Source organism: Chlorocebus sabaeus, chromosome 4 (genome assembly GCF_047675955.1).
Source record: "Chlorocebus sabaeus isolate Y175 chromosome 4, mChlSab1.0.hap1, whole genome shotgun sequence".
Classification (NCBI taxonomy): domain Eukaryota; kingdom Metazoa; phylum Chordata; class Mammalia; order Primates; family Cercopithecidae; genus Chlorocebus; species Chlorocebus sabaeus.
In genome coordinates this window covers 24,708,767-24,852,945 of record NC_132907.1, presented here as the reverse complement: position 1 = coordinate 24,852,945, position 144,179 = coordinate 24,708,767, and the positions used below count along the sequence as shown (strand labels likewise).

The 144,179-nt window shown below is 41.9% G+C and overlaps 1 protein-coding gene across 2 annotated transcripts; it reads left to right on the top strand.

The window, feature by feature from the left end:
• The first annotated feature begins 43,275 nt into the window (after positions 1 to 43,275).
• Positions 43,276 to 143,585, top strand: MAP1B (microtubule associated protein 1B). Of its 2 annotated transcripts, XM_007974893.3 has the most exons (7): positions 43,276 to 43,759; positions 51,729 to 51,830; positions 120,045 to 120,127; positions 122,904 to 123,044; positions 130,344 to 136,845; positions 140,060 to 140,298; positions 141,608 to 143,585. In XM_007974893.3, exons 1-7 carry the CDS (start codon positions 43,576 to 43,578, stop codon positions 141,761 to 141,763), a joined length of 7,407 nt encoding a protein of 2,468 aa, XP_007973084.3. In that variant the 5' UTR covers positions 43,276 to 43,575; the 3' UTR covers positions 141,764 to 143,585. The 2 variants fall into 2 exon arrangements, with proteins under 2 accessions (XP_007973084.3, XP_007973086.3); XM_007974895.3 differs by lacking the exons at positions 43,276 to 43,759; positions 51,729 to 51,830 and adding an exon at positions 116,081 to 116,201.
• The last annotated feature ends 594 nt before the right edge of the window (positions 143,586 to 144,179 follow it).

Here is a 144,179-nt window from a genome sequence, read left to right as displayed (position 1 = left end):
GAGCACAAGCTCATCGCCAAGGCCAATTTATCCCTAGTCTCATTTTCAAGTTCACAGATAAGCAGAGAAGGGCTGGCTCAGGGTGGGGGTAGAAATGTACAGAAATTTCAAGAAGCATTGTAGTCTGAGACAAGCAACTTTTCCCATCTACTTTTAGGATATTGCTTTTCATAAGGCTTTACCATAAGTTCTGCTTTATCATCTCTGCCTGAGCTTCCAGCTGGACAGACTCCGAAATCTAAAAGCCTGCAACTTCCAAAGGAGGACATTTAGTTGCCCAAGGCTGTACAGCCACACCAGGCTGATTGCTTCTGGGTAATCAAGTGGGAAATTTCATCTGCGTTTAGGGTTTCCTGTGCCATCAGTCTTCTCTAGATGCCTGCAGAGTTGAGATTCACGTACCCACACCAGCAACACTGTCCCTTAAAGGGCTGTAGTGCTTTTTGGGAAGTAGAGTATATTAAAATGATATATTAGTTTTCTTTAACCAGAAGAATCAGTCACTCTGGTTAAGGCAAGGACCATCATGTGGTGATGTGATGTTGAGGTCCAGCTTTTGAACTCTTCAGAGTAAGCCGAGAATGATCTTACATCAAGCACCTCCAGAGAAGCGTGGACCCCTCAAGTCCACTGCGACCTCCAAGCTGAGGCCATGAGACTCCGGAAAACTTCATCTTAGAATATGTCTTCTTTGCATAAAAGGAACAATGAAGCTTGGCTTCCTGACACTGAGGGTGACTAGGCTTTTCCCTAACGACCGGTAGGGCAGCTGGCATTTTCATGCTTTCATACCCAGAAGACTCTAGCCCCAAGGTGTGTGCTCTAGTCTCTCTTTCAGACAAGTCCTTTCAGAATTCTTGACTAAAATATCTCAATAAAGGCTGCTCTTTCGTAAACCTCAACCTCAGAGCTTCCCTGGAGGATGACTCATCTTGAGCAGAGGCAGCACAGCAAACCTGTATGAGCAGGGTGTGGGCTTGGACGACCTTGGGTTTGCAACTGGCATTGCTGCTTGCTGGCTGGGTGGGCCTACACTTCAGTCACCTCACCTCCCTGGGCAAAGGTTTCTTCCTTCAAGAAATGCATAATGACCCTGCCTCCCAGGGTTGGAACAAAAGCTCTTTAAAATAATGCAGCACAGAAAAGAGCTTACAAGGATGTGTGTGTGCAGTAGGTGTGTGTGTGGGGGGGTGGGGGGATGGTGGGGGGAGGGTCAGATGTTGTATTCCAAAGGAATATAGGAAGGGTTTAATAAAAGGTCTTGCTGATTCTGTCCCCTGCCTGCCTCTCTAACTTTCTCGTTCACATCGCCCTTTCTCACTCAGTGTGTTTCTCACTCAGTAAAAACATTCTTCCTACCCATCACTCCACACTTGCCTCACTCCCTTTTCCTCCCTCTTCAGGTTGCTGCCTTCCCTGGTCTTCCACACTGGATACAGGTCCCCAGGCCAAACTTTTTGAAATCAACTTGTACTTTCTCTTCACAGCATTTCCTGCTGTATCTGAGATGATGCCACTATTTGTCTCCCACTATTCTTAGAACTTCCTAAGAGCAGGACTCTACTGTTTTGCCCACAGCTGTAACCCAAATGCCTAACAAGAACCTGCCACATAGTAGGTCCTCAACAAATATTTGTTGAATGAGTAATAAAACTTAGCTTGAACTTTCTTTTGATTATACAATAGTCAACAGATGCATGTTAAGAAATCATTCTTGGCTGGGAGTGGTGGCTCATGCTTGTAATCCCAGCATTTTGGGAGGCCAAGGTGGGCAGGTCACCTGAGGTCAGGAGTTCGAGACCAGCCTAGCCAACATGGAGAAACCCCATCTCTACTAAAAATTAAAATTTGGCCCGGCATGGTGGCAGGCATCTGTAATCCCAGCTACTCGGGAGGCTGAGGCAGGGAAAATTGCTTGAACCAGGGAGGCGGAGGTTGCAGTGAGCTGAGATCATACCATTGCACTCTAGCCTGGGCAACAGAGTGAGACTCTGTCTCAAAAAAAAAAAAAAAATTATTCTTAATCATCTAAAATTTAACTCACAATGGATCAAAGCCTAAATGGAAGAGCTAAAACTATAAAGCTCTTAGGAGAAAACAGAGGGGCAAATCTTGGTGACCTTGGATTTGGGAATGGAGTCTTACAATATGATACCAAAAGCACAAGCAACAAAAGAAAAAAATAGATAAATTGAATATTATTAAAATTAAAAACTTTTGTGTTTCAAAGGACATCAACAAGAAAGTGAAAAGGCAATCCACACAATGGGAGAAGTTTTTCCAAATCACAGATCTGATAAGAAACTTTTACATAGGATGCATTTTAAAAATTCTTACAACTCAATGACAAAAAGACAAATAACCCAATTTAAAAATAGGCAAAAAAAAAAAAATTGAATAGGGATTTTTCCAAAGAAGACATAAAATAGCCATTAAGCATATGAAAAGATGCTCAACATCATGAGATATCAGGGAAATATAAATCAAAACCATAATGAGATACCACTTAACACCTACTATAATGGCTAGAATCAAAAATTCTGATGATAACAAGTATTGGTGAGGATCAGAAATCTCATTCATACACAGCTGGTGGTAGTATAAAATGATGCAGCCATTTTGAAATATAGTCTAGCAGTTCCTCATAAAGTTAAAGACAGAGTTAGCATTTGACCAACAATTTTACTCTAAGATATACCTAAGACATATGAAAAAATGTCCATACAAAAACTTGTTTATGAATGCTCATAGCAGAGTTATTCATAGTAGCCAAAAAAGAGGAAAGAAACCAAATATCCATCACCCGATAAATGGATAAATGAAATGTAGTCTACCCATACAATGGAATATTATTCAACCACAAAAGGAAGAAGTACTGATATCTGCTATGACATGAATGAGCCTTGAAAACATTCACTTAAGTGAAAGAAGCCAGACCCAAAAGGCCACATATTATAAGATTCTATTTATACGAAATGTCCAGAATAGGCAATCCATAGAGACTGAAAGTAGATTAGTGTTTGCCTTGGGTATGGGGGAAGGGATGGGAGGATGAGGAGTAAAAAGCTAAAGGGCACAGTGTTTCTTTGGGGCCATGAGGGGAATGTCATAAAATCAATTGTAATGACAGTTTCACAACTCTGTGAATATACTTAAAAAAATCAAATTCTGTCCTTTAATGGGTGAATCATACGATATATGAATTGCATTTCAAACTGCAAAAAAAAGGGAGAGAGAGATCATTACCTGTCCATGAATTTTTAGGTATTAAGAGAAGCACGTGACTCTCACCTGCAACGAGTTAACAAGCCAGTTGGGAAGACAAACATATATGAAATAATAAGCAACACTAAATCAGTTATAACCAAACACTACACCAGGAAGCAAAAGCTGTGGCCCTAAGAAGGCACACAACCTATGGAGATGGGGCATCCTGCATAGGGGATATTTTAAATTCTGAATACAGAAACTACATCCTGTGACACTTGATGTTGACGCTAGTTATTTTCTAGCACTGTTGTCTGCTTTTTCATATGTTTTAGTCAGGCCTCCCCAGCTAGATCGACTGTTTCATCATTGTTTTCCCCTAGCTGCAAGCACAGGGCCTGGCACTCACTTAGGGTGATGGGTTCTATGACTGGAGGTGGAGCCAGTGTCGGGATGTAAAGCTTCCTGTCTGAGCTGACCTGTCTCTTTTCATCATGCCTATGTCAACAAGGGATTCCTTTTTGCAAACATCTTTCCCATGTTTCATTTGTTAGCCTATCCCGCAGGCCAGGAGGGTAGAATAGCATGCTAATGTGACTGTCTGGGGAAGTAACTGGAGAATAGGAAGGAGCAGGGAGACTGGTCTTAATTCAAGGTTACCCAGGGGGCAAGCACCTGGCTGATCAGGGATTAGCATAGATGTTACCGTCCTGCTAAACCCAGAAAGCCAGGTCGTTTATCTATTTGGGAGGTAGATTTGTAGTCATGTAAGGGAGAAAAAATTGGTCTAAAGCAACCTTTTTTTTAGGACGAAAATAAGGGTGTGTATGTGCAGTAATGTAAAGGGGGCAGATCATGTCTCCAAGGGAATAAAAACCCAAGCAAATGATAAAGTTACAAAAAAAGTGTTTGTGATCCCCAGTATCCCTGAGACCCTCTAAGATCTACAGTTCTGAGATGGGGAAGATTACCTTAAGGCAGCCTCAATGTTCCTTTGGAGATCCTGTTCCATTTCATATATCATTTAGTGTATTTGTTCATTTAAGCCATGACTCACTGCTTCTCTGAATTCTATTTTTACTTGTTGTTTCTCAGTTGGATTTTTTTCCCACATATAAGATGTTCAACTATTTGTCTAATGGGACAACGTCACTTTGGGGCTGGTAAACTGACCACATAGTTTTATTATTTGTAAATTGTAAAAGGTTGTAGTAAAAATGTCTTCCCCTAAATTTGCTAAGATTGAGAAATCACCCTAAAGTCAGCATGTGATAAAATGCAAATTGTGTTATGTATTTTCTCAGGTATAATTCTGAGACACTCAGAGGAAGATGGTGGCTATCTACCTCTATGTTATTGTCTAATATTTGAACATATTCCCATCAGGCTGGGGAAAGCAGGCAAGGAACGTGAACCAAGAGAGCAGGAATTTCAGGATGGGCAGAGCAAAATGGAGACTAACCAAGATGGCGGATCACATGGCTGCCTAGAAATAATCATTTGTTAACCTTTATGTGTGTCTGAGTTTATAGTTGATGTATGCATACATACAAATGATGTATTCATAGGTAAATGCATAGAAAAGTTCTAGAGTGATACACATCAAGCTGATAAATTCTGGAAAGAATACATTAAATTGGGGCCAAGGGAAGTGAAATGATTGGCTTTTACTCTAAATACCTTAATATCATTATTTTAAATAACAAAAAATGAAATATATCTTAAAATATATTCATAGAATCCTGCAAAATAAAAAAACATAAATAAGAGACTAAGGGGAGAGGGTATAAGACTACATACTGATTACTAAAAAACAAATTAGAATACTGTAATTAGGAGAGAATAAAAACTATCTGTAATCCTGTGCTCAGAGATAATTGCACTAGGAGAGCATTCCTCACCCAAATCCAGAACAATGGGTTATAGTCCAGGCAGAAGAAGTCTCTACTAGTAGAGAACTGGTACCATACCAATAGGACTGGGGGCAAGAGGCCAGAACTGGGCTTATCATCCTAAGATCTGACCAGATGGAGCCACTGGCTAAGTAAGGAAGAAGCAAGCAGCTGGTCAGGCAGTGGGGTTGGGGCCAAAAGTCAGAGAGCAGAGCTTAGAGGGAACAGCACCAGCAAGGTAGAGGGGGGTAGGATTGGGGACTCAGATACTGGAGTGAGATGTTTGCCCTCACTACTGTTTTCATTCTGTGCCCATAAATGATAAAAGTCATCTGCAGGAGGTCAGAAGTTACAATAGGATCTTGACCAAATAAGATGCCAGGATTACACACAGAGTTAACACTACCACACAGAGACCTCACCCTAGGTCTGTGGTGGAAATGGGACTGGGAGGAAGCTCCTAAAATGAGGAGTTAGTGGCCTTAGAGGTCAGTCTTAGATAAGGGAAGGGAAGACTGTGACAGAAAGAGTGACATGGAAAGAGTCTGGAAGAGTCTAGAGGCAATGGGGATGCTAGTGATATTGGAACAGTCCTTCATTGTGTGGACTGTTCGTGTATTGCAGGAGGCTGGGCACCCTGGCCTTCATTCACTGAAGAAATAGGGCCATCCCCACCCCTGCCCTAGTCAGAAAGTGACCCAACCCAACAGCACACATCCAATCATCCCTATGGATGGAAAGCATCCTTGTTTGGAAAGCACCACATCCAATGCCTAACTAACAGACGGTGGGGGGCTATAACCCCCCAGTTCTCTCCTGCTGCAGGAAAGTAGAACTGTGGCTTCCACCTGACTTTATGTGCCTGGACCACAGAGAATGGGCTAAGTTGGAAAGGCTCTGAGGGACAAGAAAAAGAGGGGAAAGGCATAGAACCAAGAGGCACAGTTGGTGCAAGAGGGCCATCCCGCTTTACCCTCCGAGGGAGAGAATGGAAAGTCTGCGCCACCCTGAACAGCAGCAGGAAGCACTCAGGGAACCCCTGAGAAGGGCCCTGCTTCATACCACTGGTTATGAAATGAGGCATCTATGTCAGTCCTTCAGCCTCCAGGGCTCTGAGTTTTGGATTTTATATATTTTTAAGGAGGTTGAAGAAAGGCAGTTGTGAGATCTGCTGTGACTATTTAAAGAAATGTGCTCTTAACCTATCGCAGCATTAAACTTGAGATAGGGTCTATGATATCAGTAAGATGTGAACTCCTCTATCTCAGGATCTCGCTATATTTAACCACTTAGATGGAAAGACAATTTTCACATTTACATAGGATATAGATAGTAATCATCCAATAAGCCTTGGTTCTAATTTTAAGTGCACGTCTCTAGGCGTCTCAATAACTGGACAACATTGCAGTGCTTGCAATCTTAAATTAAGAGCTCAGTCTCTCATTCTATGTGGGAAAATGCATTGCATTTCTGGGTTTGCTCATTTCATTCGCACAAGCAAGTTAATTGCTTGAGTGTATGTGTAGATACATTTTTCACCTAATGGCCTACACAAAACTGCTCCAGGAGCAGCTGGAAACATTTTTCTTTTTTAATTTGTGAGACAAAAAACAACAAGAGTTTAACATGGTAGATTACAAATGTAGGGCCTTGAAAGAAACAATAAGTACGCCAGCCCTCAGATAGTTCTAATCTGATTGGAAGGGGGTCCCCACACTTTCCCACCCATTTGTAGAGAAACGGAGGCAAAATCAGCTGATTGCCTCAGTTTCTCCACAAAGAAGTGGGAAACGTGCTGATTTGCCTCAATTCCTCTATAAAGCGGTGGGAAAGCTCTGCTTTTCTCCATTCTTTGGGGTCCACGTTGGCTCTGGGTGTAGCCCTGTATTATCAGCTCAGAGAACTATGGGCAGTAGCAATAGCCATGAACCCTTTTTCCAGCGGTAAACCCGTGTGGGGCACTGCACTAAACATTTCACAGGCATTATCTCATTTAATCATCACGGCATCTCAGTGAGGTGGATGCTATTCATTTTACAGATGGTGAAACTGAGACACCACTCAGGAAACATTAAAACAATAATACAGTTGAGGTCTCTAGAACACCCACTTTCCATTCTCTGAAGCATTCCCTGTTTCTGGCCATGAAAGAATAACCCCACACCTCTTGGTGTGGGATCCCAGGACACATAGGAATAACCAGAGACAAATGCAGGGCCTGGGTCAGGTTCTGATACTGTGGGTCCCTTGAGTGGCCCCCCAAAGGCAGGATCAAATATTCATTTAGCCAATACTATTAGGGTCAGGCTTGCAGTGCAATTTTTCGTTGCTGATGTTGTTGAGGGTCATGTAGGCCTTCCTGAGTGAGAGGAAAGAATTAGTCCTGTTGGCCTGTCCCTTCCTTCCCTTGCTTATTCAGCACCTTCTTCCTGATAGCAGGGAGCAGCTGGAGTTGGTGAACTGGAACCCAAGCAGATCAATACCGTGTGCACAAGAGGACGTCATTAGCAGAGCACTAATGCTCATCATGGATACATCCAGGGTGTCAATCATCGTGTAGAGGTTAAATAGACTCTGTCTAATGTCAGGAGATTCATCTTACTGGAACATGGGACATTTTTCTGCCTCACTCACTCAATACAAATTTAGAGAAGGTAAACTACATGTTATTTTTAAATATTTGGAATAAAGCTTTGTAGGTAGTGTTTGCATAAAGAATAAAAACATCATCTATCTATCTATATAGAATACATATAACTTATATATTTAAAACTGTAGACAAATGTGTTCCAATCACATTGTGTGCAAAGCCTTTTAAAAACTTGAATACAGTTTCACTGTGCAAGGGACACATCCTGTAAGGTACCCAAGTGCCAAATTCTTTTGCAAAATGACACCTATGCCAGTAGTTTTCACTTAAATATTTTGCAAAATTAGTGTTGGTGTTTTTGTTTTTATTTTTTGGTCTTCTTTTTTTAAATGAAGGCACAAGACTATTGCAATTAATAATGACTAACAACCTAAGTAAATGTGAATTCCCTACCTGATGCTGCCGTCACCTGCCCATGCAGGAGCGCCCTTCTGTGGTGGTGAGCAGAGGCGGAGGTCTGTGCCACGTATGCCATCTTCCCTCCACATGGTGCCTCCCTTCTTTACATTGTGTTGGGAGGCCTGGTTCTTTGCTCAAGTTTAAAATTATCTGTGGCCCTTTAAGGGATGTGGAAACAAACACAAGAAGACATGAAGTAACTGATACTTTTTTTAAACTGATAGAAAATTTCTAAGAATACGTCTTCTCAAAATTAGAATATTTCACCAAATTTGGTTAACCGAAGCCAATTCATGCAAAAATAATAGCTATATTATAGGCCATGGATTTTGTTTGTCTTAAAGGATATTACTTTCTCATAAAAACTCCTACACAAACGCATATGCAGAGACAGACATTTTGTCAGATGTCTAGCCACACAGATAAAATTGCTTCGCTTGTCATTTTGTGCACATACGATCCTAACAGGAAAAGAGAAATTGTGAGCTCCTGGTGTCAAAGGCATCCCTAGACCCTAGGACACACTTACACAAAGAAAGGACAATCCTTTCAAAGTCAGCAAATAATGATTGATCCCCAACTATTTGGAGAGATGGAACTATCTAGCTACCCCAGGACTCAACACCTTTCACTCAAAGCCCCTAGTAAGCTAGAAGGCTAGGGTCAGAGGGTTTGTGCAAGACACTGGTCCTTAAAAAGAGCCCACAGATCTCAACTCCTTGCTGAGCTATTCAGCACAAAGTGCTGCGTAAAGCTGGAATGCTGAAGTATCCCTATGTGATGCTGGCGTAAGTGGGCAGCACTAATGCTGTGTGAGCTATTTAATTATGCCACTACTATCTTCCTGGGGCACGCTGGACCAGAGGTGGACTAGGATCTGTTTATCTTGTTATATTGGTCTTCTGCTGGATTAACTTAAAACTGCTTTTAAAATAAACTACAAGGCCCTTTAGACACCTTTAAACCATGGCTGCATATATAAATATTTAGGAGAAGCAACAACAGAAACTATAATATGCTTCTAAAGTCTTTCACAAATACATGTGAAAGTGCTTGATACACATTGACAAGCTTGTTCAAATAAGATATTCTCTATATCACTGCTATTATAAACAAAAAAGATATAATTGATATCACTGAGATTTACAAACAAACAGATATCATTCTCTAGATCACTACTATTTATTGTTTTAAAAAAGGACTTTAGCGGGGCGCGGTGGCTCACGCCTGTAATCCCAGCACTTTGGGAGGCCGAGGCGGGTGGATCACCTGAGGTCGGGAGTTCGAGACCAGCCTGACCAACATGGAGAAATTCTATCTCCTTGGCACCCTGCAAAAAAAAAAAAAAAAAAAAAAAAAAAAGCAAACTTAGCCGGGCATGGTGGCACATGCCTGTAATCCCAGCTACTCAGGAGTCTGAGGCAGGAGAATCGTTTGAACCTGGAGGCGGAGGTTGTGCTCAGCCAAGATCGCACTATTACACTCCAGCCTGGGCAACAAGAGTGAAACTTAGTCTCAAAACAAACAAACAAACAAACAAAAAAGAGCTGTTGCATAGAAGTAATGATTAGGCTTAACTGTGTTAGAGAGCTTGGGTTTGGAAGGAATTCTGGAACACATAGACTAGTTCTATCCAACAGAAAAGCAAAGAAAGACCTCCATTTGTATGGTTCTGACCTCATCCGAATTGTTCTGGGTAAATCAGACAATCTAGGTAACAAACATCACCAGCACATTAACCCTGTTTGAGCTGGTTTGCCTGTCTTTGTAGTCCAGGCAGAGCATCATCCTCTGATATTTACCCCAACACTGTTTCTCTGTGTTCTGTGGGTCTGGGCTTGGTGTTCTCTGCAGGACATCAATCACATCAGCAATAAGAGAGGTGTTGTGCCCAAAACACAAAGGAGTTGTGGAAGGGCTCGTGATCTAAAAATTAATGCTACTGCATTGTTTACAGGGCCTTTAAAAAATCCAACAGAACCTTCTCCCCTTCTGGCCCAGGGCTTTGTTTGCACACAGACAAGGACAAGAAACCCATTCTCTGCCAGGTCATTGCATTCAGACTTTCATCTTTCAGGGGATGCTAGAAACTCTTATCAGGGGAATAATCTCGTAGCCCATAAAACTGACAGCAGCAGTCTTTTGCCTTGAAGTGCCTTTTAAGAAATTCTTTGACTGAAATCCACCTATATTCTCATTACGAATATTATATAGTTCCCTAAATATTTTTCTAGGAACAGCTCTCCCCATTAGTGTTATGAAAGACCACAGCAGAGGGTCCCTGCCTCAGACAAGTGAAGTCCAAGGTGCCTAAAGGAAGGAAAGTGAGTCGCAAAGGAAAAGAAGCAAGTCATAAAATCACATAAAAATGTGATGTGTTGTTTCGGTTTATGTGTTTTCCTATAGCTGTGTTTTTTTATTCAGATGATTTATTCATATTATTTTAATTGAACATAACAAATTCTTTAGCCCATCTTCACCTTCCTGTGACCTTGGGTTTTATGGTATGATAACAGTGTCGATTACAGTCACGTTGGATACAAATCAACTCTGGAATAACCTAGTTGGCAGTGTGTGGCAGGGAGCTGTGGATAAACAGGGAAGGCTGTCATTAGATGCAGAGGGGTCGGGGCTCACACGGAAGTTATGGGCTGCATGGTGGGGACACCATGAACCCCAAGAACTAGTGAAAAGGGATGTGAGCAGCACGGTCATCCTCTTGCTGACTTTTCCATTTGGTTTCCAGGCCTGCACTTGAAAAAAACAAAATGTAATCATGTCTCTGAATATAACTTGGGCTTCTCCCAGCACACGGCTACTGGAAACATTACACTTCGCTTCTTCCCGGACTTCTGCATATTTTTTAATTAAATTTTTTATTTTTATTTTTTAAACATAGATGAGGTCTCACTATATTGCCCAGGCTGATCTCAAACTCCTGGGTTCAAGATATCCTCCTGCCTTGGCCTCCCAAATTGTTGGGATTACAGGCCTGAGCCACTGTGCCCAGCCACTTATGCATATTAATAGCAAAAATAATAGCTCCTAATTTTTGAGCATTTTCTTTGTGCCATGCAATATCTATGTGCTTTATAGACATTGTCTTAGTTAATCCTCCCATCAGCCCTGTGAGGTAGGCTAATATTATCCCTCTTTTACAAATGAGGAACTGAATAGAGAGATTGGAGGGATTGATCTGGTAGGTGGCTGGGATACAAATGGAAGTTTAATGCTTACATTAAGCAGAACATTGGAGCGTTTCTTTCTTCTTCAATCTGTTTTTACCTCCAAGGCCTTGGCCTTGCCTTGGTCTTCAGCTCCCTGAGCTTCACCTTTCTAGCACTGGTTCTTAAATTCTTACTGAAAGAAATGACAAGCCACTGATCTCTGTGAACAGCAGCTTTGCGTCAATGTCTGGGAGTGAGATGTCCTAGTCAGCAGCTGATGCTGGGGTGATGGGAAGAGTGAGCAGAAACTTTTTTTGTGTATTGCCCACCAGTGGCATAGTATTTGAGCTCTTGAACAGTGCTGAGATGCATTGAAATAGGGGACATTTAGAAAAGCTTGGGGCCTTAGGAGGCCTCTTTAAAGAACAACCACCTTGGAGGAGTTTTCAGATATCAGCCAAAGAATCCATTTCCTCCCACAAGCATAGAGCTTTGAGGGCGTATTTTATGCTGTGGCTTCTGAGAGCCTATTTTTATCACTATCCAGTTATTGATGAACTGAAATGTCTTTTATTTTCCATTGACACTGTCATCTTTTGCTATTTATTTTGGGTAAATATAATGTTGTGAGGGCAAAACTTCACCTCTACGTCCACAAAACAGAAGAGGAGCAATTTATGAAGTTATTTGATTCATTCTCAAGGAGATTCTTTCTTAGTTAATAAAGATGATTGCAGTCCTGTTTTGAGTTTCTGGGTGGGATTTTTCTTTTCTTTTTTCTTTTTCTTTTTTTTTTTCTTTTTGAGATGGAATCTTGCTCTGTCATCCAGGCTGGAGTGTAGTGGCTCGATCTCGGCTCACTGCAACCTCTGCCTCCTGGGTTCAAGTGATTCTCCTGCCTCAGCCTCCTGAGCAGCTGGGATTACAGGCACCTGCCACCATCCCAGCTAATTTTTGTATTTTTAAGTAGAGACGGGGTTTCACCATGTTGGTCAGGCTGGTCTCAAACTCCTGACCTCATGATCCGCCCACCTCAGCCCCTCAAAGTGCTGGGATTACAGGCTGGGTGGGACTTTTCAATATGAAAGATGTTACGTTTTTAAAGTTTGTCATTTGCTTCTGCTGCTGTGTGGAGATTTCCATTTTGGAAACATTTTGCTCAGCGTCAGGACTATGTGAGCTGCTGCAGTTATGTGACCTCCTTCCCTGTCCCTTCTAGAGGGCAAGGATTTCTGCTGGGAAGGGCTGAGCAGCCACAGCCACGAACTCTTGCACTGTCATTCCTCAGCCCCTGCAGGAGGATGTCCTACAGCAACTTACAGAGCTGAGCGCTGCTCTGCCCCCTGCAGTCCCCAGGGACATGGGGGTAGGGGGAGCCCAGGGCTGTCTCCAGCAAGCTGCCTATCATTGTGGCGATTCAGAAAGCTGACCTGAGATCCAGTGGGACTTCGTGTGCTGGTACATTCCCAGCAGCTTCCTGAGAAACCCGCAGGCACCATCTTCCCTTCCCCTGGGAAAATTAAAGGAGTGATCCAGAAAGATCAAGACACTATGTCCCCTAATTCCCTCCCTGTTACTTTTCCTGTGAGGGAGAAACTTCTCAAAGACAGAGTTTGCCAAGGAAAATCAAGAGGGAGCCTTGCCCCATGGGCTATTTTTCTAAGGGAAAGCTTAGAGAGCCTGTGAAACCACCTGACTTTTAAGCCTAAAAATCAAATTTGGACTGTAGTATAAGAAATGTAGGATTTCCTTAGGTGAGGAATTATTCTCTTACTTTAAACAAGTTTTCAATAAGTAATGCAGTCATATGGGTCAAAATTTAAACAGGTGGACAATGAAAGGTGTCTCAAGCCTCCCTATGCTGTAGCCACTCAGTTTCAGCCTTCTTGTGTATTCATTCGGAGATCTTTCATGCATTCATAGCACATGTATATCTGCTCGCCACTTTTTCCATGAATGGTAGCACATTATGTTTAGCACCTTGCTTTTTTTCTTTTTTTTTTTTTTGAGACGGAGTCTCACTCTGTCACCCAGGGTGGAGTACAGTAGTGCAATTTTGGCTCACTGCAACCTCCGCCTCCCAGGTTCAAGTGATTCTTATGCCTCAAACTCTTGAGTAGCTGGGATTACAGTATTACAGTATTTTTAGTAGAGACTGGGTGTCACCATGTTGGCCTGGCTGATCTCACACTCCTGACCTCAGGTCCTCCTGCCTCAGCTTCCCAAAGTGCTGGGATTACAGGCGTGAGCCATTGTGCCCGGCTGCACCTTGCTTTTTTTCATTTTACAGTATATTTTACGGGTCTTTTGATATCTGTCCATAAAGAGCTTTCTCTTCTTTATGGCCACGTCGTATTCTGTCATGTGAACGTACTATTAGTTTTCTATACACTCCCCTACGGTTGGGCAATTATTTCCTATGGTTTAACTATTTAAATCTGGACTTGTCGCTGAGAATCAGGAATCCATCTACTTGGAGGTATTTCAAAATGAAAGTTCTCATGTGGATACATAGAAGGGAATAACACATACTGGGGCCTATAAGAGGGTAGAAGGTGGGAGGAGGGAGAAGATCAGGAAAAATAACTAATGAGTGCTAGGCTCAACACCTGCAATAGACTTTTATTAGCAAGTAAAAAGATGGCTACTCTGCATTTGGGTGATGAAGTAATCTGTACAACAAGCCCCTATGACTCACGTTTACCTATATAGCACACTTGCACATGTAACTCTGAACTTAAAATATAAGTTAAAAAAAAAAAAGAAGAAAGTTTAAATCGTATCCATAGGACAGTGTCCCCGACAGTCCCTTTTCAACAGAGATGGTGTCAGCTGAAGATTGCTGAAAACCTGGACCCAGAATCCTCCACAGCAGGCCCTAAGGCATTAGGTGGCTGCTAAGAAGGATTCATTCACTTTTACAGCATTTTAAAAAATGAGTGTGAAAACTTTAACATAGTATTTGATAACAACTTAGAAACATATCCATGTGTGCTTAAATGAGGGTTATCCTAATATTTGCGTTTAAAGCACTATAGTTAACATGTTAAACCCCAGAACACATTTGACATCTGCTCCGTGCTGCCATTGCGCTTAACCTGGGAATGCTCCCTTCACCTTACGGTGTGCATTTCTAATGCAGTAGAGAAGGATCTATTGCCTTCTAACTCAGAGCTTTAAAGAGTTAAACTGAAGCTATAGTGATTAGCCTTCAACAACATTGGAGCTACGTTTAATTATAGTCTTCAAATGAATTTTCCCCATGTTGGAGCTACATTATTTATATCACTGACATAATAACATCTATTTTTGATAGACCTCAGAACCTTGCCCCATCAGCCATATTGTTAGAACAAAAGTTCTTGAAGCATGTGCTGTAGGGGGAAGTGGAGGCAGGTGAAACAGCGTGTCCTCCTGAAATCCAGTTTGGAGAGCTGGACTTAAATGGCTAAAGAAGAACGGCTGGCTCAGGTTCTCAGTCAGATCATAGAGCACAGTGCTTCTTCTGGGGCTCACTCTTAGGAGCCTGTGAAGTAACTGAATTGTGCACAGTCCACTAGGAGATGCCAGCCGAGAGGTCGCTTTGCCTGTATGCTGTGACTTCCTTTATGGATAAGAACTGAGGCTAGGTGCCTCAGCTTCCTCTCATTGATGTCCCAGTGCCAGGCATGTTTTTATAAGACGTGGGTAAAATAAGCAGGAGAGCTTCTTTCCCCCTCATGCCTTGGTTCTGTCTCTAAGGTCCATTAGTCCCACCAGCCACCTCACCCACATGGTTACACTGTCTTTCACCCAAGTGCCTTTGGCCATGCTGGCTCATGGCTCTAACCCTCATCTGGCGAGGAGGATGAACCCCAAATCTCAGGTTCTAAGGAGGGCAGCTGGCCTTCAGGTCTTTGTCCACAAAACCCAGGGCTAGATAAAAAACATGGATAATACCATCAACAGAGGCTGCATGCCCTGAGTTCTAGTCTTCATTAGAGAGTCTTAGAGTTAGAATCTTAGAATTACCTTCACCAACAAGAACTGGAGACAAGTCAGGTCAAGCACTGCCCTTTGTCACTCTCCCACACCTCCACTCTCAGAGCCTGGTCCTCTGAGATGCCTAACTTCCTTTAGAGTATTCCACCTGTCCCATCACACCCTGGGCAATAGAGGGCTAGCAACCAGGCATGATGAGGAGATAGTAACATGAACATTTCCCTGAGTTCATCACTCTTGTTCTACTGTGGTCACTGCGACCCTCGAAGAAGACTACAGGAGAAAAGACTACACGGTGAGTGGGTGGCTACGGTATTGGTGGGTGTGACTATGAGCGGAGAAAAGAGGTAGAGCCAAGGGTTAAGGGGCTGACTTGGGGACTACAACACATCTCTACAGAAATTTCATCAATTTAGTCATTCACTCATTCATTTCACAAATATACATCGTGTCTTTATTATGTGCCAAGAACTGTTGTATATGCTGTGGATATAGTCGGGGATGAACAAAATAGATAATAACATTACATTTAGGTCACAATATGGTGAAATCATTTCCTGGTCATTTTTAGTTGTTTTAATTTTTTTAAAAAATAGGCAGACACAGAAACATACATAACAAAATGCAGAGTAGCCATCTTTTTACTTTCTAATAAAAGTCTATTACAAGAAGGTGTATGCCTCAAAAACATTAGCATGGGCTGAAAACCCCAAGCTTGTAGTTTCAGTTCAGTACCCCATTACAAGAAGACTAGCCTCCCATAGAAGATGAGAAAAGATACAGCACTGCTCCAAAAAAATGGAGGATCTTCTGGAAAATTGTTAATAAGTGCCAATACTTAGAACAGTAACAGACTCATGGCAAGCCCTCTAGATGTGTCAGCTATTGGCATCGTCACTGCCTTCATCATTATATTAGGCAAAAAGAGAAGCATATGCAAAGGTCTGAAGGTGAGAGAGAACATGGCATGTTCAAAGAGCTTAAAGGAACTTGTGATCGGTGCAAAGATGATGAGATACTGATATTGAGATCGGGAGGGGACAGACCATGGGGAATCTTGTAAGCCATGTCAAGGAATTTGGACTTTGGCCCTGGGGAGCTACTGATATGTTCTCACTGTCCTCTCCATACCCCTTAAGTTAGGATCTCATATCCATTCCCCTTGACTTCTCAAATAAAATATTATTTGGCCTCTCTGCTTCTCCTTTTCCTCTTCTTCCATTTCCTGGTTGTAGTTGTCATAGCTTCCGATCATTCCTAAGATAGGGCTCCCACTAGCTCTCTTACTCTAAAACCTTCAGTGGCTACCCATTGTCCACAGAATCCAGCCAGTTGTCTGAATCTGTCATGTAAGCTGTGCTTCACTCTCTCTGGCATGCCCCCTACATCCAGCCACATAAAGCCACTTGTTTCCAAATGTCTCCATGCTTTCAACACCCTCCCTAAATGCCCCATCTCAATCCTGAAATCTGGCTGATCACTGAGCGCAAGGAAATGGTCAGCCAGGATATTATTATAGAATCAAAACAAATCCAGTCATTATAGCAGTAGGTTGGAGATAAAGTGGGTGAAAAGAGGGACTACACGGCAGGAAGCAAATCAAATTATTCTCCTTCACTCCCTTCCTTCCTTCCTCCCTCCCCCCTTCCTTTCCTCCCTGGTTCCCTCCCTCCCTCCCTCCCTCCTTCCTTCCTTCCTCCCTCCCTCCCTCCCTCCCTTCCTCGCTTCCTTCCTTTTTCTTTTCTGACAAACATCTCTGCCGTGTGGTTAAAAATACTTGGCCCAGTGCCTTGCAGCTCACCTAGATGCTCTAGTATTGTCATGTTTCCCTGCTTAATTACTGTTATCAACTTTCTAGATTTTTGTAAACTCAACATAGTGAATAATGAGGTTAATAAAACTGATGAACCCCTTTGCCATGTACACAGACTATTTCTATAAAAATGTCACACATATTATTAGCTTGGATTTAATCTTCTTTTCTTGCATCTTACAAATGTTTCCTAATGAACCTATTGGCTTTCCAATGGGGGCATTATTTACCCAGTGTTAGATTTTTAATTCCTCTGGATTGATTACAGTCTGTGTATTTATCACTTCTAACATTTCTGCCCTGAATAATTTCCCCCAGTGAATATGCATCTGAAATTCAACAAATCAGACAGGCTGAAGCCTGGGGCACAGCATTGACTAGTTCTGGCCAACCCTGGACCTTGGATCAGCTACTTACCCTCTCTAGTCAGTTTTTTTACTTCATCCAAAAAAAGCTTTCCTCCCACTCTTAGTTCACAGGGTTGCCAGAAGACTAAACAATGCAAAATATTCCCGTAAAGGATTTTTTAAAATAAAAGGACCAGTCTTTAAAATTGCACAATTCAACACAATTGTTGCATTGTTATTCAACAATTACTGGGAGCCTTCTATAAACCAACTGGACTTAAGCACCAGGGTGACAAAATGAATCAGCCAGATATTGTTGTTAGACCCCCCTACCCCTCACCCAGCCTTCTGAAGCTTATACCCTAGTGGGACAGACACATTTAAACAACTTTCTATCTTGTTTTCAAGCACATAGAAAAATTGGCAATAGGTGAGTTTATTTTAGACAGAAAAAAAATAGGCTCAATCAGATGACAGTTTTAAAAATAAAGTTCTTTGTAGAATGCAGAAAACCTCTAAAGCAAAAGATACTTTTTGCCTTTCTTTGGAGTGCAAACTGTCCCTGAAAAATAACAAATCCTTTGGATTGAATTCCTGAATTATTGAAAAGCATGCCAAAAAAGTAAAAACAAACACTGAAGGTCAAAAATGGGGATGTAGAAAAATGAAGCATGGCTAAGTCAGGGTTCTTTCAGGAAGAAAATCATTGATGACCATAGGCACTGGGCTTAATGAAAGATCTAAATACAGAAACCATAAGAAATCTAAGATAGCTCAAAATGTATCATATAGGTCAGGCTCTACCAAACTGTGACCAACACAGAAGCCTGGAAATGTGTACTGCAAATGCATACATGGAAAAGAAATTATTCTTTGCTTACTCTTTCTGCAGCTGGCTGGGACAAGCAATCCAGAAATAACTTCCAAGCATGGGCGGGATGACAGGGAAGCTCTAAAGCTACACACACTTTTGTGATGTCCCCATCATCAAGGCGTAATGGAGACTTAGACACATAAGGCACTGGATCCAGTCCAGGAAAGAATGAGGGTAAGGGAAATAAGCCCCAACACCTAAGGCTTGCAGGAAGTGCTGGCTTGTAACAGGAGGGACCCTTTCTGCATCTCCTCTAACAGTAGTTAGCACCTACCGAGCACCTACTATGTGCCTCATACTGTGCTAAGCACTTCAGTTGTTTTTAAATGTCCTCCAATGCTTATTTGAAATTAAGTACTGTTCTCACTGCATTTTAGAGATAAAATTAAGGCACAGAGAGATTAAGCAACTTGCCCATAATCAATTCAGCTATTGAGTCCAAGACCCAGAATGAACCCAGTGCCTCTGTTTGTAATCTCTGAGCTGTAAAGGGTGGTTCCTCCCTTCCAAAGACACGATGTCCAGCCTGAGATGAAAGAGACACTTCTTGTAACATTCCCTGCTGCTCACTCTACCACGGTGAACTTTTCTGTGATTAGGTTGCCAGGGTGTTTGAAAGAGGATATGAAAGAAAATTAATCAATTCTCTCTCCCAAAGAGTTAAAGATGGGTAAGGGTCAGGTCAGGGGAAGTTTTAATAGGAGCCAAATAAAATAAAGATAAAAACATGAGCAGAGGCAGAAGCCCTCAGAAAAGGAACAACCAGGAACCAGCAACGTGGCCCAAATAGCAGCAAGGTCAATCAGCTGGACTCCCGGTGCACTAGGGTGAAAGGGAGATTCAGACAGGAGGATGACATGAACTAGGTTCAGAATCACAAAACTGCAGAGGCATGTTGAGAAAAGGGGTCATTCCAGAAAATGTGCTTAGTGGTGGAGGCTGGGAAGAAAGAGGTAAGCAGAAGGACTTCAGGGACTCCCCCTGGACACAGGAAGCACTAGAAGGAGAAAGAGCCTAGCCTAACCAGTACCTGAGAGAGATGCATCAGCTAGGACTGAGGCAGGCAGCCCAGGCTTCCTGGGGTACTGCCATCTGACAGCCTCCCTATGAGGCTGGGCCCTCTGCAGATTCCACCGCCTGACTCAGGGAGAGTGAGGGCGCTGCAGATCATTCGTGTCACTGGGGGTGGGGGTGGGGGGCAGGGGAGCGCACAGATCGTTTGTGTCACTTTGTCACTAGGCAAAAGGGCAGAATCCGCCATCTTCCATCAAGACTCAGAATTCCTGCAGTCACCAAGTCGCCTCCCAAAGCACATGCTCAGGAGCCACTGAGGGCTTCCCTGTGGTGGAGGAAGGTAAGATGGGGATGAGCAAAAACAGGAAACCTAAACCACAATTTCAAGAAAAGTTGTCCTTTTAAAAAATATACAGTTTACTGGGTGCCAATCTGGAGGTGTTTTCATTGGCAAAGAGACAGGGATGCAAGGGATTCAAAAGGTGGGTCCTCTTGTCCTTAAGCTTTGTCTCCTCTAGCATACATGTTCCCTGAGCAGCCCTGACAGGGGAGGCCAGGTAGGAGGGTGTGGGGGCCTGACCAGTGTCCTGCTTGCACCTGCTGTGAACACCATGTGCCTGAGCTCATTGAACGAAGAGCTGGAGGGCTCCTGGCCTAGGATTAGAGGCAACCAGATTTGCAATGAGCTTTTCTCCTGGTTGGGGTTTTGGGTGCTGGGGAAGACAGATTAACACTGAAGGACTCCAGTGAAGGTGAAGGACTAGCAACCCAGGCTTCCCCTTGGTCGGTCTCCAGTTAAGTCTGCAGGGAAATCACTAACCTAGATGTATTTATGTTCTAGATTCCCCATGGAGCAACTGGACTGGCATGCAATGTTTGTTTACATATCTATTCTATAGTTTATAAACACCTAGGAGCTGTCTGCTGCCAGGATGGGGTGAACCTGTGTGGACAGTGAGTATGTGTTGACATAGCTTAGAAGCATGAGCTCTGGAACCAGTGGAATCCCAATACTGTGTGTTCTTGAGGCCCCTCTCTGACCCTCAGTTTCTTCATTTGGAAGATGGCTAATGAGAGCATGCACCACATGGTTTCATCCTAGTCTACCTCTTCAACTCGATTTCACGTTCCCCTGCTGAGTTCATCCACAAAGGGCTATGCTGCCTTTCGTTCTGTTTCTCACGCACATTGGCCTCAATCTCACCACAGAACTTCACGTGCAAGTCTCTCCTCCAGTTCTCTCCATGACCGACGGGCCAAGTCTCATTCAAACGTCACCTTTCAGTGAGGCCTTCCTTGGGTCAACACTCTCAAGTACCTTCTCCCCCAAATCCAAGTTCCCCTCTCTTATTTGGATCTATTATTTCACAAAACTTTCTACTCTTTGAAATCATCTTGTTTATTTGTTTATGTTTATTTTGCACTGACTTAGTGAGACCTCCCTTACCTCAGCACCTTATCTAGAATGTGTGCCCCATATTTCTCCATTTCCTTCCCTTTTTTAGTTTTCCCCTTAGACCATATTTTATAACATACTCTATAATTTACTGAATTCTTTATTTTTTGTCTGTCTTTTCCCCCACTAAAATGTAGTTCTGTGAAGGCAGATGTTTGTTTGTTTGTTTGTGTCACTGCTGTATCCCCAGTTAGCACAATGCCTGACACATATTAGGTAATCAGTAGCATCTATTGGTTGGAAGAATCCATGAGCTCATTGTCTGCCCCCCTCCACTAAAAGTAAGCACTACTATCAAAGGGACCTTATCAGCCTTGTTCACTGTCACATTCAGCTACAATTACATAATGGTCCCCAAGCAATATTATTCAGTGTATGAGTGGCGTCCACCTCATAAATACATTTGAAGATTAAAATGAGATAATTTTCATAAACTTAGCATAAATGCCATGCAAAATAAGAGTTCAAGAAAAATTAAGGTGTAATTACTATTAAAATTCGAGTTTTGGGCACTGAACCTGTAGAAGCTCTTGCCCTTTCTTGATCTGGGTTTCAGACCATGGGACACCCCAAATTTGTACACCAGGAGGTCTGGCTGAGGCCTCTTCTTATGTCTGCTTCTAGTTCATAGGGGCCCAGGCAGGATGGGACCTTAAAACCTTACCTTGACCTAGGAAAAACTCTATCTCTTTATTACTTTCTTACTATAAATCAAATATTTTTGTTGAGCCAACCTGGAAAACTAAGGCTCAACTAACAACTGCTATGATAAATATGTTAATATTACAGTCAAAATTTGAGCCTTTCAAAGAAACAGCTATTGGTCTTGCACCACTTGGAAACCTGACTGGCTTTCAGTTCAAGATGTATCTAGCAGGAATCCTCCCAGGTTAGATACAACCTGGTTCTTCCCAAGGCATCTGCCATCTATTTCTTTCTTTTTCTTTTCTTTTCTTTTCTTTTTTTTTTTTTTTTTTTGAGATGGAGTTTCGCTCTTGTAGCCCAGGCTGGAGTGAAATGGCGTGATCTCGGCTTACTACAACTTCCGCCTCCTGGGTTCAAGCAATTTGCCTGCCTCAGCCTTCTGAGTAGCTGGAATTACAGGTGCCCACCACCATGCTCAGTTAATTTTTGTATTTTTAATAGAGATGGGATTTCACCATGTAGGTCAGGTTGGTCTCGAACTGCTAACCTTAGGCGATCCACACACCTCGGCCTCCCAAAGTGCTGGGATTACAGGCGTAAGCCACCGTGCCTGGCCTTGCTATCCATTTCTACTCCTGTTTGTTCTCTGGTGAATGACTGTAGTTTCGTATGTACAGGGAACATCACAGAAGCAGAGGACATGACTGGCAGAGAGACCAGCAGTTTTAGAGTAGTGTGTGATTTTTTCAAAGGAGAGAAGTTCAGATCCGGGCTCACTATACCTTGGGTTACTACCGTGAAGACTATTCCTTAGGAATGGGAGGCCACATTAAATTGTATTTAAGAGACTCCTCTGATACAACAGAAACATCCTTCCCCAAAACAGAATTTAACAGTTTGGTGACCCGGCACAACCATTAGCTGTGGCCTGAAAGTAGGCATGAAAACCTGTGAGACCACTTTTCAGCTGATTTTAAATTCCTTGCACAGCCTCCAAAGAGCACCTTTAGCCCTTGGCAAATTCCTTACCCAAAGCTCACTGATTGCCTTTGGATGACGTTATTCTCCCAGGTATAGCCACGCTAGGTGAGGAGAAACTGGATGAATCCCCTGTCAGACTAATTGGCTACACTTGGCTGCCTAAAAATAAGACACGCCATATCTCCAAAGCTTTGGAAATAGGGTGGCAGGCAAGATTTTTATTTTCAAATTCCATGTTCCTGCATTTGCAAATGTCTGGAAAAGAACGGAATTCACCAGTATACCCAATAGGTTTCTGAGTTGGCAGATGCTGCATGTCCCAGTCTACTGAAACCTCGCCCCTCGGTTTGCCCAGGCTCATTACAGACCTCAAGGCAAGGGTCTGGGCTTTCCCAACTAACTCTGCCTCCCAGAGACTTCAAGACTTGAGGAAAATGGGAATCTGTGATGCTTAACCAGCAAGCAGGGAATCCCTCCACTAGAAAATGTCTCAGGTTCCTTTAATGTGAGTGGAAAGGCAAAGGCTAGGCCAGGTGCAGTGGCTCACATCTGTAATCCCAGCACTTCAGGAGGCCAAGGTGGGTGGATCAGCTGAGGTCAGGAGTTCAAGACCGGCCTGACCAATATGGTGAAACCCCGTCTCTACTAAAAATACAAAAATTAGCCAGGCGTGGTGGCATGCGCCTGTAGTCCCCGCTACTCAGGAGGCTGAGACAGGAGAATTGCTTGAATCCTGGTGGCAGAGGTTGCAGTGAGCCGAGGTCGCACCACTGCACTCCACCCTGGGTGATACAAAGAGACTCTGTCTCAAAAAAAAAAAAAAAGAAAAAAGAAAAGTGAAGGCTAGACTCCAGAGCCCTCTCATTCTTTGTTAGACTAATTCCAGCCACAACTCAGATGTTTCATCTTCATTCAAACCTGAAACCTGGATAATTCTCTCTTCTTGCATATTATACTGAGGATCCCCCTGCAAAGAGAGATGTGTGACAGGCAAGTTTCTTTCTGTATTTCTGGACTAAGTCAAGTAGATGTGAGAAGTGATGGAATTGCTAATCATGAAAATGTAAATAACTTTAAACAAAAATGTTTGTTGCTGTTTGCTGTCCATACATTTGGAAGTCACAGTCATTATTCTATAGGCACAATTTTGAGGTCTGACGTATCTGAAATAAGAACAACATTCTCTTTGAAAATATTTTCTTAAACAAAATGTTGATGTTAACTTTTAAAGTGGTATTTTAAAATGAGTTTAAAGCAGCATTAGTCTGCATCCACAGTACAAAATAATATGACTATGTGTAAATTAATGCAGTGTAAGCTGAGTTCACAGGTTTCAGGATTAAATTATTGAAGATGACGCAGTGAACACTGAAATTCTGTTTAAGCGGAATATTCTGACACTCTCGTGGTAGCTCCCCTTTCCCTCTTCCAAAAATTTGAATTTAATTATGACAATTTGAATATTTTTCAAAATAAGGTCTACCTTCATCTCTGTAACAACAGACATATGGCTTCATTTAACTTGAATTACTATGGTTTCATTTAACTTAAATTATTAATTGGTGTATTTGGGGTTTTTTTTTTTTGCAGTCACACACAGAGTAAAACTTCATGTATACAAAAATCAGCTACTCTAAAACTGTAGGGAGACAAGAAATGGCTCAGGACCAGAAACAAAATAAAAAGAGGTCTCTAGTTAACCAAAGAAATCTTTGAAAATTCATGCACTAAAGGCTCATGCATTTTACTCAAGGGGCAACTCAGAATCTGTTTAGAATCTATGTGACTTACCATTCTAAACTTACAGACTGTAAACTACATAAAAAGGAGAAATAATTCAAGGTATTTCTTCAAAGTCATAATGCTAACATTATCAGTAAGTGATGGCTGACAGCCCATCAGCAACAGAAGGAAGCAAACAGAAAAGAAACCAGAAAACAACAACTGAAATCCCCTTTATGAAGTAGAAACAGAACAACTTATTACAGGAGCAGCATCCCAATATTCCATCACTGTATTTCAGCCAGTGTTCACACTGGTGACTCAGAGTGATCAAAGAAAGGTAAGCTGGGTTTAGAACTCTCTCGGCAAGCAAAAAAAAAAAAAAAAAAAAAAAAAGGCTACATATTGGGTACAGTGTACACAGCTTGGGTGACAGGTGCACTACAATCTCAGAATTCACCACCGAACAACTCATCCATGTAATCAAAAACCACCTGTACCCCAAAAATTATTGAAATAAAAAAATAAAGTTTAATAATAGAAAAGTAAAAAAAAAAAAAGAAAGAAAGAACACTCTCTTTAGGGAGAGAAATGTTTAGGATATTTTAGAAATAATACTTTGAAAATACTAAAATTTCAAAATATATAGAAGGACCAGAAACAGGCGCTTGAAAGGGAAAACTGAGTTATTCATTCATTCAGCAACTCTTAGTATTCTTATGTACCAGGTACTGTGCTAGTCAGGTCTTGGGGACATTGAGAGCAGATCCTGCTCTTAAGAAACGTATGTTCTAAGTTAGAGGCTTCAAAGCATGGTCAGAACCCCCTGGTGATTCATGAGACCCTTCTGGGGATCTTGGAGATACACACTATTTTCCTAATAATATTAAGATGGCATTTGTACTCATGGTACAAAAGTAGCAGTGGGTATCCTTAGCCTGAATCAGGCAGGCAATACTAAACATGCTGGCAGCTGTTGTATTGTTCACCCCTCCCACACACACACAAAATGTCCAGAGCAAAGCAGGAAAAATTATTAATTGTATTACATGTCAACCTAATGTATATATTTTTTAAATATTCTGTGTAATAAAATGGGACATGGCTGGGCGCGGTGGCTCACGCCTATAATCCCAGGACTTTGGGAGGCTGAGGCAGGCGGATCACTTGAGGTCAGGAGTTTAAGACCAGCCTGGCCAACATGGTGAAACTCTGTCTCTACTACAAATACAAAAATTAGCTGGGTATGGTGGCAGTCATCTGTAATCCCAGCTACTCGGGAGGCTGAGGCAGGAGAATCACTTGAACCTGGGAGGCAGAGGTTGCAGTGAGCTGAGATCACGCCACTGGACTCCAGTCTAAGCTACAGAAGGAGAATCCATCTCAAAAAAATAAAATAAAATAAAATAAAATAAAGTAAAATAAAATAAAATAAAATAAAATAAAATAAAATAAAATGGGATGTATGTATGAAGCACTTTGCTACACAGTGTAGTACGATGGCTGATTGGAGAAAACACACTTGTGTGACTGAGTTGCAAGCTGAACTAACCACTTTTCTCACAGAACATAATTTTCACTTGAGAGAATGCTGGACAAACTGTGGTTATTCAAACTTGAGTATTTGGCAGATATTTTCTCAAAAATGAACAAAGAGAGCCTGCCACGTTACAGAGAAAACAACTGAGAGTATTTGTTGCCAATAATAAAATGTGATCTTTTAAGTGAAATGTAGAGTTTTTGAAAACTTGAACTTACAGCTCTCCAATAACTAAAGACTTTTCTAATGAGAATAATAGTGATACAAACTGATTGTTTAATATTATATAATAAAAAATTATGAAATTAGAATGATATACATAACTCAGTTGACCCATATTTTTCAAATAACCAAAAAGCATGACATTACGAAATCATGCATAGATAAAAGATTCATTCAATGTGAAAAATAGGATAGATGGACTTTAATGTAACAGAATACAAACAGTTCCCTAATTTTCTTTCAGATTACACGTTGAAACTAAACTTTAAAAATCTACACCTGTCAAGTTTCAGCATAGTATCAAAGAGGAGTATCTACAATTACCTTAAAATATTATTAAAATATCCTTTCCAACTGTGTGTATGTGTATGAATGACTGAATTTTCCTCATATACTTCAACCCAAAACAATTTATTGCAACATATTGAATGTAGAGGCAGATATGGAAGTCTACTGTAAATACATAAAACAATGCCACTTTTCGTTCTGGAATTTTTATTTTTAAAAATTGGTATTTTCCTACAAATATGTTCTTACATGCTAACATGCAATAAATAGGTTTGTTATTTTTAAATGAATTAATAAACAATTTTAAGAATTTCTCAATTTAAATTTCTAGTACAGTAAATATCTACATAAAGAAAAACTCTTCAGGGTTCTCAATAGAATTTTTTTTTTTTTTTTGAGACAAGGTCTCACTCTGTCACCTGGGCTGGAGTGCAATGGCACGATCATGGCTCACTGCAGCCTCAGCTACCCTGGGCTCAAGCAATCCTCCCATCTCAGCCTCCCAAGTAGCTGGGACTACAGGCATAAGCCACCTTGCCTGGCTAATTTGTATTTTCTGTAGAGATAGGGTTTTGCCATGTTGCCCAGGCTGGTCTCAAACTCCTGGGCTCAAGAGATCCACCCACCTTGGCCTTCCAAAATGTTGGGATTACAGGCACCACACCCAGTCCCCAGTAATTTTTAAGAGTTCAAAAGGTCCTGAGACCAAAACATTTGAGAACTATCAGTCTAAGAGGACATAGCTAGACCTATAAATAAGTATACTAATTCTAACCTACTGCAATAAGGGCTGTGATAGGAAAAAGCACAGGATAACATGGGGGGATACCTAGTTCAGTCTTGGAGAGTCAGGGAAGGCTCCCTAGAGGAGGCTATCTTTAAGCTAGAACTTGATAGACGAGAAGTTAGCATGCTAAGAGGGATGGAACATCCAAATCAGAAGGAAGAGCTTCTGCAAAGTCCTGGAGAAAAGAAAGAATATGGCTCATTCATGAAAATAAAAGTTATGTGGTACAGCTAGAAAATAGTTTGTGATAACCTAGGTTGTGCAGATTATATCATTGTTTCAATAAAATAAGCATATATGTATAGTGAAAGGTTAAGAATAGACTCTGGTCTCAAGTATACATAATACAAATAAGAAGAAAAAAAATAAGCTGGACCTGGTCTCTGGTATGTTATATCCATTTATATAAAGTTTAAAAGGGCCACCTTAATAAGTTGACAGAAATATATAATTGGAAGTTGTGATCTATATTCCATGATATCTAAATAGAAGCTAAAATTTAGACTGTCTTTAAAGTTTATATATATATATTTAAAGGAATTCTAATGAGATATTTAAAGTTTGACTTGAATTGGAAACAATACAGGCATACATTTAAAGCCCATATTCTTTATAAATACTTTACTTTCACCCAGATCAGTGGAATTTATCTCATGACTTCGGGTCATGGCCAACAGTGATGTAAAAGCGGCATGGATTGTAAGATGGACTTTGCCACGTCTTGGTGGCCTCTTTGTCATCTTTGGCATATGGCTAGTTTCCTGAGTTTCCATTTTTGTTCTGTTTTAATAGTGTATTTGTCCTTCCAGACTATGAAAAATCTTTCAATCAAATGACCCCAAAACCTCCACCAAGAGTGCTGTGTTGGCAGATTTCAAGGTAGGCGTACCCTCTGCAGATGAGGCCAGGTAACCAGCAATGTTAGGGGCATGTCCACACTCAAAGCCCCTGGCTTATTCTATGGGCGTTCCTGAGCTGGAACATGGCTTCTGAGAGTGATTTTTCTCTTTTGGGTGGGAGTTCAAAAGAAGCAGAAATAGATATTTCTTACTCAGAGGTTAGATCTGGTATTACTGGTATCTTGGAACAGAAAGCCACCTACAATCACATCACTGCAACCTTTGGATGACAGGCTGCTGTTATGTGTTATGAATTAGGACTCACTGTCAGGAAAATGCAGTGGCCAAAGCCACATTGCTACATTTTACAAGCCTTTTCTGAGGGGCTCTATTTGATTTGTACATGTTGTTTGTAAGTAAGGTACTCCAGAAAATATTTTGCCAAGGATTATTTCTGTTAACTTGTTTGGAAGTCTGTATACATGTTGCTTTGCCTGTATATCTTTGCTATTATCTGTTGATTTATTTATCTATATATTTTGTGGCTCCTGAGAACTCTGAAGGGCAAAATTATACAACCATGGGTGGATAATTATGTGACAGGGATTTCTGATGTTGTTCTTTGTTTTGTTTTGTTTTTCTTTGAGACGGAGTCTCTCTTTGTCACCAGGCTGGAATGCAGTGGTGTAATCTCGGCTCACTGCAACTTCCACCTTCCAGGTTCAAGAGATGCTCCTGCCTCAGCCTCCCAAGCTGCTGGGACTACAGTCATGTGCCACCACACCCAGCTACTTTTTGTGTTTCTAGTAGAGACGGGGTTTCACCATGTTAGCCAGGATGGTCTCGATCTCCTGATCTCGTTAGCCACCCCCCTTGGCCTCCCAAAGTGCTGGGATTATAAGCATGAGCCACCGCACCTGGCTGTATGACAGTTTTAACAGTCTATTATATTTTATGTTAAGGCATTAGCAAAAAAAAAAATAGGGCATCAAAAACATGTCAAAGTAAATAAAACTAGTTTGAAAATAAGATCAACTCTGAAACTGTAGACACTGCCCATATCTCCCAAAACATTTTTAAAACAGTAGGCATTTAAATACGCTGTATCTCCCCTGCAACTAGCATTGTGTCTGAAACCCACTGGGTGCACAATAAATGCTGAACGAGTAAATGAATGAGTCACAACTCTATGACATAGGGATGCTAGATATCCACATTTTACAAATGAGAAAATTGAGATACAATGCAGTGAAGTAGCTTGTCCTTGTTCAATAGCTAATAAATGGGACTGGGTTTAAAGTTGGGTAACCTGACTATAAGCTCACTTAACCTCGCATCATACTACACATACTATAACATTATACTAGTGACATTTTTTGGAGATTATTTATATTTAGGTAGTGTGTCATTTTCCCATCAAATACATTGGTTGAATATTTAATAATTGCTTTTTAGTATGGAAAGAAATCAGATACACAAGTATTAGTGTAACTTCCTTGCTGTCAAGAATCACTTACTGGGATAATTTCACAAGTGACAGCGTCAAGCTCTCAGAGGACAGTTTGCACATGTGGAAGACAAGCACAGGAGTCCTCATGTTCCAAGGACCTCAGTAGCCCCTTTTCCACACTCCCACCCTGCGTGCCACTACTTAATGCTGCTGTCATTATAAAAGTAAAATACCTTTCTGGATCAAATCCAAAACTGTCTTTTACAATTACCCTTTGTTTCACTTTGGTTTGCTTTCAGTCATGATGATTAACATATTATAAAGTTTCAAATACTTAAAAGGAAGTAGATTTTTATATTTACCACAGGAGGGCATCTGGTTTAAAAGGTTAAGAAATGACAGTTTTGTCACATTTTCTCCAGGTTGTGATACTCTCTGTGAGTGACAGTCATCATAACCTTCCCGTGCCTGTTTTGTGTTCTGGAGTGCACAAGCACGAGAGCTCAGAGACATGACGTTTCTGAGGCCTACTGCACCCAGGGAAGGCTGAACTAACACTGCGCACATGGGGGCTGTGACAAGTCTGGGTATCATCCCATGCTGTTTCTGTTTGTGCTGTACTGTACCATTTCCACTGTACTGTACTGTTTCCACTGTACTGCCAGTGGAATCTTTTGATGCTATGGCCACTAGAGTGGCCAGATTCTCGCTCCCTGGTGTGGATGAAGAAACCGTGGTTCTGGGGTATTCAAGAAGCCATGTCAGGATGGGCGTGGTGGCTCATGCCTGTAATCCCAGCACCTTGGGAGGCTGAGGCGGGCGGATCACCTGAGGTCAGGAGTTCGAGACCAGCCTCGCCAACGTTGTGAAACCCATCTCTACTAAAAATACAAATATTAGCCGAGTGTGGTGGCGGGTGCCTGTAGTTCCAGCTAGCTAGTCTGGAGACTGAGGCAGGAGAATCGCTTGAACAGGGAGGCAGAGGTTGCAGTGAGCCAAGACTGAGCCATTGCGCTCCAGCCTGGGCAACAGAGCAAGACTCTTGTCTCAAACAAAACAAAAGAAAACAAACAAAAAGATATGCCGTCTGATTCCACATGGAATCTGTGCCACTTCACAATCTTTTGTGCTGCATTTTGGCCAGTGAACTTTCCTTTATTCTCCTCTAAAGAATGTTAAGTTCTCACCATACACACATACAGATGGTAGTTATGTGTGGGGCTGGAGATATTGATTCATTTGATTGTGGTAATCATTTCACATTGTATATGTATATCAAATCATCACATTGTATACCTTGAATATGTAAAGTTTTACTTGTCATTTATACCTCAATAAAGCTGGGGAAAAAGATGTTGAAAATGCTCTTTCTCTGGTTTCCCGTATCTGCACTTCTTCCTCCCTGGAGAGTAAGGCCTATGAGGGGAGGGACCAAATATGTTTTTCTCATCATTGCATCTCCAGTGACTCCAGCAGTAACTGCTATATGGCAGATGCTTGCTAAAGATGTGTTGATTGAATGAATGTCTGAACTACCAAATAAATGGCTATCCCTTTGGGCCCAGATATCACAATATGAAAACTTTGTTTCTCATCTGGTATCCATATATGACTTTATTTTTTAAAAGTTCACACACATGTAGAAAGACTTCACCTCTGCAGTAACTAATCCATAAACAACTATAGAATTCTAAAGAACCAAGCTCCATTCAGAAATGGCAAATTGAAATGCCATCTGAGGGGAAATCAGATACTTGCTGACCATGGGATTTGAGAGAAACTGCCCGCAGTTTCCCAAAGCACAACTTCGATTGTATCACTATTTTAAAACCCAGTGGTTTTCAGATGCTCTTGCCCAGCTCCTACTGATTAGAGGGTGAACGCTGCGTATGCTGACCATGCTGCAAATGAGAAGCACGAAGATGAGAAGTGCCAAGGCAGGGGGCTTCACGGCAGCCCCGATCTTTTGGTCTGTTCCCGCCCAATTCTACCATATTCTAGTTCGTAACATGGAGCAGGACTGGGGCACATCTGTACTAAATGTCAGGCTGGGAGCTTCCCAGAAGGAATTACACAAAGAAATTACATCTCTTGAAGTGTCTAATCCACCTGTGCTCATTTCTCATGACTGTTGTAACAAATTAACATAATCTTAGTGGTTTAAAACAGCATGAATTTATTATTTTATAGTTCTGGAGGTCGGAAGTCCTACAGTCAAAGTGTCAGCAGGGTTTTCTTTCTGCTGGAGTCTTTAGGGGAGGATCCATTTCCTTGCCTTTTCCAGCTTCTAGAGGCCACCCAAATTCCTTGGCCCATGGCTCTTTCCTTCCATCTTCACATCTCTCTCTCACCACTGCTTCCATCATCACATCTCATCTCTGACTCTGACACTCCTGTCTCCCTATTATAAGGACCCTTGTGATTATATTGGGTCCATTCACATAATTCAGAGTCACCTCCCCAGCTCAAAATCCTTAATCACACCTGCAAAGTCTCTTTTGTCAACTAGAGTAACATATTCACATATCCCAGGGATTAGAATGTGAACATTGCAGAGGGTGAGAGCGTCATTCTGTCTACCACCCCACCCGTCTGCTTTCTTCCTATCAGCCTCAAAAAGTGCCCTGCAGATCCTCCACTCTCCAAGGCACCTGGTGACAGAGTACACTCACTGGTTGCTGGAGGTGTCCTCCTTCTAAGCTTTCCTGGTGCTCCCAGCTGGATGCAACTACTTGTTTGTCCATACTCCTTTGTGCAACCTGGATTGTTCAGGGCATCCCTTTCTGCTGTTGGACACTATATTTGTATGTGCATATGTTACTTTCCTGATAAGCTGAGCCAAGAACCAACTTTGTGCCCTCCTAGGGCCTAGAATGATGTGAGGCAGATTGCTGTGCTCCATTATTGCTGTTAGTGCTTAGCAGGACACACAAGACATGTCTCCCTGAGCCTGGTGCCATACAGATGTTCCTCTTAGAGTCCAAAGACAGCACTCCTCACTGCCACCCCAGAGCACTTCTGCTAGTGAGTGACATCATCCATTCCTGTGAGCTGGGACGACTCCACAACTGCTGCCCATTTAGAATACTTCATCCCCAGGGACTGCTGGTACCCTGGGAAAGGAGTCGGCATTTATGTCTGCAGCTTCCCACCTTCTGCAAGCAAGCTTGTTATTGTTTTGCTGTTTGCTGTGGCAGTGGCTGCTGTTCTGCAGTGCCAGCTGAGAAGCTTATCTCCAAGCAGCCTTGGCTATTTCCACTATAATTCTTTTCCCCTCAGGATGCCATCCTCTACATGTGTCGGTATGACTCACTTGGTACTTGTACTTGGTAAAAGCCAGAGTTTAATGAAAAGACACCGGTTAAGAACTTTGCAATCTCATTTGCAGCCACATCCTAGGTAGGACTTGCCTTAACTCAGGTCGAATCTTTCCTCCCCAGCAGTCAAGAAATGCAGAAGTACAACTATCTAACTGCCAAGTACTAGGCAAGACTTGGGGCTGGGGTTGAAGTGCATTAAAGGGCAGGCATGTGAAAGAATAAAAATGAGAAATCAAAGTTTCTGCTCTTACAGATTTCAAAATCATTTGGGAAGAAATATAAGTTACTAAGTAATTGCAAAATTTTGTAAAATCTTCTAGCAGCAAAATGTAGAGCTGGGGAAAAAATGTGGATCCTTATCTTATAGTCTACATCTGGACAAATCCAAAATATTATAAGTAAAGCCTTAAAATTACCAGAAAAAAAACCCTGAGAGAATTTTTCTTATATCATTTCAGAATGGTAAAGGTCTTTCTAAGTATAATACAGGACGCAGAAACCATATGAATGAAAGAATAGGTAAATTTAATGACAAAAAAAGTTCCCATAGCAAAATGTACAATATGAAAAGTCAAAAAACAAATGCCAATCTGAGAAAAATATTTGTAAATCATATTACAGAAAAAAGTTAATTTCCCAAATGTATAAAGAATATGATATGGTTTGGATTTGTGTCCCACCAGCAATCTCATGTCAAATTGTAATCCCCAATGTTGGAGGAGGAGTCTGGCCGGAGGTGACTGAATCATGGGGGCAGATTTCCTCCTTGCTATTCTCGCGATAGTGAGATCTCATGAGCTCTTGTTGCTTAAAAGCATGTAGCACCTCTTCCTTATCTCTCTTCCTCCTGCTCTGCCCATGTGTAGATGTGCCTGCTTCCCCTTCACATTCTTCCATGATTGTAAGTTTCCTGAGGCCTCCCCAGCCATGCTTCCTGTACAGCCTGGAACTGTGAGCCAATAAAACCTCTTTTCTCTATAAATGACACAGTCTCAGGCATTTCTTTGTAGCAGTGTGATAAAGGAGTAATACAGAATACATACAAATCAATAAGAAAAACACTAACCCTCTACTAGAAAAAATGGGCAAAGCATATAAGCTGACAGTGCACAGAAAAGGAAATGCAGATGGCCCTTAAACATACGCCAAGATGTTCAGCCTTACATATAATAAGGGAAATGGAACTAAAACCACACAGAGACATAATTTTTAAATTACGTTAAATGGGTTAAAATTTAAAAGTTTGAAAATACTTACGTTTTGAGGAATCAGCAGCCCAGCCATCTAGTACTGGCAGAAGTACATACTGGTATAACACCTATGGGAGGCAAGCTTTTAAGATCTTCCAAAATTACAAACATGCATATCCTGGACTCAGCAATTTGCTAGAAATTTATCCTATGGATGGTCGCTAACCTGTGGGAAATGACATATACAGAACTCTATTTACTATAGCACTGTTTATATTATCAAAAGACTGGAAGTCATCATTGACGGAGGAGTGATAAAAATAGAAGAGTGATAAATTATGATATTCACACAAAATGGAATTCTATGCATTGCTCAAAAAGCAATAGGGATACTCCTTACAAAGATTATGGAAGTATTTCAAAGATATGCTAAGTGATAAAAGCAAGATGACAGTTTGTTCAGTGTGCTGCCATTAGTATACAAAAGAAAGGGGGAGTAAACTGCTAGCTATTTTCAAGAATAAGCTCAATATATTTCTACCGGTTCTTTTTGCTCATGCTGTTCTCTTCATGTAGATTGTGCTTTCTCCATCTCTGCCTGTTGAAAAATATAGTTCTTCCAGGACAATTTCAAATATTTCTTCCTTTATGAACCTTTATTGATCTCCTGAGTTAAGCACTCTCTCAATTGAACAAATCTAAAATTATTAGGAGAATAGTTTTAAGGTTCGGGATGAGAGATCCTTTCTGAGACAGACAACCCCCATTAACTCATAAAGAAAGAAGCTTGGTCTAACCTTATAAGAAATTTAATCATTTGTATGGTCACAGACATAATAAATAGACATAAATACAAAATCTGACACACTGAGAGGTAATATCTGCAACATATATTGATGACAAAAGCTTATTATCCAGATTATATAAAGAGCTTCTAAAAGCCAGTAAAGATAAAAACAATAGTCCAATAGGAAAAAAGACACATCTTAAAGAGTTAAACCAATAAAGAAAGAAAAGCAGTTTAAAAGGTGCTTAGTTTTAAACAGTAAATATTTATCTCGCTTTGATGAGTAAAAAATAAGAAGGCTTACCTTATGATGTGAGGAAAGAGGCAATGGTGCAGCAGGAGCATAAATTGTTAAATTCTTTTCAGAGGGTAATTTGGCAGGAGTCATCAAATGTTAAAATTAGGTATCACCTTCAACCCATCTGTTTGGCTTCTAGATCTAGGCATCTGTGCTCAGAGAAACATATATGAATATAGAAGCACTTACAAGCATGGTCATTGCACACTATTTATAATAGAAAAAAACCAAACACCTCCTAAAGGACCACCAAGAGGGGAAAGAGTAAATGAACTATGGTAGATTCAGTCTATGAGCTACTGTGTAGCAGTTTTTTAAAATAGATTTTTAAACATTTGAAAAGAGCTCCAAAGGGAAAATGCCATTTGCACAACACAGAATATAAAATATTATTCTGTTTATATGGGGAATATACATGTATACAGTCAGCCCTCCATATCTACCAGTTCTGCATCTGTGGATTCAACAAACCATGGATTGTAATTATTCAGAAAAATATATATAAAAAAAGAATGGTTGAATCTGTTCTGACTATGTGCAGACATTTTTCTTGTCTTTATTTCCTAAACAATACAGTATAACAACTATTTACATAGCATTTATACTGTTTTAGGTATTATAAGTAATCGAGATTATTTAAAGTATATAGGAGGATGTGCATAGGTTATAAGCATCATTTTATATAAGGAACTTAAGTGTCCCTGAATTTTGGTATTCACAGGGGAGTCCTAGAATCGTTCCCCTACATATATGTGTACATTCTACACACACACACACACACACACACACACACGCAAAACAGTTTAGCCTCTAGGAAGGGGAATAGAACTAGGGGTAGCAAAGAAGGAACTTTTATTTTCTGCTTTATACATTGATAGGATGTGTTTTGTTTTTCTTGTTGTTGAAGGATAGTGATGGGAAGGACCCAGTTCACACAGTTAGGAAAAGGGACTTGATCTCAGTCAATTGGCCTTCCAGTGTGATATTTTTTCCCACCGTTCCACCAAAAGAAAATAAGAGGCACTTTCAGAGTCAAGGATGATTGAATAGAAAGAAGTATAAGATATTTTCCTCTGGCTATGAAGCTCACTATGGAATTTTCAGAAACATCCCTCTTCTAACTAACCTAATAGCCACTGTTAATTGTTAGGCCCATTTATTTTATGGGCATAGAGAATGGCTGCAGCCATCAATGATATAGTGTATAGATTATCCTTTTTAAATGTTCTCTAATACTTCATACCTTGTAAGTCTTTTCCCTAATTTTCCTTTTGTTTATTTCCCCAGGCTTTCTGTAATTTTTCTACAGCTAGTTCAACGTTTGGAAAGAAAGGACTGATGAATGCTGAGTAAACAGACTATTTCTTGACCCTTAAATGACATACCGTCTTCAGTTACACTCTAGAGAATCACTTTAACTCTAACAAACAACACAACAACACTGGAGGCTCATTCATTTACTCTGACTCCTTTATTCTTCCCACCAAACAACACTTGGGCTGTGCTTTGTTTCCTTTATTTGCTTTAATTCCTATAGCATCAGGGAAGATATCATATAGGGGAGGTCACAGACTTTGAAATATGACATAGCAGAGTTCTTTTCACAAGTTTTCAACTTATTATCTTTGTGATTTGGAGGAATTGTCTAACTTTTCTCCATGTCAGTTTTTCACCTGTCAAACAGCAATAATAATAACTAATGACAAAAAAGAAATCACAATGACATTAGAAAATATTATGAAATGAATGATAATAAAGATACAACACATCAAAATGTGTACAGGGCAGCTAAAGCAGGAGTTAGAAATATTTAGCCTTAAATGTATTTGTCAGAAAGAAGGAAAACTGACAATCAATTACTTAAGCTTCTCAAGCAGCTAAAATAGGAATTAAGATAAAACCCAAAGAAATTAGGAGTAAAAACAGCATAAAAACAGCTTCAATGAAAACATATATACATGTACATAAAATAGAAAACTATCAATAATGTCAAATGTAGGTTTTTGTAAAGATTAACAAAATTGATAAACCCCTAGCTAGACTGATCAAGAAAAACACAAAGAAAATACAAATTATCGAGATCAGAAACTAGAAAGAGACATCAATACAGACTTCAAGCCATCAAAAATATAAATAATACCGATTTCTTAGAAAGTTTGTGGGAATTCACTGAAGTACTTTAAGCACCTAGCACACAACCATGGCTCATAGAAGCCATTCATTTAGTCATTGAATATGCTTTGACTGAGCATATGCCCTATGCTGAGCCACAGGAATACTAAGGTATGTGGGTGGCTGGGTAGGTGTGAAGAGGGTGTATTGGGGGGTGGGGATAGACATGTTCTTTGCTCCTGTAGAGCATACAGTTCCACGGTGAAGGCTGAGACAAATTTTTTAAATTGCAGCTATAAATGCAAAATTACAACGTTGAAAAATGTCAGTGGGGCATGGAACTAAAAGTGCATTTATAACTTAGTGAGGAAGGTCAGAGTGGGCTTCCCTAAGAAAGTGATAGCTGAGATGTTATCTATGAAATGAGAAGATACTAATGAGGTGAAGTTAACTAGTCAGTGTTTGCTATGGTTTAAATGTGTCCTCCAAGGTTCATGCATTGGAAACTTAATTCCCATTGCCACAGTCCTGGGAGGTGGGGCCTGATAAGAGGTGACTGGGTCATGAGAGATCTGCCTCATGAATGGATTAATGTTGTTATCTCTGGAGTGGGTTAGCTATCCAGAGAGTGGCTTTGTTATAAAAGTGAGTTCAGCCTTCTCTGCTCTCTGCTCTCTCACTCCCGCCCTCTCTTGCCCTTCTGCCTTCTGCCTTCTGCCATGGGAGGTTACAGCAAGAAGTCCCTCACCAGATTCAGTCCCTCCACCTTGGACTTCCCAGCCTCCAAAATAAATGTGTTTTCTTTACAAATTACCCAGTCTGCTGTACTCTGTTACAGCAACAGAAAATGGACAAAAGTAGGGCTCTCGTCAGGGGGAAAAGCAAGGGAAAGGCCGTGTTGGAGGGAAGGATGGTCTGGCACAAAGTCATTGTGGCTGGTGCTGGAAAGTAAGGGCAAGCGGAGGGGCCACATGAAGCTGCTGAGATAAATGGGGACCAGACTTGTAGGTGACACTGAGAAGTTTGGTTTTTATCCTAAAATGAGAAGCCATTTGGGTTTTAAGTAGAGATGGGGCAACATAACCAGATCAGAAAAGATCATTTTCCATATGGTGTGAAGCATGGATTGGGTGAGTCATTGTGGCTATACAGATGCCAGTAAGGTGACTATTGAGGTTGCACAGGGATAAAACAATAGCTAGACCTACTGTTTACAATATAAATTAAACTTGAAATAGCTCAAATGTTCACCAACAATGGACTGGTTGAGTAAATTATACTAAATAAACATAATGGGTTACTATGCAGCTATAAATAAAAATGAGGAATATTAACATATATTATTGTAGAGTTATAGTCAGGAACAGTGTTTGATGAAAAAACGGAAGTGGAGAAAATTGTATGTATATGCTGCTACTTCACTTTTAAAGTGAAAGGCTAAATCAAGGTTACAAAGTGTTACTCACAGGAAGAGACAGGGAGAAAGGTGGAGGGGACAGGGATAGAGGCTAAAGTTCTCCAAATACAAATTGTTTTGTAGATTTCACTTTGGAACCATGTAAATATTTTACATTATTATAAAGCAACGTTAAATTATAAAAATCAATTCATAAAAACTGAAAACAAAATGAAACAAATGAACATAACTATGCATTGAGTTACTAGCATAATCACATATAACAGAATTAATTACACTTTAAAACTGTATACCTTAGGCTGGGCACAGTGGCACACACCTGTAATCCCAGCACTTTGGGAGGCTGAGGCAGGTGGGTCACCTGAGGTCAGGAGTTTGAGACCAGCCTGGTCAACATGGCGAAACCCTGTCTCTACTAAAAGTACAAAAATTAGCCGGGCATGGTGGCGGGTGCCTGTAATCCCAGCTACTGAGGAGGTTGAGGCGGGAGAATCGCTTGAACCCCGGAGGCAGAGGTTGCAGTGAGCCGAGATCGCACCACTGCACTCCAGCCTGGGCGACAAGAGTGAGAATCCGTCTCAAAAAAAAAAAAAAAAAACCAACCAACCAACCAACCAACCAAACATATACCTTAAAATGATTTTGGTAATCACATTGTTGGCAAAAGTGTTGCATTTGTATCTAAAACTACCATGAGGGTAATTTGTATATATTGTGGAACAAGAAAAATGAGAAGCTATCTGCTGTTCTAATTCTGTCGCCCTTGGAGTCTTTGAAAACTGGAATTCTAGGCATAGGACAAATGAAATACAGATGCAAGATAAAACATTAAACAAAATCCCTGTAGTCCTGATACTGAGTTAGAGGTATAAGTATGAATTCATATTTGAAAAACAATTTATTTCATACTTCTGTCCACTGAAAATGTCTAGACACAATGATCAAAATAGTAGTAACACCTGGTATACAGGGGTCTCCAAATACCATTACCTACTTAAGGAACTTGGATTCCATAGAGAAACTGCTAATTCCAGGTTCTGAGGCCAGATATGTGCAAGGTAAGGTGAGGATACCTTACCATACTACTGGCCAAAGATGAAAAAATGAAAGCATCAATATGAATAATGTAAGTTATATTTGTAATGATACAAAAAATTAGTCACCCTTTAGAGAACAATTTGGAATAAATTAATTATTTTGAAAATTAGTAAATAAAGACAAAAAATCATGTGTTTATCCTTCTTTTCCTGTACATACTGTACCTCAGGGTAATCACCTGACAGGATAACACTTCTCCTAACAGAACTCTTCTAGCTGTCAAATAAATAATAACAAAATTAGAATATTATCATTTTTTTCAATCCATAGTGAAATAATGGATCTAGGTAATGATCATTAATAGCTGCTAAAATCACAGAATGAAGGTTAACCAGTCTTTAGCTACCTTCTGATGGAAGACCACAATATTACCTATGAAGTATACTTGAAAAAAATATCAAATCTGCATCTGATAAAGCCTTTAGGTCTATCAGAAAATTCAGAAGATAGAAGAACGTGTTAAATAACACAACAGGGGATGCAATCAGCAAAATTTATGCTTTGTGAAACTCTGCTGAACAATGTTGCCACTATTCAACAGAAAATTACAAGGAAAAAAATGGTAGGATCACATAGATCAAAGGAGTTTAAGACTGATCGATCAGTTGAAATATATAGATATTATTTCAATCTTGATTTAAAGAAGCAGACTATAAAAATCTATGGATTGGGGATAATGTGTATGTGGGTGTTACTTATATTATTCTCTCTAATCTCTCTGTTTGAAATTGTCCATAGTAAAATGTTAAACAATAACACCCAAAAACAACTAACCCCTATTTAGTGCTCATTATATACAAGGCACTGTTTTAAGTAATTTACATATTTAAACTGTCCCCCTGTCCATAAGGTTGGTACTCTATTATACAAATGAGAAAACCAAGGTATAGAGTGGTTAAGCACCTTGCTTAAGGCCACACAGCTAATAAATTATGGTATTAGGAAAACCAGGCAGTCTGACTCTGGAACCCATCTTCTAACTGGTACACTAGTACCTATCACAATGATGCTAGCTTGGACTAGGTTAGTGATAATGGAGAAAAGTGGATGGATTGAAGAGATACTGAAGGTGAAATTGACCAGACTCCATGCTGGATTGCACAGGAAGCTAAGGGTCAGGCGACAGTCCAAAATATTTGTGAGGTTTTGGCTTGCATCATGGGATACATGGTGTTATGGTTCATTGAAATAACAAGAGTGAGAGTGTCCCAGGTTTGGAGGGAAAAGATTATTTGGGTTTGGAGCATGTCAAGATTCACATGCCTTTGGTATATCCAGATGATGTCAGTTGAGCAGCTGGCAATATTGGGGCTCTTATATGTTAGTTTTCCCCCTTTCTCCTCCTTAGAACTGTATACATTTTCTTGGGATGAAGAGGGGAAGGGGCTACTTTTCTAGTATTGAAGTATAATAATGTAATATTCTGTTCTTGTTTCAGAGGTGTTGTAGCAATATCACTTGCACATTTTGTAAGACTGCTTTTACTCCATTGTCTTAGTAACTGGGAGAAAACAGGTCAATTAATCAACCATCCCTTGACTGCTTACTATGCCCAGCCACTGTATTAGGTGCTTACACATTCTATCATTTCCTTCTTTCTTACAGTTACTTAAACAATTATAAAGATGTTATTCTTCTCACTAAATAAGGAGATGGAAGATCAAAAAGAAAGTCACTTGCCAAAGTTACAGAGCTGTAAAGGAGCAGTCTGCATCCTTAGTCTGTGTTCTCCCATTATGCCTCTATTTTTCAAAGTGTGGGTGATGACTTAGGTAGTCATGGTCATGGTGTTTAATTGCACAGACACACACAGTAAGAAAGCGCTGTTATAATTTTCATCCAACCTTCTGTTATAACGTGGAGAACAACTCAGTCAGGTGTTAGTATCTCTTTAACACCTCTCTAACACTTGGCCAATCTGTTTTCAACCAAGAAAGGAGAGCCTTGGACTCAGAGTCTTGAGCAAATCATAACAGTATGTAGCAGGAATCTGATCACATCTTATCTTCATTGTGTATATTTTTAGGGATACTTTCTATTAATAAGTGATATTAGTGTTTCCATTTATACAGCAACATAGAATTGCATTTAAAAATAAATTTAAGTAAAATAAACTGAGTAAAAGAAAACTATTACATACATAAAAGTAACAGTGGTTCAAAGAAAGGAAAAACAAACAAACTAGATGAGGCTGGAATCCAATGGATGACCTTTGGAAAACAGTGCTCTTCACCATATTTCCTGTCCCTCACCCCGATTATGGGCTTTGGTGCCGGCCTTACTTCTCGAACAGCAATTGAGTATCTTAACCAAAATATGATCTGGAAACACTTCTTCTAGTTACTGGTGAATGCAGCTAGTTGGAAACACTTCATCTAGTTACTGGTGAATGCAACTCTCTATAAGCCTGTCACAGACCCCAAATACTGTGGGCCAGACAGTATTTTCATTCTGCATTGATCAGATTGACATGTTGGATGGGACCCCCCAGCCCTTGGTTGCCCAGCATGTTTCCCATGCCAGGGTGTCAGGAAAGATGTGAGAGCAAAGAGTACATAACGAATAAGTCATGGCAGCTAACACCTAAGACACTGGGTTATTTTGGAAATCTTAAGAATATCTAGGTGACTATCTATCTATCTATCTATCTATCTATCTATCTATCTATCTATCTATCTTTCTTTCTTTTAGTAACAGGCATTCTAGTATTAAAGCTATGTTGACTAATTTCCATCTATCCCTCTTACTTAAAGCTCGAATTCCCCAGACTTCTATGATGATACCATGTTTGCACATTTTGCTCTTTCCTCACCGTCCTCCCCTTTTCTGGGACAGAAGCTATATTCAGTATGTTTGTGAGAAATGGTTGTAAATAGGCTGCCTTAAAAAAACAAAACAAAACAAAAAACCCCACATTTTTATAAGTTCTTATAAACATAAACAAAGGCAATAAAAATTCCCAATGCTACATATATTTTAAAAGACATCATTGTCACTTGAGATAATTTTGCTTGTGTGTTCCCCAAGGAACTGAAAAGTACATTATAGTCACGGTAACCCTGCTGAGTAGAGACAGTATCTTTTTATTCTTTGTTATTACTGATACTATCTGTTCAGCATATTAAGGAAAGAAATCGGTATCTAATATAATACATCTACATTTCTCTCATTTCCCATGAGCACCATGAGCCAGTACTTTTTCACCCTTGGCCCTGCTAGAGTAGAATCCAAGGCCTGAATAATAGTAGGCTTAAGTTTTGCATTTTTGATGTATTCTTTAAGTGAAGGTAGTAAATACTGACATTGGTAAATATCAGTAAATTGTCTTCTTAAAGCCACAAGGTCAAAGAAAAGACAGGTTCCACCTTCCTAGGCGGGGTACTCACAGCCCCGCATCTGCCCACTGTGGCTATCCCAGTTCCTGAGAACCTGGCTACATCATAGACGGCACACAAACCAGAGGCCTGACTAGTGCAACTCGGATAACAGAAAGACCCCACTATGAAAATGGAAACTCATTCCAGTCCCATGCACAGACAGGGTGAGGGTGAGGAGTGGGCAGTGGGTGTGTACGTGGTGGGTGGTGTAGGTTGAGAGCGTCTTCCCCCTTCGAGGCTGCAGCAGGAGCTCAGCGGGCTCCCAAGCCCCTTGGCTCACGGCCCTGCCCCGACCATTGTCCGCACACCTCTTCCCTCCAGCTTCCGGGCCGCGGGCGAGATGATTTGCTGCAGATGACATCAGCCTCGGGCCAACGGCTGGAAGAGCGGAGGCAGCCACCGCGTGAGGATGTGCCGGGTGGTCCTTTCCTCCTCCTCTTCCTCCTCCTCCCCGGCTCCCTGCCTAGTCTCCATATAAAAGCAGCGCCGCCTCCCCGCCCTCTCTCACTCCCCGCTCCTCTCCGCCGCGCACTCTCCGCGGCGCTAGGAGAGGGCGGAGGGGGAGGCGGCGCGCGGCGCCAGAGGAGGGGGGACGCAGGGGGCGGAGCAGAGACAGCACCTTCGGAGATAATCCTTTCTCCTGCCGCAGAGGAGAGGAGCGGCCGGAGCGAGACACTTCGCCCAGGCACAGCAGCCGGCAGGATGGCGACCGTGGTGGTGGAAGCCACCGAGCCGGAGCCGTCCGGCAGCATCGCCAACCCGGCGGCATCCACCTCGCCCAGCCTGTCGCACCGCTTCCTTGACAGCAAGTTCTACTTGCTGGTGGTCGTCGGCGAGATCGTGACCGAGGAGCACCTGCGGCGCGCCATCGGCAACATAGAGCTCGGTAAGTGGCCCCGCGCCCCCAGGGACGCGCGCTGGGAGACGCGCAAACACGACCCCACCCAGGGCGCGACGGCCACCGCGCACCTCCCGCGCGCCCCGCACCCATGCCTCTCCCCGCCACCTCTCATACTTGGTCCATACTCTTTTCTGGGCTAATTAAGAATAATCCGAATTATTAGATATGAGACCCAGAGGGAGAGTCTCCAGTAACCTTGAGGGATCTGTCACCACGCTGGGTCCGCAGCCTCTGCTGAGTTGGCCACCGCCTCTCCCGCTAAGTGAAATGCAGGTGTCAGGGGAGCAGAGGCCACAATAAAGCCGCAACCGCAGGAGGCAGAAGGGTGGGGGAGACCTGATGCAACCACTCCTTTCCGTCCCCTTCTGGCCTCAGGAAAAGGCTGGGACCCCCCACTGCAGACCTGGGGCCGAAGCCCCATGTGCCAGGGCCCGCGTGAGATTCAGCCTCAACACAGCTAACTCAGCCCCTGAGAAACGCCTTTTCTGATTTCAAACATCCCGATCCTTTCTTTCCTCAGAATGACTAGGCTAGTCCTAGGGCCACGCCCGCTCCCCCCCGCCCCCCCGCCCAGATGCTGGGATGCAGAACCGCCTGCGCTTCGCCACCAGACAGAGCCCGCCTCGCTACCGCCCCTGGGGCCTTGGCTGCAGCTCTCAGAAAGGACAATGGACCCCAAGTTGTGGGGTGGGGCTGCTGCTTTTAGAAGTCCTAGCCCCGGGAGTGGTAGCTTGAAGGGGGTCGGTGGGGGAGACGTCAGCGGGTAGGGTCAGCTCCTTGCCCGGTGCGCGCACCAGTGGCGCGCTCTGCGGAGGCCGAATAGCGGTACGCCGGATACCCTGGGCGGGGCCGTGAGGGTCCGGCGGGCACAGCCTCGGGCGCAGAGAGAGACCCGCCCCCAGCCCCACCCGAGCTGCCGCAGTGCCCCCGGACCGCCCGCCGCACCCGCCCCCCCACACTGCGGCGCCCCCGTCGGGCACGGCTGACTGGGCGTGCGCTCCGCCCGGGCCTCGGGCTGGCGGGGGCCGCGCGCCCCCACCTCTCAGTTTGCCTGGCTTTGTTGCGCCGGGAGTCCCTGGGTGGGCAGCTCTGGTCTCTGCCTTTCCCTTTATCCCCGGCGTCCCAGCCCTCCCCTCGCCCCTGACAGAGGTCGCCGGGTCTCTCCGCAGCCCCAGCCCGCGCTCTATTCTCCTGGGGTGGTGCTGAAGCGTTTCTCCGGGAGACACCGGTTGGTGGGCGTGGTGCAGTCCGCACTGCGGTCTCTACGGCAGCCCGAGGCGGACAAAGGGCGTTCACAGAGCCCTCGTTCCCCGCTCCCCCTCCCCAATAAAAGACGAAAGGAAAACCTTGTTTTAGATGAAAAAATAAATGCTTGTCATCTGCCTCTGCAGTTGGAAACGGCCACTTGTCCCCAGAACAAAAGGCTGCAGGGTGGGGACTGGAGTTGCGGACCTGGTTCTTTTGTTTAACTTTAAAGCACTTGATTTTTCCCTTTCAGCTTAAAAAAAAAAAAAGAAAGAAAAAAGAAAAAGAAAAAAAATGTGAGCAGAAAGTCATGGTATTTTATTTCAAAAAATTCAAGAACAAGAGATATTTCAATAGTGAAATGTCTTATTTGAGCATCTCAATAACCCTTTATTTTCAGACTGTAGGCCTTTGGTCTAATCTATTCCTAGTTTATTTGCACAATTTTCTCCTTGAAAAATTTTACACTCAACTGATTTTGGGTGTGGCTATTGTGGGAATCAATGACTGGATTTTTTTCTTTAAAAAATTATTTGTAAGTGGCACTTATGGGAAATAGGAATATATTAGGAGGTGCTTTTCTATCTACAAAATCTTCATAACCATTCGATGTGGTGGTGCTAGGAGAAGGATCACGAACCCCGTTTTAGAGCTGGGGGCCCATAGAGGCGAGAAGGGTAAGAGAACCGGCTCAAGGTCACAGCACTCATAAGTGACAGAAGTACCAGTGCTGCAGCGTCACTGTTTTCTGACCCTGTCATGATGTTAGTGCAGGGTGGGCTAACATCCCATGATGGGAGGAAGGTTTCAGCACAACAGTTTTCAGGGCTTGCCTTTGTATGGCCATCCACTTGTGGGCAGCGCCCCATGCTGGGAGACGGTTCCGCAGTCACCTTCGGACTGTAATTATCTTCCTGCTTTGTTACTCAGCTGATCATCCTTTCGGTGCCTACTCCTCAGAGGGTTTATTCAAGCTGCATCTGTTTACGGAGAAAACAGACGCATCCATGTACTGCCATGAAGTAGGACTCCCTGCCTTTATCCGTTTTTACACTACTAGCACTTAGTAACAAAATTCAGATTTGTCTTTTTGACATTAATTTTTTTAAAAATTCGATTGAAGTATTATATAGAGAGGAAAGGGCGCAAATCAGAGATGAGCAGCTCAACGAATTTTCACAAAACGGACACGCCTGGGTTACCCAGATCAAGAAACAGACATTACTGGAACCCCAGAAGCCCCCTTGTGTTCCCTTTGCAATAATCATCATGGCTTCCTGATTTTTAATTCCCTAATTTGGTCAGGCTTTTGCATGGAACTCCGAAATGACTGTATTGATCCCATTAAGAATCAACCAAGTGAGTGAGCAGAGCCATTTCTAGCAGTGTAAAGAGATGGCTCTCCTGCGTCCTGGGGTCTTGGCTGCAGCTCAAGATGCAGGCCCTTGCAGTGCTAAGTGAAAATCCTGCTCCCATAGCTTTTCAGACAGTCTGAGATGACTTAGCAACAGAGCAGGCTGGTCCTGTTTTCCTGTACACGACAAGCTGCTGCTTCAGCCGCCAGGTCTCAGCTGGGCCTCCTCCAGAGGCCACTGCTGTTTTTGCTTGGTGCCTTTGGGCCGCGTTGTGTGAAGCAAGATGGAGCTACTCCAGGGGAGCCAGCTCTGATGATTGTGTGTTGCAGGCTGGGAAAGCAGTTCTTCATCTGTTACTCTTTCTTCCTATTTCCCCTCCTGCCTTAACTGAGAGTCTGGGTTTGGAGACCCTGGTGACTTGGATTCTTGCCATCTGATTACTGAGGGCTCTCTGGGAAGCCTAGAAAATAATCTATAAATCTGTAAAGACATGGTGGTAATGCAGTAAATCAACAGGCCTGGAACGTCCCAGTGTGGATGCTTCGTAAATGCTTCTTGAATCCAGGGAAGAGAGATGGTCCCTCTTGTTTTCTCAACTATATTCGGAAAGCATAATGAAGGCTTTGGACTTGTCTCCTCCAGAGTTTGGAACAATAGTGTTTCCTCCGACTAGGCTAGCTTCATTTATTTAGTTATGCAGGACTTTATTTCAAATCGTTTTCGCTACCACCAACTACTACTCTTTGGCACCTCCTTTTTCTCCTCCCTAATTAGCCCCCCAGCATGGATTTAGCTAGTGGTTCTCATTTTCAGCAAAGTCCTGCTTCTTGGTTTTATTTTAATACATAGAGTACATACATCCATGCCTTGCAAACTGAATTGTAGAACCTTGTGAAAGTTTTCATTGTTTCATTTTATTTTTTAAGAAACTAAAACATATAAGGAATACTACATGTCTGTTTAATGTTTTCAATTACCGTTAGATTGTAACTTTTCCTTTAGTTAACATTGGGAATCAGCAAGATTTGTTCCAAAAAAGATAGATGAATGTAACATCCACTGCTCTGCATTTTTAGATAAAAGTTTAGCTGATTACATTGTAACATTCTGATGTCACTTAGTTGAATGTGTTCAGTCTAAGATGGTAAGAGAATTTAAAACCCAGGAAAGATTTGGGTTTTAGTTTTCCTTTTCTTTTAGCAGGGGAAATAAGAAACCAATACCATATGTGGTGAGAATTAAATGTTAGAGAGTCTTAAATTTACTGTATTTGCCTTTATACTTTTCAAATTCAAAGACAGATGGATTTCTGCTCGTACTGCTTAATTGGTGTTATCTACGACGGGCTCTGTGATCCATGCTGAAAAACAAGCCAGTCCCCAAATTTAAGGTCATTAAATTGTTCACCTTTTCTGAGGGCTTACTTTAAAAAAATGAGTTCTAACTTTTTAGACAAGCAAATAATTATAAGTCACTTCTCATTTGCTTCTATTGTAAGATGTTATCTTGGACCTAAATTATTTATTATCAATGCTTTGAAACTATGAGCTCTGTATGTAAGATATATCTTCATTACATACATATGTTATGAACATCAAGTTGCTGGCTTTAAAAAAAGAAAAAAGAGCAAATTAAAGATGAGTTCAAGGGAAAAAAATAAGAATTTTTTTCCTCTGAGAAAGAAAGCATTCCTAAATGTAGCATTTCCTTTAGTTTATTTATGTGGTTTATGATTTCAATCTGATTTCAGACCACTTTTAGCATAGTTTTGCAAATGTAATCTTATGATTGTAGGTTAATCATTTAGGTACTTGGAAAAAATATCCAAAAGCCTGTTTTTCAGAGGGAGCAACTAAAGCCCATGAAGGAAAATCAACTTGCCAAGGGCCCAAGTAACTGTCAGATAGAACCCACGTGCCATCAACACGCAATACATAGTCATTTCATTTTGCTTTCCTCAATCCACTGTCACCTTTAGAAATATGAATTTTAGCCTTTAAATGGGAAGTGCTTTTTAAAATTGTTGGTTTCATTAAACAATCCCGCAAAATGCTTACATGATTGGTAAACTTAGAGCAATCTAGCCTAGATACACCAAGAGTACCTGACTGTTACTCATTTTTTACCCTGACTTGTTCTGTGATGACCCCTCCCTGCCTCCCTGCCCCATAACCTATTCTTTTCTCCTTTTCTCATCTGTGTATATCATGTGCATGTTAGCCTCCCTTGTGTGCACTGCTACCACCTGGGGTCAGAGAACTGAGAAGGAAAGATCTTTTGTTGCTCCCTGGTCCCAAGGAGCTCACTTTCAGGGCTAGGCAATAGCCACAGAGCAGGCCCAGATTGTTCTCAGAGATGACGGATGCCTTTTGGCTCCAGACATTGAAAGAATGGAGTTCACTGCCTCCACCTGCCTGGAGTTATTCTGTCCCCACCTGGGTAAGCCCAGAAGGGGTACAGTCTTAGAATGCTGGAGAAACAAAGCCTCTGGGAAGAGCTTGACTTGGGGCATATTGGGGTGAAATCAGAAAGAGGGCTTCCCTCCTCTCCAACAGAGGCCAGGATGACCTGCTTCTGAAAGCCTCTTCAGAACCTCTTCACCAACGCCCTAGGATGCCCTCCAGCCAGATTCAGAGAGGGGAGAAAATGGGAAGGGCCAAAGATAATTTTCTGTCCTATGAACTTTAGAGGGCTCGCTGTTGGCTCCTTGTTAGGCACAAAGGGGAGCTACATAAACCTACTAAATGCAATATGAGCCTTCGTTGACAACTACTCTTTGCCTTTACCAATATTATCCAGCAGGAGATACAAAGTAATTACAAATTATTTTATTTCTAAAATTGGTATGGAAAGTGGCCTGATTCCAAAATTTTCCTTTCCAACTAAAGTAGCTGGCAAATCCATCGTAACCTTTATTTTATAAGTGGTAGTAGTGGTTGTGCATTGCTAAGAAACAATTTGGGTGGAAATTGCTCTCTTGAAAAAAGAACCCTACATTTTTAGTTTCATTGGGAGTGTCAAAATGAGAAATATTTTTATCAGCCATTTACTAGTGTAATTTAAAAATTACTAAGTGGATTTATCATTTAGTACTTTTTCTATTGCTAAATTACAAATATATCAAAAATAAAATGTGTATGAAAATATAAAGCAAACATTTAATTGTGTGTGTCATGACAAGTTAACTGAAGCCAAGGGAAGATGGCAAGTAACAATGTAAGAGCAAGTCTGCAGATAACCTTGGATGAAGTCATTCAAATAATGTACCAATTTAGATATTACTTAGAACAAAGACAGAAAAATTGTATGAATTTAATTTAAATGCATATGTCTCATTATTAACTTATTGACCCGGCTTGACAGGGTAGAAGACAAAGTGGAGCTCAGAGCTGGAACACAGAGAATTCAGTCAACAATACCAATTAAGTAGCTCAGACAGGAATTCAATTTTTTTGCACTAGACCAGTATATAGTGTTTATGTTGAAGTAAAATATTCTAATGAATTCAGACCTCTCAACCTGTCAGGCTCTCTGTGAAACAGAAAGAACCCATTTATCATGTCTGCACTAAAAAGATCTGTGAAATCTCAACATGCCTTTCTTGTTAAAATTTAAATACTCCATTAGCCCAAATGCAAACTGAGGCTATTAATGTTTCCAGGGAGAGCCATAAAATTCTCCCTTATAATTTAACCTCTCCTTAAGCATGTTAACTCTTCCACACCTGAATTCTTCCCATTGATCATATGAGAAATTTCTGCCTTTATTTAGTGGACACACATCTATTTGAAAATATTCCTCATGGTTGAAAGGGCCTGTGGTGTGTCATCTAAAAATATTTTAGATGTGCAGTGAACTGAGTTTCCAGAATCTTTTTTTTTTTTTTTTTGTAATATATATGTATAATCCACCTTGATTCTTTACAGGATAGGAAGACTGAATACAACATAACCTAGGGTAAATACAAATATGTCTTAAGGATCCAGTGTGTATTTAAGTAACACACTGCTATTTATTCCCCCAAGTCTATATACATGACTAATGTCCAACAAAAATGATTAAATGACTGGGTGTTAATTTAGAGATAGTTCACCTGCTGTGTTATACCTAGAGGTTCAAGCCCTTACCTTTAGGAGGTAGACAATAAATGTTTGTTGTTCTAGAGATTTGTTCCTGACTATTGAGAATGCTCTATACAAAGGTACAATGATGGATACCACACACTGGCGCCACCATGAGTAATCTGTTAGGAAAAATCTAATATATAATATGTAAACATGTAACACACACACACACATACACACACACACACACACACCCCCAGAGTTCTGGGGTTCCCCAACTTTCCCTGGCTTACTCTCCAGACCTCCCTTCTATGATGCTGTCTGGGTTTCCCTCTGGGCCACCCCTTTGGGATGGCAGGAGAGAGGAGGACAGCGGGAGGATGAAGGAAGAGGCTAGAGAGTAGGGCATGAGCACAGGAAGCTGCCCTCATCCCGCCTCTTGCCCTCCTGTTCCTCTCACCCCAGATATTCCTTTCAGCCTAGGGAAAGGAAGTTTGAACTTTTGTAGGAACAGCTGATTCTTGCCCCCAACTTCATAAATGTTTTATAAAGTATAAAAAGTTGTCATTTTTCTTTGCCTCTGGATAAGAAAATTGAATACAAAGAACAATTGTGAATAAAAGAGCTGCCTGCCAAGCTACTCAGGTAACAGAAAAATGCCTGGAAGGACAGACAGGCCAACTCTCGAAGACTGAGTGGATCCACCCTGTTTATCAAAGATCACACAAATCTTGGATTAATATCCAGGGCTTGATAAACCAAAATCAAAAACGGGATAGGTAAAGGAAAGAAATTATACGTGTATACTACCATCATTTTAGAAACAAAGGCCTGTGCTTGAATGGCAGCCCCCATATATTTTCTTCGCCTTCATTCTACATTTTCTCGCCACCTACAAGTGGAGATAGTCTGTCTACAAGCTAGAGTTAGTCTGTTGGCCTCTTAGCCTCTTAAGAACTAACCTTCTTCCTGCCCTTTCTAGCCCCTCCCTGGAGTACAGCCTGTCATTTTCCTAATAACTGTTTTCTTTGACTCTTCCAGAAGAGGTGTATTTACATTTTATGAGGGGCAGAAGTTCAGTCCACACTGCTAATTATCCCTCCCTTGTGGCCTGGTGGAGAGACCTCCCTGGCCCTCCCATTTTGTGGGCATCCACTGCTAAGCTACCGAGCTCTTCAGAAAAGGAGTTCCCACATCCTCCCTGAAAGCCTGAGAAATGTTACAGTGATGTTGTCCAAACCACTCTGAAATGACTAACTGGAAGTCTCTCAATTCTCTTTCCCTCCCTAGGAATCCGATCATGGGACACAAACCTGATTGAATGCAACTTGGACCAAGAACTCAAACTTTTTGTATCTCGACACTCTGCAAGATTCTCTCCTGAAGTCCCAGGTGAGGCTTCCGCTCAGTGTTGGTCAGCCTAGAATTCCAAAGGACAAGGAGCAAGCTGGAAAGCTTTGTCTGGGGCAGCAAAAAGACTCTCTTATTGCTAAAAGGATACTTTGTATTTGTTATTATCAACTGGGTTACCAGCAGCCACAGTTAAGGAAGTCTCTCTAGGTTATCGCTGTGTGGGTATCTATTGTGTGGATTCTTAAAGAGTTTTTAAGTTCTAGGGTTGTGTGTGTGTGTATGTATATATATAAAATACACATATAAAATATATATACATACACACACATACATAGATATATACACACATACACACACATACAATATATATTTTATATATATTTTCCAATTTTGAATTGATATCCAGGGCTTGAGAAAGAGAGAGAAGAGAGAGTGAGAGATAGTAGAGTGTGTGTGTGTGTGTGTATCTCAACTGTACTCTGAGCTCAAGGGACTACAAACTATTTAATGTTAAATGTTAATCTTACTCAAATGAAATTATGAATACAAATTGAATGCTCCTAGGATCCCAGAACTGTCTTCCTGCAAAAGAAAAAGGAAACGTATACTACATTTCAAAATGAAATATACATCATCATTTCATAATTGCATTATCACCTGCCATTGCATTACCACTTATCTTTCTTAGTGTGGGTAAAAGAATCTCATATTACAAACTGCTGTTAAAATAGCCTTTTTTTCAGAGATGAAAAAGAATACCAAAGAATAATTCAAGGTAAGGATGCAAAAATTTGTCATATGTGAAGATGTTCCCACTAAGCAGCCACCTCCCTGGGGCTCTGCTCTGACCCATGCCTCTGGCGCTGGGGATATATTCATGCTGACCCATCTCGTCATCTTCTTGTGAGCAATAACCTATATTCCTCCCATTTGGTCACATTTGGGAATTATGAGACAGAGTTTCTGGCCCATAAAGACTCCAAACCTGGAATATATTTCTCTAGACCTTTGCCATTGACCCATCAGAAATACTGTATTGCATCTTACTTCTTGACCATCACTTGAATTTTACATAAGAGAAAGCTATTTTCTGTCCATATGCTTTTGTTATGTGACTCCTAATTTTATTGGCATTGATATAGCATCAGGAATGAGGTTCAGCCTATTTTGACTGGTTAGATAATATTCCATTAGTCTTGTATACATTTATATTTGAAACCACTTATATAGAGTATCAGTGCCTTCATGAATCACGTTTGGCCGCAGTAATATGCCCACAGGACTGTCTCGGTTCTTCCTTTTGAGTTTAATATTAGAATAATATCCCATGCATTTCAGTTATTGAAATGCATTGTAGCTTTCAAGTATGGAATTGAGTAAATGTGCTAAGAAAAGCTTAGCAAGAAATGGTTTATTAAAAGTTAAACTTGCTGCAAAGCCACATGAAAAATCCGTTTTTAAGTAACTTTGCTTTGAGAAAAAAGGAGTCCAGAAACTGTCAGACAGCATATGATTTGCTGCAGGAAAGGTACCGTATAAGGTTGTTTCTCTTGTTGTTATTTTATTGTATTTTCATCTTGAAATATCTCCATATCTTTTAAAACCATCTCACAAAAAAATAAGGGAAGTGCTGTTTTCCAACAAGTATGATTATTTCAAAATGTAAAAACTACAAGCTTTTATTTTTTCTCTGTAGGTTGTTCTGGCTTTCTTACAAGGATTGTTTGTAAGACTACTTTTTTTTTTGGTGTACAAGTCATGTGGTTCTCATTGTGTTCATTCATGTTTGGATTGACTTTATAGAGTGACAACTGCATATTGCAAAATGAAAGGCTGCAAGCATTGCTGGAGAATTAACCATTTCTAGACCCGAGACCTAGCATTGCTCTTGTGGAGTAGGAAGATCAAGTTCCCCCAAACTGTTCTCCTCTCCTTTCTCCTGCTATCACCTTCAGTAAGGATTGGCTACCTACCGAGTTTTATAGTGTTATGCTACATGCTGTGTTTGGAGATTGACCTTTGGAAACACAGCATCTTTACCATTCTTGCCAACGCTAGAAAGGACTAATATTATGACTTTCCCTCTCAAGCCTATGAGTACACTGCACAGGCCAAAGCTCCCCTCTGGGAATTAAGCATCTAGAATAGAGCCATTATAGTAATGCTTCTGTGTGGGGAGCATAAAGATTTCCAACCAAGACTGTAAGGTGATAAAAACACATGTCAGATTCAGTTTCAGATAAGTGTGTTTTAAAGAGAAGAGATGTTAGAGGATAAGAAGACGTGGAGATCACAGGATAATCACTGGACTGGGCCCAGCGAAGCCTTTAGCTTTTCCTGAACAAACTGGAAAGGTTTTATGGGAAAATTTGAAGTCTGTTTTTAAGTAAGTCCAAGTCTAGTGGTCTCTTCCTCTCTCACTTGAAATAATGTGAAAGCTAACTCATGTACTTCAGTTCCCCTGAAATGGAATTAGCAGAACCTTTTCCTTTAGAGTTTCAATAATCTTTCACTATGTTGCCCAGGCTGCTCTCACACTCCTGGGCTCAAACGACCCTCCCACCTCAGCCTCCCAAGTAGCTGGGATTATAGGTGCATGCCACCACACCTGCCTAATTTCAAGAATCTTAAATTAACTTAAGGAGCAAGATGAAGGATGGATCCCCTAAAAAAAATAGAGCCAGTTTTCAGCCAGATAAAACATTGTTAAATAGCGCCTATAATATACCAGGCATTATAGGGTGCTTGGTGAGCGAGGACACTGTGAAGAACAAAACAAATAGAGTCATTACCTTTATTACACTTATAGTCTTGTGAGAGGAGAAGGCATTTAACAATCGTATACAGACCAACATAAAATCTAGCCCCCTGCATCAAATACAGGCTTCTAATAGATTTTTGGGGGGTTTGGGTTTAAAGAAACACAGAGACGGGATCTCACTATGTTGCCCAGGCTGGTCTTAAACTCCTCGGCTCTAGCAGTCCACCTGCCTTGGCCTCCCAAAGTGCTAGGATTATAGGCATGAGTCACAATGCCGAGCCACGGTTTTGTTTTGTTTTCAGGCCAGCAGAGTTATAGTTAAATATTTATTGCTTTCTATGACATAAGTAAAGGGCTCAGGTCACCCATATATCTGTCTTACATTCCTGTTGGTTGTGATAGCTTTTGTTGTTTTTTAATAGTTAGAGATCACTTGTAAAGACTGAAGATAGCCTCACATTGCAGCTAACAGATTGTGCAAATGGCACAAGATTGATTCCTTTGTACTAGTTTACCCCTTATACTAGTTTTTAAATATGGTTTTGAGATTTGATTTGACTATTTCTTCAGGATTGTAGGTCTCACTCAAGACCACTCTGAAAGACTTAGTCATCTTGAATAATATCCTTTGAGCAGGAATCTGGAATATGAGTGCTTTCTCTACACAAGGTGGGTGGTGGGTGCCTTAGTTTCCAAGAATGTTAGTCCTGTGATCTTTAAGCCCTGTCCAATCTGGCATACTGTAATTCTTGGAGTGGTCAGTCACTGGGTTCATCTTACTATTACTTTGCCTTACTCTTGCAGCATTGCCTTGCCTAAAGATCACTCAACAAACATTTGCTGCATGCCCAGGGCAGGTCTCTGCTGATTTGCCTTGATGTAAAGCCATTCCTGGCCACATCTAAGCTGGCTCAAGTGAGAACAGTCATCTTGAAAGAAAAGGTTAGGTGTTCTTTTATGAACACTCTCTAATCTTACACTCAAAGGAAAGTTTAGTAGTTGAGTCTTTTCAAAATAGAGCAACAGTCTTTTGTTGTTGTTTTGAAACAGTCTTAGCTATGTCATCGCCCAGGCTGAAGTGCAGTGGTGCAGTCTTAATGCACTGCAACCTCAACCTGCTGTGCTCAAGTGATCCCTCCACCTCAGCCTCCCGAGTAGCTGGGACCATAGGTGTGCACCATCACAGCCAGTTAATTTTTTGTATGTTTTGTAGAGATTGGATTTCCCCATGTTGCCCAGGCTGGTCTGAAACTCCTGAGCTCAAGCGATGTATCTGCCTTGGCCTCCCAAACTGCTGGGATTATAGGTGTGAGCCACTGTGCCAGGCCAGAACAACGGTCTTATATTTCTTTATATTTATGATTTTAAATACTATCATAAAATTTTGATTTACCTATTATATCATATGTTTTTTGTACCCTAATCATATTGGATGAGAATCATCTTGGACCACAGAAGGAAAGCTAGACTTACCATGCTGTACAGGGTTTATTTCATTTTCCATTGCCATTTGCTTCTTTCCCAAATTTGACTTTAGGACTGTCTATGTATAGTAGTAAAGAAGGATATCTCCCAGGGGTTGTAAGAAGTACCCCACAATTACCTGTAGTAGACAGACACCATTTCAAAACAAGCAAACAGATAAACGCTATTCCCAGGACAAGTGACATCAGACTGAAAATCAGTTTCAATTTTTATTTTTTCCCATCATTTTGCCACTTTTATCTACCTATTGAAATAATTAAAACATTTTGATCATCTGACTCCTCACCAGCGGCAGCCTAGCATAATGATGAAGAGTGCAGATTCTGGAGTCAAACTACCTTATTTGATCATAACCCCGTGGTTTATTTGCTGTGTCATCTTGGACAAGTTACCTAAAACAAGGATGAAAACTTCCACCTCATAGCTTTTTTTTTTTCTTTCTTTCTTCTTTTTTTTTTTTTTTTTTTTTTTTGAGATGGAGTCTCGCTGTGTCACCCAGGCTGGAGTGCAGTGGCACAATCTGGGCTCACTGCAAGCTCCGCCTCCCAGGTTCACGCCATTTTCCTCCCTCAGCCTCCCTAGTAGCTGGGACTACAGGCACCCGCCACCACGCCTGGCTAATTTTTTTTTGTATTTTTAATAGAGACAGGGTTTCACTGTGTTAGCCAGGATGTTCTCGATCTCCTGACCTCGTGATCTGCCCGCCTCGGCCTCCCAAAGTGTTGGGTTTACAGGCATGAGCCACTGCGCCCGGCCCCACCTCATAGTTTTGATGCAGATCAAATGAATTAAAGTGTGTAAAGCTCTTAAGACAGGGCTTGTTACATGGAAACAAATGTGAACAAGTGCTGTCTCCCTTGTGGAGAATCTATTTGACTTGTATATTTGGTGATTGTTATTATCTGTGGGAAATGCTGGGTATTGATTTTTGACTGGTTTCCTTTTCGTAGGAATTTTAAATTGGTATTCAAGATGTTTCTCAGAGAAATGATTGCTTTCAGCATTCTCAGAAGGCACAGAGCTGCTGCTGATGTGTAAAGGGTGGTAACATTCTATGACTGAGCTTCTAAGGTCCTTTAGGCTTGAGAGCAAAAAGCCAGCAATGCTTTAAAGTGCTGTCTGGTAAAGCAGAGCCTGAGACGGGGGTTAGAGACCATTTGCAAAACGGTCCTGTGGGTGCCCACACAAGGGCTGTCAGGGAACCTGTGCACAGTCTGAGGGCTGGCCTGCTTTCTTGCTATGATAACCCATCCATGGTCACTCCCTCCACGCAGTTCTACGCTCGCTTTTCTCTTCTGCTCCCACCAATCAACAGGTGACTACAGACGTTGCCAGGTTTAAGAAACAGATTTCTTGTGGTTTATTTTCTTAGCTGAATACACAGTAAGACCTTGATATATTTACATTTTGTCACTAGTTTTATAACATCTAGATCACATTCACAAAAATCATCATCAAATGTGATGGATGGTGTATATGGGCAGTTTTGTTTTAAGAACTGATGCCTTTTTCTTAGAAGATAAACAAACCACAGTTGAGCATCTTTAGATTTGTGCTGAGTGATTGCTAAAAATACCTTGCCTGGAGATTGGTTTTTGATAGAGAATTAGAATCAGCCCTTTGAATTTCAGTCATGCGAATCTTCTCCCTTTGACATTAATGAGGCACGGGTTACAACTAATATTTACCAGTTGAGTGATAAGAAAATGAGAAAATACTCTTATAAAAGGTCCAAGAATATTTTAAGTCATCTTTCTCTGTCTAGACTTGTATGTTTAGTCTGTCGTGTGTAGAATTATAGCTTAATTGTATGTGCCTAGAATACATCAACTGCTGTATGACAGGGAGTAATGAATGTGTTTTCAGCCCTGCTCCAACCTTTAAACAATAAGGCACACAAATATATGTTCCAGTGACATTCAAGGGGCTGACTCACCCTCAGGGAACCTACAATTTCAGAGGGAAAGCCAATTCTTTATCCTCATGTTTTCTGTGTTGTTTGCGCACACCCACAGGTCTAGGTACATGTCCCCATGCCCATGAGGCTCTGCTCATCTTTCCTCATTGCACATCATACTAGGTTATAGGAGGAATCATGGTGTGTTAGAATGACAAACAGAGAGCATTATTTTCGTTAAGGTAACCAGATCTCTGTTTAATATTCCTTGAGGTCACTGCTGCCTGCCTGGGAAGGAGACTCCCAATTTAATGCAAATCCCTAGCGTTTCTCCCACTTGCCCCATGCCCTGAGCCCTCCTGGCCCAGTTGCAGGGGACAGAGTGATCGGCAGCTCCTCATGCTATCCGCTGTCACCCCAGTGTTCCCATTGAGACTTTGCCACCCGAGCAGCAGACTGTCCAGTCACCCCACCTGCATCCTTTTGTAGCAGTGAAAGGAGATTAGAATTTTATAGTGTACGCAGCATAAGGCATAATTCCTGTGAGCTTTACATCTTGGTCAACTTGCAAATTTCAGGATTCTTTATATCCAGATCCTCACATACACGGTGACTTTTTTCCCTTGGTGCAGGTGTGGCCAGCAGAAAGGAATAAAATGGCGTTTCACTGCCGTGTTCAGGCTTCCTCATTCCTCAGGGTAGTTAATAATGGCTCATTCAGACCACCGTAGAAATACCTATTCATCTCACTTTTTTTTTTTTTTTTAAAGAGTGGAAAGGATGTTTTACTCTGCTGACTGTAATGGCTCTCACGCAGTTCGTAATGGGCACGGTGAAACCACTCAGCATAGACAGGCATAGGCAGGAAGGTAGCAGAAAATTGGCTGCCTGGGCCCAGGAGCCATTTTAGGAGATGTCAATAACCCCTCCATTAAACCCAACTAAGTGCGTTCCACGACAGCTGCTAACCAAGGACAGCACCTCATGCTGAGTGTCACTGCTTTTGTCTTCATCTCTAGAGACCAAAGAGAGCTCATGATTTTTGTTAGTAGAGTTTTTTTAAAAAGGTTTTTTTTTTAAAAGTATACAACAGCAGCAAACCATCAAGCAAGCACAGTCCCTTTGCTTTTTCTGCCTGCTTTTTGGTCTTCCGGGGCAGTTTGTTTAGCTTATGGTAGCGTACTAGAAATAATGGTAGAAGATGAAGAATAAAGCATAAACTAATAGATCACTTTAAAAGTGCCAAGTAATGTTTTTGAGTGCTTATTAACAAGAAAGCAACTGTAAGGGAATATTTGGAAGAAAGAAGTATTTCCCACTGTTTATAATATTTTGTTGGGAAAATAAATCATTCACAGCTTTAAAATTCACTGTGTTGTTCAACAAAGAAAGAGAGTTTCTTTTTTTTTTTTTTAATCTCTTTTTGTTTTTGACACAGGGTCTCCCTCTGTCATCCAGGCTGGAGTGCAGGGGTGCAATTATAGCTCACTGCAGCCTCTGCCTCCTGGGACGAAGCTACTCTCTTGTCTCAGCCTCTGAAATAGCTGGGACTACAAGCCTTCCACTATGCCCAGCTAATTTTTTGATTATTTTGTACAGAAGGAGTCTTGCTCTGTTGCCCAGTCTGGTCTTGAACTCCTGGCCTCAAGTGATCCCCCTGCCCCCGCTTCTCAAAATGTTGAGATTACAGGTGTGAGTCACCCTGCCCAGCATGAGAGTTCTCTTAATTTGCAAACTGTGTATATATGTCAGAGAAAGAGAGAGAGAAAGAGAGACAGTGTGTGTATGTGTCTAATTCCTAAAGAAGAAAGGGGTGAGAATGGAGAGTATAATAAGCATTGCATTTTGATTGTTCAATCATGGGTTTAGTCACAATGACAAAGGCTACCCAGGTACCAGCACCCCACTCCCGGCTGCAACCCAGGACTAATTAAATGCTACCTAGGCAACGATCAAGTATCCCCAAACATCATACTCCAGGGCTTACCCCTTTTGTTTTCTCGGCTGTGATCTAAGGGTAATTTCTATTGCATGTGAAGTCAGATTTCCTTGGTTTGAGAGAAATGTGAGAAAGTAGGAGGTACTCTGGGGAAGTGCACTTAGTGCGCTGCGGGGACTGGAGAAATTAACATAAATACAAGACAATAATAATGTTATTTTAGTAAACTCTTCTACGTTAAAGGATTGCCTATAGTCAGGACTGGTGAAATGGATACTTATAGAAACTGCAACAAGTGTGTCTACCTATGATTTAAAAATAAGTGTATGTAATTAGGAATGAACATTGAAAAGCTCGGGTAGTGTTTATTGAATGTGGCTCCTCTCTGCAGTTGTACCACACCTCATTTGAAACGCTCAAGCCGAGGTTGCCTCTCAAAATTTCTGCCTTGCATTCCGGAGGAGTTAAGATGCAATATGAACATCCTGAGGACTGTCTTTGTTGTCATAGAGGAAAGTCCTCTACACATGCACTTTACCATTAATCTGGCTGTTTGTTTCTCAGTAGAACAGGTTTTCAGTAGGAACTGTGAGTATACAAGCCACTGTTGAGCATTGTGGCTCAAATTCAGATTTCTTGTTAGCATCTCACACGGATAGTGCGAGGAAAGAACACCTATTCCCCTGAGGGAGCAACACGTTTTTAGTGCACCCGACCCCAGGAACACTGCTCTACATAGATGTGGCTTTTTGTATCCTGAAGTATCCATCAATGGGAATGTCACATTTGGAGAAGTTATCCTTATTGCAATAAAATTAAAGATCAAATAAGTTCTGGAACCCAGGTGAACAATGCTTTCTTAGTGCAGAGCCATTTTGAGCAGTTGTCTCTTGTGCCTTTTAAAAACCTCTCACTTGGAAGTTTTGATGTGTGAAAGATGTGAAAACTACCTAAGAGAATTCTTCCTCTTTTTGATGGAGCTCGATGCCTGTTTAGGGATGGTGTAGCAATTGCTCTTTTATCTAGAATTCCAGATAGTTTCTCAGCTCAAATACTAGGAGTTTTTGGCGGTGCAATTCAATCTAAAGTGGCATTTGGCGTGAAGTTCCAGCAGCCCCACAAGAGTCTCAAGTGCCTTGTGGTTAGTTTACTATAATGTGCGTATGTGTTTGTGTGTGTGTGCTTGCATACATGAGAGGAGAGAGAGAGAACACCTTATCATGTTCACATCTATTGTAAAGGAGACAATCCTTTCATTCTATATGGTATCTCCTTTTAGAAGGTGTCCTATTATCAGCCAGTCTGTCATTAAATATTTATGTTTCTGCAGCAAGACACAGTTCAGTTCCTAGCTCTGTAGGCCATAAGAAGACTTGTAAGTAAATCCTGTCTTCAGTTGTTTACAATTGAGTATGGAAATAAGATAGCTAATGAAACAAGCCAGTCTATAATAAGTGCCAAATGAGAATTTTTCAAGGAGGTCCTTCTGTAAATTCTGTTTGTTCAGGCTTTTTAAAAAAATCTATGTGCATAAAAAAGCATTAAAATAATATTATCCATGCAAATTGGGGCATAAATGCAACAGATCCTAGTGCACTGAATTCTCTTTGTGATCAGGGAATTTTGAATCCAGCCTGAATTAAAATATTTCCTAGTTTGGAGCTACATTTTAGATTAAGCCCATTAATTCAATGATGAAGAGTTAGAATTGATAATTTAAGAATTCACCCTTCTGAAATCATGTGAGAACAAAACTGCTGACCTGGATGTATAAGCTTAATTTCAAGGCTGTCTTCATCTTTCAGTGCTGGAAAATTGTCCATTGGCAGACTCTGAAGTCACTAGGGAAGAGATTGTGAAAATGAAATATTTTAAGGAAATAAATGTGAAGTAATTGTTTCACCTCCCTGAGGCTAGAATGGGCACTTTGGAGAGTGTCTGATTCAGCTGTCCCTGTGTCGGGGGAGGCAGGGAGGGGACACCAATTGCAAGCTGCTTTCCAGGACCCTTCCCTCTCCAGAGAGACCAGGAAGCCTGACCTAGTGCGGCAGCTCTGGGCCACACCTGAGACCATTGTTGCCCATGGTGCTACCTGAAAGTCACTGTCAGTCTTTTCCTTTTCTGTAAAGGGATTAGGCTAGATCAGGTCATCTTAACTTTGTTCTGCCAGCCAGTAGTTCTGCAAAACATTAATAGTCAGTGGAAAATGATTTCATGGTGACATAAATTTGAAAACTGTGACATATTCAATCTAATTTTTTGAGGAGGCATAAATTATATGTACATAAACTTGTTCAATTTTGTCTAACCATACATTTCCTAACCATACATTTCCTAAGTGACTAGTCACTTCTATCACCACTCTCTCCCATGGATCTAGATTCCTATAGAACACAATTTGGGAAAGAATGGATTAAATGATTGCTGAGTCCCTTCCAGTTTTTTTTCTTTTCCATTATTCTATGAATTTTTGCTAAATTGCCTCATCACTCATATGTAGATGGGAGCTTGTCCTACTTCATTCAGCTTACGATGGCTTTTAATCCAGGCTTTAAACTATCAATGAAAGAATTTCATTTAGAAAAAGCTGCCTGTCCCATCCATGAGGATTCTTAATTTTAGGAAAGATGCACAGCTCTATGACACGCAGGCTGATTTCTCAGTTTTGGGGGATCTTGGCCCTTGGCTTTTCCCATCTGTTTTTACCTTACAGACAAACCAAACAAGACAAAACTTAATCATGTTTGCATAATGTCAAACACTTGCATAGAGACTATCCCCAAAGTCAACTCATGGGTGTTTTATCTTCACATTGCCAAATAGGAAATAGCTACATATGTTTCCCATTAAAAGGAGAATTTCCATGTTGGTGTCTGGTGTTGCACTGAGCCTCAGGTTAGCTGCTTATTCACAGATCTTTGGAAGGAGGCTGAAGATTGAACCTCAAGAGTTCTAGGGATTGTCTGCCGGTGGAGGGTGTTAAAAGTCCCAGGCATATTGTTTATTATCACTAACTGTTAAAAAAGTCCCAGGCACATCCTTTGTTATCGCTAACTGTTGAAAGTCCCGGGCACATTGTTTGTTATCGCTAACTGCGGATGGCCTGCATTTTAATAAGCATGGTCAACCGTGCATATCTTGTCATGTGAACTATCAATTAGCACACCATAATTTAACAAGTTAGTACATGCAGATATGAACACCCTTGGGAAGGAAGCAATTTTCAAATCAAATTATTACTGACAGTGTACAGTTTACATGCAGGTAATCATTATCAGAAAGTCATGATTATCCAGTAGGAAAAGTGATTTTCGTGGTACTATATCTTATGAATGGCTATTGATTTTTAATACCTTTAAGGTAAAAACTTCAATTTGTTCCATCCCTAATTTGATCATATTTGCAAAAAAGCGTTAATTCACTCATTAAAACCTAGGCGTCTGACGGGTACAACAAACCACCATATCACGTGTGTACCTGTGTAACAAACCTGTGCATTCTGCACATGTATCCCAGAACTTAAAGTATGATAAAAAAAAAAAGTTAAAAAACCTAGGTGTGATATTATGCGTTTAAAGCAAACCTTACCAAGTATTCTAAAATAACAGAAAGAAATAATTTATGTACAATAACAACATTAATGATAATATCTCTATAGGTAATATATGTTGGTTAATCAAATATTCTAGCTAATTGAGAGTTGCCAATAATCCCTTATGGGATTATTATTTTTCAAAGTTGTAGAATCCAATAATACAGTCATTTCTTTTATACAAACACCTCAAATTTATCTAGAATTAACTTAGAATTTCCTAAACCCAATTTATACATTAGCCCAAGATATACTTAAATTATTTATAGAAGACGTGAACTTACAAATCTGTTATTTCTTCTCCCACCCAAATAGAATAATATTTTCAAAGAGAGGCTTAAAAAAAAAAAGAGAGAGAGAGATTGTTCCCCTTAGGCAGATACTGGCATTTTATTGAAAGATGGGCCAAGAGACATACATTCAGGCAAGATGAGTGCACACCTTGCTAGCTACTTGGAACCCAAACTCAGAACACTGGAATTGAATCTTCCTTGGAAGACTCAGGAGGAAGATCATCTCCCTGTGCCTCAGGGTCCTCATGATGAACCCTGTTGGTAATTATACTGTAAACATGAGGGTGTGCGGATTAGTAGCGATTTCTTATTACTGAAACATTAGTGAGCAAACTATTTATTTTGAGGTGGTGTCCTCAATACTAATATGATTGTGCTTCAATATAGAACAAGGAATATCCCTGGATGTTATAGTGCTTCTGAATAAGAGTCATTGATTGCAGATATTGTTTAAAAAAAAAATCACTCAAAACCGCTACAGAGAAAAAAGAAAGTGTGAAAAAAGAGACCATGGCAATCTTCTAGGTTATTTGAAGGAAATATCTCAGTTTGCAAATATGCAATAGCCCACTGCATTTGCACTGTTCTTATGTACATACAGTGCGGTGCACCCACCTCTAAGTCCCAACCATTTTTTTCTTTCTACTTCCTGTATCCCCTTGCCTATGAAAACATAATTTTTATTTTATTTTATTTTTTGAGACAGGGTCTCACTCTGCGCCCAGGCTGGAGTGCAGTGGCACCGTCATGGTTCACTGCAGCCTTGAACTCCTGGGCTCCAGTAATCTTCCCACCTCAGCTTCTCAAGTAGCTAGAGCTGTAGGCACATGCCAAGGCAAACAGCTAATTTTGTATTTTCATTTTTTAATTTTTGTAGAGACAGGGCCCTGCTGTGTTGCCCACGCTAGTCTCAATCTCCTGGCCTCAAGCAGTCCTCCTGCCTTGGCCCCCCAAAGTGCTGGGATTACAGTGTGAGCTACTGCATTTGGCTGAAAACGTGATTTTTAAAATAGACAATTGCCTTCTCCATTGCACCATCTCCATCCAAATAAGCTAATAAACACAAAATCCAACCAAAAGGTAAAAGAGATGAGAAGTGGGATTATTTTTAAAGGCTTAATCACTTGTGCTTTAAGATTTATCTGGAACATCTTTAGATCCTGGGAAGAGACAAGGTTGTCTATCTAATTGTGTAGCCATTTACATGTACATATGTAATTGCACGTGTGTGTGTGTATATGTATGGCTTTGTTTTTATATTATATCAAAATATATTTCCCTTTTTAAGAAGCATTAGAAGATCCAAGTAAATAGGGCCAGGCATGGTGGCTCATGCCTGTAATCCCAGCACTTTGGGAGGCCAAGGTGGGCAGATCACTTGAGATCAGGAGTTCAAGACCAGCCTGGCCAACATGGTGAAACCCCGTCTGTACTAAAAACACAAAAAATTAGCCGGCCGTGGTGGCAGGCACCTGTAGTCCCAGCTATTCGGGAGGCTGAGGGAGGAAAATTGCTTGAACCTAGGAGGCAGAGGTTGCAGTTAGCCGAGATTGTGACACTGCACTCCAGCCTGGGTGACAGAGCAAGACTCCATCTCAAAAAAAAAAAAAAAAAAAAAAAAAGGGTCCAAGTAAATATCTGTTGATGAAAAAACTGACACTTTCTTTGGGTTTATGTCCTTTCCTTCCCTTGTCTTCTCTTTGGTATCCCTCACGCGTTTTCCCCTCTCTACTGCAGTCACCTATTTCCCACTTGTTTTTCTTCTCTCCTTCTTCTTTTTCCTATTGTGTCCTCCCTGCCACCAATCACTGGCTTGTGGTCTACAAATAATGCTGGTTTGGGGTTATTTTAAAACATCTAACATGAGATCAGTGCCTGCTTCTTAAAGAAGCATTACATTATGTATTAGTTATACAAATTATTAGACAATGCCTTATCTTTATTTTGTTGTTTTAAACATAGAACAGAGACTATTTGGAGCCTTTGGAATAACATTCCAGCGTATAAATATAAATGAAATAGTTTGGCAAATTAACTCTCTCCAGGGGTCATTTAGAAATATGATTCTGTCATCAGATAGAAATTCTATTGGCTAGAGTCCTTTAGCCAGCAAATGGATTTTCTATGCTTGGTAAGCAAATTCATCACAAATTTGAAGCTAGTTACAAAAAAATAAATAAATAAATAAAAAATAAATGAAAAATCCCAACTTACAATTTAAAAAGAAGAAAAGTGAAAAAAAAATGAACAAAAAGACGAAAGAGCTTAAATTAATCACAGGGATACATTGTTTAATCTTTCAGAATTCTAACTTTTCAGAAATGGCTTTTTCCCAATGGCAACTGAATCATAAGAAAAAAGGAATGCAATTATCTTTTAACCATTGAAATAAGGAGGTCTTAGGCTAATGGCCCTTGATAAAGAGCCTTAGAATAGTGCCAGGCATGTCGGCTTAGTATGTGTATGACAATGAGTGATGAGGTGTCATGGGCTTGAGAAACTAAAGTTAGCTCTTAGGTTTGAAAAACAAACTGCATAAGAAATCTCACAATTTTTATAATTATCTGTATTGCAAATGATTTCTTTGTTGCAGATTTTCTTTAAACATTAAGATGTGGTAAAGTGTTTATTTACAAAATCTATGAAGTACTTTTCAGAGACTTGGCGGTCTCAAAGCTCTGGTAAAGAGCCAGTGTCTTGAAACTGCATGGACAGAACCCTTAAGGAATGGAACTGGGGGCAGAAAATCTGAGGTTTAATCCCAGTTCTACTGCTAAGTAGATTTGTGCCGTTGTGGACAAATTGCCTAGCATTTATGAACTTCAGTTTTATTATCTCTAAGGTCCTATTTATATTAATATTCTCTGATGCAAGTGAAAAAAGTCATTCAAATAATGTTTTATTTTAAAAATAGTTTACATGTAAAGTTGGCAAACATAGCTGATGTATAAACCGAGATGTGTGGTTTTCCAGAAAGTTTTTTGAGATTCTTAGGACACAATTACTTGCTTGGCTGAATATATTCATTCCACAAATATATTGTTTGTCTGATGGGATCTGGTACTGTGTCAATGCTAAGGTTAATAAAAATAAGCAAAATAAGTAAATGAAGACACAGTCCCTACATGGTCTCTCATGGAGCTCACAGTCAAGGTGAGAAGACAGACGTTGATGAAATAGTAACACAAATATGTATTACAAGCTGTGCTAAGTAGGAGGGAAAATAATATGGTGCTATCTAAATATGTAAAAGGAGAAACTGATGTAGTAAGGGGTAAGTAAACTTTAGAGCTGAGATTTATGAAGAGTGCTTTTTATTTTACATTTAAGACATTGGACACTATATTTTTCCCTTTTTTAAAATTTATTTTGTTTTTCCCTTATGTTTCCCTTTTAATAAAACATTAGCAATTCAGCCAAGTTTTATAGGTATAGAGTATGCAGATTTATCCTGGACTTCATATGGATCAATGTGAGGTTATAATAGCACATTTCTGAGGAAATAGGAACAATTAAATAGAAGTGATTTTAAAATATTTTCATAAGATATTCTTGTAAGGATTACACTACTCTGCTCTAAGTTAAGAATCAAGTAAAAGAAAACTATCTGAATATTCATTGGCCTCTTAAAAACATGGGATTGATTACAAGTTTGCTGGGCCGCAAAAATTCTAATGATAAATAGAGAAAGGAAAGCAACCAAAATTTCTGAGATCAGAATGGAAAGGTTTGTGTTGTAACATAATCTGGGCTCCAGAGTCCCAATAGAATCGTAGCTCATGTCCATGGTACTTAGCGGTTAATTCAGTACCTTCCTCCCATTGTCTTCTCTGTACCTGTTTATGGGTTCCTCACCTGGTCATTGTTAGGCCAGTCATCTCTCAGAGTGTTTGCTTTCTTCAGGCCAACGGTACGCAGCCTTCTCACACCACATCTGATCATCTTTCATATGCCATTTACTTTTTGGTTGAAATGTCCACTTCTTCTCTACCATGTTGATTGATATCTCTTGGTCCTATGTGATAAAGTATCTAAAATTTCAACTTTTGCATATAAAGATACTTCTATTACTTGGAGGATATTACTAAAGCAAATAACCTGCATGTTATTTAGAACCATTGGCCCTTATTGGAAAAAATAAAGCCTGCCTTCGCCATTAAATCTAATGAAGAACAGATTTTCTTGTTCTATGTAGTATTTTACTTGAAGGTGTTCATAATTCACTTGCAAAGTAATTTTCTCAGTTTCACCTGCACAAATCTCAGCTGATCTGAATCTATCTGAAATTAAAATATGGTGTCAGGAAATGTTGAGACACAAGTATTTTTCATTAATTTTTTTTTCTGTAATGCTCTGAAACCTTTCAACCAGAAGACTTTTCTCAAGTAGGAAAGTTCTTTCCCATATACTCTTATCATTGTTTCTCTTCCTGTTCTGATTTCAACCTTAAGAATATTTATAATTCTTAAAATGGAACTTCTTCTTAGATCTCATCCTCCAGCTCATTATTTCCTCTTGGATCTTCTTCTGTGTGTTCTAGGAGAACATTTCACATTCGTCCTGTACATCACTGAGTCAGTATTCTGCAGGATTTGTTCTACTCTTGAGTGTCTTAAATGCAGACTTAAATTCTGCTATTGCATTTTGTATTTCCTTGAATTCTTTTGTTTGTTCCACTGGGGACTTCTTTCTAAATCTCTGCCTGTCATTCAGCCCACCCTGTTTTTATTGTTCTCTGTTGTTTCATAAAGACAACATCTGCCATCTTTTATAGGAGCCAAGTGTTGTTTTCTCAAATTTTATTTTGTTCCTATGGAAAGTCATTTTTAGAGGTAGATTTTTTCCCACCAAATCTCGAGACAGCGCTCGTTTTTCCTTGTGCTGCAGACTCTTTTCTAAGGTCCCACTTAGAGTTCTGTTTGTTTCCTCCTTCCTGTATAAGAAGGAGTTTCAAGAGTCCCTGCAACTCCCTGTCCAGGTTCAACATTTGCCAGCAGAGGGTTGTAGGGACTTCTTAGCAAGTCTTGCTGCCCACTTGGGAGCTGGCAATTTCACTCTCTCATCTGGAACCTGGAAGTCAGATTCAGGTGTATACCCTCCACCCTGGGTCCATGGTCCCTGAGCAGGCATGCATCTGGCGTGGGATGCTAGCCTGAGAAGAAATAGTCTGTTTTTACTGTCCAGGCTTCTGCCTCTAATCCTGGAGAATTAGATAGAACTTGCATTTCTTCTTTGTACAACGATTACACACCATGACCAGCATGTACTCCTCTCCAGGATCCTCCTGCCTCTGCTTGTACTTACAGGTGTTTTTCCTGAGACAACCATCCAGCTCAGGCTGTAATGCCGAACAGTTCTGTCCTCTACCCCCAGCTCTGTTGGGCTCTGAGGTGAGGTGCTGGAGGAGGGGTGGAGAGCGGTGGGAAAGGAGGTATCAGATACTCTGCAGTAAGCTTCTTTTTCCTGTCTTGCATCCTAGGATTAGGGGCAGGTATTTGAAGAGTGTGTCAAACTTTCCAGCCTTCTTTGAGTCCAGCAGAATGGTTAAGCGTGGGGGCCCAGGAGCTACAGTGGCCAAGTTCAAACATGCGCTGCACCTCGTGTCTGAGTTCTCTGTGCCTCAGTTTCCTCATCTATGAATCTACTTTACAGAGGATTTATGAAAATGCAGTAGCTATAAGGCATGTAAAGTGTAGAAATAGTGGCTGGAACATATTAAGTGCTCCATAAATGTCACCTATTGTTAATACAGCTACTGTTTTCTTGGGGGAAGAACATGTATTTGAAAACGTGTAATTCCATTCCCTTTGGTGCAGTTTTTCTTCACCCCTGAACCTTCCCCACAACCTTTCAGCATTTAGTCAACTATTTACTTTAAATCACCATGGTGAGTTTTTTTGTTGTTTGTATTTTCCTGAATTTTTCAAAGCTATAAATTTGGATAAGACTATGTTAGGCTCTTCTACTCTGCCACCTTGTTAACCCACCAGCCTTCCTAATTCTGACCCAAAGCAATCATTAAATGATGTAATCTTCATTTGTAAAAATCTGTAATACTTAGGGAATGTGGTATACTTTTTGATTTTGATACACTTCAAAGGCATATTTTTGAGAGAGATTTACCATCATTTGTTTTTAAAAATTCTCTGATACGATTGATTGGATTCATGGTAAACAGCACATTATTCTTATTCTAAGTAATATTTAGCTATTTTGTACTATAAACCAACAGTTTACCAAATACATTTTTAAGAGATGTTTAAATAACAACACTGTTACAAAAAACAAATAGTCTTTATTAATGATTAATGCTTTTAACTTGCCATTCAAGGAAATGAATAAGAAATGTTGGTAAAGCAGGAAAAGCTGATTCATCTTGACTCAGTGTTCAAACCAACTGTACCATTTGCCACTCTATAAAGTCTACAGTATTATTCAGGCATAATTGGTTCAGGATTATGGTTTCATTACAGCATTATCAGTTCCCAAGAGCCAAACATTTCCATTTTTCTTTAATCAGAATCTTTCACATTTCAAAACTTTATATTAATCCCTTTCTTCTTAATGGCTATTGTGGAAAATCCCTTCCTGCAACCTCCAGCTTCCGCCAGAAGTGCCACATGCATTCTTATCGTCACTATGTGAATACCTTATGAATGAGGGCTTTCTTTTTTAACTTTAGTTCTTACGTGTTTGTGAGAGTTTTGTGTGTGTACATGTTGTCTTTTGTGACACCACGGTTTGATTTGATTGAATAAGAAAAATGCAATTTTATTTAAATTGCTACTTGGGGATATAAACTTTGCATCAGAACATCAAGCCTGAATCCATGGTCAGTGAAGTCCTTTGATTTCTGCTCCTTTTAGTATTGTCACAGCAAGACTCCCCCACTGCATTAGTCGGTTCCATTGTATTCCCAAGGAGGGCCCAGTGAGAAGGGCTTGCCGGCATCTCACAGCCACCTCCCTTCTTCTGCAGAGTAAGCCTTGTAATTACAACAGACATTACATTTGTCTCTAACTTCTATGGGATGATGTCATTGCATGTCAAACAGGGGATTAGCATGAAGAGAGAAGTCCTATTGACATTTTCATTTTCATTAAGAAGAATTTGGTTTTGCTTCATTTTGTTAATGAAAGCTGTTGTCTTACCACATAGGATAATTTTTTTTTTTTTTTTTAAAGAAAACTTGAAAATGTAGAAGCAGGCATGTGCTGACTGCATGAATAAAAATATACTCTGTAGTGGCACTCTATCAATTAGTGAAAGCGTCTGGGACACAAAGCATGCCTGGGAAATCTCCTCCTTTTCTTACAAAAGCAGAATATCATTCTTCTCAAAGCTCACAATGGCCTGGGCCCTGCTGCAGAAAATGTTCCTGAAAAAGGAAGGCAGAGACTTGGCCACTCCTGAGTGGAAAAGGAAGGCAGGCGGCTGGTCCCATCAGACCTCTGAAATGTTTTGCTTTTTCGTGATGGCATTGATCGAGTATGTCTTAAAATCTCATTCCTTATGTCTCAGGGAACTCTTAGTTCCCTGCCCATATGAAAAAATTAATCAGGAGCGAGGTGGAATCCTGATGCTTCAGACGCTTTGAGCTCAGAGCTGATTTGGTGGAAGAATATAATTTTTATCAGTCATTTCCAGCCCCTCCCACAAAAATAAACATAGGAAGAAAATCATTGTCAGACTTGGGGTAGGGAGTCGTGGCCTCATTTCAAGCAATCTAACAATAACTCTGAGTCAGAAACTCTAGGTTCAAATACCAGCTCTGGCTTTTACTGGGCTATGTAACTGTGGGCAGCTTATGGGATCGCGCCGAGCCTTAACTTTCTCATCTGTCCAATGGCATTAATTGGCAATAGTACCTGCATCTCAAAGGGTTATGCCTGGTACCTATCAATCATTGTTTTTTCACCTCTAAAAATGATTTCCTTTCAAAACATGGGCTAGTGTTCTGAGGTGAGCTTATTACTCGAGTGAGTAAAGGTGGTGGTTTTCCTTTTTTCTCTCTCTCTCATTTCTGTCAGTGTTTTGCAGGTACAGGTCAGGTAGCCAACTCTTGCCAGTCTTGATTTCCTCCTTGTGGAGTAGACCCAGTAGCTATGAGATTGAGGGTCACCTGGATTAGACTGGCTTTGGAATTTTAGGTTTTTTGAATTTTCCCAAAGCATTGGAAGAAAAAGAGTCGTCGTGAATTTTTTGGGGGAGGTTTTAGAAACCCTTACAATAGTTCTCAGTTCTCCATATTTGGATCCCAGAATGTTCCTAGCATCTAGTTTCCCTGGAACAGAGTCATCCTGTGAAGAAAGATGAATCCAATCCAGATCAGACCCTCTTGTGAGGTGATAATTTTCCATCCAGATTTCCCTGGGACCTTTCCATTTGTATTCTTGTTTTGCCTGGAAAGGTAGCTGGTGAGCTATTTCTTTTTCCTCATTGGACTTTTGATGTCCAATTACCTAGATGATTATTGCTCCTGTAAGACTGATATTTTAGAAAGAATTCTGAAAACCACTGGGTTTTGAGGTGTAACCCAACTGGATTTGACCAGAAGTCTCCATTTACAGTTCTTCAAGGTCAGTGCATTTGGTCATCTGGTTGGAAGGAAACTTTGGAGTGTTCTAGAAAGAACTGGACTATCTGATTCACCTGTCCTGATGCCCTTGTGTGGAATGAGAAGGGAGAAGGCACTGCCATGTGCTGAGCACTTAGGTTTGCTGAGCACCTAGGTACTATGTAAAGTGCTAGTTACTGTACTAAACGTACTCATGGACATGTGCTCTCCCCTGAGTTTCTCCTGAACTGATGGACTATTGCCCTCGCTTCCTCCGTTCCCACCCCCAGCACTCCTTGAACTATCCCACATACAGGACAGCTCTCTTACCACAAGCTACCTGAATGTAAATGTGATTCAAAGGAAGGACATTACAAACAGGAAATCAGCAATTGACTATGGAAGCTGAAATTGCTGTCTGGAAATGACCAGATGCTCTTTTCCTGGGTGGCTGAAGGGGCAGTCAGGTCATTTTCCCATTGCCTCAATTGTGTCCTCTCCAAGCTCTCAGTATGGCGCTGTCATCCAAGAGTTGTCCTCATGTGTGGGTTCGGTTCTCTGGGATAATTTAAAACCTACCTCCTTTTCCCCAAGACCTCATAACCTAGGTGGTAGGAAAAGGGGGACATTCTCAGTTATTTTTCATAATCATTTTACTACTACCCTCTGTCAGATCCTGCTCCAGGTCACACCTAGCCTAATGGTTTGAACCTTGACTCAATTGTTGGCCAGCCACTCCGTTTCCCTCCAATTAGGGTGTGTCCTTGAGTCGTTTTGTATCCTCTTCTGGTTATAAACTATAAACATAAACATTTTGACTACTGAGCCCAAGCCAAACTATAAGGAAAATCTTGTCCAGAGGGTGCTAATATGGGTTCTTAAATAATATGTGAATTATTATTATTTTTTTTGCCAGGACAATATCAAGACTTATTTTATTATTAAAAATGTGTGAATTTGGTTTTGAGTATTTTACGTTTGGTCATTTCGAGTTGCAGGGAGATTCGGATTTCTGCATCTTCTTCTACCCTATGGGCCAAGTGCCCTTCACTGCTACTGAAGGCTCGTTTATGGCACATGAAATTGGCTAGGTTATTAGCATGATTTGCATTTTTGTTTACATCAGAACTCTAGGCTGAGTAATAATTCACAGTACAAAAACGTCAGTTCAGTTTATTCATAAGGATGGCTTATTACAAAGCAGTAATTCCATTTTTATCTTCCTAGGCATGTCAGACCATTTGCTGATAGATCCTCTAGACTAGTGTTGACCTCCACATATATGAGTGAATTCAATGACCTATTGGCCCTATTGCTTTAGTTAGTTGATCATCTTGACAGCCTAAGTTTCTGTAGAGCCTTGAGTGTATTATTTTCTTAGACTAGTCTACAAGGGATGATAGGCAATAAATATGTTCCTTGACTATTGTTTTATGTAAGCCACAAATTAAATCATATTTTCTAGTTGAATTATATAAAAAGCTTATGATCTTTAACTGCTCAGATTCATCTTCATCCAGAATTAAATGGCAGCAACTTCGCTTAATTTACCTGGCCAAATCAAGCAAATATTGATTTTAAATGATCTGTATAGGTCTGAAGCTCTGATTTGAAGATGTCTCTTTCAAAATGCCTTTTGTGAAAATAAATAATAAAGTTACTTCTCCCTGTTTATCTGATTGTTAAATTTTGTCAATAATTACGGTTTATTAAAACAAAGTACAGGCTCGTATGCCCAGAATTGACAACAGAAATGACTTTGAGATGATTCAGAACTATACTTTCTCTTATTAACGTCTAATATGAATCAAAGCCTTTTCTTCCCATTTAAGCGGAGAAGTAACCTTAAAAATATTTAAATGTGGTCAAAGGATCTTGGTCATAGGATTCATGTGTATGAAATGTCATAAATAGCTTCAATCAATTACTCATTTTTCATTTCCAAAGTTTTAAAATAGTTGACATGGAAAAAGTATTAATATGCATCATATCTTGGAAACACGAAGAATTGTGAACTATTCTGTTTCTTTACCAGCAGGTGGCATGACTTGTTGCTCTGCTGGTGACAATGTAAAACCCAACCCATCCTATTACTTTAAATTGTTAGATAATTAAAAGAGATTCCTAAAGTACTTGCCCCGAATATAAAAGTTGAAAGTTTAACATCCTTATGATGTAAAGAGTTCTTACAAATAAATAAGTAAAATTTCAACATTTCAGTAGAAAAATAGATATAGGATATGAACATTCAATTTACATACACACGGGAGGTGGGTAGAGAAAGACACACATATACACATACCAAATGGCCAATAAACATACAAAAAATGTTCAACCTCTTTATGAATTAAGGAATACAAATGAACACAGGAAGATACACATTTATACTTCAAAGTTGCAAGGTTTTAACAAATGACACCACTGATCACTGGCAAAGAGGACAAGATAGGCACCTTCATATTCTTCTATTTGGATATAAACAACCTTTCTGAAATGAAATTTTTCAATATATATCAAGAGTCATAGAAATGCTCACGTACTTCACCCAGTAATTCCCTACCAGGAATTTATTCTATGGAAATAAGCAGAGATGTGCAGAAAAATGTTATGTAAAAAAATGCTTATTGCTGTATTATTTCTCTATGTGAAAAATTGGAAAAAAAAACACTGAAGTTCTCAACAATAGGGCATGTATAATCAATAACAATTAATCAATAGCATTCAATATTTGGCCTACATTATTATAAACCATATCTTTGAAGAATTTTACTGATGTGTAATGTTGAGTGACAAGGGAAGGGTTCATGAAGGTATTTTTCAATCTGATCACAATTTAATACCGAAATAATTTTTGTCTTTTCATCGACACCCAATTTCAATGATACCCAGACCGTTATATGGGTTATCACTGAGCAGTAGGTGAACAGGTTATTTTAATTTTCTTCCTTATCTCTTTCTGTGTTTTTTACATTTTATGCAGCAGGCACATAGTGTTTTACAGTCAGGAAAGAGTATACACATTTTCAAAAATGGTAAGCCTAGCATTGGAGACATGAATCACTATTGCTTTTGTATTTCTCATGGAAATGAGATTCAGTAATAAGTTATGTGTCTGGGGAAAATAGAGCTCATTTGAGTCAGAGGTTGGAAAGCTCTTATGAATACTAACCTCAGAAACCTCAAAATAGTATGTGGTAGAATGATGACATGGCACGAAAAGCCACAGATGTCAGTCTGAGTTAAGGTTAGAGTAGATACATACAACAGTCATAAGAGAAAAAAATTTACTAATCTATGATCTCCAGTTCTGGTAACCTCTAGGGTCGGTCTGTGCCTCCATATCAAGCCTTTATCACAGTGCATTGTACTGGGGCTGCTGCAACTTGGAAGCCTGGGTTCTCGTTCTGGCTGCTCTGCAAATATATTTTGTACTTAACCTTGGGCAAGTCACCAAACTCTCTGAACTGAGAGTTTTCTTCCAGGGCTGGATCGTTATTCATTTTTGGAGTTTGGCATTCTGATGCAGTTTCTAGCCGTGCAAGGTAAGACGCAAGTGTCTGGGGGTGTCTGGCCATTGCTGAAGCAGATTGAGGCTCCTTTTGGGCCAACGGTTGGATCAGAGGTGTCTGAAGTCATCTTGGTTCCGTCATTTTTTAATAAGTTACCGTGACATAAGTTCTTGGAAAGGACTACAATTGAGGGTAAGAAAGGCAGTTTGATTCTCTCTTGGAAGTCACAAAATGAAAGCAGAGATCTGTCCCTGAATATGAAGAAACCCCGTATACAGTTTAACAATTTTTTTCTTACATAAAAATCTAAGTCTGAAATTACCATCAGACTAAATTTCGTCCCATCTGTGGTAGAGACGGTTTTAAAATTGAGACTTTAGAGGCAGCAGATCTTTATCCTATACACCTGATACATAAGAAAAGCCCAGTTCAGAGGACTTTAGTTTTTAACCTTAAAGACAAACATATTCAGACATATATTGTATAAGAATGTTTTACAAACTTTTTTTTTTTTCGAGACAGGGTCTTGTTCTGTCACCCAGGCTGGAGTGCAGTGGTGTGGTCTCAGCTCACTGCAACCTCTGCCTCCAGAGGCTCAAGCAATCCTCCTGCCCCTGCCTCAGCCTCCTAAGTAGCTGGGACTACAGGTGCACGCCAGCAGGCCCGGCTAATTTTTGTATTTTTTTGTATTTTGTATTTTTGTATTTTGTATTTTTTGTAGAGATGAAGTTTTCCCATGTTGCCCAGGCTGGTCTTGAACTCCTGGGCTCAAGTGATCTGCCCTCCTCAGCCTCCCAAAGTGCTGGGATTATAGGCAAGAGCCCCCGGACCTGGCCTACAAACATCTTTTACCACGGTATAGAAAATACAGGGTGATCCATGCATACATCTAAAATTGAAAAGTTTAACAAAACAATGCCTATCGTTATTATCTGCAATGCATTGTGACATTTTCTAGTCTGTTTTATTCTATGCTGGTTTTGACCCACTACTTCCATAAAAATACTGGTTTTGACCCACTACTTCCATTTCATGCCACAGTAACGTATTGCAGCCTTCATTTGAAGAACACTGGTATGGAGGTTTTTGAAGAGGTACGCATAAGGGAGAGAAAAACAACTGCATGTCCTGACAACTATTAAGTATCACTCATAAATATATTTTCAGCAACATGGGAAAGGAAAATAGATCCTTTCTTTATTAAGTTAATTGTGACAGAAACTGGGACAAAAATAACAGGGGAGAAACATGTTAAAAGAGGAGACTTACATGTATCCAATGTTTTCCAGCAAGAAGAATGCATCGGAAAGAGGTAAAACTGTGATTATTGAAGCAATCCTATTACACCTATGCAGATGAATGAAATCACCAACTTTAGGCAACATGAAAAAATAAAAGGGCCAAGATCAAAGTGGGCTTGGTTTTATTTCTAGCGTCCATCTTGGGTCTTTCTTTTTTTGTCTGAATCCCCATCTCAGGGTATGAGTCATTATGAATCAAAGGATCACCGCTCGATAAAACCATTCTAGACAGAAACCTTTTGGGGTTGGAGGCGCACCATCCACCTCTTCTACAGCTTCCAGACCACTCATTGCCCATGGATACCCACCAGCCTCCCATGTTCACACGACTCCACCTGCTTTTTCTGGTGTCTGTGTCTTCTGGAGCATTGGCCAGGCCAGTGTAGGGTGCCATTCCCTGCACCCAGAGTTTCACTCCCACCTCAAACTCTTTTACCTCCTGGGGTACATTTCCACACTTTACTCTTCTCCTGCCCTCCAGCTTCTTTCTTTCTTTCCTCCCATTTCTCCTCTCTTCCGCTCCCTTTTGCCTTTGCTCTGCAGAGACCCTGGTGCCATGACACACATCTGAGCATGGCTGGTGGGGCTGACCGGTGGTCAACCAGTGCAGGATTTAACTGGTTGGAGCTTAATAGTAGCTACAGGTCTTTAATTTCTTTAGCAGGTTTTTAATGGCCTTTGATGCACGCTGGAAAACAGATGGAAAGTTCTGAATTCAGAGCCTTCGTGCAGGGTATTTTATAGTCAGACCAGCCCTGTCTCTGGGCTGAATGGGTCTCTTGAAATCATAAGTGCATTGCTTAGGGATCAATAGCCTCGGAGTGACCTTTCTCACTCATGGCTTTCCTGAGGCCCAGAAAGGCCAGGTCTTGTCCTGAGTGAGCCAGCCTCTCAGTACCCTGATGGCATGACTCAGAAAGCTGGACAATGCCCTAGAATGACTTTCTTCATTAAGCCCAAGAAATATCACATAGAATCAGTCTGTCTGGAAACTCCTTATATGGAGAGGTTCTGAGACGATTGTATGTTTGGTTTGCAAGAGGATCATAGTTTGAAAAAAGAAAAAAAAAAGCCTAAGGCAATGATATCATATTACTTAGAGGCTTGGTTAAAAAGAAAGAGAAAATACTCCTTCAAACGTTTCCATACTAATTCTGGATTACATTGGGGACGACAGCAAATCCCATTTCACTGGTTCTGGCTGACCTTCCCTGCATCTTGGAGCAAGGAACTCTCACTGTCTGCCTGTTTCTCCCAGCACAGCACTGCAGAGAGGCCCAGAGGCTATAAAGCCCTGCCACGTGTTTCTCCAAATGGGTGGTTTTTATTATTTCTGGAACACAGCCCCCAGCCCCAAATCCTCATATGCTGGCAAAGGAGACCTGTGGAGCCCCACCCAGTGATAGTTTGGTGGCCCTCCACATCTGGGCTTGGTGCCCACCCTGTGACCCTCAGTCATCCTACTTCCTCCAAGGTGGCCGGGAGTGGAAGGCGAATTGGAGCTCATTCAAAGCCAGAGTGGAAGGGAGTGATTTAAGATCTTCCTGTGAGATGGAGTCCTGGGCGGTCGCTTATTGTGCAGACTGGAATGTGCTATGGGATCTGCTCTGCCTGTGGAGAGGGACTGTGTTTCTACATCCACCTCATTTCATCAGGCAAGGAGGAGGGGCAGGCAGTCTGCAAAACTCCACCATGTGGTTTAACACAGTGAAGACCTGAAACCTCCTTGATCACCAGGGAAGAGATGGGGAAACTGTACCTAGGCGTTTCTAAGCCAGGAGACCGGAGCTCGCTGAAGAATTACATAGAAACAAATTTAAAGTCAAACCTTAAAAAGACAATTTAAAATATATTTACATAAAGTGTTATACTTCTCATTTTAAAAGATAATTTAAGGAGATTTAGGACTAAGTAAGGAGACATGAAATAAAAGAAAAAAAGGATGTTTTCAGGAAAAAAACTGCTCCCCAAGTAGAACAGGAAAAATTCTCCAGCATAATTTTCAATTAAAAAGAAAAAAAAGTAAATTGACTCTAGCACATGGTGTGGGGCTAAATAATTAAAGAGTAAAGCAGAACTGTTATGGGTCATTTTTATATGGGCCGTATTCTGTAAACATTTTCGACTGTGGTTTTTATTCTATTTCTTAATAGATAAGGGGTGGCATTGAGGCATAGAGTTTTTAAGTGATTTGAAGTCAAGATATAATCATTCTTGGCCCAGCTTCATAGTTCATTCTCCAAAAATAAGATTTTCTAGTTGTTGTGTGAAATCCATAGTGAAAAGTCTGATTGCATAGGTGTCCATATGCTAGAGTTCTAATCATGGATTCTTCTGTTGTGTTCCCTTGTGTGTGTGTGAGTGTGCGTGCAGTTGCTATAGAAAGTCAAATACCAACTAAATGTAGAAACATCTTTGCACGTATCATAGATAAGCTGTATAATTTCATCAGGATTCCCAGAGAAGAAAATATGAAATGTTCGTCCCGATAATTTAGTAACAAAAGAATACACTGCCGTGTTGAGATGCCAAATAGAAAAGATAATATTTAGTGCAATCCAAGTGGCAAACAAATACATTTCCTTTTTAGGGCTATGGGGTGAGGCAGTACAGTGAGGCCTTGTTTAAGTACCCTGAACAGAATCCAGCCTTTTAAAAACCAATTCAAGGTCATCATTATGACCGTCATCCACAATTGAATTATGTCTTTATGTTTGCAGTGTCTTCTTGGAGAGGACCTATTGGTTTGCCACCAGACAGCATGATGCCAGCTCTGGTTTTTCAGTTCATATGTCTTTTAAAAAACATATCTGTCTTTGTATCCTCCCTTGATATCACACTGCCAGTAGTTTTTATCTAAACTACCTTCAGTGTGCTTGTTTCTAAGTACTCTTTTATATTAGTTCCCTGGGGCTGCCATAACAAAGTATTACCAACTGGGTGGCATAAGTAACAGAAATTTATTATCTCACATTCCAAGAGGCTGAAGGCTAGTTCCTTCTGGGGGCACTGAGGGAGAATCTGTTCCATGCCTTTCTCCTCCTAGTGGTTTCTGCCATCCTCCCTCCTTAGTCTCCCAAGTAGCTAGAACCGCAGGTATGCACCATCATGCCCAGCTAATTTATTTATTTTTTTGTAAAGACAAGGTCGTGTTATATTGCCCAGGTTGGTCTTGAACTCCTAGGCTCAATACTTGGCGTCCTTGGCTTGTAGATGTATCATTCCATTATCTGCCTCCAGTGTCACATGGCATGTTCTCCCTGTTTGTCTCTGTGTTTTCTCTTCTTATTCAGTCATCGAATAAGATTCCCACCCTAATCCAGCGTGACCTCATTTTAACTAATGACTTCCATAAAGACCCTGTTTCCAAATGAGGTCACATTCTGAGGTTTCCAGGTGGACATCTAGGGGGAATACTGTTCAATCCAGTACACCTTCCTTCTATTTTGTTCTTCTGAATCTTCTGTGGATTGGAAAACCTAGTAACTAAGCTTGTTAGACCTCCTCTGTAAAGAAGAAAAAGAGAGAGAGAGAGACTTGATCCCGAATCTTCCCTAAGGAGTCTTCTGTGGTATAAAGTCTTTGAGCTGTAAGTGCTTTGACTTAGTGGTGTCTATTTTGCCTGCTCAGAGGCTTTCCCTCACTCTACCTGTTAATGTTTTATTACTGAATTCAATGCTAAATTTTTAATTTTTTCTTTTCAGAGACAGGATAGTGCAGGGACACAATCATAGCTCACTGAGTCTTGAATTCCGGGGCTCAAGAGATCCTTCCTCCTTAGCCTCCCAAGTAGCTAGGACCACAGGTGTCTACCATCACACCCAGCTAGTTTTTAAATTGTTTTTGTAGAGACGAGGTCTTGCTATGTTTCCCAGGCTGGTCTTGAACTCCTAGCCTCAAGCGATCCCCCACCTCAGCTTCCCAAAAGTAATGGGATTACAGGCATGAGCCACCATGCCAGGCCCACGCTGAATTTCTCACAGCTGATGCTGCTGGATAAAGAACTTCTGACACAAGAAGTGTTACGCTTAGGTCTTTTAAACAGTTTTTTAGAGTGCTGGGGAGAAAATTAAGTAATGCTTCTGAGAGGTAGTCTGGGCCATGACTAGAAATGCATGAGAAGGGGCTGCGTGGGAGAGGTACTAGAATACACTCCTTCTTATAACTGAAACACAGATCCTTCTCTTCCCCTGGCCATCTGAGTTGTGGGAGACTGTTGCTGCTTGTGTGAGATTCTAGAGGGCCCCATCCCTGCCTATCTCTGGTGCTGCCTGTGAATTATACTCTGTTTTGGTGAAAATCACGCTCTGTCCAGCTGTGGGGAGCATTGTCTGGGATACATTCCCTTCTCAGTTGAGCTTGTTAATATTTTTTAAGAACTACCTTTGTGCAGACTTGTTCCCTGGACTGTTGAAGGGGAGGGCACTAGTCTCTAAAGACAGTGATAGAAACCCTAGTGGAAAATGCTCACCAACACAGTATGAAATGATAGAAAGATACTCTTGGGGAATTTGGGATCTCTTGCTTCAACCTTTTTATTTCTCTGCCAAAAGAAAATATGAAACCTCAGAGGAACACAAAGAAAGAGAATAATATTAAGCACAGAATGATTTTAATCTTTGGCAGCAACCCTTATGCTTAAAAAAAAGGAGAGAGAACCGTGTTTCCATTGTCATGCACCTGTCATTACACTGAATGAGTTCTTTTTCTCTCTTGATGGATGGTGGTCTTAAAAGCTTGCTGTTTTTCATTAGCAAAGTGAAATGGGGTGCCAGTGCTAATGCTTTGTCATTCTGATGGAGAATAATACATGAATCAGTGTAATTATTCAGTGTTTGCATAATCAGCAAGATTTTGAAGGGGAATGTTGCACAACTCAGAAGTAGCCTAATTTCACCTGACAATATTCCATTCAGACTCCAAGCATCTCCTTCAAGAAGCAGTGAAGTGTTGCTGGATTTCCTTAAGGCCCCATACAATGATGATGGGAAATTAAGTTGTCCTAAATCACTAGTTAATTATGATATGCCCAGTGGTCACTTGGAGGTTCTTGCTCTAGATCTCAGTTTATATTCATCCCTATTGTTTTAGACATTTATTTATTATGCATGAAGCATGACATATTGTTCCACGTGGATTCAGTAATGAACCACCAGCCAAATCCATTAAATTTCATTGAGGAGTGAAGTAAGACCCAGAAATGTGGGCAATTTGAGAGGAATAACCCCAGGATGGCTGAAGTCAGATATAGAGATAGGTCAAAGAAGAGATGCGTTGGGAGTGATTTTGGAATGCTAGGTAAGTTTAATTTACACTCTTTTTAAAAGAGAGTCTCTTTTACAAGAAAGTAGTGTGTTAGTTGAGATGTTTTAGGGAGCTCTGCAATACCAGCTGTAAGAAGGGAGACTGAATTTTTTATTAACTCTTTTAAATCAATTTATTCCAGCCCTGCATGACACCAGAACCAAAAAATCTGAACGATGCCCCAGGGCTGGATCTTATAGTCACCCAGCTCATCTAATTTGGACTAGATTGCTTTATTCATTAAAGCTAAAAATAAAGTCAGGCAGGCCACCTTTCTAGTGATTTCTGTGCAGGAGGCCTTGCCTTTCTCAGACAGATCCAGTGTCATTGAGTCCGGGTTTGTTCCCCTTTTCTTTGTGAAGCCAGCCTGCATTGATCTTTGTGAGGGGAGTGAACAGTAATCATAGATAACATTTACTAAATGCTTCCCATGTGCCAGGTGCTGCTCTAAGCACTTTCCGTGTATGTGCCAATGTAATCCTCATAGCCTTCCCAGAGGGAGGCCCTATTATTATCCTCATGCCACCACGAGGAACCTGAGGCACAGCTTGGTTAAACAGCATGCCCAAGGTCACACAGCCAGTGAGTAATGGAGATGGGGTTCGGATCCCAGCAATCCGGTTCCCAGAGCTTACTGTTCAATTCTGAAGACCCTCAAATACCACTGGGAAGTTCTTTAACTCAAGAACTTCTGTTTTCCAAGGCAGGGCTCCTAAGAACCTTATAGGCTTGGGGCAAATACATTCCACGTACAGCAAGTATGTGCTTTTGACACAGAGCATCAGCCTCTTTCTGGGGCAACTGAAAGCTTTTTCAAAAGCAGCACCTCCTTGACTATGGGATGCAAGGATAGTGTCATTCATGTCTGATGGAAAAATACATTTGATCAAAAATCTTCTTTTTTTTTTTTTTTTGAGACAGATCTTGCTCTCTCGCCTAGGCTGGAGTGCAATGGCATGATCTCGGCTTACTGCAACCTGTGACTCCCAGGTTCAAGCGATTCTCCTGCTTCAGTCTCCTGAATAGCTGGGACTGTGGGACTACAGGCCTGTGCCACCATGACTGGCTAATTTTTGTATTTTTAGTACAGACAAGGTTTCACCTTGTTGGCCAGGCTGGTCTCGAACTCCTGGCCTCGAGTGATCCACTCACCTTGGCCTCCCAAAGTGCTGGGATTATAGGAGTGAGCCACCGTGCCTGGTCCAAAATCTTCTTAAAAACAAAAAAATAAATAAATAAAAAGGCAAAGCCTAGAACCAAGATGTCACCTTTCTCAGTAAAGCTGAATCAGAAAGGCCCATCTTTGTCACTGGGCCAATATCTTGAAGATTACCCGTGCCTCATCACTTGCTCTGTAACTATTTGTATTCCAGGTAATATGCATCACTGGATGAATCCTTTTTAGTGATTTTAAAAAAAGAAATGTGGTGTCTACCCTTATGGGGTGGTGAGGCATGAAGCAGATAATCACAAAATGAAGAGAAAGCAAGGCAAGTGCTTGGCATAGAAGCTTGGTCCCTGGAAGCCCAGGGTGAGGCCTGCGAGGACACACCCCAGCTGTGCATCTGCTGGGTGATCAATTGGCCAGTATTCCTGTGCCCTCCCAGGGACTACCCATCCTCTCCTCCGGTACAGACAGGAGGTGGGCGGTGTGCTGATGGCCGGCGGGGAGGGAGGACTTGGGAGACATGTCAGGGGAGAAAATTGGTTACTGTTTGATGGACTAGGCTTGGTGGCTTGTTGCCTGGGAAACTTGCTGACTATAAAATGAACCAGAGGAGGATCCAGTTTGCTGTCTGCACTGATAGATCTACAGACAAAAAAACAAAGCCGTCTTACTGGATCCAAGTTAACATGAAAATTAAAAGGAGTCTATGCAAAGCAGAATTCAGGACAGTGGTTTCTAAAATTTCTTTTACTTACACAGGAAAGAAAATCACCCAAACTAGGGGAATGGTAAGTTTCTCTAAATGTCAGAACAATCGATTATAAGGCATTACTCAGTTTATAGCCAATTATCTACATTGATTAAGGATAAATTTTATGATAGTGATGAGAGATATGAAAATTTCAAAAATGGAAATTATTTTATAAAATACTTACTTTTAAAAACACATCTTTTGCAATGCATTTATGGAACCAAAGAACAGCTTAGTCAAGCCACTTCTGAAACTTTCTTCCATGAGAATTTCACCCTGAGGGTGCACAGGGCTCCTTAATATCCCCTCTCCTTCCTGTCTTCTGAGAATTCGGGGGACAGTCCCTCAGCCCCTCTGTTCATGGAGACCAGCTGAGACCCACAGAAGGGCCCATACACAGGGAGATCTTTGCTGAGATCATCGTGGAAATCAGCCACCTGTCCTTGATGTTATCCTGCCAGTTTTGAATATTCTTCTTTTCACATTAATTGCAGAAACACTAGGCTAGTTAAAACATTCATCAGAACCACTTGGCAGGGCAGGGGGTGCATTTATGAATGTACAGTTTCCAGAGGGTCTTCCAGGGTAGGACCTGGGAATCTGCATTTTGAACGAGCTCACAAGATGGTTTTTCTGTTCATCAGACTAGGAGAGCCACTGCCCTAGAATGTGGATCCACTTGCCACACACCGAGGAGATGTTGCGGTGGGAAAAGGAAACAGGAACGGGAAGGAGGTGTGTTGCATAATGCAGGAAAAGACCCCTTGCTCTGTAATGCTCTTCGAAATAGCCCAGGCCATGTGTTTGGACTGTGTACAAAGGGAGCAGCCACACTGTGGTGTACTGAGGGAGAGGAGTTAGGAGATGGCAGCCTCTGTGTCTACCTCTCCGTTTGTCTCCAACTTGGAGCATTCACATGGCTGATCTTTCTCCTTGAACTTACCAAAGTTCTTCCCGGCTAATTTCACTTAGCTAAGAGTTACTACTCTTTCTTCAGGACCCAGCTTTCCCCTTCACCTGGGTTAATTTAGGTCCCCTGTTATGTACCCTGCAACTTCTGATTGTCTGCTTACTACCTCACCCTCCATGAGGGTAGAGACCGTATCTTATTCATTACTGTATCCACCAGCACCTAGCACAATGCTGGCACATAGTGGGTGCCCATTAAATATTATTTTATTTAAAAAAAATTGAATATAGTGCTCTCATGTAAGTCCCTGCACAGTTTTCTGCTCTTTCTAGATTTTAGAAAACTATTAGGTTGGGGCAAAAGTAATGTGATTTTTGCCATTAAAAGTAATGTAGTAGACTACCTCTGAGGTCTTAAGCCTCACTGTTCCCTCAGACTAACTTGGAAAGAAGTTTCCTATTTCTAACTAAATAATTTTTTCCCTTTTGGAAAAATATACTAATTAGGCCTGTTTAAACTTAGGAGGGGTGGTAAGCAAAATCTCCAGTTTTTCTTTTTTCACAATAGACATTTGTTTCACTGTATGCTCTCATCATCTATCAGATGAGTACTGAATTTTACAAGACACGTTTGGTGATTTGCTGGCTTTATTGAAAAGATTGCTAGCTCATTAGTAAGACTCTGGCCCAGCCTTGTAAGGCTGTAGAAGAACTTGATTTTTAAACAGTTTGTTGAGCGTCTCCAGGACACCCTCTGGACAGTCTGTTTGCCCAGTGGGGATACTGCTACCCTCTTCTGTCACCCCTCTGTGCTTTTATTCAGAACCATGGGGATAGTGAGCTGATGGATTGGAAGAGAAAATGGGATGGGGGTGAGGGCAGGAGGTGAGGGCAAAAGGGAAGAATTCCTCATTTTCTACTTCCAGATACGCTCTATATCCAGAAGGGAGGAAGTGGGACAAATGAAATAGAAATAAGAATTTAAGTGTATTTCTCAATGCTGGCTTCTCTATGCATGTTTGGTTTTTCTTCCTGAATATTGATGTAGCCACTTGAGTGCGCCATGGGGAGGAAAATCCTTAGCGGGATTAAGTTTATTTTAGGATTTGGCTGTGTGTGTGTGTGTCTGAGTGGGTATATCATGAGGGATCTCATTTTCTAGAATAAGAGCTAGGCCTAGGCCATTTCTGCATCTTTTACATACCTAGGTTTTTACCCATTTTTTGAAATTGGGCTGATACTAAATCCCATTTAGCTCTTACAAAAATAAATATGTTGACTTGGTGTTCCATATAAACAGATTGGCCCACTTAAAACAGCACCATAGTTTCCTAGGTCTTGATGTCTACTTTATTATATATGTAATACTGACTCAGAATCCATTTAATATTTTATGCCATTATTACTCAGAAAACCTAATTTACATTCTTGTGTCTCATGTTTTAAATTTTTCTCTGGTGGTGATTGGCATGTACTAATATGTTATGTATCACTGACTGGCTGCAAGCTGAAATGGCCCCAAACATTCTGGAACTACTTTTTCTGCCTAATTTGCCAGCGAGGGATAATGTAAGCCCAGAGAGGGCTGGATATAGGACAGATTTTTTTCCTTAAGCACCTATAACTTTCTTTTTTTAACTTTCATTTTAACTTCAGGGTACATGTGCATGTTTGTTACACAGCTAAATGTGCGTCATGGGGGTTTGTTGTATAGATTATTTCATCACCTAGTACCCATTAGTTATTCTTCCTGATCCTCTCCCTCCTCCCATCTTCCACCCTCCACCCTTTGATAGGCCCCAGTATGTGTTATTCCCCTCGATGTGTTCACCTGTTTTTATCATTTAGCTCCCGCTTATAAGTGAGAACATACAGTATTTGGTTTTCTGTTCCTGCATTAGTTTGCTAAGGTTAATGGTCTCCAGCTCTATCCGTGTCCCTGCAAAGGACATGATCTCATTCCTTTTTATGAAGCAGCCTTAGCTTTCTTGCATCCTAATAGTGCAGCAGTTGGTGTCTGGGTAGGTCAGCTGTGGAGGTGATGCAGAGTGGAGTTAGTGGGCAACGTTGAGTGCCATGTTTACAAAGCTTTGGATAAATGGGAGTGTCTTGGTCCATTTTGTGTTGCTATAAAGGAATACCTGAGACTGGATTGTTTATTTAATAAAAGGGGTGTGTTTGACTCATGGATCTGCATGCTGTACAAGAAGCATGGCATTGGCATCTGCTTGGCTTCTGGTGAGGACTTTTGTGCTTCCACCTGTTGTGCTTCATCAAGACATGGAGGAAAAGGTCAAAGTGAAAGCAGGCATATTTGAAGAAGGACCAAACAGAAGGAGGAAACTTGCTTTATAACAACTCTCTCCTGGGAACTAATCCCATCTCACCAAAACCAGAACTCACTCACTTCATGAGAACAGCACCAAGCCATTCATGAGGGATCTGCCCCTGTGACCCAGACCTCTCCCACTAGGCCCCACCTCCGACACCCTGACATTGGGGATCAAATTTCAACATGAGATTTGGGAGGAACAAACAAATCATGTCCAAAGCAATGCAGTGGGTAAGTCATTGATCATAGAACATAAAGTGAAGAAAACAGGACCAAAATATTGTGTTTCCACTGTGCCCTCAGCTATGTAAAAAATGGCTGTGTGGAAAAAGTGCTGGAAGGAAACATGGTCAAAGATGAACAAGGATGATTGTCCCTGGGTAAAGTGATTAGACACCTCTGCTTGCTGCTTCTTCATTTGTGGCATCCATATTGTCCACAATGGGTGTGGATTTGTTTTCATAATTTTTTAGAGGGTTTTAAAGAAAAACTGTCTCTGTGAGACTGAAATAGGTGTGGTCCCAAACTGGCAGTGCTGAGCTGGGCTGACCCAGGGGCCAACCTCTCCCTCTGTGGTTTGTACAACTCCCTCCCTGTTCTTTAGATAGTAAATACTCACTATGTCATCACTGGGTTGTGTTTTTAATCACTTTCGACATCTCACAGTGATTCCTTTTTCTAAACACATTTTTATTTTTAGATAATTTTGGATTTACAGACCAGTTGCAGAGATAGTACAGAGAGTTCTTGTTTCCCCTTCACCCTGCTTCCCCTATTAGCAACTTACATAACCGTGCTACTTTTTATCGAAACTAAGAAATTAACATCCTGTTAGTTAAACTACATGGCAGATTTTTTTCCCCCAATTTCTCCAGGTTTTCACCTGAATGTCCTTTTACCATGCCATGATCCAGTGCAGGATCCCACATTGTATTTAGACAGTGGTTCTCCCTAAAGGTATACACCAGAACAGCATTCTAGCAGGGTATGTTCCTAACTTATCCTATCTGTGGATATGTTTTATTTATGTAAAAAGTAGCTGTTTTTTCCTCCAGAGAGGAGAGAGGTACACAGTGAAGCAACTGGCCTCTAGCTTTTTGAAATAAATGGGATTCCTTGTTCTGCAAAACCCGGGGTCGGACCCCGTTCACTCCCCTTCCTACCCTGAGCATTATGTGGACTGACACCAGGTGTGTGAAGGAAAACCTGAAGAATAAAGAAAGTATTTGGAAAATCCCATGGTTGTTTTATTTTATTTTATTTTTTTAGACAGAGTCTCACTCTGTCACTCAGGCTGGAGTGCAGTGGTGTGATCTTGGCCCACTGCAACCTCCACCTCCTGGGTTCAAGCAATTCTCCTGCCTCGGCCTCCTGAGTAGCTGGGATTATAGGCGCCCGCCAACACGCCTGGTCAATTCCTGTATTTTTGGTAGAGACAGGGTTTTACCATGTTGGCCAGGATAGTCTTGAACTACTGACCTCAAGTGATTCACCCAAAATGCTGGGATTATAGGCATGAGCCACCATGCCTGGCCCCATGATATTTTTATAGCATTTCTTATAAATCAACCAAGTTTCTTGAAAGCTATAATTTTTGTTCAGAAGTACTGTTGTGAGTGAGGAGAACACTGTGCAGCTCATCCTGTGGACATACAGTGGCTGCAGCGTGGGCCCCAGGCTGCTCTCGTGCTCGCTGGGCCTGCTGGGTCTGCTGGGCCTGCTGGAACAGGAAGCAGCAATGTGATTCCACCAGAGGAACCACAGGGAAACCAAGGCCGACTGAAGTCTGAGAAGAAAGCCTGTCTAGGGTCACAGGAGTGAAAATAAGAAAACAAAATTAAGTCAGGAAATTGCATTATGGAAATGTCTGGTGTCAGGTTCTATAAATTCCGCCCCGACTATAGTCACGTATTTGCCGATCCACCTCGTATTTGCTTCAGATCTGTGTTTGCTGCTGCTTTTTGCACAGATCTGCCTTTTCTTTCCTTCCCATCAAAAACAGGAGGCAGTGGGTTAGCTGTCCTTGGTTACACAGTGGCAGGTGGTGGTGTCCACCATGGGCAGAGATCTCACTCGTACGAGAGAGCAGGGAGGGAGGGTGGATGTGCCACACCCATGCCATCTTCCTGCCGAGAACTCTACCTCACATATGCAGGGACCACAATGGATTGGACAAGAACCACTCATGTAAAGGCAGAAAGTCTTTTAATTAGCTAAAATCTGAAACTGTGTGTTAGAAGCAGCGGTCTCTTACCATTTCTGTGGGTACCCATCTTCCATACAGTCTTACTCCAAGTTAATGGAATACAAGCAGAAGTGAGGCCTGGAGTCAGTGTGGGGGCGATTTGTAATGACAAGTTGGAATTGGGGTGATTTGTAATGACAAGTTGGAACTGAATCCTGGTAGGACATTACAGAGCGGGGTGATATGTGGCTTGTGGTGGTGATGGTGGTGAAGAAGATGGGTTCTTAAGAATACAAACCCTTGAACATGTCAGATTTAGTCTACTTTCCCTTCTTGATCCTCTGGGTTCCCTTCTGTTAGTCTTCAATCAAGTCCTTTTTGGAAAGATCCCCTTCCCTTTGGTTAGAGAACATTGGTCAGCTTCGAATAACAAATGAGAATAGAAATGACAAAAACATCTCCAGGTCTCAGCTGTGGGACCTTGTGAGTGGAGTGTTGCACAATTTCCCCCAAAGCCTGCTACTGTTACTTTTATGATGTTAATTTTTTAAAAATCTCTTTTCCCTAGGTTGGGAAGAAGATGACCTTCAACATATAATTTCTGACTAAAATCTGCAGATTGTAACTATAGTTAGGAGGCAGTTCTTGATTAAAATACCTTGCATTTGTTCTTTCACATATTGAACAAAAGTAAAACCAAAACAAAATAATACTAAATTGTAAAGTAATACTATCTTTTTATTTTGCTAAAATTCCATGGGGTGTTCATTTTCTTTATGACCTGTCTTTTATTCCTAGCTCATTCTTGTGTGCCTATCACAGTGAAGATGCTGTAGACACCCTCAGATTTCTAGAAATAGTGAGTATCTGAAGTGTTCCCAGAGGGAATAGGATTTAGGGCCCAGGAATTAGGATGGACTCGCTCTGTGCCCATGTATAATGCCACATAGACTGAGTGACTGTCCTCCAAGTGGATGTCGGGCTGGCATATTTTGGGACGTATGGAATGTTTTTGGTCCCATTCCAGTTTACTGTTAACAGCCTCATCTATTTGTGAACAGATGCAGAAGTAGTATCTATATGACACAAAGGGACGTTTGACAACTTTTAGCTAATTTGGCCACTACAGATGGCCATGGGCAGGTGAGAGTCAGAACAAAGTGTTGGAGCACTGAGGTTTATCATTCAGCGGTCCCCGGCTTCCTGCCCAGCTGAGCTCATGACCTTTGCCAACCAGAGTTTTCCTGAATAAACAAACACATGTCCCCTACCACATGGAGAGGTGCTTAATAGAACCAGGCTGCCAGGCCTAGCGATTGTGCCACCCTTTGTGACCAGGCTTGGCAAATTTAGAAGCTGTGTCTTATTTGCTGGGGCCTTTTCCCCCAGATCTGCTAGTTCTGGAGATTCCAGTAGGCACTGAGCATCTCACTGGTTCCTCTGTGTGCATTTTTCCTTGTGCTGTGAACCAGCATCCTAGTCGTTCCTGTTAATCTCTGCACTTCTTCAGAGTGTCTTCTAAACCAGGAATCCTTTATCTGGGGAATTTCTACCCTGGTAAATGATGGTGCACTGCAAATTATTGAATGTTATTAGGGTGGCCCAGAAGCTAGATTATTCTAGACTCCAGATTGAACAATGGCTTAGGTATTTTTCTGAGGAGGGCGTATCCTGCGAAGGGAAGCCCAGACGTTCTGGTGAGTTGGAGGTACATCCTTACCGTGTCCTTACGTACTGTGTCCCTTCACTGGTTTAACACGTGATTGTAACAGCATGTATTATTTTCTAAACTTTTTATCTACAGAATCTCACCTCATCAACAAAATTGTTAAACTCTTCAAGAGTAGTGATCCCGTGTTTTGTACATTTTGCTCCCCCCAGAGTACTGTATAGCAAAGAGCTAACTGGTGAAATGGCTTACATTATAGGTCAAGGAGCTGGGATTTAATCCTGAGGGAACTGAGGAGCCATTGGTGGTTCTTGAGCAATGGACCAACTTAACAAAAACAGTAATTGAGAATGTGATTTCTCGAGAGTGTGCTGGCACAAAAATGGAGGTATAGTTTTATGTATTCCTGTCCCTGGAAGTTTCTGATAGTTATACTAATAATAAGAATATGTGACAGATTAAATGAAAAAATACAGCAGGATGTTTAAGTCTATACAAAGGCAATGTCCTTCATTGCGAGAATATGCAGTTTTGCACATACAACCGTATTTGGAGCCTGTCTACACCATGTTCCCAGCATCAGTGGAATCAGGAGAATGGTGATGTTCTGACTGATAGGGGCTGTTTTTGAAATATTTTCTAAAATCTCTTCATTTGTTAACAGTTTCCTCCCTACTTTTGAGTAGCCTTTCTGTAGAAAATCTGAAAGAATACAAGAGGTAATTGATTTTCTTTTCTTTTCTTCTTTTCTTTTCTTTTTTTTTTTTTTGAAATGGAGTCTCACTCTGTTGCCCAGGTTGAAGTGCAGTGGCACAATCTTGTCTCAGTGCAATCTCTGCCTTTCAGATTCAGTGATTCTCCTGCCTCAGCCTCCCAAGTAGCTGGGATTACAGGGGCATGCCACCACACTTGGCTAATTTTTGTATTTTTAGTAGAGACGGGGTTTCACCGTGTTGGTCAGTCTGGTCTTGAACTCCTGACCTCAGGTGATCCACCCGCCTTGGCCTCCCAAAGTGCTGGGATTACAGGTGTGAGCCTCCACGCCCAGCTTGATTTTCATTTTGAACACGCATATGGCCCCCCAAGCTTGCTTCCCTGCCCTCCCTTCCTGCTTCTCACCTCCTCTCCTTGGGAAACACTGGTTTTCCTTTATGGCATCCACCACCACACTTGCTACTCCTGGCGGCCGCTGCATGAAGGCAACAGGAAAGCCCAGCCTGGTACCCTCCGCCTGTGTACTGACCACCCCTGCTTCTCAACCTCACTTCCTTATGTACCAAAGTTCTTAATCCCTCTCTTGGGATAAACATTAAACAGAGCAGCAAAAAAATAGAAATCTGTCTGACTAGGTGAGCAAGAAGATGATAGGTGAAGGCAGGAAATTTTAAAATCTCATCCTCTTAAAACATAAACAAAAACAAGGCAACTTGAAAATGAAATAGCATGGCCACAGGATAAGAGCTATGGTGTGCAAACTGAGCAGTAAAAGCGTAAGATATGATAGAGATGCTTAAGGACAGTAGAAAGATGAGCTATCCACTTCTGACCTCAAATTTCATGGATGTTTGTGATAACTCAGATTTAGACAGTGTTTTCCAATGCATTTCTCACATGTTGTCTCATTTGAATCTCAGAGCAACCCTGAGATAAGAATTGTCATTGTTCCCATTTTGCAAACCAGGACTTGGTAAGATTTAGGGACTCAAACATGATTCTTCTGGTTCCAGCTTCTGTTGCCGTGCACAATATGGGAAGCAGTGTTTCCTCTGACCCACACAGGGACACAGAGCAAGACCAGAGTGCCCCAGAGGTCCAACTGAGTATCAGAGTAGAAAAGAGCTCTCCAGAGTAGCCAGTTCAAACTCACTCCCCATTCCCCACTGCCCTTTTACAGATGAGGAAACAGACTCACCAAGGCCTTTTTAAGTCAGGAGTGAGAACCGAGTAGTAGCATCGTTACAGGCTGGAAGATGTTAAGCCTTCCCAGTTCCTAATCCTTGTAGGTTTATTTGTAGAAGGCAATAAATTATAAGTCAACTCCCCACAGCAGCCCAAGTGGCCAGTGACCAGCACTTAGTGCTTAGAAAATGTGTGTTAAACAGATGGATGAATGATTCACTGACTTTAATTGTAACCGTATGCAAATCAGTGCATTTCTTTTATATCTGTCTTGACCTACTTTTCCTACCCAAAGATGTTGTTTTTCACTCAGTTTGGAATGAGAGGGTAATGTTTGTAGAAATCCCAAGACAATCAGCTGAGAGGCCCTGTAAGTGCATAAAGTACCATTAGTGGTATTATTGAGTTGCTTTTCTATGGTACTGTGGGTTAATCAAAGGCCTTTGTCATTGTTGTTTTAAACACAAATCTCCAATTTATTATTTAGTTCGTTGCTTTTATTAACTTATTTGAAATGCAAATAGCAGCAAACACAGGTCAACAGCTGCAGCTGTGGGATGCAGACAGAGAGAGCCAAGGGACAAGATGGAGATGGGATTCCCGGAGACAGTGAGCCATGGGCTTCCCCACCCTCCCTGGGGACTGCTGGGGAGGACACCTTTGATTATAGGGATGGGGGAGGGTCTTCGGGGCAAGTGGGCAGCAGAATCTAAAAGGAATGATTGATCTCAGTCCCTGAAAGTGGAGAAAAATGACTAGACAGTCTGTACCTTCCTGATAAGATTCATGACCATCCCCTAATAGATTCTTGCTGTAAAAGCAAAGCTCTAAACCTTCTAGTAATTGCTTCTGGACTATGGGAAATGACAGTGCTGAAGGAAATAATACAGGCAAGGCAGTTTCAGTAATGCCTTGCACATAGAAAGCAGTTACTAAATGCTAGCTATTATCACTCTTTCTCCCCCATTTCTTTCTTTTCTTTTCTTTTAAGACAGAGTCTGACTCTGTCACCCAGGCTGGAGTGCAGTGGCACGATCTTGGCGAACTGCAACCTCAGCCTCGGGTTCAAGCGATTCTCCTGCCTCAGCCTCCCAAGTAACTGGGATTACAGGCATCTGCCACCACACCTGGCTAATTTTTGTGTTTTTAGTAGAAGGGTTTCACTATATTGTCCAGGGTGGTCCCGAACTCCTGACCTTGTGATCCGCCCAGCTCAGCCTCCCAAAGTGCTGGGATTACAGTTGTGAGCCGCCACGCCCGGCCTCTCCCCCGATTCTTACGATAGCCCTTGTCATCTGATGTATTAGTAAGAGATAGTGGGAAACTGTAAACGATGCAAACCTCAGTGAACCTTAAATCTTGTCTCACCTCATACAATGATTTAGGTGATTAAAGCAATTGGGGAAAAGAAAGAGGAGAGGTGTTTGGGAAAATGTGAATGGATTCCTTTAAACACAGCACAAGGGAGCTGCCCTATGGTTGAAGGGGAAGGAGGTTTTCAATGGTGTTTGAGTTATGTGATTTGAGTATGACTAATTTGGAGAGGATCACTGATGTATTGATTGGTAAAGTAATGACAACTTGAAATTTTGGTGATTTCCTAATGAGACCCAAATCCTGGGCTCAGTGGAAATGAATATGGAAGGCGACAGGTAGTTTTGATATGATAAAAAGCTGGTGCTCTTACTGTTCTAGGACTTGTATGTGGTGAGGCAGTCTGGGCATAAGTGCTGATGGGCAGAAGACATTTGAATGGAGCATACCTAGAGACAAGAATCTGGGCCCAGAGAGGTTTTATATAAATGTATATTATTTGATGTTGAAAGGGTTCACTTAGGCAGAAAGTTAGAGATTTGGGCAACATGGCCTAATAACTAGAGTGATTATAGCAACACCCATTTATTGAGCATCCGTAATGCTATGCTTCTTAACTGTAAGACCTCACTTAATCCTCACAGCAGCCCTATGGGGTGTGAATGCTGTTATTCCCATGTCCCAGTGAGGAACCTGAGGGTCAGAGAGATTAAATAATCCACGCAAGGTCATAGCTAGCAAGTTGCAGGGCTGGGATTTGAACTCAAGCTTGCCAGTCTCCAAAGCCTCTTTTGGAGCCTCCAGAAGAGAAGGAACCTTGTGCAATCAAGACTGGAAGAAAGCAAAACAGTCCTAGATGAAAGATTGTAAAAAGGCTGCTTTTGGAACTCACAGAGGGTTACTAAAAAAAAGACTGTAGAAAGGTGATCTTTCTTTGAAGAAGAGTGTTTAGATTAGTACAATATGTTACTACTCTGTTGTCCCTACATTTGGACTTATTTCTTAGGAGTCCTTGGAGATTCTTTGGAATTTCTCTGAAGAGAACAAAAATGCCTGGTGTCTGGAAGCTACTAAAAAGGCAGATAGTGTATGTTAATATAATGAAAAATATCACTAGGTGCCTGCTTCCTGTGGACTAGCAAGCAGTTAACACTGGGACATCTTCAAGCGTGGCTGTGTATGTACAAATATCTGTTTAAGTTGACCATCTGCTGTTGTATTGTTGATAAATACCATTACACCAGTGATTTAACTTATGCCCTGAAGGAAGAAGTGCCTTCTAGACTCTCTTAATGGCCGTAAAACATTGGCATTGATAGATTTTAGAGGCAGGCAACCTTCAAGGCATTCAATCATGAAAATAAAGAAAGAAACATTTGTGAAAATTCAATGAAGATTTCAGAGGCCCTCCAGGAACCAGGAGCTTCATACCAAGTTCACATTTGAGTCTGAGTTCAATTTAAAGGAAACGACTTTCCATGACGGATTAGTGTGAGATCCAGGCCTTACTCATGGTTGTTGAGTACATGCAGCCTCCAGCCACATGAAATAGTGTGTTCACCTGGTAGAGAACGGGGGCTTCATCAGAATCACACCCAACTAGCTCCTTCTCTATGCCTTGTCTCCCTCCGGTGTCTTGTAGAGCTAAAATGTGATGACTCTTTTAGTTTTTATGGAGGAGGGTAAAAATGTGTTTTCGAACTGAGCAAGGGAAGAAGTTTCAGCCATTCCTTTATCTTCTTCCCCTTTTTTTGTATTTCCATTTTCACTTTGAGCATAAATGGGAATTGGAAGGCAGGAGGGAGGATGTTATTATGGATCGGGAACTGAGAATAAAGGGCGGTTTTCAGCTGTATGTTGGAAACTTAAAAAAAAAAAAAATTCTAAACCAAAAAATCTTTCTGTATTCATTCCATTTTGGAAAAGACTCTGAAAAAGGAATCACATTTTTAATCAAGAGCAATGGTATTAGGTCTTTTACTACAAGTTATACTTTTCTGTGAGCCTGTATTTATTTTGCCAGGCTTGAAATAGCTGATGTTATTTAAACAACTGTGACTATTGTCTAGGAAATGAGTGTAGGCTGGAAATAGCCTCGCTGATTACATTGTTTAGAAATGAGCCTTATTTTTTGCAGTCCCTTTAGGTGGGAGGGTTCATGAATGTTCCTGCGGTTGGTTGTTCCATGGCGTCTTCTGTTTATATTAATTCAGTAGCCTCATGATGTCATCATTTTATTCTATCATATATCATTTTAAGCCTACTGAAGAATGAACAGAGCTAGTTCTATTCCTTGAGACAGATATATAGGCAACATCAAAGAAGACTAATCTATGATTAGTCTTTGAAATCTCCTAATCTACCGAAAGCAGAGACTAGGGCAAACAGTGGGGTCCCACCCTCTCCACCTCAGGGACCAGAATCCTCATTGTGATTTGCTATAGGCTTCTTTGTCTCTGGAGAGCTTCAAGAGAAAGCTAGACTGACCATGGAAATAAGTGACAGTTCATTGGTCCTGGGCCTCAAAGTGTTACCTGGATGGATGAGTGGGTCTAGACTTAGAGCCAGAGAGAGCTGGGGATTTCATAGGCCAGAAAGACCCCAGAACATAGTACAATTCAGTTGCCTAACTCCAGTGTACACCATTTACATCATATGACTAGTGAATGGTACCTCTGGGCCTGAGGAGAACGTGTTGTTTCTCCTCAAGATTCTGGTACATCCACCTTCAAGGATCCCAGGCCAGGGGACCGAGAAGAGTGCAACCCTGAGTCAGCCAGGGTGTTTGACTCAGTGGTACTCAGGGGACGGAGAGAGAAGATGAGCTTCCCTGCCAGATGCATGTGGGTTTGAGTTGCAACTTTGGCACTCACAAGCCACCTGGCTTTGGATCAATCACTTAATCCCTCTGTACCCTGGTTTTCCATGTGTACAATGAAGTCAGTCCTACAGCTGTCATTGAGAAATGGAATCAATGTCATAATAATACTCAAATAACACATAATAAACAGTCAATACATGCTGGCTGTTATGGCTCATGTGAATAATAGTACTAGTGCTAGTGTGCCAATGAAAGGATGAACAAATGAAAAATACTGCTCTCTGTGAGACTCTTTTCAACCCAAAAGGCATCTTGTCCCCCATGGCCAGGATTCTGCAGACAGGTGGACAGGGAAGTTGCAGTTGGTGAAGAGTCATGGTGGCATTCCTGACTTCCTCTGCCCGTCTTTTCTACCCCAAGGGACTTCTGCTCCCTCAGCTCATACTTAGGTTCTGCTGATGGTGTGCTGAAACCATAGGTGTTGAAAAAAAGCAGAGTTGGCTCAGCATGGTGGCTCACACCTGTAATCCCAGCACTTTGGGAGGCTGAGGCGGACAGATCACTTGAGGTCAGGAGTTCCAGACCAGCCTGGCCAACATGATGAAACCCCGCGTCTACTGAAAATACAAAAATTAGCCAGGCATAGTGGTGGGCGTATGTAATCCCAGACACTCTGGAGGCTGAGGCAGGAGAATTGCTTGAACCCGGGAGGCGGAGGTTGCAGTCAGCCGAGATCGCGTCACTACTTCCATCTCAAAAAAAAAAGAAAAAAAGATAGAAAAGAAAAAAAACAGAATTGACAGCCAGTTCAGAAACCTTATGATGAGCTAGTACTAAGTTATCATCACCAGAGAGTGAAAACGACCTTCAGGTCCAAGACAGCACTGTAGAGACATCACGCCATGCCAGGCAAGGGACTGAACTCAGTGCTGCGTGCAACCTAACATTCTGTGATGAAGGATTAAATCATGCCACTAGCAAAGTGGGTGTGATTGGCGAGAGATGAGTGTCTGAGCTGGGGAGAAAGGAAATAACCAAAATAGTGGCAGAAATATTTTTATCCTATAAAAGTAAAAGTCTTTGTCAGTGTGACAGTTGAAAGACCTTTTTATTCCCTCTATTTTCAAAGTGATTTACTTGAAAAATCTTCGATGTAAGGGCCGTAATATGACTTATGGGGGGCGGGGAGACATGTTCTCTCTTTTTTTTCTCCTTCTTCTCTTACTTCTTGGAGGAAAGATGAAATAAAATGTTTTTAAGAAAAAGAAAGACATCCGAAAAAAGAAAGTTAACAAAAACGCAAAAGGAAAAAGCTCCTTATAAAAAGCTTACTACCTGCTCCCTGCAGTTACAGGTATCATTTTATGTTAGTGCTTATGAAATATTTCTTAAAAAAATATAAGGATGTTCACTTGATTTTTGCTTCCTTGCTTAAATTCTGTCACCTCGGTAGAGTCCAGGGTCTTTGCTGCTTATATGCATTGTGTGGGACCCAACATCATAGGGACTTAGTAAATGTTAAACCATCATCATTAAAAAACACTTCCCCTTCCTCTCTGAGTGCTTTGAGTTTTGTGAATGTGTGTGGGTAGAATATTAACTCCAGCACACTGAGTGTTGCTCAGGAGTGATTATGCCACCTGGATTGAAGCCTTCCAGTGCACTGTGTGGGGATTTTCATTTCATTCATCATTTAGAGTTTGTCATGAGGGGTCTCTGTGAAAGAAAAATATAGAGGAGCCTAGGCTGGGCGCGGTGGCTCACGCCTGTAATCCCAGCACTTTGGGAGGCTGAGGTGGGTGGATCACGAGGTCAGGCGATCGAGACCAGCCTGGCCAACATGGTGACACCCTGTCTCTCCTAAAAATACAAAAATTAGCTGGGCATGGTGGTGCATGCCTGTAGTCCTAGCTACTTGGGAGGCTGAGGCAGGATAATTGCTTGAACCCGGGAGGTGGAGGTTGTAATGAGCCAAGATCATGCCACTGCACTCCAGCCTGGGTGACAGAATGAGACTCCATCTCAAAAAAAAAAAAAAAAAAAGAAAAAAAAAGAAAAATATAGAGCAGCCTAAGGAGAGGAGACTTACTGGACATTCTGTGTGAAGAGTTTTCTGACTCTAAATAGCTTTGTAAATAAGGCAGTTATGTTTCCTAGTCTATTTCTTTTCCAAAGGAAGGGAGGATGTGTGATCGCCTCTAGCCCAACGTTTGTAGCCAACTGGATGAGATTCCATGCTTTTACCATCATTGACCCAAACAGGCAACCTAAGAGTTGAGCTTAAACTGCTTCTCTTGCAGCCCATCTGTGCTTTCAATAAGGAATCTGAGTCATGTCTAGATTAGGAATCAGATCCTTTTTTTTTTTGCCGCTTTCGATGAGATCACTTAATAGAATGCTTCCATTTGGTGTGGGATAAAGTATAGATGTAGGAAGGAGGTGTCGGGGTCATAGAGCTGTAAGAGCACGAGGTCCTGTGGGAGCAACCTCAGTCTCTTGCTTTGGGGAGGATGGGTGTGTGGATAACCTGCACATTACTCCTGGCTCTGCCATTATCTTGCTATGTGACTTCGGACAAGTCACTTAGCCTTTCTGAACCTTAATGTCTTCATCTGTGAAACAGAGGTTTGGAATAGATCCATATAAATTCATATTTCTATAACCCTGTGTTACAGGCTATAGGACTTTTTTCTTTTTTCTTTTCTTTCTTTCTCTCTCTCTCTCTCTTTTTTTTTTTTTTTTTGTTTTTGAGACAGGGTCTTGCTCTGTTGCCCAGGCTGGAGTGCAGTGGTGCAGTCATGGCAAACCGCAGCCTTGACCTCCCAGGCTCAAGTGATCCTCCCACATCAACATCACAAGTAGCTAGGACGAGTACTTGCGACGTGCACCACCACATCTGGCTAATTTTTTGTAGAGACAAATCTTGTTATGTTGCCCAGGCTGGTCTTGAACTCCTGGGTTCAAGTGATCCTCCTGTCTTGGCCTCCCAAACTGCTGGGATTACAGGCATGAGCTGCCACTCCCAGCCTGCTATAAGACTTCTAATTGGACTGCATCATTTCATCCCAGAGACCTGGTTCCCAGGGTTTTCACAAGGTAGGAGGCATTGTTTCCTAGTTAAGGTGAGGGTGTTGATAATCTAGGCCAGGACTGTGACAAGGGTGACATCATCTGTGGTATGAAATTTATTTTTAGCATCAGAATTTTGGGGGCATCTTGAGTTGAAGAGCAGTGGATCCTTCATTGAATGACACTCATTTGGCTATTCTCTGGGTCTCTTCTTACAGTTTAAAAAGGGGCTGATGATGGGCTGGATGGGAACTGTTTCCCTGGTAATGTTGCAAGGTCATCTCTTTGCTAGTGCCAACTTTCTTGTCTGAGTCGTGGAGCTCATGCCTGATATGACAGTGGCAAAGGATCATGGAAATCACATGCAGGGTAACCAGGGAACCAATACAGTTGTCTTCAGTAATTAACTAAGATATCCATTCTGAGGTGGGTGGGACCTCAATTCTAGCTCCTCTGCCTATCTTCAGGGACAGGGTAAGGCCTGTGTGGTCTTAAAAAGAAGAGCTCTCAGTCTGTTGGGTGAACATTCCTTTCCCTGCGTGTTTTTGCTTGCAAGGGTATTTTGTTCAAACAATTTTAGTATTTATTTGTTAGGGAGTTTTATCTCTCTCTATTCATAGGTGATATTCGTAGGTGATGTTTACCCATGAATGAGTATTTTTCTTGGAAGAGTCTCTTTCCTTTCTTCCTTGTTTGTTTTTTCCCTCTTTTCAATTGGGTTCACCTGTTAGCAATTGGACATGTATGTCTTGTATGATACACTCTCCCACTGTTGCTATTTTAATACCATGAGAACCTTGAAAGGCTAAAACCAAAGTACAGGACCCACTGAAGCCTACACTTCAGAAATAAAAGGTAATTTTGTCAGCTAATTTGTAGTGGATTTCTTGACCTTAATCTTTCTAGGTCCCCTGGTCAAAATATAGTCACCCAGTTTGTTTTTTTTCACATGTCCATATTTTAATTCTTTGCCAATCACTGTCTGGTAATTGTCTTCATTATTTGTTTATTTTTGCTCCTCTGTCCCTACTAGAATGTAAGTCTTGCTGACCACTATATCTCCAGGACCTGGCATAGAGGAAGTTCCTAATGTATATTTGTTGAATGAATGAATAAATAAATGACTGAATAGATACTTAAGTCATACAATATAGTCAAGTCCACAGAGCCAGAATCTAAAATAAATCAGAATTTAAAATGTTGTATATCAGTTGGTTAAAACGCTAACAGAGATGTTACTTACACAAGTCAATGATCCCGAAGGATTCTGTGGCCAGGAGGAAGAACCAAGAACAACCAACAGTGCTGTTCCCGGCCCAAAACCAGGAACAGGACCTCAAGCAAGTCACATGACCTCTTGGGCTCAGTTTTCCCATCCACTAAACAAGAGGATAGGATGTAATGACCATTAGTTCACTTAGCCATTTATTGAACAGGACTATATCACTATCCTAGATGAAAAAGCAGTGCCGTATAACCCTAAACATATTCACTATATACAAAATATACATTACTATTAAAATGTGAAAAAGCTCATCAGTGTATCACCTCAGTCTTGCATACTGCCAGTAGAACATGTACTGCATGTTGGGAGACAGCCTGATAGAGCATGCTACGTGCTATGATAGAGCAAGCTGCAAAAGATAGACTAGAAGGGAGAAACCCTAGTGATAGCAAACATTTCAATAGCTCTGAGATCCCATCATGTTCTACCCTCACAACAACTCTTAGAGTAGGCATTATTATTATCCCCATTTAATAGACAGGGCTCAGTGTCACTTGCTCCAAATGATACTAGTGGCAAGAAGACTTAAACCCAGGTCTTCTGGCTGCAAGTCCCAGGCCCTGAAATTTTACACTGTAATATGCTAGCTGTGGTTTGGCAAATGTGGGAGAAACTACATCATGTACGAGGTATATCCCAGCACTTTAAGCCTCAGAGAGTTTCTTCAACATTTTCTCCTAGAGTAATAGCTTCTGTGGCTTATACAGAGCCTCCCCAAGCAGCAGTGACTTTTTCATGATCGTCAACAGAATCCAGGGAGGTAAGGGCAGCGTGCAGACCCCTTTCCAGCCTCTGGGGAGAGAAAGAAGTGGCCACTGGAACCTTGGTGGAGAGGAGTCTTCCAGGATCCCAGTACACAATGAGCATCTGTTTGTAAAAATGCATGTGAATTTGGCCTCCAAAATATTCCATGTAGTTTAGTTCTCACTGAACTGTGGCCCACTGATAACAGAGTAGTGTTCACTCCCTAGAGAGGCTGAGACAGCAGCTTCCCAGCACTCAGAGGTGTCTCCCTGATTCTTCCCCTGGCTCTGTGAGATAACTCCCTTTAGCCCTTTTTTTGTCTGCAGCCAGCAAGACCTGGCGATAATGTGAGGCCCGAGGCCTAGCTAATCCTCCCTGTAGAAATCCAACAGTGAAGCGTCTTGTCTTTATGACTATTCGCTGAGGATGTGTAAAGGGAAATGCAAGCCCCAGGCAGCAGTAGCTGGCTGGGTTCCAGAGTCAAAACTGAATTAAAAACTCATTAAGTAGTACTTTGAGCCAGCAAGCTGACTGGCTGCACAGTGCTGGGAAAGCTGATGGCGGAGGAAGGGAAGGGGTGGCATCTTCTGTTGGCAAATGGCAGACTGTGGGCAGGACGGGGCAGTCCAGGAAACAAGACGAAACACAGCCCACTTGTCTGTCATGCAGACATGTTTGTGAGTATAGCTTTTGGTACAGCCACATAATGTATGCTAATTGCTATATTCCTTCTTCTTCTTCTTTTTTTTTTTTTTTTCCACGGGAAATGGCTCGGTGAGAAAGCTCTGAAACCAAAGAGGCAATGCAGAAATGCCAAAATGCAGACATTACAAAAGAGAGAGGAGGAACAAAGGGAAACAGGGGATCCACATTTACATCATGGTTTAGCGTTCTGCTAAATTACCACCTTCCTGGTCCATGCAAGTCGTATGGAAAATAAGTGAGCAGAATTTCCTATTTGGGTTGATTTTCACTGCATCTATCTCATAGTTTGTAATTTGTTAATTGAATTTTTTTAAAACAAGAAGCAAAAATTTTACCCCCAAGGACTAGAAAGTTAGCAAGTTAAGATGAAACTCCAAAGTTATTATCAGAGCTTCCAGAAAATATTCATAATACAGTATGAGCTGGTTCTCTCTCTACTACTTTTCTGAACAGGACACTTCTCAGTTGACCACAAGAGTCAGATGCAAACTGGGGAAAGCACACAACTGAGCCCACTTAAAAGAATCATCCATCTATAAGGGAAAGACTCATTCAGAATATTTTGTATGTGCCAAGCTGTGTACCTCTAGTGTTCTATTAGATATCCTTTTGCAACTGTCATTCTTTAAATCAAATAAAAACAGACCAAGATATTAAAGGAATGCTTTGTCTAACGAAGCAAGAGTGCACAGACATTTTATACTGAAAGAGAATGGACCAGAAATGAGAAATATATTTTTTACTTTGTCATTGGAATCAAAAGAAGTATTGATAAGTAGACTTTCTTTCCCCCAATAACCCTTAATTTTTTAAAATAAAAATGTAACATTCTTTAGAGTAATTTTGTAGATATGAAACAGGAAATTTTATAATGAATTTGATTCGATATGACAGAAGGAAATGCAGGTATTTTTCAGGGCGATATAGATAACACATTAAGGCATCATCTTCTGTTGTTTAAGAACTATGAGAAAAAAGTGAACTGGAGTCGGGAATGTGGTTCGGCTCTCCTCTGGAGGGATAGCTGACCCACAGAAAGCACTGCTCCTCCACTTGGCTCCTGCCCCTGTCCAGCTCCTGTCACTTGGCCAAGGCCCTGAGCTGAGGAGGGCCTCAGGCTTGCTCAGCTCCTGCCTTTCCAATCCTTAATTTTGAAGCCTTGCATTTTCCAGATATCTGAGTTTACGCTGAGCAGTGGTGCCCTCTGCAACCTTAGGGTGCTCCATCTCACCTTCCAGCTTCTCCAGCGACAGCCTCCACCTCAAAATAAATGAGGTGTTCAGTGTTGCTTTCTGGGCAGAAATCCTGTGTTCTTTCAGTTATACTCCAGAGCTCTGGCAGAGCTTGATTTGGTCCATTTTTCTCTAGGGCCGGCTTACCTGTTGGCATTTTTACAGGGACAAACTGTGCTCCCAATTTATACTGTTTAATTTGTGAAAGAGCAAAGAGTAATACATTGTAAGAACTTTGATTAGCATACATATGGATCACTGCATATATTCCAAGTATATATAAATACATACAAAATACCCAATGGAGACTAATGCAAGACAGCAATGTAGAAAGTGATTTTATGCATACTGCCTTTCTTATGAGAACTTGTTACTTCTCATGTAAATTAAAATCTGGGGATTTGCTCAAGGGCAAGTTTCCTCAAAGTCTCCAGATTATTTCCCTCCCTCCTTGAACTCATTTTAAACTAAAATTTCAGTCTTTTTAAAAAGAAGATAGAAGAGGATAGAATTTATTTGACTACCTTGTTTGACTTGCTCTTCGTCAAGGGTTTCAGACCTCTTTCTCAAGAGAGCTACGTCTGTTGGTTCAGAGTATGTTTATCAATGCCTTGAAAATGCCCATTGGTCAGATTTGGTTGAATTGCCTCAGAAACAAATCTCTGTTTGTTAAGTAAACCATTGATTAAATATATGGCCCAGAACTTAATTCCTTTGGTTTACTACATCACGTTTTCCTAAATAAGCAGATGTATTCTTTCAGTTATAATCTCCCAGAGGTCAATGGTATTCATCTTAAAATAAATAAAAATTACATTGTTGAGGTAAGAAATTAACCTTCAGCAAAAAATGTGGTTTGGGGACATGCTGTGGCACCCCTTTAATAGTGACCTTGTGAAGACTTTGTAGTTGAATATAAAATCAAAATGAAATCTTTCTAGTGATGCCTAATTTTAATTCCTTAAGAGATCTTACGGGGTGGCAGAATGACCACAGGCAAAATCCAATGGGCGTGTGAGAAAACCAGACACACAACTCCTGAAACTTTGGGGCAGTTTTTGACCCTAATCACTTGGAAAGAGCTAGGCAGTGTCTTCTTTTTAATTATTTATGCACAGCAGTGGGCTTTCTGCTAATGATGGCCTGGGTGTGTATTTTTCAGATCCTGAAGGTAGATCACCTGATTTGCTTACTTCTAAAGACAAAGTAAGCAAATCACACTTTGATTGCTTACTTGGCTTGTTAAATCCCTCTGAGTGGGATTTAACATAATAGTGTGGACTGAATCACACACACATTTCAATCTACACTATTATGGTAAATGCCACTCAGAAATGGAGTGAGTGTTTGTGTGTAACTATGGGTATGTGTATTTTTAGTTCTCCTGTTTTGCAAAAGATTGTCATCACCTGAATCCCTATAGGTGGAAGGCTCGGATCTAAGCCCTGTAAGATTTACATAGAAATTGCCACCTTCACAGGAAGTTCAATGAGAGATACATGAAAGTATGTGAAAGCATTTTGTTAACTAGAGTCTTATAAGTTGGTTGGAGGCAATAGCTCATATAAATACTATGTACTTCCTCTAATTGAGCTATATAGTATAGAGACTCTTAACTGCTATCCCAGAAATTGGGGGTAAGAGACAACTCTGGGAATTGAAGTGGACAGAGAGATATTCCCAGAGGAAATAAAATTATGAGCTGGACATGTAAGAAATGGATTAGATTTAAGTGGGTGTGATGCCTTATTTTATGGCACAGTAAATTCTATCACCGAACAACACTCTTTATTTAAAACAACCTTCAAGCAAAGTATCCCAGTAGGGCAAAAAATGAATGCAGTGACCAACTGGCATGAACATCCGATTTACTAAAAATTTAGATTCCTGTTAGTGGAAATTAAATGAACACATCAGCATTGTAAATTTCCGGTTTATTTCATGTAAGCTTTAGTAGTATGGCTCTTTAAGTTGAATGCTATTAGGTGAAATGAAAAACTCAACGGCTAATTTAAAACCCAAGGGCCTGCATCCTACCGGTCAAAGTATGATTCTCCATAGGCCTGAGTCAGCAGCAAGCTGGGTTTCACATCTCTTTATCTGCTGTAAAAACAATGATATGAAGGGAAGCTTACAAGAAGGTCAATTCTGTATGATGTTTCCAAGAGAGTACTCAATAGTTCGTGCAAGTATTTACCCTTTACTAAATATATTTTTTTAGCCTTTTAATAAATATTTTACTGCTGAAATATAGGGTATGGATTTGGTTGAGGGAGAAGTGGTGAAGGGTTTAGTTGGAGAAAGTTCTATTAAATTTCTCCTGCTTCTGCCCACCGAGAGGAGCTGGGACTATCTCATACACAGTGGCTCAGTATCCCCTGTGGCAGAGCCTCTGAAGAAGTGGTCAGAACAGTTTACCTGCCAAGACCTTGTTGCATGGTCCTCTTTAATGTTTAATATAGCCAGACGTGGTTGTTCACGCCTGTAATCCCAGCACCCTGGGAGGCTGAGGTGGGTGGATCCCCTGAGATCAGGAGTTCGAGACCAGCCTGGCCAATGTGTTGAAACCCTGTTTCTACTAAAAATACAAAAAAATTATCCAGGTGTGGTGGCAGGTGCCTGTAATCCCAGGTAGTCGGGAGGCTGAGGCAGGAAAATAGCTTGAACCCAGGAAGCAGAGGTTGCAGTAAGCCGAGACTGTGCCACTGCACTCCAGCCTGGGCAACAAGAGAAAAACTCCATCTCAAAAATAAAATAAATAAAATAAAATAAAATAAAGCTTAATATATGGAGCTAAAATATCTGCCCAAAGCTTTATGTTCACGTAGCTTATCAAAGTCTTCAAAAGTGACACCCTTCTCTTGCTGCTGCATGTCAGGACAACATAAAGAGAGCAGGAAAGGTTAAAGGGAAAGGGGGAAAAGACTTAAGTCTTTTCTGCTCAGAATAAGGAAAAGGAGTATAGTAAAGAGGAAAACATGAGCAAATATGATGGCTTTTCGGGGGCTATTTTTGAGATTAACATAGCAAAGGATAGTGCCTGAAGATGCAGTAGAGGTCTTGAAAGACCATCGGTGGGCCAAGAGTTTAAAGAAAAGGCATTTAACAGTGTAAGAAGGACAGCTGCAGTGGCTCACACTTGTAATCCCAGCACTTTGGGAGGCTGAGGTGGGAGGATCACTTGAGCCCAAGAGTTTGAGACTAGCCTGGGCAACATAGTGAGACCCCATCTCTACAAAAAAACAAAAGAAATTAGCTGGGCATGGTGGCACACACCTGTAGTGTGAGCTACTTGGAGATGCTGAGTTGGGAGGATTGCTTGAGCCCAGGAGGTCGAGGCTGCAGGTGGCCATATTTATGCTACTCTAGCCTGGGCGACAGAGTGAGACCCTCCCTCAAAAAAAAATTTTTTTTTTTAAGTGGAAGAAACGTGTTTGGGATTCAATCAAACCCAAATGGGAGAAGTTGAGAACTAGGCTTTAAGTGAGACATCATTTTGGTTTCCCAGACAGGGCCTGTAACTGAGGGTAAAGAACAGGAAAGCAGAATCAGGACTGTGCCCCTGGTGTGCTGAGAATCACCCTTGAGGTCTGGAAGAGGGAAGAACCAAGGTCATTGGGAACTGGGTGTGCTGTTCTGGGCAGCCAGGCATCCAGCCATGACTCAACATCACAGGCACCGTGGAGAGAGGAAGTACATAGGTGCTGATTCTGTCGGCACTTACGAATGAGCCATCTCCACCTCACCCTTTGAAATGATGCAGTAGAGGAATAAACACGATTCATACAAACAACAAAAATCACAGGTCCCTTGGGTTGGGCTAAGGCTATATGTCAAATCCTGTAACGACATGACCAGATTTATTCATCCTGGCTGGGGTGCAGGACCTGAGTGTCCACCTGTACATTACTTATTACAGATGGTGGCAGCCGAGGTACCACTTCAGCCAAGATCAGAGCTCAGGTCTTGAGCCTCATCCTTTTTGGTCAGCATCTTGACCTTAAGAAGTCCCTTCCTGGCCGATCACCAAGCTGGTTGCTGTGGCCCAGCCTGATGCTGCCACTACCAATGGTATTGTCCCCCTCACAGTTTACCAGGGAAAAATCAACTCATACTATTTCTCCTTGGCCTAGAGCTAACAACTTTCTGAGGGATGGAAATCAGTAGATTCTAGGTTTAATATGTGTTATGTCAGCCATTTGCATGTTTTCTTTTTTTTTTGGTTTTCTTTTCAATAGCCAAATACCGAAAAAGACTAATTTGATTTTTGTTTTTAAAAGGCAGCTGGCTTTGAGACCGAATAGTAGTCTGATGATTTGGTTTGATAGTAACAGACGAGGGTGAAAGGTCAACCATTTCCCTGGATTTGATCAATGTCAGGAGTCTGATGGCAAATTAAATGTCCGATAAACCTATCAAATGACTCCAAGAATCAATATTTCCTGGGAAAAGTTGTTTGAGCCTTTAATGATTACATTTGCTCCCAGGGGAAATAATGCTAGCAGTGTGTTCGGGTATTAGGATAGAAATACATAAAAATCATGTGAGGATGATTTTAAAGGAGGTCACTTATTATGTTGTTATTAATCAATAAAGCATTCATCATCTGTGTTTCTGGCCAAGCCTAGTGCCAAGCATGAGAGCCACGTTTCTGCCTCTTATTGGACAGAGCCATCTGGAGATCCTACAGGGACCTCAAACTGAGCATGCCCCCAAGCAAACTCTCTGTCATCTGTCTTCCTGCTTCCCTTTAGGATAGCTTATTAGTTGAAAGCCTGGACTTTGGATACTGAACACCCGGTCTCCAGCCCAGTTCCACTACGAACTAATGCAGACTGTTGCACTGCTGTTCCACTGCGCTGTGCCGCCTTTTCCTCCTCTGTGAAATGGCAAGAGTGGCTTCCTCATAGCATTAATGTGCACATTACATCAGATCACAGACATAAAGAGCTTAGGTCAGGTCTTGACCCAGGGCAGGTCTTGAATATACCTTAGCCATTGTTCTTATTCATTCCTTTTTGAAATATTGATTGCGCCTCTGCTGTGTATCAGACCCTCCTTATGACTTATGATTCCTGATTTAGAAACTGTCAAAACACTGTCTCCTCTTTAAACCGTATCTCTTCAGGATACGGGGAGCATCTCATTCATGTGTTAATCTCAGTGCTCAGTTTATGAACATAGCACAAATTTGCCTGAACTAACCTCCAGAAAATTGTGTCTTCTAAAACAATTCACATTGTTTTAACAAATGGGGAATAAAAAAGCAGGAGAAGACCATTCAGATTTTTTTAAAAAGGTGTCTGAAACCTACTCTAGTCTCAAAGTCAGGTGTAATTGATGAACCATGTGAAAGTGGCTTTTTTGTGGTAAAAATAGCTGATATAGGTAATCTTTTGGTTTTACCTAATACTGCACAGGGCACCTGGCACACCGCAGGGTTTCTTCAAAACAAAAATGATTCCCAGATCCATATCCCAAATGCTGGGATTATTCTATAACATTCTGAGGAAAATGTATCTCAGATCTTATTCTTAAAAATTAAGGATCTGGAACTTGTAAACACTTAAAACAATCTGAGAAGCAGTGAGGGACAGTGAAAAGAGAGTAGGGATCAGGAGTCCTGTGGACTGGATTTAAAACCTAGTTCCAGCTGGGCATGGTGGCTCAAGCTGTAATCCCAGCACTTTGGGAGGCCAAGGCAGGAGGATTGCTTGAACCCAGGAGTTCGAGACCAGCCTGGGCAACACGGCAAACCCCCATCTCTACAAAAAGTACAAAAAATTAGCCAGCCATGGCGGCCTGTGCCTGTGGTCCCAGCTATTTAGGAGGCTGAGGTGGAAGAATCACTGGAGCTCAGGAGGTCAAGGCTGCAGTGAGCCATGTTTGTACCACTGCACTCCAGCCTGGGTGACAGAGAGAGAAACCTTGTCTCAAAATGAATAAATAACTAAACAGATAAATCTTAGTTCAGTCGCTTATTTTGTCTCTCTGATGCTGGACAAGACAGCTAACTCTTATTAAGGAACCTGTCCCAACAGCTTCTATTTGTCCATCTATAAAATAGGAAGAATGATAAACATTGACCTTCGTGATATGCAAATGAGGTACTGTGAAAATAAAAAATTGTATAAACCATTAAGTCCATCACAAGTGAAAAGTAGTGTTAGTATTTTAGTACCCACTCTCCAATAGAACTGACTGCAATATGCATAGGAAAAGCCTATGACAGGCCACTCCTCGTCTTTGAGATTCGGTTTTCTCTTCTGTAAAACAAGAGGAAGAGAGAGGGGATGAAATTGTCACCAAGACTCCTTCAGGTCCTCCCATTCTGCGAGGTGAGGAAATTCTGATGTCTTACTCTGTAAGAGCAACAAATCCTTCTGCTAGGCTTGCGGGGAGCACATTTCCCTCTTGGCTGCTGGACTCCTCACATTTTACATGCAGAAGAGGAGACTCCTTTCTTGTGCATGAGGGGCATGTGTGTTTTCCTTTGCCTGCAGCAGGTTTTGCTTAGAGAACAGGGCACTCACAGATCCCACCTTGTCTCAGCCTAGAGGACACCAGATCAGAAACTTGGGACCCTGTCATTAGAGCTTAAGTAAGTGGACACAGAAGAAAGTGCTTTGGAAATGGTGAAGCAAACACCAACACGAGTAGGCATTGAACTCTCTCCTTCCTTCCTTCCTTCCTTCCTTCCTTCCTTCCTTCCTTTTCCTTCCTTCCCTCATTCCCTCCTTCCTTCCTTCCCTCCTTTCATCCTTCCCCCTTTCCCCCTTTCCCCCTTTCCCCCTTCCCCTCTTTCCCCCTTCCATCCCTCCCTCCCTCCTTCCCTCCTTCGTTCCTTCTTTCTTCCCTTTCCTTCTTTTGACAGGATTTCACTCTGTTGCCCAGACTGGAGTGCAGTGGTGTGATCTTGGACCTCCCGGGCTCCAGTGATCCTCCCACCTCAGCCTCCCGAGTAGCTGCGATCACAGGCGTGCACCACCATGCCTGGCTAATTTTTGTACTTTTTGTAGAGATGGGGTTTCACCATACTGCCCAGGCTGGTAACTGTATTTAAAGACACCTGGAGTTGGCTCCCCTGACAGATTACTACATCACCCTTCACTCCATGTGCCTTTTTTATTTTTATTTTTAATCTGTTGCTTCTGTACTTTGTTGAATATGTGACCCTTAGGCTATCTTATCAACTACAGCTGGTGCCAGGGTTGGGCCTTGCTGGTCCTACTTAGGTGCCCTCCAGGGAGCCCAAGTTTCAACACCATCTATGTTATTTATTTCTGCTTCTTTCAGCCAGAGGATAAAACAGAGAAAAAGGGAGCAAACGTCTTCCTTCCCCTGTCTTTCACCTTAACCCTTCATGTCCTTGATTCTCATCCCTTTGCCTTGAGAATTTTTAAAAGGGAGAAGAAAAAAAGGAAGAGGGGAACCTAAGAGAATGGGACTGGGTAGGAGAGAAACACCGAAGAGAGGTTTTAGAAAGCAGGTCAAATGAGAATCCTGCACACGGAAAACCAAACTGAAACCACTGACAACAAAAAAGAAAACTAACAACCACAAGGTCAGGAAGTATAGAGAAAATTAGGTACAGACTCAAGTTAGGTAATAACTAAATTCCCTGTAACACAAAAGATATCCAAGGTAAAAAAATGTTGTCTAACTCACAAGCAATGATCACTTTATTTAAACTAAAGAAAATTATTTGCAAAGTCTCCTGAACTTGTTTTTTTAATTCTCTTAAAAAAACAAGTGTTCAAAATTTGGAGAGCCATAGATTCAGGAACATATATCAGAGATGAAACAGATGCATAAACAAAAATTTATTTCCCACAGAAAAGAAATGTCATTTCTAGGAATATAGGGGGAAGGTGGGAAAGAACTTGGCTGATGGTTCAGCAGAAACCAAAAAGGAATTGCCCTCAGGACGTATGTGGGAGGCCATAGTGCCCTGCTGGGTGCACACACACGTGCGCGCGCACACACACTCACACACACTCAGGCAATTCAGCAGGCATGGACTGACCAGCAGCCAACGCTGGCCGCACACTTACCTCTTACAAAGGAGAATCTTGGCATCACAGCTTGAAAATCTTTATTTTGGATGGCAGTGGATCAGGAAAAGGAGAAAGGAATAGTGTCACAGCACTGACCTTGGCCTTGAGTGGCCTCGTGGAGCGTGACAAGGGTCCCCAGGCCTGTTCTTCCACACTGTCAAGTCAGTAAACCTCAGCTCTTTCATCCATGAAGAGAGGATAATATTTGCCCCACTACTTCGTAAAAATGCTGTGAGACTAAACAAAGCTACCTGAAGGACAAAATGCTTTGGCAACTCTAAGGCGCTCTACACATGTAAGGTTTTATTGCTGTATTCTGGTGATGGACTCTCTGGTGATCAAAGGATTAGATTTTGTCACTACCCGTTTCTGTGTATTAGCCTTGTATTCAGTCATTTTTGGACTCAGGTGGGATGGCACCTGGCACATAGAAGGTGCTCCAACGTGTGCATGACCTTAAAACCAGCATGCATATTGAATTATGCTTTTGCCACCTTTTGGCTCATGTTCCCTGTTGCCTCTGAGACACCCGGCCTAGAAAAGGTTCTTTTCCAAGCCTCAGGCTGAGATGTGCAAGAGCGGATGAAGGCGAAAAGATGAGTGAGTTGACTGGGGGAGTTAATTTGATGCGGAGGACCCCTGAGAAATCCAGCTCCCTCCAGGGCTAGGAGTTTTACTTCCCTGGAGACAGATTCTGTGTAATTTCCTGGTAACAGCTGGCCTTCTGTTTTCTGTGCTGATGCTCTTGGTCTTTGGGGATCCGTGGCATTAGAACCAAGTCTCCTAGCACCTTTGTCTTCTAACAGTACCTCTGTGGCAGGGGTGAGGGTTTTGCGACTCACCGTGCCTTGGGATCATGTCCTCCCTCAGGGCCGAGGTGGGTTCTTGCTCCAGGGGAGCCAAGGAAGTCTTCTGTTAGGCTGGGTTGCCTCGATCCTTCTCCTGGACCCTCTCCGGAGCTCTAAGCTGGGGCACCTGGGATGGAGAGCTGCTCGTTGTAGCTTCTCAGAGCATGGTTACTGGGTAGCCTATGTTCACCTCTTTCTCTTTCTCTCTGTTTTTCTTGCTTAGAAATGATGCGGTGGGATAGAGGGGCACAGGGAGAACCACCTGGGGCTCTCAGGAACAGGCTTCTGTGCTGCTCGCGAGGCTTCCTTATTTGCTGGCACCTTTCCTCCCTCTGAAAAGGAAGTTTTGGGGAAACCTTCCTGCCAGGCCTCTGGGCCCCAATGTTAGTTGACAGGGATAGAGAAGACTTCTGTGACGGGCTCTGGAAGAAAAGGTTCCCTACAAACCTCTGCTGCTTCAGGCGTCTCCCCTCCTGCCTCACCAACTCCCGTTCTCTTCAAATCAACCACACATTTGCTTTACCTGCCATGTGGGTTTCTACAGAAAGGAGGCCTGGAGCTGGAAATGATTTCACACCAAAAGCTGCTATTACAAGCTACTAGGAGACCTGTTGGTTAGTTACTAATTCTTAGTTCCTGTACCAAGCACCTTTCATTTCTTGCTCTTAGCCGTTTAGCTACACTTTAGTCTTGGGAGTGTTTTTTGCAAAAGGGGTCGGAGGTTAGAGGTTTCCTCTCAAAAAAATTCACTTTGGTAAAGAGGTGAGTTGAATAACTCTGACTGCTATCATTTTCTCTTCCTTCCCTTCCTCCCTCCCGTTTTTCCTTCCTTCCCTCCTTCCTTCCTCCCTCCCTCCTTCTCTTCTTCCTTCTAATGAAAACAGACTTTATTTTTTATTTTTTATTTTTTGAGGTGGAGTCTCACTCTGTTGCCCAGGCTGCAGTGCAGTGGCGTGATCTCAGCTCACTGCAACCTCTGCCTCCCAGGTTCAAGCAATTCTCATACCTCAGCCTTCCAAGTAGCTGGGATTACAGGCATGCACCACCATGCCTGGCTAATTTTTGTGTTTTTAGTAGCAACAGGGTTTCACCATGTTGGCCAGGCTGGTCTCAAACTCCTGACCTCAAGTGATCCACCTGCCTCGGCCTCCCAAAGTCCTGGGATTACAGGCATGAGCCACCGTGCCCGGCTTGAAAACAGACTTTAAAATCAAGACATTTAGTGCTTATGGTCTTTCTCGATTGACTAAACTTTACTTTCAGCTAAATCAACCCAGTCCTTTTTTATCTCACATATTTTTCTCTCTAACTCCAGAATCTTCACACTGTAAGTTATTCCATTGTTGAATCTGGGCAGGGGGCTGGGAGTAGTGGGTAGGTGAAGAGAGGGCGGCAGTGGGAGCTGACACAGCAGAGAGGCAGAGATGGGGGCAGGACGACTTTTCTCCTGACTAAAGCCCCTGCCCATGCCATGCCCCTCAGTCCTGGTTACCAGTAGTTCAGGACCCTCCTCATCATTTCCCTTTCATACTGAGTACAAATCAGAGGCTTTCTTTAGTCTTCAACTACCATTTCTATTTCCTTCTTCCAAAACCAGGGCAAAGCCTCTGAGGGGTGTGTGTGTGTGTGTGTCTGTGTGTAGATGAATCCTAAACTCTGTGGAGAAGAGATCCCGCAAGCATCCTAGAAATTTACATACATAGATAATAACATTTTGCTTTAAGAGATTTCAGAATCAATTGAATATAGTAAAACATAAGCTACTAAAAAAGCCAAATCTTATAAGACACATAGGTTCAATTAATCTGACACGTTTTCAAAAAGGAATAAAATCCCCACAATAACCAAAAAATGCAGGCTTCCTTTTGAGTTCCAAACACAGCTTTGGGAGAACACAAACAAAAGTCTCATTGTCTGCAAGGCCCCTGCTGCTTCGAGGGTCCTCAGACTGTCCTCTTTTGATTCTGAGGTGGCGCGGACCCCTTTTGTCACACACAATCTTCTCCACTGCCCCCGCCCCCGCCCCCGACCCAGGTCGAGGCTTCACAATCATGCTGAGTTTTGTGGGGAAGCCCGCAAAGACATTTTCTTATGAAGCAATAAGCGACACAGTCATTCCAGGTCGAGCCCCCGCTTTTGCTGCCCCTCAGACCGATGCCGATGCCGGGGAAAGTTAACTATTCACGGGGCTGCCTAAGGGTTTCCCTGTGAGGTGTCGAATGGAGAATGCGGACTACAATGGTGGGGAGAGAGGAACCCGGCTGCCTTTCTTTCCTGGGAACTTCTTTTCTGAAGCAACTGAATGAGACCTTTACAAGCCAGGGTGGTGGCCTCCCTTCAGAATGCCTGGCCCGTTTCCCAGTGTGAAGCATTCCCCAAATATGCAACTTTGTGAGCATCCCAGTCGCCTGCGCCGAGAACCCGCCCGCCTGCCGCAGGAAAGCTGGCACCCACGGGGATGCCAGGGGTGGGGGCGCGTCAGGGCCCCTCTGCCAGGCTTGACCAGATGCTGGGGTGGCCCGGCCCCACTTTACATCGTCCCAGGAAAGAATCTGGCCCACAGTCTGGCTGTGACAAGAGCTAGAGGCTTCTCTCTCTCCCTTTAAATCCCCTCCTTCATTCAAATCCGATCCTATAAAAAGGCTTTTGTTGAAGGAGCAGCCATGGCATCTTGGTGCACGTCTGTGCCATTCCTCTCGATATTTCCAAAGATGGACAGAAGAGAACATCGTTAGTTGAATTCCTGGGCAAACTGGTCTGAAGATTGACTTGGAAGGAGTGGAGGTAAATGGCAGCTGTCACGTGGCATTTGTTTTGTTTGCAAGTGATGAAGCCAAAGATAGGGACGGCTGGTGGATGGTAAGAAGCCTCCTGCCAGGGGCCACCTCGGCAGCAGGCGAGCTCACTGTGTGTTTGGGGAAGAGCGTGATGTGGAGGCAGGTGGACCGTGCAGGCTGCTGTCACCTGGACGTGGGTGTTGAAGGGTGCGGTTGGCAAGGCTGAGGGCATTGTGTAGGATCACTTCAGAAAGAAAGAGGCTCTGATTTCATTACCATCACTTGCGGAGGGAGCCACTTTAGGTACCTTGCTCAAGTCTACTTGTATGGATTCCTGCAGAATACAGACGTGATGACAGTCATATTCGGATATTGCGCTGCCTGATGCTCTGGGTGCCCACAACAAAATCGTGACCAAAGAAATGATATTCCTTCTCCTTGGTCTTAAGCTTTTGCTTAATTTCATCTCAACCTAGTGCCTTTGAGGCTCTTGAAACCTTTGTTTCAAGAAGACCACTGATGGAAAGACCTAGAAAGAGGATAGTTTCGTGTGTCTTGCCAATTTTCATTTTATCCTTTGCTTATTTAAGTTGATTTTCTTTTGCTTTAGCTTTAAATGTACATGGTTGTCAAAACCAAAAACAACCAAAATGCCAAAAAGCAATGTCCAATAAATTACAGTATTTAGCATTCATAATAAATTAACTTTCTTTCCTGTGGTTTATTCTTCTTAAGCCTCAGTTCTTTGTCTGCCCAAACTGTGGGACTTTGTTCTGTTTTGGAGTTTATTTTTAGGCTTTTGGAGTAAGACATCACATATTTTCTCTTAATTTTAACTTCTTTTTTGTGGGATATTCTGCCACCTTTGCCTTTTTTTGGCCAATATTCTTCTCCTAATATTTTCTGCCTTCCTGCTTTTGTAAGCTCATCTCTGATTTTATTTCTTTGAACCTTTCCCTAACTGTCTTTTGGCATTTGGTGTCTGTGCCTTGTCTATTTTCACAAATTTTAGTCCAGTAACCAACCCCATAGGGCAGCGAAGCAGAAGGACTCTAGATCCAGGTGACCTGGCTCCAAGTCCTGGCTTGACCACTTACTAGTTGTGTGACTTTGGGCAGGTTAATTCTCTTCTGTAGACTCATTGCTCTTGACAGTAAAGGGGGATAATCACAGTACCTATGTCGCAGAGCTCTTCTGAGGATTAAATGAAGCCATGTGTGTCTTAGAACAGTGCCTGACACCATGATTGTTCTGTTTAGGCTTCTATCTGTGATGTGGGGTTTGTTGGTAAATGTTAGCTGTTAGGGAAAGGAAGATGGTGGGGGAGAATGGGCTTGGTAACAGTGATGGTGGTTGGTGGTGACTATTTCAACATGTTGCTGTTTCTGTAGTACTTCTGGGTCCTTCTTGATATAAAGGAAAAAGAATAGTGTATCCTGGACTGCTTTATGTTTGTTATTTTCTAATTGCTTTATTGAGATCTAGTTTGCATACCATACAATTTACCCATTTATAGTGTACTAGTGAATGTTTTTTGGTATATTATTAATTTTTAAGTCATGATAAAATATATATAAAATATAAAATTTGCCATTTTAACTATTTTAAAATGTACAATTTGGTGTCATTAATTACATTCACAAGGTTCTACAACCATCCCCTCTTTTTTTATTTTATCAGTTTTTTGAGATAGAGTCCTGCTCTGTTACCCAGGCTGGGGTGCAATGGCATGTTCTTGGCTCACTGCAGCCTTGACCTTCTGGGCTCAATTGATTCTCCTGCCTCAGCCTCCCATATAGCTGGGACCACAGGTGTGTGCCACCACACCCAGCTTTTTTTTTTTTTTTTTTTTTTTTTTGAGATGGAGTCTGACACTGTTGCCGGGACTGGAGTGCAATAGTGCAATCTCGGCTCACTGCAACCTCTGCCTCCTGGGTTCACATGATTCTCCTCTTGCCTCAGCCCCCCAAGTAGCTGGAATTACAGGCACACATCATCACAGCCAGCTAATTTTTTGTATTTTTAGTAGAGACGGGGTTTCACTATGTTGGCCAGACTGGTCTCGAACTCCTGACCTCGTGATCCGCCTGCCTCGGCCTCCCCAAGTGCTGGGATTATAGGCATGGGCCACCGCACCTGGCCATTTTTTTTTTTTTTGTAGACATGGGGTCTCAACTTTGTTGCCCAGGCTAGTTTTGAACTCCTGGGTTCAAGCAATCCTCCTGCCTCGGACTCCCAAAGTGCTGGTATTATAGGCAAAAGCTACTGCGTCCAGCCTTCATCACCTCTATTTTAAAAACATTTTCATCACTCCAAACACAAACTGTACCCACTCAACAATAACTCCCCATTCTCCTTCTCTTAGTTCCTGGTACCTTCTAATCTACTCTCTAACTCTATAAAGTTGCCTGTTCTAGAGATTTCATATAATTGGAATCACTATATTTTTCCTTTTGTATCTGGCTTATTTCATTTAGCAGACTGTTTCCTAGGTTCATCCATGTTTTGGCATTATCAGAACTTCATTCATCTTTATGTTTGAATAATCTTCCATTGTACTGATATACCACATTTTACCCAATCATCCATAGATGGACATTTGGGCTGTCTTACCATTGTGAATAATGCTACAATTAACGTTGGCATACAAGCATCTGTTCAGGTTCCTGCTTTCAATTCCACCTGGAAGTGGGATTGCTGGGGTCATACAGTAATTCTATTTTAGCTTTGTGAAGAACTGCCGAACTATTTTTCTAGAGAACAGTTGCTTTTGGTCATTCTTTCCTCTTGTATTTCTCTCCTCTGGTGTCTGCCTCCCTCAGATTCTATTCCATTTCCTCCTGCTGCCTGAGCGTCATTGTACTTCCAAGCAGCAGACATGTTTGTGTCTACCCTCCCAACCATGCGTCTCCCTCCCACATTTCAGAGAGAACACCCACTTCCCTGTCCTTAGCAGCTGCCCAAGCATGTATCACCAACTCTGGCTGTACATCCGCCTGATCATTTCATCCCATTGTCCAGGGAGGGGGAGTCTTCATAGAAGGTCATGCACGGGTCTCCGTCCCCTTTGGCTGGAGGGCTGGTTCGGCCACCGAATGACCCTAGGACCTGTGAGTGGGGGGAAGTCAGGGATGTGGAGCCACCGCCCTGCAGGGTTTCAGCCTTCCTTAGACAGGCGGTCATCACACCCAACACCTTGCTTTGTTGTTCTCCGTCCACTGTGCATATTTTTAGGGGGCAGTTTGGTCACCCTGTTTCGTGGGAGGGTTGTTCTCCACTTTTCATTTGCTTACAGTGTCTCCAGTTTCCTATGAGCAAGTGAATTAATTAATGAATACTCCAACAGACTGTAAGCCTGCCTCAGACAGCCATTCTGATTGTTGGGCTAATTGTTAGCTGGAGTTTCTGGATGTCATTCATTTCACAATAAGGCTCCTAATTAATCTCAGTGCAGTTCTCACCAGAATAAAGGCTGATACGGAGAAACATCCCCAATTACCATGAGAAAGGAAATGTCAAGAGCTCCATTGAGTTTTCCTGGCACCCACCCTTGTCTCAGATGAAAACCGCCATTACCGCAAGGAGGCTGCCTAGACCGAGCCTGAAAACTGGAGAGTGTGAGAGCAGGAGGAGCCCCGGACCACACAAACCCAGCTCGGGGAGGAACCTGCTAGTGGCTGCACCCTCTTTTTTAATAGCACCAGTTATGTTTCCCAAAATGATGTAGAGAATCTCGGAGCTGTGTACTACATCGGAGGCAGAAATTCCTGTGCTGTCCCAGGAGCAGCAGGGCAGTTTTTATCTGGAAAAGCTAAAGGTCTCCCTTTTGTGTGTGTTTTTGTGCCTGCAGGACAAAAGATCCTTCATCACCGAAGTGACGTTTTAGAAACAGTGGTCCTGATCAACCCTTCTGATGAAGCAGTCAGCACTGAGGTAAGCATTCAGCTCTGTAGAATCTGGGGCCGGGCCCCACACACTGGCCAGGGACCCAGTGGATTAGAAGGGCTGGGCAAATGGGGGCAGGAGAGGGTCACAACAGAGAGAAGTTCTGGGTTAAGAGGTCTTTCTTAACCCCCCACTAAGTGGTTGGTTCCCTACATCGGTACCACCCAGACTGCTCCTCCTGATAAGGACAAAGTGGAAGATAGTAGCTGGAACTGTAAGATTTTGTCCAGGCAAGGGAGTATGAATTTGGGGTGTTTATGGGGGGGGTGGGGAGTGCTGCTGGGATGGAGTCTGATAGGGATGTATTAGGGGAAATAGACACAAGCCCTCAGGCTGGGACATACAGGACAAGCCTGGAGAACAATGGCATCTCAAGAATGGCATCTCAGTGCAAGCCCCGTTCAGAGCTTTCCTGCACACTCCTATCGCTGTGGAAAGGCAGGCTAGCATAGTGGTCAGAAGCATGGGCTGGTGCCAGGCCACCTGGGTTCATAATCCCACATCTGCCTCTTACTAGCTGGGAGCCTCAAGCAAGCTATTTACTGTCTTTGTCTCAGTTTGCACCTCTGTAAAGTGGAGGTCATAATAGTTTCTACATTTAATGTTCATATTTAATGTTGTGCTTAGAAGTACCAAGTGCTTAGAATAGAGCATGGCACATAATGACTGAAATGTAAATATTAGCTGTGATTGTTACTATTACCACCATATGAAACTGTTGCTATGGAGAGTAACTGGGTATTTCGGAGCCCACTGTGACATAAGAACTTGGTGGAAGCCAAGAGTCCCTGGTCACCCAGGCCAGAGGAGCTGCTGTCACTCCACTTTCCACTTCCTTTATTACAGTTGAGCACTTTTGAGATTGAGTTGCTTCTTGGACATTAAAGTAGCCAAAGTCCCTGGGAGCCTCCATTATTTGCAGTGTCCCTTCTACCCGCACTTTGAGCATCTCTGTGACTGTATCCTGTTTTTGTAAATGGAGATATAATTCAAGGACCATAAAATCTATCCCTTTAAAGTATGTAATTCAGTGGTTTTTAGTGTATTTACAAAGTTTTGCAACCATCACCCCTAATTCCAGAACGTGTCTATCATGCCCCCAAAGCCCTGAGCTCATCGGCAGTCACTCTCCATTCTTCCCCAGTGCCGACAACCGCGAACCTGCCTGTCCTGATTTGCCAGTTCTGGACGTTTCATATAAATATAATCATATACTATGTGGCCTTGTGTGTCTGGCTTATTTTAGCCTAACAATTTCAGGGTTCATCCATGTCATAGCATGTGTCAGGACTGCATTCATTTTCGAGGCTGAACAGTGCCAGTGTATGGATAGCCCACATCTGTGCGTCCATTCCTCAGTTGATGGATACTTGAGTTGCTGCCACTTTTTGACTGTCGTGATATCACCTGCTCTGACTTCTGCCTGCTTTAGATCAGCAGGACCTCTGACAATGCATGAAGGTGCAAAGCTGAGGAAAGTGATGGGATAGCAATCTCTGTTACTAACAGAGTCAGAAAGTAATTACAACTTGAAAAAAGCTGGAGAATTACAGCCTGTGCAATGTGGTGAAACCCCATCTCTACCAAAAATACAAAAAATTAGCCAGGCATGGTGTTGCATGCCCGTGGTCCCAGCTACTCAGGAGGCTGAGATGGGAGGATTGCTTGAACCCAGGAGGCAGAGGTTGCAGTGAGCCGAGATGGCACCACTGCACTCCAACCTGAGCAACAGAGTAAGACCCTGCTCAAAAAAAAAAAAAAAAAAAAAGCTGGAGGATTAATATATGTCCAGGCAAACTGCCCGGAAGAGTTGTGAGAAAGGAAAAATATGGAATTTTATAAAAGGAATCCAGGCTTGCCTGTGGAGCAGATGGGGCTGAAACAATTACTTAGGTACATGTGTTTTTTCCATGATTAGACTGTGGGGTTCTTGGGTAAGGGGTCATGGTCAGTTTACTTTTGTATCCTCCCCTCAGTGCCTAACATGATGCCTGGCAAGTAGTATGTGCTGAACATTCATGAACTGGGCTCAGAATAGATACCTTGGTGCTTTGGAGTGGTGTTTGCTGAAGGACGTCTGGCTTCTTGCCACTTAAAAGTTCACAGAGTTCTTCAGCGCAAACCATTTGCAATTCCCTCAAAGACTGCTACATAGGGGCAGCCTTTTCTTTCTATTCAATGACAAGCACCTTACTGATGCCGTTGGAAACTGCACTTGGAGCTGTGTGCTTGCTGCACGCCTTGGAAGGGAAGAGATGCCGTATGGGAGGGGTTGGTTTGGGACCCTAGTTTGGAAGCCCGTGCTTCCTGAGGAGGCCACTGGGGAACCTGGACTATACATGGTGATTCAGCCTGTGAGATAGTTCCAAGTCTTCCCTGGTTTCGCAGACCACGTGCTGCTAGCAGACATTTCTAACAGCTGTGGAACGAATGATTACCAGCTGTGAAGGCTGCTTTGAAAAAGAGCAGGAAACTAGGGGGAGAAAGTCAACTATTGCTACTGTCTTGGTTGTAGAGAAACTTTGAAAATGGCATTCATGGGCAAACTGATAACTACACTTACTGGCTTTGTGGATGATCCTACAGCCAGGGATCCATTCAACCCTCCCATGCTCTTCTGGCCTCCAGGAGAAATTAGACCTTTGGGGAATGAAGGCTTTTTGCTGGTAATAAACTCCCATGGCCCCGAAGGCTAGCCCTGTCCTGGCGGTGGGACGGCAGCACTGCCCGCGGCTCAGGGCCTACGGTCTGTGCTTTATTGCAGGTGCGTTTAATGATCACTGATGCTGCCCGACACAAACTGCTCGTGCTGACCGGGCAGTGCTTTGAAAACACCGGAGAGCTCATTCTCCAGTCCGGCTCTTTCTCCTTCCAGAACTTCATAGAGATTTTCACCGACCAAGAGGTAGGTTCATGTCTGAGAATATCTGTGTTTCTAGTGGCTTGGTTGCCTTCGGTTCCTCTTTGAGAGCACTGGGGGAGACAGAAGAAGAAGGGAAGGGAAACTCACAGCTCTCCTGAAATAAGCAAAACTGCATGATCCGAAATACTTTATTTTTGTGGCTCATTGCCAAAATAATTTAGAGCACTCATTTACAATTAATTGGAATAATTCTTAATGTGCCTGAGATATAGATGGGAGGGATTGGAACAGTCAACACTTTACAGATGGTCAAAATGATGGAGAAACTTGAAATGTCAGAGCCCAAAAGAAAACCTACGTTTCCTGTTTTCTGAAATAATACTCCAAAGATATCTTGGGCTTTTGGCACCGCCTTTTCCAGGCCTAATTATTTCAGATTTTTCTTACTTTAATGCCTGGTCCCAATGTTTGAACTTGGGCTGTTTGAATAGCCCACAAAAGAGAGAGGGCTCTACAAAAGGAGGCACGTAGGAAAATGGGGCATGTCTGTGACCCAAAAAAAACATGGCTAAAGTAGCTGGACTGAAGCTGGGTCATTCGTATTTCTAATGCGTATCTTATTCAAAGATGACACATGTGAAGTGTTGAAAACTGTGTGAAGTTAGCAGTATTTGGTCAAATGAGATCAAAGATTTTGATGTGCTTATTTCTGCTTGGGAATTTATCCTGGCCGGGAAACTTTCCAAAGTAATGCACCTTGTTTATCTAGGTTATATATTTATAGCAGTTACAGAAACAATTCAGACCAATCCCCATAGTAGGTTGGGGCCTGCGTGTGGTAGATAGCAGATTTCTACATGGAGGGACTGAGGGATGTTCTGATAAGAAGAGTTACCAAGTCTGTTTAAAACTGTCTTCCTGAGAAGGCGGCTTGTCCATCTCATGTGTACTGTGAAGGGCCACGTGTCCTTCTGCACTTAATCTTCCTTGGCCCTGTGGTTCAGAGAGAGCTCTGTTTGTACTTTTCATCACTGGCAAGAACTGTAAGCACACTGCCCAACTTCATCTGGGTCACCTGGAAGCTTCTTTAAAAACACTGATCAGATGGCATAATACTGTTCATTCTCCAGCCACTGGGGAGGGGAGAATGCAAAACGGTGAAAAGGAACATTTTTGATGCCCCAGCTTTCAGAAGGTGTGGCGTCATCTGCATCTTGAAACACACACCAGGATGGGATCCCCCAGGCAGGCAGCTCCTTTCTGAGAGGCTTCAGAGCTCACTCCCAGTTGGTTCCTCTTTACCACTTCAGAATGCAAGCTTTGGCCCTGTCTTCCTCCAAGGCCACTAGAGTTCATGCGTCTTGCCTCATTTGTCTCGGTATCCATTGCACCTGCACATAGTAAAGGCCTAGTAAGCCACTGTTCGATTGCATTGAAATTCCAAAGCTAGGGCTACAATTCTCACTCTGCCTACTGTCCTGAAGTTGTTGTTTGATCACTATAATGTCAGACTCTTTTGCAAGATTATGTCCCCATGTGCATGTTGTACCCAGAGGCAGGTAGGTGGGCATTTGTCTAGTAGCTGTGGGATCACACACATTATTAGCATCTTGCCTCAGGGAAGAGAGAAAGCTGCAGAAGGCTGGAAGGGGCCCAATGACATGGTGAGCAGTTAAAGTGGCCTGTTTGTAGCTCATTTGCATGCACATGGGCACTTTCCACATTCCTGTGCAGTTCTGTAGTTATTTTCTAGTGGTTGGTTTCTACCCAAGTAATTGGTTTGTCTTTTTTTGCTGAAAAACCAAGCAAAGGAAATATGTAAAGAAAAGTGTTTGTCATTGCCAAGATTTTCAATAAGGAAGTAACACAATTTGGCATATTTGCATCTCAGATAATATCTCCCCTTCCCCTTCTTTAAATAAGGTTGTTATGAAGATTGCTGCTTATTCATTTTTACTAGATTATGGAAGCAAAATTTTAGCACTATGGGCTGTGCATGTGTCAGATTTTGCCACTAACTACAGAAAAAGAAAATTGCCCTAACTGAAGAACTCAAGTTCCGTGGAAGGGCGGATTCCCCAGGGTTTGTAATTATTGGGGTAGGTTCTGGAGGACACACATTTTGATTATACTCAGGTATCATGTCATGTTCTCTTCTGCCACCCACAAACCCCCATGCTGGTACTTTTGAAAAAGCAATAGTTAATACATATTGAAAAGGATCTCTAGGATTTTTCCTAACAGACTTGATCAATGGTGTCAGTGTGGTGGGGGAAGGCAAGGGACATTGGGTCAAATTCACTCTTCCTCCTCCCCCAACCAAAGCAACTCGGCCTTTATCTATTTTACATTGTGGACTTTGAAGAAAGGATGCCACAGCTAAAGTGAATTGAAAATCACTGGACTGGACCAGTGGTCATCAGCCTTTTGGAGCTAGGATTGCCCATTGTTGCCTTGGAAAAAGGGTTGAGTAACTGAATGACAAACAGACCTTGAAGACCACTTGGTGTCCAGCCCTGTTCCTTTTATCCAGTCCTTGAAACATACTAGTTAACTCCAGGGAACCAAAACCACAATTTGGGACAAGCAAAAATGATACTTTTTAAAAAATATAAGAACAGCTAAAAATAAATAGACTGAGAAAATAGAACTATCAGTACACTTTGAGCTTCAGGGTTTTGGAGTCTTAATCACCGGAGATCAACTAACAAAACCAGAACTAACAGACAGTACTATTGTCTGGCTGACCCCACTCCTCCCTGAAATCCAGCGATGGTGAAATCATCATCTCCTGGGGGCATTTTTCAGTCTCTGTGTTGGAAAGTTTTTCCTTATTTGTCTCATTGTATCTTCAAGGAAGTGATGTGATCCCTTTCCCACCTACAGTGTCTTAAATACCCTTCACCAACACTGCCAATTTTTTCCCTTTTAGATTAATCATCTTCAATTTTTACCCACAGTTCTTCAAAACCCTGCTCGCTGTCCTTCAAACTTGTTCCTCTGTCAAGAAAGGGAGGCGAAGGCCAGGTGCTGTGGCCCATGCCTGTAATCCCAGTACTTTGGGAGGCCAAAGTGGGAGGATCACGCAAGGCCAGGAGTTCTAGGCTGCACTGAGCCATAATCTGCACTGCACTCCAGCCTGGGCAGCAGAGCAAGATTCTGTCTCTTAAAAAAATAAAAAACCCAACTATACTTAAAACATTAAAAAAATAAAAAGAAGAGGAGATGGGAGGGGTATGGGGGGAATTCAGGAATTTAGTCCTGGTCATGTTTTAGTGCCTTGAAATCAGACAGTTGGATTTATGAGAACAGGGCTCAGGGAACTCAGAGTTGGGCTGGAGATATTAATTTGGAATCCATTAGCATATTAGAGGTGTTTAAAGCCCAGAAGATAGATGATGTGACCTAGAGTGAGAAATATTTTAAGAAGAGAAAGGGGCCCAGGTCCAGTGTTGAGAGGTCATGAGGCCAAGAGGAAGGAGCCAGTAAGGGAGACTTATTTCAGGTTTTTGCTTGTTGGTCTAATTTCTCTAAAATGTCATGACTCAGACTGGACACCCTATTTCAGGAGTCATTTGACCAGGTTAGGATTGTGAGAGTCGATAATGTCTATAGTTTTCAGTACAATCTTCTATTAAAGAAGTCTAAAAGTGACTTTTGACCATCACCATACACCATTAAATTTCAATGGGGAAGAGATGCAGGCTTTGAGGGGCTCTACAATTTATATAATTTAAGGGCTCTTTTTTAAGAAAAATGAAACAATTATTAATACACAAGTACAGGGCCATGCCAATGAGGTACCTTGAAGTTTAAGCTTCTTTGGCTTCATGATAAATCCATTTGACCATCACCTAAAATCCCTGAGTCTTTTCCATGGATATTATTGTTAAGCCACATCTCCCAATCCTGTAGTTAACCCTGCTGGTTTATTGAACCTTACATTTATCCCTTTAAAATGCCATCCTGTTAGAGTTGACTTAGCCACCATCATCCCCATGTCAAGAGCTTTTATAAATACCTTAATTCTGCCATCCCACATTTTGCTGTCTCTCATTTTCATACAATCCACAGATATACACATGACTTCACCATTTTCATCCAAGTGAATACAGGCCAGGTAATGCGACTTGAGGTCGCCCATCATAGACCTCCCTCCAGGTTGACATTAAGCAGCACTAGTTATATGGCTGGCTGGAAATCCACCTAATTCTGCTATCACACTGTTCAGGGATCCTATTAAATGTCTTGCTAAAGCCCAGAGATACACTGTCTACTGTATTTCCTCATCAGCCAAGCAAGTAACCTAATCAGAAAGGAAATGTAGTTAGCAGGCCATGGTTTAGAAATTCAAATCTTGTTTCATTAATATCATCTGCAGTAAAACCATTTATTTATTATATCTTCCTTCCTCTTCCAGTATGCCTGCATTTAATCAGAAAAAGTAATTCACAAAAAAGATTATCTTTGTCCCAAAGCATATTCCTCCCAGTTGCATCTGTCATCCAACTTTACAAGAACCAGGGTGGCACTCAGTGTGGTTACATCTGAAGCACCCACTCCAGGAAGACAACATGTGTTGAACGGCCAAGTTTGGCACACAGATCAACAAACATCTCCTGAGCCTGATTATGTATTGAGGAAACAAAGATAACTAAAATACAAATATACAGAAGATATATTTCCTGCTATCAGATATGTTTAGAGTAGTGGGTTATAATAGGTACCATTTATCATGATGATGATTTCCCAATTTGTTTAGAAGAAGCCTCAGTTTCCAAGTCTAAGAACTAGTCACAGGTTTCCTTCCCACTCTTAACATTGTTGGATCCTCCTTATGGTTCTCATCTATTCATTGAATAAGCTTGATTGGGTGCTGCCTTGGGCTGGCCACTCTTAAGACCCTGTCTTTGCCCTTGAGGTACTCTCTACTCTGCTTGTCGGCCCACAGGTCTGGAAAGAGGCTGTGGGGGAAAACACAGGCTTCATTCTGTTGTGTAGTTCCAAGGATGTAGGAGTTGTTCTTCCTTCTCTTCCCTCTGCCCAATTCCATCTGTCTGTTTTATGACTGAGGGCTCTGCTCTGTCCAGCCCTGTCTCTGCGTTCTTGTCTCATCATTCAGAGTGTGCTGCTATTTCTTTAGAGGGACCAGATTTTCCATCTCCAGAAAGAAACCTGTCAAAGCAATGCTGGCTTTCTTTTCTGCTTTGCCTTGTACATCACGGTTGTTCGTTCACCAGTGTCTCTTGGCTATCTTTCATGACCTCTGACTTCTCAGAATTCTGTGCAATCTTGTTTTGTTTTGGGGTCATTTCCTGCATTTCATAGAAATTCTCTGGATAGAGGCGAAAAGATGAAAAGTAGGAAGATATTCCTTAAGTCTTTCTACCTTCTGCTTCAACCTGGTGATTACATAATTTACATAAAAAGAGCTAGTGATTGAATGCCCCCTACTAACAGCTGGATTATACCCTTGGCTGCCACACCTCTCAGCTAGGGTGGAATTTCAAAAATTAAAATGAACTAAACCTAATTTTTAAATTTCACTATTAAAGATTCAGCAGTTATCCTAGATTTGCCTCCTAAAATGTATTATAAAACATGAAGAGTTTGTAAGTGCTCTGTGTGAAAATTGGGATCTAGAGACTTTTAATTGTGCTACAATGATTGTGATGAGGGTCTCTGCTAGTTATTGTACAAGAAGCCATATTCAATGCCCTATGTTTGCATTGGCCAGCAAATCATTGGGGCAAAGATGCCTGTCCCCTCCACCCAAAGATGGTTACCATTTGCTTTTTCACTTTTCTTAGCTCCCAAAATGGAGTTGATTCTTATCCTTTTTATAGAAAATTGTGAAGTGAAGTCACAGAAAAACAACAAAGTTTTATTATTTTGTTATTTTACGATCCTCTACATAAAATGTTATGCTTAGGACTAATATGCTAACAAAACAGAAATGACTATTTTACTGCAACGTTGCAGTCAAATACAGGAAAATTCAGATTCTATAAATTATTCTTACAAACATTCATAATAGTAGCCTCAGAATGCTGATAGCCAGGAGACAGAGGAAACTAATCTAATACTAGAAAGTAAGAGTTCAGACCTGCTGGCTCAGGGATGCCTGGACCAAATGAAACCTTGGCTTTAACCCTTGATCATTTGTCATCCAGAACACAGAGCCCTTTTCAGTCAAAACTCTGAGCTGATTTGTAAGTTTTACTGAGACGGAAAGAAGATTGGAGTTGATGGCATGATTCTTCATCACTAATTTGCTAGGCTAAGACCATGAAATATGTGGCCATAATATGGAGTGAGAGAGAAAGTAGTGTTTTTATTAAACCATAATTTCTGTTTTGGTCCTGATTTGCTTTTCTGTGTTTAAATCCTTGGGAAGTACTAAACAATGTGTTGAAAAATGTTTCAGCCACATTTGATCTCAGCTGCTCACACCCAACTTGCCCTGAAAAGAATGGGAGCAGTAAGAGAACAGAGTGACTCACTGTGGAGTTAAATATGAGCAAATGGGGAACAGATTTGGCCACTGGCTTTTATAATTATCCAACCACTTTAATGTCATGGCTTTAATAAAAAAGCATTTGTATCTGCAGAGAATCTTCTGGGTGACCCCCGCATGTTTTAATCAGTGTGCACTGATACCAGAAACCAGTAATTTTTTGTAGTAACAGGCAATCCATAACTTCTTGTCTCCTATGGGGAAAAACCCACTAAGGTTTTTTCTTTTTTACATACAGATTTTAAAAGGAGGCCGCAATAAGTGCCCTGTTAATCTGAATTTCTTTGAGGTGTCAATCAGACCTTTTTTTTTTTTTCCGCCAAGTCTAGTGGAATAAAAGAAAACATTTTTATTAGTGATGAAATGACTCAGACAGCTTTCTCTTGATATAGTTTAATGTTTTTTAAAGGGCATCTTTGCCTTTACTCTAGGGATAATATTCAAAGTGTTTCATAACCACTGCAGCACAATCCCCAATTGCTCAGGTGGTCACCGGTCTTAGAACTGGAGCAGAGTTCTGGCATTCCCCTGCTGGGCAGGAATAGATGGTGGAGGGGTTGTCGGGGAGGTGCCAGGGTGAGTGGGTGCTGGTTGAGGTAGAAGCCAGTAGTAGCAGGGCTCAGGACAAAGGGCTGTTCACCTTCTAGTAGGGAAGTATTTCAGCATTTAAGCAACCAGCATCGCTACATGAGTGCATGTCTGAAACTGGTCCTATGTGCATCCTGTGATCCTAGAACACATAGTTATAGCTGGAGATGATGGATTAGTGATGATAATCACTTACACCTTTTCTTTCTTTCTTTCTTTCTTTTTTTAAAACCCAGATCGGGGAGTTACTAAGCACCACCCATCCTGCTAACAAAGCCAGCTTAACCCTGTTCTGTCCTGAAGAAGGGGACTGGAAGAACTCCAATCTTGACAGACACAATCTCCAAGACTTCATCAATATTAAACTCAATTCAGCTTCTATCTTGCCAGAAATGGAAGGACTTTCTGAGTTTACTGAGTATCTCTCAGAATCAGTGGAAGTCCCATCTCCCTTTGACATCCTGGAACCTCCCACATCGGGTGGATTTCTGAAGCTCTCCAAGCCCTGCTGTTATATTTTTCCAGGAGGGAGGGGAGATTCTGCCTTGTTTGCAGTGAATGGTTTCAATATGCTCATCAATGGCGGATCGGAGAGAAAATCCTGCTTCTGGAAGCTCATCCGACACTTAGACCGAGTGGACTCCATCCTGCTCACCCACATTGGGGATGACAATTTGCCTGGAATAAACAGCATGCTACAGCGGAAAATTGCAGAGCTCGAGGAAGAACAGTCCCAGGGCTCCACCACAAATAGTGACTGGATGAAAAACCTCATCTCCCCTGACTTAGGAGTTGTATTTCTCAATGTACCTGAAAATCTCAAAAATCCAGAGCCAAACATCAAGATGAAGAGAAGCATAGAAGAAGCATGCTTCACTCTCCAGTACCTAAACAAATTGTCCATGAGACCAGAACCTCTGTTTAGAAGTGTAGGCAATACTATTGATCCTGTCATTCTTTTCCAAAAAATGGGAGTGGGTAAACTTGAGATGTATGTGCTTAATCCAGTCAAGAGCAGCAAGGAAATGCAGTATTTTATGCAGCAGTGGACTGGCACCAACAAAGACAAGGCTGAACTCATTCTGCCTAATGGTCAAGAAGTAGATCTCCCAATTTCCTACTTAACTTCAGTCTCATCTTTGATTGTGTGGCATCCAGCAAACCCTGCGGAAAAAATCATCCGAGTCCTGTTTCCTGGGAACAGCACCCAATACAATATCCTGGAAGGGTTGGAAAAACTCAAACATCTAGACTTTCTGAAGCAGCCACTGGCCACCCAAAAGGATCTCACTGGCCAGGTGCCCACTCCTGTGGTGAAACAAACAAAACTGAAACAGAGGGCTGATAGCCGAGAAAGTCTGAAGCCAGCCACAAAACCACTTCCTAGCAAATCCGTGCGCAAGGAGTCAAAAGAAGAAACCCCTGAGGTCACAAAAGTGAATCACGTGGAAAAGCCACCCAAAGTTGAAAGCAAAGAAAAAGTAACAGTGAAAAAAGACAAGCCAGTAAAAACAGAGACCAAACCTTCAGTGACTGAAAAGGAGGTTCCCAGCAAAGAAGAGCCATCTCCAGTGAAGGCCGAGGTGGCTGAGAAGCAAGCCACAGATGTCAAACCCAAAGCCGCCAAGGAGAAGACGGTGAAAAAGGAAACAAAGGCAAAGCCTGAAGACAAGAAAGAGGAGAAGGAAAAGCCAAAGAAAGAAGTGGCTAAAAAGGAGGAAAAAACACCTATCAAGAAGGAGGAAAAACCAAAAAAGGAAGAGGTGAAAAAAGAAGTCAAAAAAGAAATCAAGAAAGAAGAGAAAAAAGAACCCAAGAAAGAGGTTAAGAAAGAAACACCGCTGAAGGAAGCCAAGAAGGAAGTTAAGAAGGAAGAGAAGAAGGAAGTGAAAAAGGAAGAAAAGGAACCCAAAAAAGAAATTAAGAAGCTCCCTAAAGATGCAAAGAAATCATCTACTCCTCTATCTGAAGCAAAAAAACCAGCTGCTTTAAAACCAAAAGTACCCAAGAAGGAAGAGCCTGTCAAGAAAGATTCTGTTGCCGCCGGGAAGCCAAAGGAGAAGGGGAAAATAAAAGTCATTAAGAAGGAAGGCAAGGCCACAGAGGCTGTCGCTGCAGCTGTCGGCACTGGAGCTGCCACAGCAGCCGTGGTGGCAGCAGCTGGAATAGCGGCCACTGGCCCTGCCAAAGAACTTGAAGCTGAGAGGTCCCTTATGTCATCTCCTGAAGATCTAACCAAGGACTTTGAAGAGTTAAAGGCTGAAGAGGTCGATGTAACAAAGGACATCAAGCCTCAGCTGGAGCTAATCGAAGGTGAAGAGAAACTGAAGGAAACCGAGCCAGTCGAAGCCTACGTCATCCAGAAGGAGACAGAAGTCACCAAAGGTCCTGCCGAGTCCCCTGATGAGGGAATCACCACCACTGAAGGGGAAGGCGAATGTGAACAGACACCTGAGGAGCTGGAGCCCGTCGAGAAGCAGGGAGTAGATGACATTGAAAAATTTGAAGATGAAGGAGCGGGTTTTGAAGAATCCTCAGAGACTGGAGACTATGAAGAGAAGGCAGAAACTGAGGAGGCTGAGGAGCCAGAAGAGGATGGGGAGGAACACATATGTGTGAGCGCCTCTAAGCACAGCCCCACTGAGTATGAGGAAAGTGCCAAGGCGGAGGCTGATGCATACATCAGGGAGAAGAGGGAGTCTGTGGCCAGTGGGGATGACCGAGCCGAAGAAGACATGGATGAGGCCATTGAGAAAGGAGAGGCTGAACAATCTGAGGAGGAGGCTGATGAGGAGGACAAAGCTGAAGATGCCAGAGAGGAGGAATATGAGCTGGAAAAAATGGAAGCTGAAGACTATGTGATGGCTGTGGTCGACAAGGCTGCAGAGGCTGGTGGTGCCGAGGAGCAGTATGGATTCCTCACCACACCAACCAAGCAACCAGGAGCCCAGTCTCCTGGCCGAGAACCTGCATCTTCAATTCATGATGAGACTTTACCTGGAGGTTCAGAGAGCGAGGCCACAGCTTCTGATGAGGAGAATCGAGAAGACCAGCCTGAGGAATTCACTGCCACCTCTGGCTACACTCAGTCTACTATTGAGATATCCAGTGAGCCTACCCCCATGGATGAGATGTCTACCCCTCGAGATGTGATGAGCGATGAGACCAACAATGAAGAGACGGAGTCCCCTTCTCAGGAATTCGTAAATATCACCAAATACGAGTCTTCATTGTATTCTCAGGAATACTCTAAACCTGCTGATGTTACACCACTCAATGGATTTTCTGAAGGATCAAAAACAGATGCCACTGATGGCAAGGATTACAATGCTTCAGCCTCTACCATATCACCACCCTCTTCCATGGAGGAAGACAAATTCAGCAGATCTGCTCTACGTGATGCTTACTGCTCTGAAGTGAAAGCCAGCACCACGTTGGACATCAAAGATACCATCTCAGCTGTTTCAGGTGAAAAGCTCAGCCCATCAAAGAGCCCATCCCTGAGTCCATCTCCACCATCACCCTTAGAAAAGACCCCCCTGGGTGAACGTAGTGTGAACTTCTCTCTGACGCCCAATGAGATTAAAGTCTCCGCAGAGGCAGAAGTAGCCCCGGTGTCTCCGGAGGTGACCCAAGAAGTAGTTGAAGAACATTGTGCTAGTCCTGAGGACAAGACTCTGGAAGTGGTGTCACCATCTCAGTCCGTGACTGGCAGTGCTGGTCACACACCTTACTACCAGTCTCCCACCGATGAGAAATCCAGTCACCTCCCTACAGAAGTAATCGAAAAACCACCAGCAGTTCCAGTGAGTTTTGAATTCAGTGATGCCAAAGATGACAGTGAAAGAGCTTCAGTAAGCCCCATGGATGAGCCCGTGCCTGACTCAGAGTCTCCTATTGAAAAAGTTTTGTCTCCTTTACGCAGCCCGCCCCTCATTGGATCCGAGTCTGCCTATGAAAGTTTTCTAAGTGCTGATGACAAGACTTCTGGCAGAGGTGCCGAAAGCCCCTTTGAAGAAAAGAGTGAAAAACAAGGCTCTCCAGATCAAGTAAGTCCAGTTTCTGAAATGACTTCTACTAGTCTTTACCAAGACAAACAGGAAGGGAAAAGCACAGACTTTGTACCAATAAAAGAAGACTTTGGCCAAGCAAAGAAAACTGATGATGTTGAAGCCACGAGTTCTCAACCAGCACTGGCTCTGGATGAAAGGAAATTAGGAGATGTTTCTCCCACACAAATAGATGTCAGTCAGTTTGGATCTTTTAAAGAAGACACTAAGATGTCCATTTCTGAAGGTACTGTCTCAGACAAGTCAGCTACTCCTGTTGATGAGGGTGTAGCGGAAGACACATACTCTCATATGGAGGGTGTGGCCTCAGTGTCCACAGCCTCGGTGGCTACGAGCTCATTTCCAGAACCAACAACAGATGATGTGTCTCCTTCTCTGCATGCTGAGGTTGGCTCCCCACATTCCACAGAAGTAGATGACTCACTTTCAGTGTCTGTTGTGCAAACACCTACCACATTCCAGGAAACAGAAATGTCTCCATCTAAAGAAGAATGCCCAAGACCGATGTCAATTTCCCCACCAGACTTCTCCCCTAAAACTGCAAAGTCCAGGACACCCGTTCAAGATCACAGATCTGAACAGTCCTCAATGTCTATTGAATTTGGCCAAGAATCTCCTGAGCACTCCCTTGCTATGGACTTCAGTCGACAGTCTCCAGATCATCCTACAGTGGGTGCAGGTGTGCTTCACATCACTGAAAATGGGCCAACTGAAGTGGACTACAGTCCTTCTGACATGCAGGACTCCAGTTTATCACATAAGATACCAACTATGGAGGAGCCGTCCTATACCCAAGATAATGATCTTTCTGAGCTCATCTCAGTGTCTCAGGTAGAGGCCTCCCCATCCACCTCTTCTGCTCATACCCCTTCTCAGATCGCTTCTCCTCTCCAAGAAGATACTCTATCTGATGTTGCTCCTCCGAGAGACATGTCCTTATATGCCTCACTCACCTCTGAAAAAGTGCAAAGTCTGGAAGGAGAGAAGCTCTCTCCAAAATCTGATATCTCTCCACTCACCCCACGAGAGTCCTCTCCTTTATATTCACCTACTTTTTCAGATTCTACCTCTGCAGTCAAAGAGAAAACAGCAGCTTGCCACACTTCCTCTTCTCCACCCATAGATGCAGCATCCGCAGAGCCCTATGGCTTCCGTGCCTCAGTGTTATTTGATACCATGCAACACCATCTAGCCTTGAATAGAGATTTGGCCACACCTGGCCTGGAGAAGGACAGTGGAGGGAAGACACCTGGTGACTTTAGCTATGCCTATCAAAAGCCTGAGAAAACAACTAGGTCCCCAGATGAAGAAGATTATGACTACGAGTCTTATGAGAAGACCACCCGGACCTCAGATGTGGGCAGCTATTACTATGAGAAGATAGAGAGAACCACAAAATCCCCAAGTGACAGTGGCTACTCCTATGAGACCATTGGGAAAACCACCAAGACCCCTGAAGATGGTGACTATTCCTATGAAATTATTGAGAAGACCACACGGACCCCTGAAGAGGGTGGGTACTCATATGACATAAGTGAAAAGACCACCAGCCCCCCTGAAGTGAGTGGTTACAGCTATGAAAAGACTGAGAGGTCTAGAAGGCTTCTGGATGACATCAGCAATGGCTATGATGACTCTGAAGATGGTGGCCACACACTTGGGGACCCCAGCTACTCTTATGAGACCACTGAGAAAATTACCAGTTTCCCTGAGTCTGAAAGTTACTCCTATGAGACAGCTACAAAGACGACACGAACCCCCGATACTTCCACATACTGTTACGAGACTACAGAGAAAATCACTAGAACCCCTCAGGCATCCACATATTCCTACGAGACTTCAGACCTATGCTACACTGCAGAAAAGAAGTCCCCCTCAGAAGCCCGCCAGGATGTCGATTTATGCCTCGTGTCCTCCTGTGAATACAAGCACCCCAAGACAGAGCTTTCACCCTCCTTCATTAATCCCAATCCTCTTGAGTGGTTTGCCAGTGAAGAGCCCACTGAAGAATCTGAAAAGCCCCTCACTCAATCAGGGGGAGCCCCACCGCCTCCAGGAGGAAAGCAACAGGGCCGACAGTGTGATGAAACCCCTCCCACCTCAGTCAGTGAGTCGGCCCCATCCCAGACCGACTCTGATGTTCCCCCGGAGACTGAAGAGTGCCCCTCCATCACGGCTGATGCCAATATCGACTCTGAAGACGAGTCGGAAACCATCCCCACAGATAAAACTGTCACATACAAACACATGGACCCACCTCCAGCTCCCGTGCAAGACCGCAGCCCTTCGCCACGCCATCCTGATGTGTCCATGGTGGACCCAGAGGCCTTGGCCCTTGAGCAGAACCTGGGCAAAGCTCTAAAGAAAGATCTGAAAGAGAAGACCAAAACCAAAAAGCCAGGTACAAAGACCAAGTCATCTTCACCTGTCAAAAAGAGTGATGGGAAGTCTAAGCCCTTGGCAGCTTCACCAAAACCAGCGGGCTTGAAAGAATCCTCGGATAAGGTGTCCAGGGTGGCTTCTCCTAAGAAGAAAGAATCTGTGGAAAAGGCAGCAAAACCCACCACCACTCCTGAGGTCAAAGCTGCACGTGGGGAAGAGAAGGACAAGGAGACCAAGAATGCTGCCAATGCCTCTGCATCCAAGTCGGCCAAGACCGCCACTGCAGGTAGGTTGAGAAGGCCGGGCATTGGATATATACCACAACCATTCTACTTAATTTACAACCTTTATATTTCCCTGTTTGGCTTTGTACTGGGAAGATGAGGGAGCACAACTGATGCTTTACCTTCCCTGTACTCTTCTCCTCTGCCCAAAGGTATATATCTCAGTCCAGTGTGGCCTTAAGGCTTGGAAATAGCTCAGTGTATGGTTCAAAGCAGCTGTGATTCATCACATGGGATTCCTGATTTTGTGCCACTTCGGAACACAGCAACTACAACCCTGTTCTAAATCTTCAGAACCAAGGATGTGTCTTTCAAATGCTTCTGGAAGACTGGTTTCAGCCATGCTGGCCCCAGAATCCAACAGGGTAACACAGGCCAGGAGCTCCTAAAGGCCTAAGGAGAACCAGAGGTTTCACACCAAGACTGGATCGACCAGTCTAGACTGAAGATTTAGAGTCCTTTTTTAAAAAAAATTAAATTTTAAAATTAAAAATTTTTACATTTTTATTTAAAACATAACCAGGTTGGAGATAAATCTTCATTAAAGGCAGTGTTCCATTTTCATGTCAGCCAAAAAGTACTATAATTTCAGGTGACCAGTGAGTATCCAGGGAAAATTAAGAGAAAAACATTGATGACTCTTTCCTTACCCTTCTCTTACCCATGGCCTCATTAGTAGAGACTCACTGCTATTTCAGATTAAAATTCCACTTGGAAGCTGGGTGCATGGCCTCATGCCTGTAATTTCAGAACTTTGGGAGGCTGAGGTAGGAGGTTAGCTTCAGCCCAGGAGGTTGAGACCAGCCTATGCAACATAGCAAGACCCTATCTCCACAAAAAAATGTCTTTAATTAGTTCGGTGTGGTGGCATATCCTTGTAGTCTTAGCTACTTGGGAGGCTGAGGCAGGAGGATCACTTTAGCCCAAGAGGTCAAGGCTGCAGTGAGCCAGAATTGTATGTATCACTGCACTCCAAGCCTAGGCGACAGAGCAAGACCCTGTCTCTCAAAAATAAATAAGCAAATGAAATTCCACTTGGCAAGAGCAGATATCCCTGATTTTTGATCATTCATGTTTTGGTCATGATTCCCAGATTTATCATGTTCTCGGTAATGACCTGGGCTTTTGATGGAACTGGTCTCTGCAGTACTGCTTCATTTTGTTGCGTCACATCAATCACAAGGATTGGCATTCATACATTTTATTTGCTTTAGGTAATTATTCAGAGATTTTAGATCACAATTCACAAAGTAATATAAATGGACTCAAACATGTAAGGCACAACATAATTTAAGTAACATTGCCCTGATTTATTAGGGAAAATCTGATAGAGATTAATCTTTGCAGCTCTCCAATTAAGTACACTTTAGGATTTAGATTTGTTAAAACTACAAGTTTTTACTTTAAACAATATGGAGTATCAATTTTAAGACTCAGTTCTCAGCACATTTGGCCTTTTTACATGCACGTAGAAAATAATTGGAATTTTTTTCATGTTTAAAATGAATGACAAACCACCAGATAATTAACCCTTTCATCTGAAAGAGTTGACAACTGACCTGCACTTAGGGAGAAAACATGAAATCCATTTAAACAGATAAAACCAACTGAAATTTACTCCCAAGTTTGCCAGAACATATACATCCTAGCCCACACAATTGACTTTTTAAAAAAACTTTTTGGACATTTAAAGAGGTAATTTAAAAGCAAAGTAATAAGTGAAAATGAGTTAATTTTCATTTATTTTGGAGATGCTTTTAGATGTCTACAAAGGCAAAGTTGCAGTACTAATTGACTTTTAAAGCAAACCTGGGCCAACTTTCAGCAGTTCTGTTGGTTTGTGCTTCTGTGAGCAATATTCATTTGATGTTGATGGTAGTGATTTAGAGTAGAGGGGGAAATTGCAGACATGTTTAATTACTGGAAGAACTGTAACTCACAAACTTCTACTACAAGTCAGAATTCTTTAGGAGGCCCCCACTGGGTATTTTGAGGGCTTTCAGCTCAGATTCATTAAAATAACCTATTGATCTATTCATAGAATGAATCAGCTTATCCAATTATTACTTTGGCTGATTCTCACCACTCCCTGACCCCTCTAAAAATAAAACTGGACAGTTGATAGAATTAGCTGGTGGTTTTGAATCTGGGATGATAGTCTTTAAATATCCTATGGAGAAAGAGGATTAAGCATATAAAATCTAGCTGGTATTTTAATTGGCTTTACAGCAATGAAACCAGCTGCATGTTAGAATCACCTGGGGTGCTTTTAAAAGACAGTAGTGCCAGACCCCAACCCAAACCTACTTAAGTCAGACTCTAGAGAATGAGGCCTGGGTGTCAGTACTAAGCATCCGAGGTGATTCTAATTATGTAGTCAGGCTAAAGAACCACTGCCTCAAAATGCTAGTTCTATTAACGTTTCAAAAGCTTTAAACTTCCTAACTGGAACAAGTTAGTTTTCCCAGGCCTTTATGATTTGACTGGGGGTTTTGGTTGCAGGCTGATATGTCCTGATTAGTTAGGGAAAGCCTGGTCTTTCTGAACCGTCCTTTGCCCAAGTTCGGCACCCAGCCTTGTCTAGGGAAAGAAGCATCAGTTTTCAGAATACTGTGCTAAGGAGAGAATATGGTGTTTCATCAGTTTGTGAGTGAGACTGAGGTGCTGAAGGCCTTGGAAATCATATGGGGTTAAGATCAAAACTATTTACTAAGTGGAACATTAGGGTATAATACCCAGCTGTGGACAAAATTGCAATCATGAGACGCTAAAGTGGATTACTAAGATAACTTAGCTATGTTTTGCCAAATACAGATGTTTTCTTTTGACTTTTAAAATGTACTTCTTAGATCACTTATCAAATAAAGAAGCACATTAGCAGCTTCTTTAGGAGGAGTATTATATCTAGTGCCATCTTGGGAAAGGCCTTCAAACTCTTCTTGCTTCCTAATGTTGGCTGTCCACAAAGGGAAACCATCCCATTCTTCACTTCTCCTATTGAGATGATAAACAACCATGTTATGTTTTGTCACATTGCTAGCGCAAGCGCCCTTGACAGATTCCCAGGGAGATGGAAATGCTGTCACCACTTTGCATGTCCCAGAGGACCTGCTTGTGATTGAGTAGGGAAGGTGTGATTGAGTAGGGAACATGTGCTGCATGTATGGTCTCTTCACCTTGCTATGACCTTGCTTTGTCTTTGTTTATTTACCCAAGGACCAGGAACTACCAAGGCAACCAAGTCCTCCACTGTGCCCCCAGGCCTCCCTGTGTATTTGGACCTGTGCTACATTCCTAACCACAGCAATAGTAAGAATGTTGATGTGGAATTTTTCAAGAGAGTACGGTCTTCCTACTACGTGGTGAGTGGGAATGACCCTGCTGCTGAGGAGCCCAGCCGGGCTGTCCTGGACGCTTTGTTGGAAGGAAAGGCTCAGTGGGGCAGCAACATGCAGGTGAGAACTCCTCAACAGTGTCTGCACTGCAGATTGAGCTGTGTCCAGAGGCAATGGGAAGGAACCATGTTTAAAGAGGCGCCTCATGTGGCTGGCTGTGGATTCACATGAGGAGCCTCCTGTGTCTATCACACATGAAATATCCTGAGAACAAAGTCAGTTTAACATACAGTAGGTAGTACAAGAAATAATAATCTTGGCACCACCAGCAACCACAGCCTTGGAGGAAAGCCACCTTAACTAAAGCAGAAACCATATATCTGCAAAATGGGCCCAAGATTCATTGCCCTTCCTCCAGTATGCCAAGAGTCTTGTGTGTGTGAATCAAAGTGGTCATATTTCCTTTCTTCCTTTGTGTTTTATGAGTAGACTGTAGCTAGGAATAGGGCCATTTAGAAAACCAGCTGTCCATGTGAAATTCCACAGTAGGACCATTGCTGAATATAGTCCCTCACAGGACACTCCCAACTCCCAAACATCACGCCTGACCACAAACCATCCCTTATTTATTTAATGACAGGGTCTCTCTATGTTGCCCAGGCTGGTCTTGAACTCCTGGCCTTAAATGATTCTTAGAACGAGCCATTATTAATTCAGCTGTGATCTTTGCTTATCAAGTTTTATTTGTGGTTCTGTACAAAATTACATGGTAAATTGTGCTTGTATCATATTATATAGAATTACTTGTTAGTTGATCATATGAAATCTAATGAGAGGCACCCAGTGGCTTCTTACTGAATACTAGATGGAATTTATACTATTCAGGACATTACCTACCCACCCCATACCTCCATACCTCCATCCCCAACCACACACATAAAGTAAAGGTGCAGATCTTTGTTCTCAGGACAAAATGTTAGTTACGCACAATGAGTGGGCTTTTGAGGGCTTTGAAGTGCATGATAAAACTCCTTGGATTAAATATGCAATATCTTTTATGCAAAACTTACCAGTTGTGTTAAAGGAAATACAAGAAATTGTACCCTAACAGAAGCACTTTCTTAGCAGTAAAGAACTGAGAAACTGACAGTGAATGTAGATGAATGAATTGACAAGTGATTAGTTGCTTTTGGTTCCAGCCTTCAATTTCCCTCAGAAACAACAGCTTTTCTTTGCAGCTTTATTCCGGTTCCTGGAAAATATACATTGAAAAATCCTTTGCATTTCTTGAGGAAAATAGAAAATTTTTGTCTCATTTCCCTTCTTCTTCCAGTGGTCTAACTAATACCTTGCTATTCGTTTTCTTCTTTTCACATGGTTTCTGTTTCTGCCCTTAAATAGCTATTTTTTTTTTTGTCTCTCCCTGCAGGTGACACTGATCCCAACTCATGACTCAGAAGTGATGAGGGAATGGTACCAGGAGACCCACGAGAAACAGCAAGACCTCAACATCATGGTTTTAGCAAGCAGCAGCACAGTGGTTATGCAAGATGAATCCTTCCCTGCATGCAAGATTGAACTGTAAAAAGCAAGGCCAGCCACACCACAGGATCTGAACTTTGTTTCCAGAAATTCTTCAATTTGAAATCACCTTTTCTAAAAAGTCAATTCATCTAGTTAAGTCGCTGAACAATTACCTGCCAAATGCTATACTGTGTCATGGTGATGCAAGTCACTAAATTTCTCAGTTTTTGCTGATTGCTAAGGGAAGTAACAGTATTCCCACAATAGGGTTCAAGTTCCTGCAAAATTACCTACCCCAGTTCATCTCTGCTGAACATTTGGAAACCATGCACTAGCCAACCCAACTGACTTCTGCTAGGTAGAGGCATTTGTCTTAGAGAGAGAGCGAGCGCGGGAGAGAGTGAGAGAGAGTGAGAGCACAAAGAGAACGCAGGAGAGAGACGGAGAAAGAATGAGAAAGAAAAGGAATGCAAGAGAAGGAGATGTAATGACAGAGAGTTCTGGTGAGATACCCAGAGAGAAAAAGAGAGAGCAGGGTGGGGTAAGGAGGAGAAAATAACCAACAATTAGGTCTGTATTTTCTCAGGCAGTAGGCATTCTTTAGTCTACATAGGCAAAGTTTTCCATTCTTGTCAGTCTGAGTCATCAAAAAGAGTCTTAATTTTCTAAAACAAGTTGGCTAGAAGAAAAGTAAAAAGAACAAAACTTGTTATGAGGGCATGTGATATTTTCACATCTTAATTAAGCTCCTTCAGTTTGAAGGCTACACACTGACATGATGTAGTGAGTGTAGACTGGCCATGCGAGTGGTTTGGGCCCCATTCAGAACTCTCAGACTCTAAACACACAAGTAGATTGATCTAAGGCATGCTCCCAGCATTTGTCCACCCACTTAGTCCACTCTGAGTCGATTAACCTGCATGCAGCAACACCCAAGTCCACCCCAATTAACTGAAGCAAATACCAAAGCAGTTGGGAGTACATATGGTAGACAATTTGCCTTAGGAAGTGACTTGAATGTACAAAGATACTTGATGCACTTATTTTTTAATGTGAGACAGCAAGTTTATAAAACATCCCTATAGGATTATAGATACTTAAAGGAGCACGTGGGTGAGCACGTGTGGGGGTACCAGAAGCTGGTCTGATGGGTCCAACAGTTTGATGCTGAGTCATGTGTGTTGAATCCCACTTCAGTGCACCTGTGGCCTCTCAGTCAAACAAGTTGTGCCTTTCACAGCTTCTTTACTACTGCAAGTTCAAGACTGAAATGGCTTCTATGATCAGAACTGGGAAAACAGTGAATCTTATGGTGGAAGAGGTTCTCAGCAAGTGTACAGTATTTACCTTTGTCTTACATTGGCTTTTTAAATTTTCCATTAATTTCAACATAATTATGGGAACAAGTGTACAGAAGAATTTTTTTTTAAGATATGTGAGAACTTTTCATAGATGAACTTTTTAACAAATGTTTTCATTTACAGGAAATTGCAAAGAAAATTCTCAAGTGATAGTCTTTTTTTTAAGTGTTTCGTAAGACAAAAATTGAATAATGTTTTTTGAAGTTCTGGCAAGATTGAAGTCTGATATTGCAGTAATGATATTTATTAAAAACCCATGACTACCAGGAATAATGATACCTCCCACCCCTTGATTCCCATAACATAAAAGTGCTACTTGAGAGTGGGGGAGAATGGCATGGTAGGCTACTTTTCAGGGCCTTGACAAGTACATCACCCAGTGGTATCCTACATACTTCTTTCAAGATCTTCAACCATGAGGTAAAAGAGCCAAGTTCAAAGAACCCTAGCACAAATTTGCTTTGGGATTTTCTTTTCTGGAAAAAAATAAATAAATAAAAGAAATAGTACATTGAAAACAAATGAATTCTCAACTCCTACGGTTCATGTAGAGTTTAGAGAAAATTTCCATCATTGTCATCATTGAACTGTGAACCTGGGAGGCCAGATCATGATTAAAACTGACATCAAGTTTCAAGTTGCAGATCAATGCACCCAGTGTTCAGATGCGGCAAACTTCTCCGTGACAACTGTGTTGTGCTCTGTCACATTACATTTCCTGCAGACTCTAAGATCTACGGAGTAGAGAACAATGACCTCATTTTATTTTCTATGTTAGTTATTTATTTCAGAATTAACATTTTAGTTTATTTTTGTCTGATAAGTGTATGTTTTGCACTGCTAACTACAATGAGGGTTTAAAAAAATGCTTCTTCAGGGTCCTTTCACTGAGGACCTGTGCAGTCTACTTAATGCTGTGAATTACATTTTTCAAATGTTTAATTTTTTAAAGAAAATTAATATTCTATTTTTGTTAGGCTTCTCTAGAAATGCAGCTTTTATTTATTACCCCATTTCTTTCAAGTCCTTGAAAAATAACATATTAAGGGTACAAGAAATTAACACATGATGGAAAAGTCATTGTGACGCAAATGAATTTCATTGAGTATAAACTCA

What these genes read in the sequence shown, in the direction of transcription:
- MAP1B (XM_007974893.3), top strand. Translation starts at nt 43,576, where the DNA reads ATGGCGACCGTGGTGGTGGAAGCCACCGAGCCGGAGCCGTCCGGCAGC. An exon ending in GGCCAAGACCGCCACTGCAG is followed by an intron (nt 136,846 to 140,059) that starts GTAGGTTGAGAA and finishes TATTTACCCAAG; the next exon opens with GACCAGGAACTACCAAGGCA. An exon ending in AGTGGGGCAGCAACATGCAG is followed by an intron (nt 140,299 to 141,607) that starts GTGAGAACTCCT and finishes CTCTCCCTGCAG; the next exon opens with GTGACACTGATCCCAACTCA.